Source organism: Pongo pygmaeus, chromosome 5 (assembly GCF_028885625.2).
Source record: "Pongo pygmaeus isolate AG05252 chromosome 5, NHGRI_mPonPyg2-v2.0_pri, whole genome shotgun sequence".
Classification (NCBI taxonomy): Eukaryota; Metazoa; Chordata; class Mammalia; order Primates; family Hominidae; genus Pongo; species Pongo pygmaeus.
In genome coordinates this window covers 171,015,649-171,159,827 of record NC_072378.2, presented here as the reverse complement: position 1 = coordinate 171,159,827, position 144,179 = coordinate 171,015,649, and the positions used below count along the sequence as shown (strand labels likewise).

General features: G+C 44.0%; 1 protein-coding gene across 19 annotated transcripts; it reads right to left on the bottom strand.

Moving 5' to 3' along the window:
- Positions 1 to 38,503: 38,503 nt before the first annotated feature.
- FAM120B (family with sequence similarity 120 member B) lies at positions 38,504 to 136,112 on the bottom strand. Of its 19 annotated transcripts, none has more exons than XR_010126820.1 (12): positions 135,928 to 136,045; positions 123,741 to 125,423; positions 119,598 to 119,778; positions 112,338 to 112,439; positions 95,173 to 95,345; positions 84,849 to 84,941; positions 56,052 to 56,258; positions 53,432 to 53,540; positions 49,187 to 49,279; positions 40,990 to 41,041; positions 39,960 to 40,828; positions 38,504 to 39,755 (listed from the first exon to the last, which is right to left on the bottom strand). XR_010126820.1 is itself a non-coding variant. In XM_054490282.2 (11 exons), the coding sequence occupies exons 2-10, from the start codon at positions 125,400 to 125,402 to the stop codon at positions 41,001 to 41,003; spliced, it is 2,661 nt and encodes an 886-aa protein (XP_054346257.1). In that variant the 5' UTR covers positions 125,403 to 125,423; positions 135,928 to 136,112; the 3' UTR covers positions 38,504 to 40,828; positions 40,990 to 41,000. The 19 variants fall into 19 exon arrangements, 10 of the variants coding, with proteins under 10 accessions (XP_054346257.1, XP_054346256.1, XP_063522939.1 ...); XR_008503017.2 differs by having other exon boundaries at positions 39,960 to 40,049; XR_010126821.1 differs by lacking the exon at positions 84,849 to 84,941 and having other exon boundaries at positions 135,928 to 136,112.
- Between the last annotated feature and the right edge of the window lie 8,067 nt (positions 136,113 to 144,179).

The following is a 144,179-nucleotide window of genomic DNA, read 5'->3' as shown; positions in this document are numbered from 1 at the left end:
GGGCGCCGACTGAGTGAGGGTGTGTTTCACAGCAGTGATGGGTGCTGACTGAGGATGTTTCACAGCGGTGACGGGTGCTAACTGACTGAGGGTGTGTTTCACAGTGGTGACGGGTGCTGACTGAGGGTGTTTCACAGTGCTGATGGGTGCCGACTGACTTAGGGTGTGTTTCACAGCAGTGATAGGTGCTGACTGACTGAGGCTGTGTTTCACAGTGGTGACAGGTGCTGACTGAGGGTGTTTCACAGTGGTGGTGGGTGCTGACTGACCAAGGGTGTGTTTCACAGCGGTGATGGGTGCTAACTGACCGAGGATGTGTTTCACAGTGGTGACAGGTGCTGACTGAGGGTGTTTCACAGTGGTGACGGGCGCCGACTGACTGAGGGTGTTTCACAGTGGTGATGGGTGCTGACTGACCAAGGGTGTGTTTCAGAGCAGTGATGGGCACCGACTGACTGAGGGTGTGTTTCACAGTGGTGACGGGTGCTGACTGAGGGTGTTTCACAGTGGTGATGGGTGCCGACTGACTTAGGGTGTGTTTCACAGCAGTGACAGGTGCTGACTGACCGAGGCTGTGTTTCACAGTGGTGACAGGTGCTGACTGAGGGTGTTTCACAGTGGTGACGGGCGCCGACTGACTGAGGGTGTTTCACAGTGGTGATGGGTGCTGACTGACCAAGGGTGTGTTTCAGAGCAGTGATGGGCACCGACTGACTGAGGGTGTGTTTCACAGTGGTGACAGGTGCTGACTGAGGGTGTTTCACAGTGGTGACGGGCGCCGACTGACTGAGGGTGTTTCACAGTGGTGATGGGTGCTGACTGACCAAGGGTGTGTTTCAGAGCAGTGATGGGCACCGACTGACTGAGGGTGTGTTTCACAGTGGTGACAGGTGCTGACTGAGGGTGTTTCACAGTGCTGATGGGTGCCGACTGACTTAGGGTGTGTTTCACAGCAGTGACAGGTGCTGACTGACCGAGGCTGTGTTTCACAGTGGTGACAGGTGCTGACTGAGGGTGTTTCACAGTGGTGATGGGTGCTGACTGACCAAGGGTGTGTTTCACAGCGGTGATGGGTGCTAACTGACCGAGGATGTGTTTCACAGTGGTGACAGGTGCTGACTGAGGGTGTTTCACAGTGGTGAGGGGCGCCGACTGACTTGAGGGTGTGTTTCACAGTGGTGATAGGTGCGGACTGACTGAGGAGGCCCACAGGCCTTCTGCTCTGAGCCCAGGCCCAGCTGCTGGGTGTCAAATCAGCTCATACTCGGGGCGTTTCTGAGCTGCTCCTGGGCCAAGCAGAGCTGTGGGCCCGTCAGCATTCACAGGGCACCCCAGAGGCACCAGGCACAGCCTTGTGACCCAGCTTCTCATTCAACATGGCTGTCTTCTTGCTTCTCACTCTATCAGGCTCTGGAAGGGAATTCTACATGAAGAAGAAAGCATAGGCGGTTGTGCAAGTCAGGTGATGACTTCTGTTGTCCGTTCTCCATCCCAGCCCTGCAGCTCGTCAGTGTGCTCTTCTCTCTAGGCTGACAGCCTCTCGGATCCAAGGTACATACAAATGCAAGACCTGATTCAGGCCCAAAAAGCACTCTGATGGCTTGGAAGAGTGGCTCGTTTCTGATGTGGAGGCACAGAAGTCTGGAGGGACTGTGTGTGTGGAAACCCCTGTCAGGGCAGCTGCCCGTGTTCCCCATGCACACGTTGTACACAGAGAAAGCCGTGTGGGCTCTGAGGCCCTCCAGACAACAGAACAGGTTGCCTGCCCAGTTTTGTCATTTGGTGGCTCCTGCCAGGCCACAGGGCCCGGGGGAGCCCAAGAGCCCTCCTCCCATGGCGTAGGGTCTGGTAGCAACCCCTTTCCAGGGACTGTGCTATCTTGGTGGTTTTCTCCTGGCCCTGCTGGACTGTGCTGAGGTGACAGTGAGGCGGGGAGGCACACCTGAGACGGGGGCCTTCTAGCAAAGGGACAACTGGTATCCCATACTTCTAGCAGGTCCCCACCCTGGCAGAATGTCCTGAAGACAGGAATGGAAATTCCCTCAGAACATCTCCGTTGTCTGGGCTCTCCCATCTCCACGGTAACACTTCAGGATGGTCTGTAATCAGGAGGGGGCCGGGTTGCCATGATTCAGGTCTGAAGCCACTCCTGGAGCTGGAAAAGCCTCTGAGGATTCTGGAGGTCACACCTGCCCAAGCCCGTTCCTCCACTCTGACAATGGTGTCCCTGGGAGGTGGCCCTGGGAGCCGGCCCTGGGAGCCAGATTCTTAAGGGAAGAGTCAGGGTGAGACGTTCCGAACTCTTGAGGGACAATCTGTGCCTGCTCTGTTCGGCAGGCTGAGCACACCCCCAGGGCCTAATGAGAAATGCCCTTGACAGGTGAATGACGAAGGAGGAATCACAAACCAGCTAACGGCCATGTGCTGCATGAGGCTTTTCCGAATTCCAGACCTGCTCTACCATTGACAGCCACTTCCAAGCTTATATGGCCCTGCCTCTGCGAGTAACCACACATGTGTTGTTTCACATCTGCATGATTGTATCCATAGAATAAATTCATAGGAATAGAATTGTTAATAGAATTGCTCGACCAGGTGTCACACACATTTGCCATCCGATGGATGTGGCCAGTTTTCTGTTCTTGGGAAGAGACGGGCTTTATGTAGCCTTCACAACACACGAGACACTGACTGCCCACATCCTGGCCCTGAGCAGGGCTTTGTGAGCAGGTTGAGCATTTTCTTCATGTGGTTAAGAGTGCCTTATATTTTGTTTTCTGTGAACTCGGTTGAAATCCTTTGCTTCTTTTTACTTATTGACTTACTGGTCTCTTTCTTATTGATTTAAATATTTGGAAATGACTGTTTCTGATATTAATTGCAGATTTCTTTTTCAGCTTGTTATTATCTTTCGATTGACTCATGGTAGTGTTTCATTCTAGGCAGAAGGTTTTATTTTTGTGTCATCGTATTTCTTAGCATTATTATGGCTTCTGGATTTTGTCTTGTGTTTAGATCTTCTCTGCTCCAATGTCATAAAAAATTATCCCACGGTCTCCTCCTTGCTTCTTTTCTTCTTTTTGTTTTTCTTTCTGGGAGTTACACCTTTGTTCTATTTGGAATTAATTTTGGTGAAGTATAGAACCAACTTCATTGTTTTTCCAGGAGACTACCTAGTCAACATCATCATATGAATATCCTGTTTCCCCTCATGATTTAAATGTCTTTATCTTATAATTTGCAGTATTTTGAGGTCTATTTCTATACTTTCTAATTATTTATTTGCCAGTAACATATTTTTAAATGGACATAGCTTTAAAGGGAATTTTATAATATGTTTTGAGATCTGATAGTAATAGTTTCTCTATTATTTGTTTTTTCTTTTAGGTTTGTCTTATCTATTCTTAAATATTTCCTTACACAAATTTAGATTTAGCCTGTCTGATTTTTAAAAAGTTAGCCTTTTAACTGGGATTGTTTCATATGTGCAGAGACTGACTTTGCAACAGTTGAAAGTCTGTTTACCTGCTTGGCTTCTGCCCTGTCTGTGCACATCCCTCCCAGGCAGGGCCGTTTTCCTGGTGTAGATCTTTCACATTTCTTGCTAACCTTGTTGAATTATATTTTTGCACATTTGTTTGCAATTGCTCCTTCAGGGTTATCCAGATGTACAATAAAATAATCTATAAGTAATCACTTTCTCTGCTCCTTTCTCATTTTTGCACTCCCAGTTTCTGTGCCTTAATTGCAGGAGATGTGTCTCCAAAGCAGTGAGAGAATGCAGCCTGGAAACTCTGAGTGTCTTGTCCTCCTCATGGCTGTAGGGAATGGTCAGGATGAGGCAGAAGTCGTTTATCTTGAAAAGAACTATTCATCCCTTCCCATTTTATCAGGAACATTTCAGTCTCTACTTCAAAACACAGAGGAGGATGTTGACTTCCATCAAATGTTGTTTGCCAGCATTTCTAGGGCTGGTCATACTGTTTTTCTCTTTTGCTCTATTAAATGGTGATTTATATTAATAGACCCAACACTGAGTCATTGCTACTTGCACTGGGCAGAACAACCCACCCTTAGTCGTGGTGTATAATTCTCAACATGCCGCTGCGTTTCATTTGCTCATATTTTATTTGGCCTCTTTACATTGCTATTGACACATTAGGTTGGTTGGTAGTTTTTTTTTTTTTAAGCTGGTCTCTTTGGTGGCAATGTCATGCTGGCCTCACAAAAAAATGTGGAAGCTTTCCTTCTATTTTTGTTTGGAGAAGCTTAAATACTGTTGGAATAGATGGGAAATGGCACAGCTGAAAACTGACATTTTCCATTCTTCAGCCAAGTAACCTTGAAACAGGTCTTTTAATGTATCTCTGCCAGAAATTAAAATATATATCAGACATTATGAAGAAATTTCAACTTTATTTCAGTTGAGATAATAAAGTCTAAGAGCTGGAGTTTGGTAAAAGCCCAAGGCAGACTTGTTCTTAAATCTGTTTGGTGCCCAACATACATTTGTCAGTTAATTCAAAAGTTGCTTGAAGGCCAGATTTTAATCTTATTTAGGAAACACTCTTGATGCTTACAAGCTGCAATGACGAATGATACAGAAAACTACAATTCAGTGAGGGACAAAGTCCCTCTTTTTAAGGAGCGTAACGTCCTATAGAACAAAGGGTCTCATGGGCCTGACCATGCCCTGGACAGACCTGTGGTGACCCTGCGGTGGGCCCAGGAAGGGGAAGGACAGTAAGGACGGGGCCACCAGTGCTCACTGCGATGGAGGGATTCTGCTGAGCTCGGGAAGGCTGCGCTCCTAAAATGGCCAGTGAGACCAGGCTCCTGACGGAGGACGGGTCACTTTTACGAGGGAACTTTTAAAACAGATTTGGCAAAACTCTGGGGGCCATGAGCAGAGGCAGTGATGATACCTGGGCCCGGCCTTCTCCATTCCAGGCAGAGCTGTGATGGGCTGACTCCAACCAAGTGATGGCTTCTCTTTGTCCCAGATGGAATCTTTCAGAGACACTGGCTTCCCAGGAAGTTTGTGGGGTGTGGGCATTCTGTGTCACCCCACTTCTGCTCAGCATCAGGTGACAAGAAGGCCCCACAGAGCCTGGAGCAGAGCTTGGCCTCCGTGTCTGACCCCAGCTGTGCGGCAGGGCCGGTGACTCAATCATCTCAGCCGACAGCAGACAGCCCGGGGCCTCTCTTCCTGGGACAGAGGACGCTGGTGGGCTGTGCCCCTTGTGATAAAATGTGGTGGTCCCTGTGGACACAGAGCTCCCTCACCTGTGCTGTCTGAGACCCCATGTGGCCTCCACATGCCATGAATGTGCAATCCGCATGCCCCGAGACCCAGCATTCTGGCACTCACGCCAGTCCTGTGCAGAGCAGGGCCACGCTGCTATTCTTAGTCCCAGGATTCCAAGCTCAGACAGGAGTGAGGAGGGCTCCCCACAGACATTTGCTACTAGACTGTGAGACGGTGGAATAAATAGAATCTAGACTTTGTGACGCTCAATCCCAGGTCTTGCTAAAGAAAAGAACGTAGGCTCAGTTTGGCACTAGTGTTGTGCCTCAGCCTCTCCATCTCACACTAGGGTTCATCTGCAGGCCTTTGGCCTCAGCACTTGGCTGATGTCCTTAGCAGAGAGGAGGTGGTTTGCTTCTTTTAGGGACTGCCATGAACTGGCTGCTGCAGCTTCCATTATCAGCTCCTCAACTCAAGCTAAAAACTCAAGAACTCCCTCTGGGGGCTGGGATCAGCAGCAACCACCCCTCCACAATTGCAGTGCACCCTAGGTCCCTTCCGGAACAACTGAGCAGAACGTCTTCCCGGGACTGTGGTCCATGGACGGCCCTGCCAATAGCTAATTGCAGCCCATGTGTCCTCATCACACCAGGTCTCCAAAACGGGGGCACAGATGTCCACTGCCGTGGGGTGGCTTCTGGGCAGCTGCTGCCCTGGACTGGGAGGCCGAGAATCCTCAGCCCTTAGACTCCAGACTGCAGTTTGGGAAAGGTACTGGCACCAGGTGAACAAGAACAAGCCCCCACTCAGCTCTCAGACTGGTTAGCCATATTCCCAGCTCTACCTGCTCTGAACTGTGGGGAGAAGGGCCGGACTGGAGGTGGGTGAGTGCTGAGGGAAAGGAGGTGGGAGAGAGGTGAGAAAGGAAAATGGAGAAGAGAAGCCTGGCTTCCCAGCTGCAGAACCCCCAGCCCCAGCCTGCTCGCTACATCCTGCTCCCCCAGCCCCAGACCATCCCTCAGCCTTCTGACCCCCCAGGTCCTTAGACCACCTCCCAGCCTGCTGACCCCCCAGCCCCCAGATCATTCCCAGCCTGCTCCCCCAGCCCCAGACCACCCCTAGCCTGCTGACTCCTAGACCCTCAGACCACCCCCAGCCTGCTCCTCCAGCCCCAGACCACCCCCCAGCCTGCTGACCCCCAGTCCCCAGCCCATCCCCCAACCTGCTGACCCCCCAGCTCCAAGCCTATTCCCCCAGCCTGCTGACCTCCCAGCCTCAGCCCACCACCCCCAGCCTGCTTCCCCAGCCCCCAGGCCTCAGCATCCCCCACCCAGCCCCATTCCAGAGCACAGATAAAAGTGAAACCTGAGTGGCAAATGTTTGTGGAGCCGCCGCCAATCAAGGGCTTCGTTGCCAGGGTAACCGGGACACTTCATCAGCTCTGTGAACAGATGGTCAGTGAGTAACAGGCAGCATATGTTCCCGTAAGCCCTGACACGGGCACAGATGGAGGGTGGGCGGGAGGCTCTCCTCCCTTCCCATGGGTGCGGCATTGCCGAGAGGCACAGAGGCCGGGGAGCCCGCGTGGTGCTGATGAGTGCGGATTACTAACAGGCCAGTGCCACTCCCAGCCTCGCTTAACCAGAGCGCTGCACAGTTAACAACAGCCAGGCACACAGAGCTGCGTGCTGAGGCTGAATCACAGCCAGGAATCCTCATTAGCAGCTTGCCCACCTTCCACTGTCACTATCTCAGGCCTCCGGTTTCTGTGGATGTTTACAGGAGAAATCAAACTACCCTTTGCAGGACCAAAGAAGAATTAGATGCCTTTCGGCCATGGAGGTGGGGTCCCAGAGGGTTCGGCCTCAAAGCCGATCAAAGTCAATACACACACGTTTGCGTGCACTGGCCACTGGCTAGTGTGACAAGTGATTCATCTCTCAGACCTTGTATTCCCTGCATTTGGTTTGGCCCCTCAAAATGAGGTCTCCAATCTCTCCACCATCACCAGAATGAGGATAGCTCAGGGAGAAAGGATCTTGGTAATTACATCGTTGATTGCCAGCATGATTACAGCAACTGCCTTTCACTGAACATCTACTATGCCCAGACCCTGGATACACCTCTAGGATCACATCTCTGCCGGCCAGCAAGGGTAGAGGAGGTGTCTAGCCTGGCTCTGAGTTCCAGGCCCAGCTGGGCTCCAGGAAGGCGGTCTTGTGGTCACAGGCCACAGGGCAGGCCTGGCTGTGTCTGCACTGGGGCTATGTTGTGGCCAGGAGAAGCCAGGCACCCTTTCTCTTGTGGACAGTCTTGTCAGCTTCAGAGAAGCCCTGGGCTCCTTTCTTCAGTGTCTGCTGGTCCTGGGTGCAGCTCTGTCCAGAGTGGGCACAGCTTCTCAGCTCCCATTATATCTCTGGTTTCTATTCTCAGGCCTGTCTGCTCTACACGAGTCTGCCTGGTTCACCAGGCCTCACAAATTCACTGCTCACTGGTACCCAACACCAGCACAGAGCTGACCCTCTGGGATCCTGTAACAATCTTCAGTTGGATCCTATCCCATCCCAGGAATGTCTACAGCAGATTTCTGCTTGGGTTGGATGCATTCCAGTCCTGAGCAGGACTCTGCCCTGTGGAGAGGCCTTCAATATTCCACCTCTAGGTCAAATGCAGTGGAAATCCATCTGCAAGCTCAGAAGTTATTAGGAAGAGGCCAGCAGGGGCAGCCACTCGACAGTTCTCCTTTCCATAACAAATCAGGTTAAAATCTGAAGGAGCAGGTTTGACTGACCAGAGGGATAAATCCAGTTTGTATAGAAACAAACACCCTGGCATGCTTCGCGGGGAGCCTGGGGGCAGAGAAAACGTTTGCATGAATGGGATCTGCTAAGTCCACTGGTGCCAGTGAACAAACTACTCATGAAGTGCCCAGACAGACGAGCTGCCAGGAAAGCCAGGAATTTCCTCCCACCTCCTTTCTGCTTGACTTGGTTTACCAACACTGTACATCCAAGAGAAAAAAAATTAATGTGCATTTTCTCTTCAGGGGCACTTGTGTGAAAAACATCTGTCTTCCTGTCATCATCCCTGAGTGAGTCCATGGCCACCAATCCCTGGGTCACAGCTCCCCAAAACCAAGAGAAACAGCCAGTGGGACAAGGCCAGGGCAGCCCTAAACGTGCCACATCACCCCAGTGCTACGCGAAGGAAGCTTCAGGGGCGTCTTCAAGGGAATGTGTGAATCTGAGTAAATTTTACAGATTAAAACTTTTACAAAATGTATAAAATTTTAATCATTTCAATTAAGCATTTAGAACAATACTTGGTTAGTGGGAAATTTATAGCTCTAAATGCCTATCCTCAAAAGAAGAAATGCTTAAAATCAATAACCTGAAGTTCCACCTTAAAATGCTAGAAATAGAAGAGCAAAAGTAACACAAAGTAAGTGTTAACAAAAAATAAAGAACAGAAATCAATGAAATAAAGAGCAGATGACAGAGAAATTTAGCAAAACCAAAAGTTGGTTCTTTGAAGAGACTGGCAAACTTGATAAACTCCAACCTAGACTGATCAAGAAGAGAGAGAGCACGTGTTAGCAAGACCAGGAATGGAGGAGAGTCATCATAACAGATCCTACAGGCATCAAGAAAATCAACAGCAGATGGTCGTTGTCCAGGCCAGGGCTCAGACTAAAGACACCTTTTTGGACAGAAACCTGTGTATCAATTGTGACAGTTACACGAGTATTTCCATGGTATTTCCATTTGTTAAAAATGCATAATTTTGTTGGATGTACATTATACTTCAATGAACTTGATAACAACAGTAAAAAGGTTTTCCTGCCTTCTTAAACAGAGACAATTTTTCATGTTCCTCCGCCATAAATTCAGACATTCATTACACTTCGCTCTAATTCCACACACTGTGGAGGCCCTTGGGAGGTGAGTGCTGGTTGCTTCTGTCACAGTGAATGCCCATAGCAGGGAGCAGCTGGGCCCATCCTCTCCCCGGGGTCAACCCACACTTTTCCTTGGTGCCAGCCCTCACCCTCCAAGCCTCTGGTATGTGGCTCCCACCAGCTCCAGCCTGGGAAGCCATGACATCAACAGGGTTGGCTCTGGGGCTGCACAGGCCTCTGAAGGAGATGGGTGTGCCTGTGGTGTTGGGATCGGGTGCTCTGAGCGGGCCTGGGAGTCACTTGCACTTTCCTCAGGAAGTAGCCACACTCAGGAGGAACTGGAGGTTGTCAGATGAATGAGTGAGGTGCCCTTTGGGGTCCACTAGGCTCTGGGATCTCTCATGACCAGACACATATTTTTGCCTTTGTTTAGGCAAATAGAGCCATACACATAATTATTTCAGTTGGGCCAAATCTGTAAAAGGAAAAAAGAAAGATTTAAAAACTCTCTCAGAATGATGCATTTTGGGAAGAGGAATTTTACAAAACCCAATCAAATATTTGTTGGATACCCACTGTGTGGAAGTCACTGTCCCAAGCCTTGTGGGGGACACAAAAATGAGCAAAGCAATCCCCTGCCCTCAGGGTCTCACAACAGCCCAGCCAAGGCTGTGAATCTCCTGTGCTGACAGCTGGGCCTGAGCCTCGCGTGGGGGACACCTGGTGATGTTCCTGGGGAAAGGCAGCATCACCTGTCAATCTCCCGTGCTGAGAGCCGGGCCCGAGCCTCGCGTGGGGGACACCTGGGGATGTTCCTGGGGAAAGGGGGCATCACGCTGAGGCCTTTAGTGGACAGGGAAAAAATCTAAAGATATTTACCCAGCTTTCAACTCAACGTCCAAAAGTACTAAGGCTTGTTTCAAGTTAGTTTTTTCTTCCTAATCAGGCTTGTGTTGTTCGCAGTTTCTCCACCCCTGGGAAGTTCACCTCAGTAGCTGCTCAGCTGTGCTGATGCCAGGCAGCCCTCGTCCACCCAGAGGCGGCTGGGGGCATTGACTTTTGCCCACGGTGAAACCTGCGCTCTGCACACAGGGCTGGCTGTCCTGCGCGCCTGCTGCGGTCGGTTCCAAGCTGCAGAAGTGACGACTGGAGTCTGGTTCTCGGGACCCGCCCCTGTCTTCACCGCACAGATCCGCCTCAGGTGGAGGGAATGGAGGGGCTGCTGTGAGTCCATGGGTTTCTCCAGAGGACTCTGAAGTCCTCCCGGTTCCCCAGGGTAAGCACTTCTTTCAGACGCCTGCACAGCCCAATAGGGCAGTCAAGGTCATGGTGCTGGGAGTCACTGCAGCCTGCCCCACCCCCTGCAAAGTGCTGTCTGAAGCAAACCCCAGCCTTCCCTCATTGACGTGGCCCCAGGTACTGTCCCCCAAGCTGTGCTACCTTCCTGGAGGCTCAACCTGGAGCTTCTAGAGGCTTTGGGAACCTGATTAGGTTGCTATGTGAGAATGCAGATACTAAATTTAGCCCTTCCCATCTCAATCCCGAATTTCAAAGCAATGATCGACAAGTATTGCCAGTAGATCATGACTCCAGAGCATGTGGTTCAGGCACCCATTAATCCTCAGCCATGGGATGGAGGGCAGCAGTGACCAACGGCTGCATGGACAAAGTAGGGACATGGAGGGTGTTGGGGGAGGGGAAGCTGCGGGAAGACCTGCTGCACCCACAGACCTCACTGACGGCTGGGGCGCCAGCTCTGCACGGCACTGATCGACATGGACTTCCAGCTCTGCACAGCACTGATTAACATGGACTTCCAGTCCAGCCACCCTTGTCTGTGTTTCTCCAGACCTGAGCCTGCGAGGACAGAGCACACTCATCTCCTCCCTGCTGTAACCTGAGGTTCCCACCAGCTGAGGTCCAGACCAGGACCAGCATGTCAGGCTGAGTGGCTAAGAAATGGGAGCCCAATTCCATACTCAGGGTCTGCAACCAGAACTAAGACAAGGGGAGTGTTTGCAGAGAGGTGCGTTGTTTACCTGCAGAGGGGCCACTCATCTGGTCTCTGCAGCCACCTGTGATTTTTGGACCCTATTGGACAGTATTTTTGCTATGGCTGCTGTAATACAGTACTATATACCTTGTGGCTTAAAGCAACACAAGTTTATTACCACACAGTTCAGGAGGTCAGGAGTCCAAAATGGGTCTCACTGGGCTAAAATCAAGGTGTTGGCAGGGCTGGTTCTTTCTGGAGTGTCCAGAGGAGAACTGTTCCTGTCTTTTCCAGCTTCTAGAGGCAGCCGGCCCTCCTTGGCTCATGGCTGCATCACTCCAACCTCTGTTTCTGTCTGGCCCTCCTGCCTCCCTGTTATGAGAACCCTTGAGATGCACGCAGTTTCTGCCTGGATAACTCAGGACCATCTGATCCTCAATTTAATCACACTTGCAGAGTCCCTTTGCAGACCCTAGTCTGGTGGGGACAGCACCAGGCCCCACTACTTGCCCCATGTGCCCCACCGACTGCCCCATGAGCTTGCCATGCTCCATGCTCTGAGCTGTGTGTAGCGTTGAGGCAGGCAGAGCTTGGCAACCAGTGGCAAAGACAATGGGGATGACACCATGGACAGCAAGTAGCAAGGTACTGGGACCACACCCCGGTGCCTCTTCTCTTCCCTTTGCCGGCCCCTTATCAGAGCCTTCCTGCTGCTCAGTGAGTGGGACAGGGAGGGAAGAGGCTTTCAACTGGCAACAGCAATCAGCCTCACGGGGCCTTGGAGGGCTAATTCCTCTGCAGTTTGCGAGTGTCTGAGAAGACTGAGTGCTGAGTGAGTGGAGAGAAGGCCTGGATATCCCACACGGCCAGTGCCTCCGCACACCTGGCCCGAACCACTGTGAATTATTTTATCCTGCTGTTGTCCCCTCGGCACGGTTAGTACCTTATTAACTGGCTCCCCATTGTTGCATATATATGCACATAGTCTACTATGGCACATGTATTCCCATTGCAATGCCTACTCCCAAATAAATATCACTTTCTGTTAGAGAGCCTGTCTCTGTTTGTTGTTTAGGTTTACGTAAGTGGTGTCTAGAACAGAACCTGAAGAAAGATTGTGATTGGAAGGAACTGGTGATTCTTAGAGCTGGTGTGTAGTTCTCACTTGAGCCCTCTGAGCTCTCTGCGTCTGCCACTTGCTTTTCTACCCTGGTGAGTCTTCTCTCAGGCTGAGCCTCGCTGTTTTTTGGTAGAGGCTTTTTGATTTCATAGGAGTTTGTTTTGGTGATAAGGCCACCTTTAATAACGGACCTTACATCCCTGCTGGGGTGATAAAAAACCTTTTGTCTTTTCCAGCAAGTCCTTTCTGGTATAAAGTGTCTGATTCCTGCAGAATCTCCATTCCGTCTCTGAGACATGTCTTTTCTAGTGAATTTGCTTTTGATTCTTTCTGTGCACCTAATTTAATATTTTGTTTGATGTGGCTCTTTTCTCTTGCTTGTTTCTGGAAATCTTCTAAGAGCAAAAACAAGCATTCTAAATGCTGGACACAGGATGGTGGTTCATTAAAAGCCACTAGAGTGGTTGCCACTATCTAAAACGCTGGTCCAGACTCCCGACATTCTCTCTAAAATGCTGGTCTGGACTCCCAACATTCTCTCTAAAACACTGGTCCGAACTCCTGACATTCTCTCTAAAACGCTGGTCCGGACTCCCGACATTCTCTCTAAAACGCTGGTCCAGACTCCCGACATTCTCTCTAAAATGCTGCTCCAGACTCCTGACATTCTCTTGAGAGGATTTATAGGATTTTCTTTGCTCTCAAGAGGTTAATAAGAAACGGAATGGGATTCTCAAACATGAGGACGTGCCAGGTATTCTGGGACTCCAGCTGGCTGTATTATGGCCCGTTCTCATTACATTTTTTAACTGATGGGCAAATTACACCAAGGAAAATTCAGAGCTGAGTGGTCATTATCTGAACTTTCTAAAAAAAACTACAACTATAGAGTTAGCACTGTAAGTCCTCTATTTTTTTTCTGCTTATGTCCAATCTACTGACCCTTCTGCTGGTATTGAGATAAAACTCACTGCTTATGATATTCCAGCCAAGGTTCTTTTAAAAAAGTCTTAAAGGGCTTTCAAATTACTGGCTTTACAAATTATAACAGCTCCATGGTAGCCAACAACGTAGACACTTCTTGAAAATGTAAATTTAGATTTGCCTAACAGTTGCTTAGAGTGATGGAACAGTTAATTGAAGGACTGATAGTCTAAAAGGAAAGATCTAGATAAATGCTTATAAAAGTTAGGATCTGAGATCAAACAGGTCAAAATCTTGAGCTCAGAGCAGTAATATAATTTTTTATATCTCTGGCATAAACATTGCTTTTTCTGTCATACAGGAGCCAAGGGAAAAAAGCCCCCCAGAACCTGCTAAAATGTTTCCCCACCTGCATTGACCAGTCAGCTGCAAGGGAACCAGACTGCAAACACAAGACAGATTTTTTACTAATTCAAGGCTACTTGGATATTTTTTTCTTACATAATTTAGCCAGTTGAAGCTAAAACATAAACATTAAAAATTTAACATTAAACTCATTTGAAACAAACAAACAAAAATGTCTTTTAAAACCAAACCGCTTAACCCAACGTTTTGGTCCGCAGCTTTCATCAGACTATCTATCAGGGCAAATAAAGTTTTTGCCACGTGAACAGTTCCCATTTTGTCAGAAATGTAATTTGGATCCAACTATATTTTATAAACTAGTGAGTTTGTATATTTTACTGTCTCATGACTAAAATTCTAAAATGAAAGCTATAAGAGCTTTGTGTATGTATGTACCTTTAGGTGTGTTTATGCACATGTACATGTATTATGTAGTACGTTGTATCTATGTGGTAAAGTCTGGCATAGTGGGCCAGAAATCCTATTCAGATTTGCTTAAACAAGTGCTCATACAAAGTATACAGCTATTAACCTAAATGTCTTCTATTTCATGTGACCTAAGTAGATCTTTGATAAATAAGCTGGTTTAAAAATCATTGGTAAAATAAAACTAGTAATATCTTCAAAATTGTGAGTACACATTTTTGCCTGGGTTTACTGGTCTAATAGTTTTATATTTGTCTCTGCTAGATGTTTTAAGGTGTCAGGGTTTGACACAAAAGTTATAAAACTATAAACCCAGCCTAAAACAGAGTGATCTTTGTGCAATTCTTTGATAAATAAGACTAATTTAATATTGTGGTTTAATAAGACAGCTGTATCTTCAGGGTTATTGACAAAATACCCATATATTTAACTTCAAGGTTCTTACTTAGATGAATGCCTGATATTCACAGGCTATAAAAATGGTTAACAGGAAATAACTTGAAATGATGACAAGCTTTGTCTAGTATCTCAGTTTTCATAACTAATCTAGGTAAATTGTTAAAAATAAATTAGGTAAATGTAAATGGAATAAATGCTTATAAATAAGCTTTTCATGTAATTTGAAATCTTAATATTATGTTGTTAAACAACAGATATTCATTAAATGTCTAGGTCATTTCTAAATAAGATTTAAAAACCTGAAACATCAATTGCTAAACATAAATATACATTTGTTCTTGTCTTCTTACATTTTATAGAAAGACTAAATATATTTGGGTCTATTAATATACATAAAATATTATGTTGTATGAAGAAACATATTTCTAAGAATTATAAAATGGTTCTCATCTATAAAATACCAATATGTGACAAATAGTTCAAAATTGCTTGCCAGAAATTAAGGTTACTAAGAGTTAAAATTCTAATTAATACATATATAATTCTGCATATAAAATATACAAAAAAGGAAAATGTTTTTGATTAGAAAAACGATAAGAAAGGCATAAAATGGGTTCTTTATTGAGTAAAAGAAGAATTCTGTCTAATTGCCAGGTTATTTAAAGGTTGTTTCCAAATATGGATTTAGGAAGGAAACAGAGACAAGACAGAAAGTAGGAAACAGAGGCAAGACAGTAAGTAGGAGAGAGAGATATGAGGAATGTTATGGGTATGAAGATGCATTCTTGGTAAGGAAGGCTATTAAAAAGAAAAGAGAATAATTTTATGTAAGAAAAAATCTTGAGTAGAAATTTTTGTCTTATAACAGCTGGTTATTTAAGAAACAGTAAACAGGGGACAAAGCAGAAATTCTAAGTATGTTGTCAAACGTTGTAATAAGTTGTGATGAGGTTTGTGAAGAATGAATTTATAAAAGGAATTAAGTTGGCTATAATTAGAAGGAAATTATTTATAAGTCTTTCCAAATATTGAGCTTCAATATTAAAAATACACTAATACAAAACTAAAAACTTGGTACTCTATGTTAGAACAAGGTTTTCTTGAAATTTTGATCTGGTCTTAATAGCAGCTTCTCTCTTTTCTGTTTTACAGTCTCCATTGAGTTTCCCTAGTTTCAGATTAGACCTGCTTTTTTCATTCAGAACAGTAGTTTCATTTCTCAAGGCAGCGTTTTCCTCTTGAAGCCTCTCAGGTTCATATCTCACAGGCTCTTTTGCTGGATCTTGCTGCATGTGACTTGCCGGCCAGGCATCATCAACCTCTGCTCTTCCTTTCCTCCCCGCGAGGAGGCCTGGGATGACAACTCTCTCCAACTTCATCAGCTCCTGTAAAGTTTTTCTTCAGCTCTAATTCTGTTGTGAGGGCCTGAAGCGGAAATGTTTACCTTGGAGGCCTGGAAAAGCAATGTTGTCCCCCGTATAACTTGATTCTGTACTCTTGGCTTTCCTTGATGAGTCTGAATTGTTCCATGTAACCAGGAAATCTCATATGCTGACTCTAAGAGCCATGCACTCTGACTTGCTGAAGGTACTGGTTTTCTTATTTACACTCCTTTACAATATGGGACACATTCATAAGTTTGGGCACACATTTTTCTTCTGTGTTTAATTAAATTCAAGTACCTTTCATCAGATTCAATTTCCAAGATACCTAAATGGGCTTCCCAGAAGGAAGAGCAATCACAGTGCAGGAGGGTTTCTCTACCTTCTTGGTAACTGGCCCTTTAAAAAGCCCAATGGATTTACCTTTTACCAAGACAATTTCCTGTGTTGTCTTTATTAGGTTTTTGGTTACTTAGGAAAACAGCTTGAAAAGGGTTAAGGTTTTAAAATCCATGTACTTTTCTGTATTGCTTTGAAGTCTTTTGATTTATTACTCTGGTTAAATGACTTTATTCTGGTTAAATGAAGTTATTTCACTGTGACCTGTGATTCTGTTTTGGTCAAGTGTTTTGAGCCTTTTTATATCCTTGGCAGGCTTCCCCAGGATCGAAATTCTAAATTAAGTCTTTTTGGTCTAGAATTAACTTTGAAATTTTCTAGTTGGGCCCCTGGAGAGCCTCACACAATGTTATCTCTCATCTTGTAGAGATATTAAATAACTAGGCTTATTTGATAAATTATATGGAAAGCATCGTGAAATGATAAGTGATACTAGATCATTCAGTTACATTTATGGGAATGTTATGGACGAGAATGTTTCAAAAATTATATAAATTCATAGAACTCTAATATGTCATCAGTCCTAATTCTGGATATTATGTCATGTGCTATAAAAATAACTATTTCCTTGTTACTTGCTGATTATAATAAACTTCCATCAGAGTTTTAACCATGGCTATTCTAAGTGTCATCTACAGTTATTGTTTTACATTCTCCCCTAAAAGCATCTGCAATCAGACTCATGGAAAAGATTTCAACAAGTGCTCTTACATATAGATTTCTTATAACTTTAACATCAATGGAATACATACAATTTTTAAAAAACTCTAATGAAGAAACTGGTGGGCTCATGAAACTGCTCATCAAGGTCAAGCAGAACAAAGATTAATCATATGAGACTAAATAATTGATAATGTTTTTGTTATTTTTATTTAAAACATTATTAGTTCTTTACTTAAATGTCTTGCTTTCCAGTTGTAAGGACATTTTCTCTCTTAAACTATCTGTAATTTACAGTAATTTGGTAAAGCATACTTTTGTGATAGAAGCATTTGTTTTTTTTCTCCCTTCTTGATTTCTCCAAAATTTGAAAATCATTCATGAGTATTTTTATGGCAATAAAGTGATTTGCTAAGTTCAATAAAAATTAGCTCTCTCTTTACAACAGAATATAATTTAAAACATTACTTATTACCAAGACTTTGATTGAAATGTCGTACTCATGAATGTGCACAGAATGCTTGGTTTCAAGGGTTCCCAGATTTACAGTGAGTAGCTAAAAATGGTCACTTCCCAGCAGGCCCAGGAACTTTAAGACTATAAGTAAAATCTAAAGTCTGCTTTGGTTTGGCTTCCTAACCCCCAGAAGTTTTTAAATCTGAGATTCCAGTGCGACAAATGTAGGGAGAAAATGTTTCTGAAGAAAAGCTGTAATATACCTCTTATTAGATTGTAGCTCTATGCATTGTTTTCAAGTTGTTGTTATCTACCTATAGACTAGACTTGAATTATCCTAATTCCTCCAATCCAACTTTCTTCCAGAGTTACTAAAATTGACTACTGCTCTCTTCCTGAAGCCCTGTAAGCTGAAATTATATAAATTTTAAGGAACAAGTCATATGTCTGATGTTTGAGGAACATCCAGTACCATAACCAAAGACATTCAAACTGCAAACCAGGCCGAGAAGTGGATGGTTCCATGCTGTAGACAGATTTTTCCGACATTAGAACAGAACTCTGTATCATAATAAGACTTTTAACCCTCTTAAAGCCCACCTATTTCACTTGACAGGATCATGGTCAATTGATTTATCCAGTTGGCAACCTTTAGGGTTCTTGGCTCAAAACCATTATGCAGACTAGGATAGTCACATTACTAATAATTTTACTTCGAATTTCTGCTTTTAAAACTTTGTATTTATTACTTGTTAAATTTTTGTAGAAGTACAACTCCTAACAGAATAATGCTGGCCCAGCACTCTGAGATGATAACAGAAGACTATGGAAAAAGACAAAATTGAACGTAATACTAGACTCCAGGTAGACTTAGCCTGACAGCCACTCCCTTCAAACCTCCCTTGTTGCTCAAATGTGGCTAAAGGGTTTTGACAATGACTCCTACTCACCAATCACTACCCCTAGTGTGGGACCAGACCAGCAACCCAGGGCAGGTCCATCTTGGCATCAGGGGACATCAGACCTCACTACGGCAGGATTGATTGGTGATACTTTTGGAGAAAGACCTTGATCAAAAGTGGAAAATGTGGAAGTTGTCAGAATCAAAATCAAAATGGAGTCACTTGTGTTAAAAAATGCTCTGACAAATAGAGCTGGGAAAGACCATAAAGGGAGAGTGGTCATGTGCCTCTGCACAAGAACAATCACAAAAGATTGAAAGAAATCACGACCCTGCACAAACGCCATTGCAACCTTACACAAAAAATTCTTCTACATCTGTCCAGCAAGTGCCTGTCCAGCACTGAACTGGAATCTCCCTTGTTATTCATCTTCGTAGCCAAGGATATTTATCTCAAAACAATCCTGTGTTCCTCCTCACTCTTCCCTTAAAAACCTTTGTCTTCTTTGACTTCCCTGAATGTGCACAGAATCTACAATGGCATGTGTATTCTCATTGCAATGTCCTATTTCCCAAATCAATGTCATTTTCTCTTAGAGTCTCTCTCTGTTTATTTCTGTTGACAGCCTATTACCCCCACCCCAGTTGCACTCACTCTGGACATTTGGACAACAATGTGGATGGACATCATGGCTCTCTCCCCACTCCTGAAATTGATGCTGCAGGCAGGGGGCTAGTGTGACAGGAGGCCCTGAGGGCCTGTTAAAGTTGCAGCTTCTCTTCCATGGAGGGCAAAGGAAACATGTTTTGAGGCATTTACTATGGCTTGTTTTAGATTAACTTGGAAAAGGGAGAAAACACCAAATATTTTCCATCAATGTTCTAAATGTTAATTATTCAATAGTCTCTTTGCTGCTCAGAACTGAGAACACTTTTATCTGATAGTTTTTCGTTTCTTTCCAGTATTTTCAGTAACAATGAAGTCAACACTGTTATGAATTTAGATGTGGAGTGAATGGAGTGTCTGGCCTTCGTTAGATACTCAAGAAATACTGACGGAGCAGATGTCCTTGCACATAATTCACACCTTAAGACCAAATATAATGCAATGAGTTTTTATTTTGTTTCAAAGCATCAATGTGTGCTCTTTTTCTGTGTGTTCCTTAACAAATGTTACAGCTCTAAATTTCTAGGTGACTGTTTGCTAATGAATTTTTTCTATACCACATAATCCTGAGGCCAAAAGGCGAGTTCAGGAAGATCTCTGTTCGTAGCTGTTGGGTAGCAGAGCCAGCCTGGGAGCAACTTGAAGATGAGAACTGTCTCTTGCCTTTGTTGCCCCGGCACTGGGCACAGTAATTGCTCCAAAAACCATGAATGAGTGAATAGACATCTGAACAAGCTCCTGGCCATCCAGGAGTGTAACTGCTTAGCATGTGCGATGGGTTCCTGGATTTTGTTTTTAAAAGCAAGCTTCAGGTTAAGAGAACAGAATAAAACTTGTGTAGACAAATTAATGAAGGATGACGTTGAAATGAAAATGGCGATCATCAGGTAATATGTTTTGTGACTTTATTCACTTATGGAAAGTAGACATTCTTTATGGTGGGTTTCTGTTTGTTATGGCCCTCCTCATTTGATGGGATCACGTCTGATATGCAGGTAGATGAGTTGGCGCATTTATTTTCTTTCCTGTAAAAAGTTCTTTGACTTTTGCCGATAGTTTTCATCAAGGTATTTTCCATGAAACCACATGAAAAGAAAAACAGAACCACGTCTCCCTGAGGAGATGACACACCCCTTGTGGATTCCTTGCCCCAGCTTTCCCCATGCCCCCGGCTCTCATGAGCCTCTGTCCTTCCTGCTGAAACACAGACCCGGCTCTCATGAGCCTCTATCCTTCCTGCTGAAACATAGACCCGGCTCTCATGAGCCTCTGTCCTTCCTGCTGAAACACAGACCCGGCTCTCATGAGCCTCTATCCTTCCTGCTGAAACGCAGACCCGGCTCTCATGAGCCCCTGTCCTTTCTGCTGAAACACAGAGCAGCTGGGATCACCGTGTTTCCAGATGTTTGGGAGCATCTGGGCTGGGGGTGGGGGGGGTCCCTGCGTGCCTGGGAACACTGCCCACTGAGCTGTTCTGTGCTTCCAGGCAAGGGCAATCTTAGAATGGCCATCTGTGGTGACCCACAGCTCCTGCTCCTTCCAAGGTGAATCCACATACCTCATGGGCTCCTTCATTCAATAGCTTTTCAAATGACTAAGAATGTGCCAGAAGCTCCACAAGGCAGTGGAGACTCAGCCGTGCACAGGACAGAACCCTGCCCTTGGGGAATCTGTGCCAAGCAGGGCAGGACTGACCTCGGCAGGTAGGTCTAAGTGCTCAGGGGCCAGGTGCATTGTCGCTGCCTGCCCTCTAGCCTGAGCTGGTGTCTGAAGAGGGCAACCTGCCCGGTGGAGGTGGGGTCTGTGCTCGACACCTCCATGGTTCAGAATGTGTGATTTCGGGGAGGCAGCCACACTGGAGGGGACAGCCTTCTAATCCATCACCCTTTATTTGGCTTTGGAATGTATACCCTTATACCCTTACTTAGTGGAAGACTTAGTTCCTCAACTGTGTTTTTCTAGGCTAACTCTAAGCCAGCTGGGCACAAGAGGATGCTGAACTGGAGCAGCCAGGAACCACGGGGGGCGAAACTCATCCAGGAATATGCAGGAGCTGGGGCGCTTTCCCGGGCTCCCCCTGCCCAGGCCTGTGTGCATTTCAATGCATATTTCCTCAGGCCTTAAGAATGCCACCACAGCAGCCGTGCAACCACAGAACTGGCGGCTTGGGACAGAGGCCTTTGGGAGAAGCCACAGCTGCTGGGCGGTTTCTCAGGACACAGGTCCTGCTCTTGGTGGGGCAGAGCTCTCTGGTAAGCGGGAGTGGTGAGTGGCTGCGTGAAATGTTGCTCAGGGGACATGGATTACGGCCTCCACTGTCCTGTGTCCTCACACCGCCATTGCACCCGTCCAGCCCACTGACGACCGGCTGGAGGTTGTGAGGCAGCCTGGCCGCCCTCCTCACATGCCTAGGCAGCTGGCACAGCTGCAGACATTCAGCCAGGGCAGGTCCACCCAGACCATTCCCTCACATCCACCTGTGTCCTGCGCAGGGGCAGGCTTCTTGGATTTAAATTCCTGTTCCAGCTAGTAGGCAAAAGAGGAGGAGAAGAGCAGCCATTGGGGGCCTGAGTGCAGTAGGAAAAAAACAGAGAGACTTTAGGTCAAGGCCAGGCCTGTTTGTGCTCCCGGGCTGGGGAGGGGTGTGGAGAAAAAACTCACTGAAAACAGGATGAGGGACTCGTGGCTCTCGAGCTCCCATCAGACATGTTTTTGTAACACATCTCAAAGGGATGAGGATAACATTAAACTACGTTATGCTTAGTGAATTCTTGATTTTATTTGTTTGTTATTTTTTAGAGACAGAGTCTCACTTTGTCACCCAGGCTGGTGTACAGTGGATTCATCTCGGCTCACTGCAGCCTCCGTCCGCCTCCTGAGTTCAAGTGACTCTCCTGCCTCAGCCTCCGGAGTAGCTGGGATTACAGGCGCCCGCCACCATGCTCGGCTAATTTTTGTATTTTTAGTAGAGACTGGGTTTTGACATGTTGGCCAGGCTGGTCTCGAACTCCTGGCCTCAAGTGATCCCCCTGCCTCAGTGTCCCAAATTGCTGGGATTATAGGTGTGAGATACTGAGCCAGGTCAAATTCTTGATTTTAAAAACATCTCATTCTTCTTTATTGGCTTGTTTTAAGCGGTTATTAAACTTTGTATTAAAAAAAGAAACTGTCAGTTCACCAGTATTAATTCCTAAAAATGATTTAAATAAGAGCTGCGTTCAGGGGCACACAGGGCCAGACGCAGCAGCGAGGGAGGGCCAGGGTTTCGCCGGGGGCGGGGCTTATCTTCCTTTCCCTGTTATAAAAAACAATCTAACCTTCTGAAAGGGGATCTGAAAACCAGGGCGTTTCCGGCGCTCCCTTCTGTGCCGCTCGCTTGGGCAGGTTTCCTTGGTAGTTGCGGCCTGAGCTTGCATTTGGCCTCAGGTCCCAAGCTGATTTTTACCGACAGCAGCGCAGTGGCTGACCAGCTATTCCGAGGCTGCAGCCGCCTCTGAAACCTCCGCTTCTGACACAGGCAGCGCCCTCCAGGCTGGGGAAGGGTCTGCGCCCGCACCAGAAACACAGGAAGGGAAGGCGTCTCCACGCATCAGGGGCTGACTGTCTGGTTTGTGGATTTTCCAGGCTCTTCATAATTTCTTTTTCTAACCATCTTTCAGCCGGGTGATTGCGTGTGAGTGTTCCAAAAAAAAGGGGATAGACCAACGGTGCTAAACAGCTTAGTGAGAAGGAAGGCAGAAAACAGCAATGGGATTAAAGGGTCAGATGGTGAATGCACCGACCCTCTTTTTTTTTTTTTTCTTTTTTTTGAGACGGGAGTCTCGCTCTGTCGCCCAGGCTGGAGTGCAGTGGCGCTATCTCCGCTCACTGCAAGCTCCGCCTCCCGGGTTCACGCCATTCTCCTGCCTCAGCCTCCCGAGTAGCTGGGACTACAGGCACCCGCCACCACGCCCAGCTTTTTTTATTTTTATTTTTATTTTTATTTTATTTTTTAGTAGAGACGGGGTTTCACCGTGTTAGCCAGTATGGTTTCGATCTCCTGACCTCGTGATCCGCCCGCCTCAACCTCCCAAAGTGCTGGGATTACAGGCGTGAGCCACCGCGCCCGACCCTGACCCTCTTTTGTAACAACGAATTTCTCTGCATAAATGTTTTAAAGTAGGTTGTAGTTTTGAATTAATTACTTCTGAATCCTTTATATTCTCTGTATTTCATTTGGCCATTTTTAAAGTCTATCAAAGGCCTACTATGATTTGTAGCCAGGGCATGTTCCAACCCAGCATAACCATGAAAGCAAAGAAAACGAAGAAAAGGAAATGTTGCAGGAGGGTTACCTTGTGAGAAAAAGGTTAAAATTCATTTGTTTCTGTGACTTTTAAAACGAGATTCCTGCCCTCTTTGTCTCATTACAGTTTACGTGGAGCTGCCTTCTCCCCTGCTCCTGCCTACCTGATGTGCTTTTCTCTCCCTGCCTGTCACCCCCAGGGAACCGAGGGCCACGGCTGGTTGGGCCTGGCACGCACTCTGAGTGGCAGAGGCACGTCTGGACTGAGGAAGGTGACCGGGAAGGGCCACACCCTTTGAGCACCCTGCAGTCTCACACACAGAGTGTGGCCAATGCCACGGCTCTAAGAACATGTTTTTAACAAAATTTGACTTATCAGGACAACCCCACAGCCCTCCTAAATCAGATCAGACCTGGTGGTGAAACACTCGTGGGCCAGGTTCTGTTTGGTGGGTGGAGAAGGCTTGCTGCTGCCCAGGGCAGGGGCCCTCCTGTGTGGGTTCGCCTCCCCGTCCCGCACACCAGACACAGGTCCTCAGGGGAAGGCGCCCTCCTGTGTGGGTTCATCTCTGCCTCCCGCACACTGGACGCAGGTCTTCAGGGCGGGCGCCCTCCTGTGTGGGTTCACCTCCGCTTCCCGCACACTGGACACAGGTCCTCAAGGGCAGGCGCTCTCCTCTCTGGGTTCATCTCCGCCTCCCGCGCATTGGACGCAGGTCCTCAAGGGCAGGCGCCCTCCTGTGTGGGTTCACCTCCACCTCTCATGCACTGGACGCAGGTCCTCAAGGGCACACGCACGTGCGGATCCTGCCCACCCGGCTCACAGCGCACGCGCGGATCCTGCCCACCCGGCTCACAGCGCACGCGCGGATCCTGCCCACCCGGCTCACAGCGCACGCGCGGATCCTGCCCACCCGGCTCACAGCGCACGCGCGGATCCTGCCCACCCGGCTCACAGCGCACGCGCGGATCCTGCCCACCCGGCTCACAGCGCACGCCACCGTCTTCTTTTTTCCGGTTACCCGAGTCCGTGCTGTCACCTCACCCACATGGGCCGCCCCGTCTTACTGTCGGCCCTGCTCAAGAATGAGCTTCTGGTGGGCAGGCCCAGGTAGACTCATCTTTGGGCCCCGGCATCCAGCACGGGCAGCACGCTTGTGGACACAACCAGTCTGCAACGTACAAGGCCCTGTACGTTGTACACGTGATTTTAAAAATACCATCTGTTGAACTGTGTCAGCATTTGGAAAATCTCCGTAACTCAGTGAACCAGTATTTTCCACATGACCCAAACATGATGTTCACAGGAAAAAGATTCATTCAAAGTGCGGGACAGACCAATGTGTTGTGATGTAGCAGCAGGCACGCGGTCACCGATCGGCTTCAGATTCTATACTGTGGTCTTTAGAGGATGACCGCTTGTTGAGTTTTGATGTAGTATCAGGGAAGAGTCCGCAGTTGCCTGAAAAGGCGACTAACAAGCACCTCCCTGACTTTTCTTTTTGACTTCAACAGCAGAACAACACATTGCCACGGCCTGACTGCAGGAGTTTGCATGTGGCCCGGCTGTCTTTCATGAGATTCAGATATCATGCAGATTTGCAAAAGTGTAAAACAATGCTGCTCTTCTAATTTTTTTTTTTTTTTTGGAAAACATAGAGGCTTTTTGCAAAAACAACATTAACATGTAGTTGGTGTACTGATATTTTGAAATGAATTAATAAATACATATTTTAAAATTTCTCTGGTAAACCTGCAATCCGCAGTAACTTTTAAGTGTAAAGGGGTCTGACGACCAAGGAGAATGAGACCTGCTGCCGGAGGGTAACTGAGTTAGACAGAAGCTGTGTTGTCTGTGACCGTCTGATTTCTGTCTTTGGACACTTACCCACAGCACCCTGGCAAACCTCATGGCTCAATGAGTGCCTGCTGCTTTTTCGTAAAAGAAAAAAAGTCTTCCAGTATCCAAACATAACAGGAAAGCAATATATAAACTCAGAAATATTTAGTTCAGGAGTCAGCTGATTCTGTGCTGGGAGAACTTTTATGAAAAGCTGACAGCTCGGTCTCACTTCATGCCAGCCGATGGTGAATCCTCCTTTAAACCAGCTTTGCGATGGAAGGGTCAAATTGTTGCCAGGAAATGTACAAAACCCCAGAATATTGTAAAGGAGCAAAGGTAGAGGAGGATTTCTGAGGAAAAAAAGAGCATCTGACTCTCTGTTAAACCCTTTCAGATAGAAATAAAATTCTAGAACTATAAATTTCTGCTGCCACCTTAGAACCCAGACAGCCTCCCGAGGGGTGGCACCTCCAGCACCGACACCACCATCTCAGAACCAGCTTCCGGACAGCCAACTCCAACCCAGCGCCGACACCAACATCTCAGAACCAGCTTCCTGACAGCCAACTCCAACCCCAAGTTAGAAAACGTACTCCCTTTCACATGGAATTCACGTTTCTCCTTCACAAACACACGCTGCTTCCTGCCCATCTCTCATCCCCAGAGGAGCTTCTGGAAGAGACACGTTCAGCTGCCTCCTCACACTCCACAGACTTTTTTTTTTGGTCTTGATTTGAATAACAAGGGCTGTGGCTGGAAGCAATTGATTTAATAGATGAATTGGTATATTAATTTAACAGAATTATCTGCATTGTGCATATTTTTATAGCTACAGGGACTGGGTCAAGGGAGAGCCTGTCTCACACCATTTCATAAAAACGTATAAACCCGATGCTCACAAAGGGGCAGAGGGCTGAGTGGACACCGAGAAACACACCTAGGGCCCTTTTCACTCTTGGTATTAAATGTGTCTCATATAAGATGGGATCAGAAGACAGTAAAATCCTAGAGACAGCCAGTGGGGAAACATATGACCCGCATGACCTTCCTGGACTACTTTATCTGGTTTTATTGAAAACGTGATTAAAGTTCAGTGGCCCCCATGGGGAAACGCAAAGCTGTAATCAGTGAAGAGCCAGTGCTCTCCTGACGTCCACGGTCACATGTGGACGCACTGCCCTGGGTTGTCAGGTTGTCTCCTGGTTAGGGTGAGGCTTGAGGGACCCCGGCCCAGGGTGTGGGTGCTGCCAACAGAAATCACCTCAGTCTCTCATAATGTGTCTTATGGGGTTTATTCTTACTCCAGCTTCCACAGATAAAAGAGACTTTTTGGGAAGTCATAAAGAAATAAAGAGAAATCTATTTTTGAAGGGCTGCTTCTTCTCTTTCTTTTTAGTTCAGATAACGTGCCAGGTAGAAAAGGTTGAAGTTAACTGTTTTTTATCTAACATCTAATAATGCTGGCAATAATGAGATGAATCAGATTGTTAGAAAGGCTGATTTCACCCTTCAATTTCCTCCTTCAGAAAAATGAACAGCTTGCAAGCCAAGAGCTGTTTCTTTTCTTGTTTTTTTTTTTTTTTTTTTTTTTTTCAGATGGAGTCTCGCTCTGTCGCCCAGGCTGGAGTGCAATGGTGCATCTTGGCTCATTGCAATCTCTGCCTCCTGGGTTCACGCCATTCTCCCGCCTCAGCCTCCCTAGTAGCTGGGACTACAGGTGCCCGCCACCACGCCCGGCTAATTTTTTTCTATTTTTAGTAGAGACGGGGTTTCACTGCGTTAGCCAGGATGGTCTCGATCTCCTGACCTTGTGATCCACCAGCCTCGGCCTCCCAAAGTGCTGGGATTACAGGTGTGAGCCACCACGCCTGGTCGCCAAGGGCTGTTTCTACACGCCTGAGGGGCTAACCCACTGGGCTTCCATACTGTGACATTGCCCACAGCACCTGCAGCAATGGCAGGAGCAAAATCAGCCATGCAGGCAGCAAGGGCCGTCAGGGAAATGGGGGCTGGAGCAGGAGCACAGGCCACGGGGCCCGAGGACAGCACAGGAGGCTGCAGAGGCACGTGGCCAGCAGCCTTCCAGGCACCCAGGACCAGCTCATGCACTTGGCTCAATGTGAGGGAAAAGGAAGAAATCAGGGCATTTCCAATGACTGGCTGGTTTCAAGACCGTTTGACTAAATTTCACCACCGTTTGACTAAATATCATCACTGACTAAATCTCATTACCATTTGACTAAATTTCATCACCATTTGACTAAATGTCATCACTGACTAAATCTCATCAACATTTGACTAAATTTTATCACCGTTTGACTAAATTTCATGGTCAATTTTGTGAGTTTGCTTCCAGTCTCTGGGCTCTTCTAATGCTTTACTAAGTCCCTCTGGGACCATTTGGAAAATGGGAACCAAGATGGAAAAGGCACCCACCAGCTCTTGTGTGACAGGAGGCAGATGGTGAGAATGAGGCTGTACCCTGGGTGTTCAATGTAGCATCAAACAGGAGGAAGTTCAATGCTCCAGAACCCCAAGAGCTGCTGACTTCTGGGAAGATGACCCGCACGTGCTGCTGCCTCTCCCTATAGCAGGGGCATCCGGAGGACACAGAAGTGGCTGGTGCCTCCTCTGCTGAGTGAGCACGTGACCCAGCCATGCGCCTTCTCTTCCTGCAGCCAAAAATGAAGATGCGTGTAAGGAGCCTTGGCACGATGGAAAGCTGGCACCACAGTGCAGCTCTTTCTGAGAAGATGGAAGTAAGTGAAAGCTACACCACATGCCACATGTGTGTGCAGTCAGCTCACGGTCACAGGTCTTACTTCCATACCATGGGAGCAAAGATGGACCCACCACACACAGAAGGTGGGCATTTGTGTGGCAGTCAGGAAATGCCAGGGCCTACTTAGTTTTCTTCCTGAGAGCTTGAAAGTTTAAACAAAAAGTTCAACGGATGAAAAAAGTTAACATACACATCCCTAGGGTGCTGAAACTTGAAGAAAAGAAGTCCGATTTATTAAATCCAAGCAATGAGTACTTTAAAAATTGACACTTTATCTGAGGCTTACAAACGGTTGCTGGCCATCCTCTTTTTCTGTATCTTCAATCACATGATGCATGAAGTCATTCTTGTCGCAGACATTCAAACAATGCAGATGAAACAGGGTCCCCCTCGCAATCCTGTCCCCAGTACCACTGACCTTAGCCAACACTCGGTGTGCAGCTGGGTGGCACGTCAGGGGGTGCTCTGGCTTAGGTGAGGCTCACGTCACAGGTATGTGGGGAAGGAGGGGTAGGAAGGACCAGGGCCCAGACGGTGGTGTGGTGGATGCCTTGGGCACAGTCTTAAGCTTCTGCAGCTCCTGACACCTGGCCCCTCCCTGGGCCTCTCTGCTCTGCTGTCCCCTGCCTTGCAGCCCCCAGAAGGAGGTTCCAGTCAACCATCATGGGGTGTGAAGCCCTCTTCCTGGGTGAAGCTCATGGGTTGGCCTCAGAAGCCACTGGCTGGCCCGGAGAGCTACTGGGGGTTGTGGCAACAACAGTGTGTGTTTATAATTTTGTTTTCATTTCACTTCTGTGATGCCTTAGATTGAAAGTTGTATTAAGAAAGAACCCTAAGCATAAGGAATCTAATTTATGTTTGCACATATTTAAATAACATTGGGTTAGCAATCACAAATCAACACAGGACTCCACACTTTTTCTTCTTTCCAAGGGAATGTACACGAGTTGAACCAGAGAAATCCTGAACTGCAGCAAACCCATTTCCTTGGGGATGATGACACTGGCTTAGGGAGTCCAAAACCAAGGGTGGCCGAGTGCAGAGCTGAGCCAGGTGATGACACTGTCACAATACCCCATGCAAACCTCACTGGACTCTGCTTGTCACCTGGGAGGGCTGTCTTAGATGCCCTACAGCCTTACCAACTCTCGAACTTTAGTAACAGGTCTTGATAGAAACAAAAGCAAACAGTTATGTTTTCTTGCGAGTAATAGCAGACCATTTGTAGAAGAAGTCACAAGACTGCATTATTGGACATTGTCACCACACGCAGGAGAGCCGCCAAGCCCTCAGTCTGTGAAGCTGTGGTGCTTCCTCTGTGTGGTGGCCTCGTCTGAGGCGCTGGCAGATGAAATGCTGGAATGGAGGAGGGGCCTCGGGCACACTCCTGCCCACCCTGTGTGTGCCACCAGGTCATCTTCTATGAACCCTGAGTCAGGCTAGTCATTTCCTCTCTCCAATAGAGAGCTCGTGAGCTAATGACAAGGGCATTTCTAACAAGACAAACTTAAACAAGAAGTCACAGCATACGCACTGATGTGCACATCTCCATAAACTTGCACCAGACACATATGTATCAAGCCAGCCAGTGTGACAGTGACTTGCATGAAATCGCATCCTAACCCAAGGGTGACGGGTTTGAGGGCAGCTGTCAGAGGACACCGCATGCCGAGCTGGTGCTGCAGATGTGGCCAGGCCATGTGTGGAATGGAGGAGAGGTGTTCCTGCTGTTTTCCACCTTTCCAAAGGAGAGAGCTCACAGAGGCTGCTCTCAGCTACTTAGCAGAGCACAAGCCTCTGCTGGCCACAGGAAGATAGTTCTTCCTCTCTTTATTCTTTTCTGAAAACACATTCACCATGTATATGTAAAAATTTACAAATATTTAAGTTAAACACAATCATTGTATTTAAGGGTGACGATCAGTGAGACTGTTATGTGGCCGGCAGGTTGTTTCTGATGAAGTGTCTGCCAGAAGGTCCTTTGAAGCCCCATGAGCTGTGTCTCCACTCTGCTTCAACTCCTTGTTGTTCTAAGAGTCAGCCCCACTCTAACTGCTGCATGTAGGATGCACAGCACAGCAGAGCAGCTTAAGCCACGTCCACGTGACGCCACACAACACATCTGTACTGGGTATCTGTGTAAAATGCACGGTGAATTTCATCATATGCCTTGATTGTAGAATAAGCAAGATGTATTGACTTTATGTTCAATGTCCAAGTTTTTAAACAATGCTTTCTTCAACCCTGAAAGTGTTCTGTCCTATTCCGGCAAGTAGGTATCAGCTGGGCCACCTAAAACACCAGCAATCATGTGATAGTCCAAGCTGACTCCTGGGATGGGTGACAGAATCAACCTCTCCCTCATCCTGTAGAGAATGAGGCTGCAACAGGAGGGTCTGGGGCGCGGGACGCAGCCCCAGGAAAGGCAAGTGGCTGAGGCTGAGGAGCATCTGTCGACTGTGGATTTGTGGATCTGTCACTTGTAGTTCCCTTTCTGAGTGCAGTGGCTGAACTCCAGGTATGTGTGAATGTGGCAGTGACCAATCTGTGGATTTGTAAGAAATGTTAAGATTGGTTGGGAAAACTGTTCTATTTTTTATGTACATATCTGACCTAATTCTAGAATGCCCTTCAGACCTGCTCCCTCCCTTCCTGAAAGGAAGATCAAAGCCATCACTATGGATCTCCTAATTGCTGAAACCAAAGATCACATTTTCAGCCATTTTAACCTATGACTAATTATGGACCACTGGCATCTCAGGGACACCGCATGTCTTTCCTTGGGATATGCCCTTTCTAATGGCCTGTGGCGCTGTGTGATCAGTTTTCTCCCTGCCCCTCTTTGTGGACTCGCCCTTTCCAATAGACCCGTGAGTGCTGGTGTTCCCAGGTTCTATTCTTGGGTCTCTACAAGATTCCTGAGTGGTGCCGGTCCCTGCCATGTCCAGCCTGACGGGCCTGCGTGCCTCTAGTGTTGGAAGGAAGCTGTGCCACTGCGAATACGGTGGTATGTGCTCACTGTGCTGTGTAAGGCTAGATGCTTTTTGGATACACATTCTCTTGTTTAATCCTGGGGGAGGTGTTATCCTCTCAGACATGCGTGCAGATTCAAGGTGGCTGTCCTGCCCACGCCCTGTGCTAATGGGCGGCAGACACTGAGCCAAGACCTCTGGCCCTACACCAGCTGCCCAGCCACATGGGTCCTCAAAGCTGTGTCTTTCTCCTCTGCTTGTGTCCTCCCCTGCATTTCCTAAGGTCATGCGGCAGGGGGGAATCTGAGCCCAACTCAAGTCAGAAGCCTAGAGGTTGTCCCAAGGCCCTCCTCTGTCACCTCCTACCCTCCCCTAGTTTCAAAGGCTCAGAGCTTCTCTGGAATTTCTAAACTGTATCATTCTCTTTGTGTCTCCAAGAAGAGATCGGAGGACTCTTATCTAAGGAAACTGACAGCCCACCATGAAAGAGCTAAGAATTCTAGGATCAGGACTTCCCCAAGGACCCCATGACTGACAAGACAGCTGAAGGCCCAACCAGGCAGGCAGGCTTTCGGCCACCTTTTTAAAGCCCAGCTCCTACACAAGACAAGGCATTCAAGAATCACCAGGCATTGGAGAAAAAAAACTGAAAATGAAAACAGACCGAAACAACCTAATAAACAGAAAAAGAAACTTGGAAAAAATAGTGTCTACAAAGGACACTATGAAATAACAAAATAAAACTACTGACACAATTTCCTCAGAGATAGAAGACAAAGTGTTGTGGCCATGAAACAAAGACTTTCCAACAAAAAAGGAAGAGTCTGTGCTTTCAGAATTTAAAAACAGCAAAATTAAAGAATTAATAGAAGGGATGAAAGATAAAGTTGAGAAACCTTCCCAGAAAGTAGGGCAAAATGACAGATATTAGGAGAGAAAATGTAAGATCATTACAGGACTATGATATAGTGTCTGACCTCTAAGACGGGGAACAGAACAGATAAAATGGAGGGCAGAAAATCATCAAAGAAATCATTCAAGAAAACTTTTCCAGATCTGAAAGAAAAGAATTAGCTTTATGTCACTGCTACCTTTGCAGACAGGAGCACTGGCAATGGGAGATGGGACTTGAGGGCTCTAGGGGCTGGGCCTCCCCCATGGGATCCTCTACTGGAAGCACCAAGAGGCTGGACTGCCAGGTGCCCCAGGACCACAGGGCAGCCACGCTTGGGTCCTTTAGAAAGGAAGCTCACCCACCCCAACCTCCTTAAGAGTGGGGGAGAACACTTTCCTCACCACAGGTCAGTCACAAACTCAAGCCTGTAGAGGGGAAATGACAGAGATGAGTTGGCAAATAAAAGACATGGAAAGTTGAAGTAAATGCAGTGAAATCTCAGTAATGCAAAATCTTGAACATTGGTTCTGAAGCTGAAGCTTCCAATACTGGGAAAAGATGGAAAGAGCTGTGTCTTTTAAGTGGAGAATTGGATGACAGGGGTAGGAAGCTCACTGACATAGAGGCAGCACACCAAAACCAGCTTCTACTGTGATGGGAGGCTTAGCAGAAAGAGGCAAGACAGAAAGATTCTGGAAGAAGTTTCCAGAAAATTATAACAAGGCCACTTAGGAAGAAGTCAGACGCCCTCCCACCCATTTTCCTCCTCCCAAGGATGCTAAGGATGGGACAGAAACTGTGGCAAAGACACCACTTGCACTTTCTGCTCAGGTAGGACAGTTTGATTGGACACTCTCTACAATAATGAAGCTAACAGTCAAAGATGAACTGAGGCAATCACACTGCCATCTGGTCAGGCCAATTTAAGTTGCTAGGACATGTGTTCTGTGATGGAAGGACTGAGGGGCCAAACTGAAAATTCTACAGAGTGCCCAGCATGGTAGGTAAAAACAAACCCACACTAAGGCCTCTCATCACAAAATTTCACACAAATAGGGACAAACAGAGGACCTTATAAACATCCAGGGAGAAAATATGGGTACAGACAAGCATCGACAACCTGAAAAGCATCAGATGCCTGCCTGTAACACTGGAAGCAGGGAGAGAATGAGGCAATATCCTCAAAATTCTAAGAAATTATTTCCAACCTAGAATTCTACAACCAGGTAAACTTTCAATTAAATATGAAGGTATAATAAAGACATTTTCAGACCTGGAAGGCCTCAAAAACATATTCCCTATTCTCCTCTTTTCTCAGGATAAGGAAATAAATCAAGAAAGAGGATTGTATGGGACTCAGGGCCCCAACTCCAGAGAGAGGGATGACAGCCACAGCTCACAAGGCAGGGCTGGGCCGGTGAGCAGAAGATGTGTCGAGAAGATGAAATTGACAGGATACCTAATGTATAGGCATACTGAAATGAGATTTCTATAACTGAGAACTGAAATTATGATAAATGTATAGAAAACTAAATAAACCCACAGGAAAAAAACAAGAATCTAGGGAAAAACAAATGATAAGTGAAAAAGTAAAAGTAATTATAATTATTTGGTTTAGCTGTGAACAGTGATTTCATGGAAATAGTAATATAAACTAAGTAAAATTAAAACCATTCGGGAGAACTGGGAAACGCAGTGAGATGAGAGGCAAGAGAGGAAATCCTCTGATGTCTATAGTGAGCACTAGAGGTAATTCCTAAAACAGAAAATAAAGAACTAGCAATAGGAATATTATTTAGAAATACACAGATTATTAGGAGACAATCATCTGAAAAGCTGAAAGTATAAGTAGGTGTTTCTGGGAAACACAGAAGGGGACTGATGTGCTTTTAAAAACAGCCTATAGAACTATTTGACTCTCTAAACTATGTGAATGTTTTACTTTGAAAAAATTAAACCTCAAATTAAAAAAGAGTAAGTAGGCTGGGATATCAAGCTAATGAATTCTTGTAGGAGACAATGTTGAAACAGATGACATCTTTATACACTGTGAACCCAATAATGTAGATTAGTCAGTTGTTTCTTGTGCATTTGTCTTTCAAATCATGTAGAAAATAAAAAGTGCAGTTACAAACCAAAATTATAATAATGCTAGCTTTTATAATTGCCCATATATTTATTTCTACTGGAGATTTTTTACTGCTTCATGTGGCTTCAAGTTACTGTCTAGGGCCCTTTCATTTCAACCTGAGTGATTTCCCTTTGGCATCTCTTGCACAGCAAGTCTAGTGGTAACGAACTCCCTCAGCTTATGTTTATTTGGGAATGTCTCCTTCATTTTTGAAGGACAGTTTTGTCAGATAGACGATTCTCAGTTGACAGTATTTTTTTCTTTCGGCATTTTAAATGTATCTACCTATTGCTCTCTGTCCTCCAAGATTGCTGATAAACTGGCAATAATTCTATTGAAGGTCCCTTGTAATCTATCTGATGAGTAACTTCTCACTCTCAGGATTGCCTTTGGCCCTCAATGGTTTGGCTATAATGTGTCTTGGTATGAGTCTCTTTCCAAGTTTATCCTAGTTGGAGTTTGTTGAGTTTCTTGGATTTGCAGATTTATGTCTTTTATCAAATATGAGAAATTTTCAGAATTATTTACTCTATTTCTCTCTCTCTTCCCCTTCTGAGACCCCTGAAATGTGTGTTGGTCCACTTGCTGTTCCCCAGGTTCCTTAAGCTCTGTTCACATTTCTTCATCTTCATTCCATTTCTCAGGCTCAATAATTTTCCTAGTTTCAAGTTTGTTCATTCTTTATTGCCTGCTCAATACTTTATTGTTCTGCTTTTGAACTCCTCTGGTGAATTTTCATTTCAGTTACTGTTCTTTTCAGATCCAGAATTTCTTTTTGGATCCTATTTGTAATTTGTCTTTATTGAGTTATTCTCATTTTGTTCAGACATTTTCAATGGACTTTGTCCATGTTTTCTTTGAGCATCTTTAAGACAGCTGTTTTAAGGTCTTGTCCAGTAAGTCTGATGTCTAGGCTTCTTCAGAAATACTTTCTGCCATTTATTTTCCTTTGTTTGAATGGGCCATACTTTCCTGTTTCTTGTATGCCATGTAATTTTCTTTATTGTTGAAAAACAGACATTTGAATCTTATAACGTTGTACCTCTGGAAATCAGATAATCCTCCTCCCCTTGGGTTTCCTTTTTGATTGTTAAAGGGTGCCTCTGTGGTGAAGACCAGCCTGAGGGAAAAACTTCTCAGTTCTCTTAGGTCTTTTCTGAGCCTGTCACTCCCCTGGCCATGTGCTGTGGCTTTCTAAATTTTCCCTTATATATGGCTGCTCTTGAATATCCTAATCCTTAAATGCCTGACTTCCAAAAAAGCAAAAACAAATCCATAGAAACCCACAGGTGTTACTCCTTTAGATCCCACGGAAGGTGCTTTAGCCAGTGTGGGCAGAACCAATGGTGCCCAGTCTCTGTCTGAACTCAGCGATCCAAAGCAGCAATCACAACACGGAGCCCTGGTATTTGGAGAACAAGGTCCTTACTGCTCATCCTGGCTCCAGCAAACTGCACCAGGAATGTGTGCATGGCTGTCTACCATGCACGTGGGAACCAGGCATCCAAAACTGATGGAAACTAAGCACAACTTACCAGGCAAGCTTCCCCTTAGAAGCTGCAAGTTGTCAAGTAGACGCCTGAGTTCCAAAATAGTTACTTTGGATAGTTTCTGCCAGTGCCATTTTTGTCAGGTGGGGATATGGATCCCTGGTGCTTCCTGCTCTGCCATCTTCTCTGATATCATTCCCCTCCCATGAATTTCTTAAGGTAACACTTCTATTTCTAAAAGTAATTTTGGTTTAGATTTCCTCAATAAATATTTTTAAATGGTGAGTCAATTTCTAAGTGGAAAAATGTTTGCTTTTTATCCTTTTGTTGTTATCATTGTATTTTCTTTCTTTTTTTTTTTGAAACAGTCTTGCTCTGTCACCCAGGCTGGAGTGCAGTAGCACAATCTTGGCTGACTACAACCTCTGCCTCCCGTGTTCAAGTGATTCTCCTGCCTCAGCCTTCCAAGTAGCTGGGACAACAAGCGCCTGCCACCACGTCCAGCTAATTTTTGTATTTTTAGTAGAGACAGGCTTTCTCCATGTTGGCCAGGCTGGTCTCAAACTCCTGACCTCAGGTGATCCACCCACCTCGGCCTCCCAAAGTGCTGGGATTACAGACATGAGCCACTGCTCCTGGCCTCTATTTTCTTAAGGGCAGAAAATAGGCTTGTGTGATTTCAGTAAATTGGCTTTTCAGTATTTTGATTGAAGTTTACTTTGGGGTCTACTACATGGTTAAATTTTGTGAACTGTCCATTTGTGTTTGAGAATATTAATAAAAAGGCATCTATTTGTTCTGTATATTTCTATTAGAATAAGCTTGTTTACTGACTTACTCAAATTTATGTCATTTCTTTTGGTTTACAAAATCTTTTGATTTCTGAGAGTGAAATGCATGTTAAGTGTCCTATTATTGGGTCTATTTTTCCTTGTATTTTGCTTGTAATTTTCATTTATTATGCCAGATGCATGAAGGTTATGATAGTTTTAAGACTTTTATTATTTACTTTTCTTCTTTTAATGTGCATGCTTAACATTTTAACATACATACATAAACTTACATTTTTCCAAAAACATCCAGATTTAATAAAAATTTGTATCCTTTCTAAGCAAGGTAAGAAATTTAGTATGCTTTTATTTTTCTTTTTATCTCATTGCCCTCATTCATCTCTTTCCTTGAAATAATATGGAAATTTAGTCTCCAATTGTTTCGCTTCTTCGCTTTGGGTGAATAGTTGCTCAGCAATGACTGAAATTTTACTAATTTCTTTACTCAACATTGTTTCTCATTGTCCATGTATTCCTGTTAGATGTGCTCATTTTGCTATCCACTTTCTCTTGGAAAGGCTCTATGGGTCAAAGAATTTCTGATTCCTGAAAATGTGTTAATTTTTCCTCTTAGTGTAGAATGCTAATTGGGCTGACCTTAGGATTCTGGGCTCAGCATTGTTTTTCTATAAAGGTAAAGAAACATGATGTGGCCGCTGGAGTGAGAAGCAGGTTGCAGAGGTTTTCTGTAAGATGGGGGGGACAGCATGGAGAGGACACTGCTGATGACTCAGGGGCAAGGGGGCTGTCTGGGGCTGTCTGAGCAGCTGAGGGACCCTGGGCCCACAGCTGGAGAGACAGCCTTAGGTAGGGGCAGAGTCAGCTCATCCATGTGGCAGGTTAAAAAGTGGATACTCCCTCTGTTGTGGATTTGTCTATTTCTACTGGTATTCTATTTATGAATTCTGACTTGATGATGCAGATGCTTCAAGGCAAACATGGCTGTGAGGACTTCCAGAAAGCAAAGTTGCCACCTGTGACTGAGGACAGGAGTAGTGCTGGAAGGCTGAGCAGAGGACACGAACCAAGCATCTGAAGAGCACAGGGGCAAGTGGGGAATGGCCACCGGGCAGTACCCAGGGCTCACTGGATTTAAGGTGGGACCAGTAAGGATGACTATGGGATTTTCTCTAGCCACATTCTAAAAGCAGAGTTGGATTTAACCTAGGAGTGTATACAAGAAAGTCACTTCCATTACTGACTACAGAAATCAGCAGATAGGGTAGGACAGGTGAGGAAGGGACCAGGGCTGATGACGGGCACTCGGCTGCAGTGTGCTGGGTCAATGCACCAGCTCCTGTCTGACTGAGAAATCACCATGTGCCAGAGGTAATAAGCTGTGTGGCTGGAGAGTGAGTGTTGGGGACTGAGATTATGAAGGAGTTGAGTTACTGGTAATTACAAGGCCGAAGGTGGAGAACAAGATCACTGGGAGGGGACATCAAGGAACTGAGATCAGGGCACCAGAAGGATTAGCTCCAGGATACTAAGGCTGCCAGAAATTACTACAAGAGTCATACTGGGAAGAGTGACAGCCAGGAACCCGAAGGCCAACAGGGAGGACTGGTGGGTGGCAAGGTTGGATGATGAGATTCCAAGTTTGTGGTTTTTATGGAGAAGGGGAAATGGTCTGTGCAGGAGACCGTATTTTCCAAAAATGGCCATAGTAATACTTCTGGTCTCATATGATTTCCTGGGACTCTGTCCTGCTTGGCCAAGAGGAAGCAGCTACTTCATCTCCATCTGAATTTGGACTGTTTTTTTTTTTTTGTCTGCCTTGATGAACAGTATATGGCAGAAGACATGCTGGATGCTGTGACTTTGGAGGCTGGGCTATAAAGAGTAACATGGCTTCTACCTGGCTCTTTAGCCTTTGGGATGCTTGTGTTCAGAGTCCAGTTACCATCCAGTTATCAGTTAACTGGTCTTCAGGACCAATGAGAGGCTCACATGGAGAGACACAAGCCCCATCTAAGAGCCAGCATCAGCCAGATACAGGCGAGAATGAAGACTCGTCTGACTCCAGGTCTTCTAGCCAACAGACAGGTAGTGCCTGCCATGCCTTGCCTGGACTCAACGCCCAGAATCTATGAGCACAATTGAATGAGTGTTGTGCACCACCACGTGCTGAAGCGACTACAATAGCCTGGAAACAGGCCAAGAATGTGAGGGGAGTCGGCTCTATGCACCAAGGTATGGGGGAAACACCAGCTTTCTGTGAGCAAGAAGGTGAAGGGAACGGTCAAAGAAGGGGTGGGTGACGGTAGATTTACATGGAGTTTCAGGGGTCAGTGAAGGGAGACTGCAGAGCCGTGGCCATGGTGGCAGCAGGCTCACCCTTCCCCACGTCCACATGCTGAAATGTCTTACAAATAATCAAAGAAATGTGAAAGTATATTAGTTATGAGTAATAAATATATTTTGCTTTATTTTCAATTTGATATATGGAAATTTCATCAGAAGACTTGACTGCAGTGTTACTTACATCTTGGAATGACAAAAAATTCAGTTCTCCGGTTTTTCAAATATAATAAAGATTATACTAACTCAATGGCTTAAATAAGGGCTTGTCAACCAAACACAAATATTTTATTGACAAACTAGAATTTAGGTATTATGAAGGAGAAAACAATTTTCACAGACACCCACTGTCTTAGTCTAAGGGATGAGGAATTTATTTCAAAGTTATACAAGTGCAAAGAAATAGATCTAGAAGCAGCAGGGGTTTCAAATGAGCAAAAATGGAAGAAATAGAAAGTTAATGTTTATTGACATAGGGAAATCCTCATAAGAGGAATGAAAAAAATCGATTTCCAAAGCTAGGAAAAAATGTGGGTCCTACGAGACTTGCATGAAAAATAATTAGATGTAAATGTCCTTAAGAAGAAACTGAAGGGAGCAGTTAGGATATTTCAAATGTAAGAAATACAAATGTAATAAAATACCTAGAGACCGTGTCCCTTTTTAGTAAACACTCAGGATTTTAAGGAAAGATGATGCCTTGGAGCTCTGTGCCTTTGGCCTGTTGGTCAAGGTAATTCGTCAAGTGCAGGCACACAAACTGGCCTGCAAGCATGTTCAGGGGCTTATTTTGCTTTTAAAGAGCAACAACCAGAAGGAAATGTCTTTAGGTGACAGGAGTGAGCACCTCCTAAGAACACTGGGCATCTTCAGAGCCATGGTGTGGCCCAGCAGGACCAGGGGTCACCACCAGCTTTTCTTCTCCTTTCTCAGGTGGAGACAGACATAAGTTCGAGGTTTCTGGAAGACGGCTGCCCACAGAGGGCTTGCCTTCTAACTCCTCATATTCTGAATCTTTTCCATCATCAATACCCTGGCCATTCCTTTTCCCACAGGTACAGCTCAGTACAATCTGGGGCTTAAAATTTCAATTCTTGGATGACCTGAAGATTCTTCCATGAAAAGGATTACTCTGAACTTAATTTTTTTTTTTTTAAACAAAAGTCCTTCAATGCTCAGAGATAAAGAGGAACAAACGTGCCGTTTACTTGCAGCATCATAAACCAGGCCTGCTGGCAGCCCAGCTGCTGGCTGCTCTCAGCATGTTCTCTGTGGATTTCCTGTGTGACTGGATGGAGGGCCAGGCTTGTCTTCACAGGCACTGCCATAAAAAATCCTGAGCCAGGCCCTGGCAAAACGAAACAAAAGGGTGACCCCACAGAAACAGACACAGGAGTCACACACATGCTGTCATGTCTCCCAGGCAGAACCCTCCAGGCAGAATTAACTCTTCCACCAGAAAGATGGGAAGTTAGTTGTTACTTTTCTGTTCAAACACTTCTGAGGACTAAACACTTCTGAGGACCAAGAGAACACATAGTTGGAAACTTACGTTTGATTAGAATTTCTGATTAGAAAAGAATTTCTGAAATATCCCCAGCTTCACTTTCTGTGGTTTTGGTTACTCATGGTCAACTGAAGTCTGAAAATTAAATTAAATGGGAAATCCGTTTTAACTTGCTCGCCATTGTGAGTAGTGTGATGAACCCTTGTGCCTCCCGCTCTGTCATGCCCGGGACATGAATCAGCCCCTCATCCAGCTTCTCTGACCATTAGTCACTTAGTGGTCTTCTTGGTTTTCAGACAGCAAGAAGGGTGATTACAGTACGATATTTTGAGAGAGACCACATTCACATAGCTTTTATTTGTTATTGGTTGCTGTTAATCTCTTACTGTTCTTTGTTAAGCTTTACCATGGTATGTACGTAGAAGGAAAAGCCACTGGTATATATATGTAGGATTCCATACTATCCAGTCTCAGGCATCCACTGAGGGTCTTGGGATGTCTCCCCCACAGATAAGGGAGGACTACTGTATAGTGTTTTCTGACTTTTTAATAATAGGAGACAACCCCTCATAATCTAGTGTTGCTAATAAAAAATCAGAATACAACAGATGCCCATTTATTTTAAAATGAAATTAGCTAGGCATCATATATATGAATGAAAGATCAGAACGAAACACATGAAGATGTTAACAATGATTGTTTTGGGCCACAGAATCAGGCACAAGCTCGGGAGAGAAGCCAACAAAAGCTCTTCTGCACGATGGGAGGGAGACACCACTGAAAAAGGCATCATTCCTTCTTCATGCAAGCGAGGCCTGGCTCCCACGCATGGTCTCCTTGCAGCTGCGACAGCAGAGGAGGGCGCTGGCAGGGCTCTGCGTCCAGGTGTGCCTCTTTTTCTCTCCACACTCTTTCTGGAGGAAGCAAGTGTGTTTTGAAACCAAGTTAACTCGGCACCAGGTCAGCAGGATTCAATATCTGAGTTCTGTTTACTTTGGTACTTGATATGGAAGATTTATGTTATAAAGACAGACATGTGACTCATTTCTTCTGGAGATGCAGGTGATGAACTTACCTGGAGGATGACTAGTACCTTCTCCACTGGTCATGCTCATACTGTCTGCTTCCTGCAGTAAACAGACATGAAAACCAAAATAAGAATTAAATCTCTCTCAATATACAAACAAGAACGCTGCACATTTCTAAGTATGAACAAAGATGCTGAGCTGTATTTGGAGGACAAAGCTTTATCCTCTTTACAGTTGTGGCCACATGCCATTAAAACTGTGTTCCATAATTATTCCATTAAAGTGGAAGCAATTAATTAAGAGGTTCGTGGAAGGAAACAATGTCGAAGTTGTTCCTCTTCACACCAGCTCCATCCATCTGCGTGATTTCTAGGCATTTACTATTGCTGACGACTTTTGGAAATGGAAATTCACATGCAGATGGCTCACCATGGACGTTCTGCCAACACAGAAAAGCCCACGTGCAGCTCTTTCTGCGGCTGGCCCAGCCTGGGTGGCTACTGTCTGCCTTTCTGATAGACAGGGAACGCTGGGAAGAGACTCGGGGCAGAACCTCCCTACTAGTAGCAAAAACGGTGACAGTTTTTCACATTTTAAAAATAACACTTCTCTTCCAGAGTTCCCTGCTCTGAGTTATCTTCTGGTGTATGACGGCGAGAGCCTTCACTTGCCGTGACTGGGGATGGTGTCCATGCCTCTCCTCTGACCCACGCCTGCCGTGGGCAGCCTGGGTCTCTCCCCTCCCCAAAAAGTGTGGGCTCCGGCAGAAGGTGTGAAAGGAGAGGATTACAGCCAAAGTGAGGTTTCCAGATCCTTGTTACCTCTGCCCCCACCCTTGTTATCACAGATGATCACAGGCAGTTTTATAGCAGGCCTCCTACAGAATCACCACAGAGAAGTGACAATCTGGAAAATCACAGGCAAATTGTACCTATGGACTGTGGAATTTAACACATCATCTCTTTCCAGCTGGGCTGAGCAACAGCAAGGAAGAGGTTAAAGCCTTCTCACTTGAGCAGCCTTTGTTCTCCAGGCAGCTGCCTGCACTGAGCTCTGAGGCCTTTGAAGTGGACCAGAGAGTTCAGGCCAGGCTCCCCAGGACCCCCCTACCTGTCCACACACTCAGGCTCCAGAAACTTGACAACTTTTGGCAGTGACTTGAATACTTTCATGAAGAGGCATTTTTAGTTTTTTTACTAACACAAGAAATTTTACCTATCAATTGCCCTGGAAATAGTGACAACTTTCTACTTGAACTACTTTAATATCTTCAAGAAATACCAAAAGAGGAGTTGAAGGTAGGCAAAACCCAGGAAGAAATGTGCTGCCCCAAACTCCCTCACAGTAATTACAACTGAAAAGGTGGATTACTTGGTCTGAAAAGCAGATTCCAGTCCTGATGAGAGCAGTGTGTGTGCATGTGGCATCTCTGAAATTAGAATACACACAGGCACCACTAATATCATTTTTGTAACTACTTCTGCATGGAAGGCAGAATGCAAATGAAACATAGCATCCTTGCTTCTGTCTTGCAAGAACGGCTTAATTTCTCCCACTCTTGATTCCTAAACTCTTAAATCTGACACAAACTCAGCATTTAACATCTCAATTTTGCCTTTAACCTGAGAGTCTCCTAGAGCTACTTTCTGGCCCCAAACCCACATGCATCACCACTCTTTGATTCCTGTGTTACTGTTATGATCTACTCCAATAAAGCAGGGATCTTCTTCAAAGACCTATTTATGAAACTAGGGCACAGCCTTGAAGTGGTGTTAGGCTCCAGCTGCTGAGGTCATTACGGTTTTATTGTTTCTAAGTGACCAGAACAGAAGTGGTAAAACATGCTCCCTTAGGCCTTGCACCCAGACTGACAAACATTCCTTCGAGTTCCAAATCATTCCTGAAATTCAAAGTGGTCCTGTGGGTGGTGAGAAGGGAACCCTACACCTGGAGTTCACGCCATGTAGCCCAACTGTCTCCTCCTTTTTCTGGAGGGCTGTGGGCTCTGCAGAGCCCGGGAGAGCCCACTTCACTTAACAGTGACTTAGGAACGAGGCGACAGAGACAGGTGTGGAGCTGCTCTCCTGGTCACGTGTCCTTCACTCAGCAGGGCCAGCATGCCCGCACTTCTCCTGTGCCCACTGCTCACATCTCCTCTGTGCTCCTTTCTGGGTCAGGAAGAGCTACAAATTCACTTTGGTTACTTGGCTTTTTATTTATATTTGTCAATGACATCCTAAAGAAATGTATGTTAGAAATGAAACTTGTGCTAAAGTGGTACTTACAGATGTGCGTACTCGATTTAAAAGCAAATTACTGGGCATGCTATGGAAAGCTTGGCAAAATGCAGAGTCTAGGGAGAACCTCTGCCACCCCCACAGCCTTGCGGACCAGCTCAGGGATTCAGGAATCTACAGGAAGCAAATATTAAAGCAAGACTAAATTTAATATTTAATATTTAAGAGGGCGCACACACCAGGGGCCTTCATCTGCTGAGCCTGCCTCCTTAGGTCCATCCTGGGACGTGCACAGCACCCTCAGCAGTGGGAACATGGCAAAGATGATGAGGGACTGAAGCGTGGGACAGGCAGGGTGCGGGGCCCACAGAGCCCAGGGCGCAGGGAGTCCTGAGGGAGGATGGCATGTTTGGGGAAGAGAGAGGAGTGCTTCCTAGGGAGGCCTGTGGCCACTCATGTGTCCAAACCCACACAGATGCAGGCTACAGAGGCAGCCCTGGGTTGTTTACTACAGGCTGAGTAACCCCTTTCTGAAATGCCTGGAACCAGAAGTAGTTCAGGTTTCACATTTTTTTCAGATTTTGGAATATCTGCATTATACTTACTGGGGTTCAGCAACCCTAATCTGAATATCCGAAATTCCAAAATGCTTCAAGGAGCATTTCCTTTGAGCGTCCTGTTGGTGGGCAAAAATTCTGGACTGTGGAGCATTCTGGATCTCAGACTTGGGATACTCAGACTGTATATATTTTCTGCTTCCTATCAGTAGCTTATACTATTACAGGCAGAAATGTGTAAGAAATAAGCACTCCTGGAGATACTGGCAGTGCCTGTCCTGGCTCCTGCAGGGGACAGCGGGCCTTTGCTCCCTCCCTCCCTGCTCCCTGGCCCTTTCTGTCAGCTTCTGTCCTCAGAGCCTCTCTTCTCTGCCAGCTTCTGGACGGCCTCCCTCTCCAGCTCAGTCCTGATGGGACACTGCCTTTGTCTGTCTCCTGCCAGCCCTCCATGTCCTGTCACCCCCAAACCTGTGTCCATCTGAGGGCTCTCTCCTCACCCACACACCAGCTGCTGAATGCCACTTGGAGATCCCTCAGGCTTAGCTCAGCCTGCCCCAAGGAGCTGCCATCAGGCAGGACGAGGAAACCACGGTGGCCTCTGGACTTCTGGCAAGAGCAGGGGTGACTCGGGGGTTCCTGTTACTGGACAGCCGAGGGATCTGCTGCAGAGGCACACAGGGTTCCAAGACTGAGACTTTCCCCTGGCAGGGACCCAGGGCTGAGGATGACTAGCTACGGTTCTGCTTATGGAAAGTCACTCTGCTGTTTTAATTTGCATGAGGAGGAGAAATTTCTGGACACTGTTCTCTGCTAACAGAATCAGAAGAAATCTGTTTCCTGTCAATCCAAGGAAGAGGGTTCTTCTGGTCTAGTTTAAAGATGCTCTTGTAGTCTCTGTCGTCACACGAAAGAAAGAAGCCAATGTGCATGGCATCCTTCCTGGCACTTGACCTGGGGGCCATGCTCTGGGAGAGCCCTGGGAGAAGCAGATGGCTCTGCTCCCGCCAGGCCACACCTGCAGGCTTTGGTGATGTTCCTGCTTCACTTCATTCTGCAAGAACAGCGATACTGAGGTAGGACTGACATTGCTTTATTTTTAACAGAAAAAACTCTTTAACAAAATAGTTTGACATAAATATTAAGAGAAATGTTAGAATTAATGCCAGGAAGGAAAAACTTGGTTTTGGAAGAAGTGGCCATGATCACCTCCGCCTGGATGCTGGTGCTGTGGAGGTGCCGTCCCTGCAGCTGGTCAGGCCATACTGATCAGAAGCCAGGGAGCAGCCCAGCGGTCCAGGGATCCCCTAAGGGCAGGCCACTGGGAAGGGGCAGAACCAGGGCTTGAGACAAAGTCAGCCTGTCTGAAGCTACCACAGCAGGCTGCCTCTGGAAGAAAATGAAAGAAATAAAGAAAAGCCTGTGACTCTTACCATTCCCAGAGGAGTCAGTACCAAACAGGTCCCACTCCACCTGCCTTCTAAGATCAGGGCAGAACGGGGCATGTTCTTGATGGTACATCTGTAAATGACATTTTCTACCTTTCTCACTCCTAAGAGTTATGACATAGTTCTACCTTCCCCACTCACTCCTAAGAGTAACGACATAGTTCTACCTTCCCCACTCACTCCTAAGAGTTACGACATAGTTCTACCTTCCCCACTCACTCCTAAGAGTTATGACATAGTTCTACCTTCCTCACTCACTCCTAAGAGTTATGACATAGTTCTACCTTCCCCACTCACTCCTAAGAGTTACGACATAGTTCTACCTTCCCCACTCACTCCTAAGAGTTATGACATAGTTCTACCTTCCCCACTCACTCCTAAGAGTTACGACATAGTTCTACCTTCCCCACTCACTCCTAAGGGTTACGACATAGTTCTACCTTCCCCACTCACTCCTAAGGGTTATGACATAGTTCTACCTTCCTCACTCACTCCTAAGGGTTATGACATAGTTCTACCTTTCCCACTCACTCCTAAGAGTTATGACATAGTTCTACCTTCCTCACTCACTCCTAAGAGTTACGACATAGTTCTACCGTTCCCACTCACTCCTAAGGGTTACGACATAGTTCTACCTTCCCCACTCACTCCTAAGGGTTATGACATAGTTCTACCTTCCTCACTCACTCCTAAGGGTTATGACATAGTTCTACCTTTCCCACTCACTCCTAAGAGTTATGACATAGTTCTACCTTCCTCACTCACTCCTAAGAGTTACGACATAGTTCTACCGTTCCCACTCACTCCTAAGGGTTATGACATAGTTCTACCTTCCCCACTCACTCCTAAGGGTTATGACATAGTTCTACCTTTCCCACTCACTCCTAAGAGTTATGACATAGTTCTACCTTCCTCACTCACTCCTAAGAGTTATGACATAGTTCTACCTTCCCCACTCACTCCTAAGAGTTACCACATAGTTCTACCTTTCCCACTCACTCCTAAGGGTTATGACATAGTTCTACCTTCCTCACTCACTCCTAAGAGTTACGACATAGTTCTACCTTTCCCACTCACTCCTAAGAGTTACGACATAGTTCTACCTTCCCCACTCACTCCTAAGAGTTACGACATAGTTCTACCTTCCCCACTCACTCCTAAGAGTTACGACATAGTTCTACCTTCCCCACTCACTCCTAAGAGTTATGACATAGTTCTACCTTCCCCACTCACTCCTAAGGTTTATGACATAGTTCTACCTTCCTTATTGACTCCTAAGAGTTACACTTTACTAATGTCTCACCCATCATTCAATAAATAGAATAGAAAGTCACAGAATTCCAGAGCTAGAAAGGACACTCAAGGTTATCCAGGCCAGATGCCCGATGGAAAGGGTTCAGTGTGTTGCCTGTGGCGATGCGTCCCATCAGTGGGAGGCCTGATGGCACACTCTTTACAGTTTCCTCTGTGACAGGCAGGCACACGTGTCTGCAGAACCCGTAGGCTCTTTCCCATCCTCCCATCTGGACTGTGGACTCTCTTGACTATCCCCTCTCTACCTTCCTGAGGCCCAGGGGGAAGAAGGGGCAATCCCAAGCCAAAGAGGGTAAGCAGAATGTCTCCTTTCTTACCACAAGGCTAGAAGTAGGGGACACGACAGCACGCCCTGCCCAGTCAGTCTGCCCAAAAGAGAGGCTGTGGCTCTTCCCTCCCCTGCCAGCCTGCCTTACTGGGTCAGGTGGGTTCTGCGGAATCCTCACCTAGAGGGGCCAACGTCTTTCATGTCATCAAGGTTGGCCTGGCATTTACAGCCAGGCTGGTCACGGATCTCCAGGGCGGGAAGGTGTGGATGGATGAGGCTGGGATGCCCGCTTCACCCAGTAGCTTTACTCCACACCAGTCAACACCAATATTTCCGACATTACTAAACCCTAGATCTAGACCAAGCTGTGTGCCATCATCAGCTGGATGTGGTCGGTCTGCAGACCTTGAGCATTTCTGTGGGATGTGGTCACTGAGGCCTCACCACCTGCTTCAATCACCTGGGTCAAGCTTCTCGGTCAGGGTGGACTCCAGATTCACACAGAGCTGCAGGGGCCTCCAAGTCTAGCCCACCTGACCTCGTGACAGCTCTGACTGGCTCCTCTGCCCCCACATCTGGCCCACAGGCATCTGGCATCAGCTCCCACCCTCTCATCAGTCCTTTGCTTAAATATCACCTTGTCAAGGAGATCTCAGATTTGCTATTTCAAGCAGCAGAGAGAGCGAAGGAGGGATGGAGGGGGAGCATAAGCTCTACCCACCCATTTGGACCTAAGTGCTCTGCACACACTCACCTTCCTCTTGGGAGCACCATCACCATGGCTCATGTGAAGAAGGCCTCTCATCCCACAGACTCAGAAGCCCAGACCCTGCACTCTTCTCAAGCAGCCCTAATGTGCACGGCCAGCTAGAGACAGATCCGCCAGGTCAAGGCTGTAGGCCCCCAGCCCACGGGGAGCCCCCAGGACAGGCGTTGAGCTCTCTACACACACACACACACACGACCTCAGGGCTGCAATCTCTGACCGGAAAGCAGACTCTTAACCAGGGTGGAGAAGCGAACTGGAAAGCCACAGCACGTGGATCGCACAGGATCCACCCCAAGGCCAGAGTCACCTAGGGCAGCGGCAATGGCCCATGGCATCAGGCTTCAGTCTGAGTCTAGGTAAGTTTACAAAACCCCTCCCATTGTTTTTGGGTTCCCTGTTTGTGGTTTACTCCAATCAACTGCAGCACCTTCTAAGTTAAAAGCAATCTCAAATATCCTCGCATAAATGGAAGGTCTTCTGCCCAGATCTCAGTTGCACTGCACTGGTAAACATACTCGGATGATTTAGTTAGTGGCGAAGTGGAAACGACCTTCGTGTTTACACTGTAGCAGAGACCACGAAAGGATGGACTGCACATGTTCAGTGGGGCCATCTGGAAGCTCCAGATGACAGTGAGTGCACGACTTGGTGGGGTCGAGTTTCTGCAGGTTAAGCTCATTCAAGGAAACATCTCAAGCAAATGTAAATCTAAATTCCTGGAGCTCTCTCAAGGACGGGCATTAAATTCATGGAGCTCTCTCAAGGATGGGCATTTCAAAAACATTCACCATCAATTCTCATCTACCCTCAGCAATACAGTGGACTCGCAATGTTTGCTGACTGTACAGACCCAAGAGGAAAGGACACGGTACTCAACAGACGTGCGGCCCCGCAGCCTCCATGCAGACTCCACCCGAGACAGACCCCAAAGGTCAACTGGATTCACACTGAAGACGTGCTGTGTTTTAGGGAATAATTTGAGCAGCTTGCGAAGTCTCTACACATTTTAGACATTGCGAAAGTCACAGATATCATAAATCAAAGGCTGATTTGGATTTTAAGGGATTAAATGATAAATATTAGGTAATTTCAAAGTTTATAAAGTTTGGCTCTCAAAACTATATGGAATTTGAGCTCAAATACTGATGTGAAGTTCTCGATGTATTTAAATTCAGCACAATACATGCATTAAAACAGTATCTGTACAACATATGTAAAAAACAAAGGGTTGGGGCTATTTCCTATCTCACACTGTAATCCAAGTCACGGAAAATATCAGAATCCTATTACCTGAATGCAGCTATTGGTGAAACACTATAACCTGTCCTTTTTTCATGAGAACAATGGATCTTCCACATGTAAACTTTACAAGTGCCTTCTAGCGAGTAAATTACAAAAACTGGATCTTGAGCAGAATGAGCTGATAGAAAATGAATAAAGTGGCCAGATGCAGACAGGGCTAGCATCAAGCATGGAAATTATTTGTCTTTATTTCACTAAACGATAAAAATTAGATGCATTGGTATATTTATCTGTTTATTTACTGCAACTATACAACCTTTCTGAAACAGAGGAAGGCAGTTATCAGCAAAAGCACAAGGTGAGAGGCAGTGCCATGCAGGTGGCCCAGCAGAGTGACCACTGGCCTTCTTACCTGGTCCCTGGTCTCTCCACGGCTGTCCCTGACTGGAACGGCTATACCCAGAGCCCGTCCTGTGGTAGCTGGAGCCCTGTCTTCCCCACCTCCCTGTGGGAACACATGGTCAGAAGATTAGCAAGCTGTCAAATGTCTTAACCCAAATGACACAGCATGTAAGGGTGGCAAGGCGGCACCAGGTCAGCAGTTTCCCCGTAGTTAAATCAGAGGGAGGGTCATGAAAAAACGCAAATTTAAGGGTTGCATCCCCAGAGAACCCGGCTCAGGAGTGGAGTCACAGATCTACATGTTAAACCCTACTCCAGAAGAATCTGCTATTGGTGGTGAGAGGTCAGACTCTGCAAACAAAGACTTGAGCAGCCCAACCACTCCTCTCCCCTGGGCCCCCCTGGACCCATGCAGGCCATGGTGCCCATGACCAAGCCCATCCCTCTAGGGCCCTGGGTGAGGCATGGAGCAGCACTTCTGGGACTTGTGAGCTTCTCCCCATTCTCCACAAACTTCATTCACCACATTTTTCGTACTTTAAAATATCTGTAACTTCCCAGTCCATGACACCTTGTCTCGTTTGTCTCTACTAGAAGGCCTGATTACATACAAACTCATGTGATTTTTTACAGGTATCGTGATAGTCCATGGTGCTCCACAAAGAAGGCCCAGACCGTCTAGCCCTGCCATGGGTACTGTCCCTGCTCCACAGGTGCACTGGAAGCATCTGTGAGGTGGGCCACACTGTGACCAGGACTCCCAGTGCGTGACCACACATGCAGTGTGCAGGCCACCTGGGGCTTTAACTATGAGTGAAGAGTGGCCTTGCAGGATGTGCCTCCGCCAGGCTGGTCCTCCCTGGACATGCTGCGGTGTCCACGGGGGCATGGCCTTGTGCTGGCACATGCTCCTGGGCTGCCCTCAGGACCAACCCCCTTATCTGGGGCCCAGATACGGGTCCTGAACTAACAGATTTCTGATCACATCACCTCAAAAAACTTCAAAAGCTCCCTGGTATGAGATGGGTAGAAAAGCCACGACTCGCCTGGCATTCAACAGCCTCTGTGGTCTCTAAGGCTGACTCACCTTCCCCAGTGTCCTCCCATTGTGGTGTTTTACCCCAGTCTAGCTACTGAAAGTCCCCCAAGACCCACCTTCCTGCCGTGATGTCATCCCTTCGTGACTGCTGCCCTTGTCTCTGAGCTACTGGTCTGCAGGACTGGTGACATGCTCCTCACATCTGGCCAGGGTCAGCCCGTGCGTGCTCATCTTACACACGTGGTCTCCAGCTCACCTCCAGCATGGGCACTTGTGACCACACACTGAGAATAACAGGTGACTCCAAGCTCGGAGCAGTTGTGAGCTCACAGCTGTCACTTGGGTCCAGCGGCCAACACACCGAGAATAGCTTGGTGTTGCAGTGGCCTGGCTGTGCGGCCCGTGGAAGCAGACAACGGCAGTCAGGACTGCAGAGCCCCACCACGTCCCTACAGCCCTTCCCCAACACAGGAGGTGCAAGCTCAGCATTACCCAAGAACATGGGGCTGGGGCCAAGTGGTGGAGGCCTCAGCCTAAGTTTTGCAACTAAGAATCAACTTGGTTTTGGGTGAGCCACGTGGGGCATAAGATTCTTCAGCAAAATGAGGGACTGAACTATATAACCTTAAGTTGGATTTGTGAAGAAAATTACTTTGAGAACAAAAAAGGGAACAGTTTCCAAATCATGGAATGATCTTACTCATCTATCATAGCTTTTAAAATGTAGTTCGCCTCATTAATGGAATAATACGAAAGGAAAATGTAGTTTGCTTCATTAACTTGGAATAATAGGACACTGATTTCTGCCCATTTGTATGCAGACTTCATTAGAAAATAGTCAAAATTTAGTTTCTATAAAAATTACAAGTACCACTGTACCACTGCATTAAACTAACAGGTCATCTTTAGTGCTCAAAATAAACTTGTCACGCAGGACCTCATGGCCTCTTGAAATGAAAAGAGGAGTTTGGCCTGACAACCGCCACGCCTACTGCCACTTAAGCAGCCTGCGTCTCTGAAATGAAAGAGGAGTTTGGTCGGACAACAACCATGCCTACTGCCACCTAAGCAGCAGCGTCCAGCATCTGCAGGTCTCTCAGCCCCTTGTCATGGCTTCGCTGACAACCTCAGTCTGGAGAAGAGAGGGAACCCTGCAGGACTGTGTATGCAGTGCAGACTTTTTTTTTTCTTTTTTCTGTAAAGACAGGGTCTCGCTATGTTTCTCAGGCCAGTGTCAAACTCCTGGCCTTAAGTGATTCTCCCACCTCGGCCTCCCAAAGTGCTCAGATTACAGGTGTGTGCCCAGCCACGGCGCAGACTTCTGAGGATCTACTGCCAACCAGGTAAGGAAACAGGCAATGTGAGAGAGTATCACACATTTATTTTGCAACAAATCAACTTTGTTTTGGGGTCTCAATCTCTGTCTATCTATAGTTGGTGGCAGAAAGTCAAAAGATGGAGAAAAGGATTGGGAACAGGAGAAAAAGCAGCCTTCCCTCTCACGGTTGGACATGGCTCCACACACCCTGGCTGCTCTCCCTTCATGGGGTGCTACGCACGACACCTGGTGGGATCTGGGTGCATCTGAGGCGGCTGCTCCCCTCATGACAGAAAACCTCTGAGAACGGTATTTGCAAGGCTGACACCAAGTAGTTCTCCTAGAGATAGTCTGGGTGGCTAAGAATCTGGGCTGAGTTCTCCTATTCCATCAAGAAAAATAACGGGACTGCAGGAGTTATAGGTGTAAACATGGACTGAAGGAGGGCATCCAAGAATAATTAAAAAGTCTCATTAACAAAATAAACTAATAAGATGTCTAACTTTACTGACAGACAAAGCAGCATTCAATCAATGGGACAGATTTTTGGTTTTTGAAAATTAGCGGATCACGAGGTCAAGAGATCAAGACCATCCTGGGCAACATGGTGAAACCCCTTCTCTACTAAAAATACAAAAATTATCCGGGCGTTGTGGCACAAGCCTGTAGTCCCAGCTGCTCGGGAGGCTGAGGCAAGAGAATCGCTTGAACCCGGGAGGCGGAGGCTGCAGTGAGCCGAGATCGAGCCACTGCACTCCAGCCTGGGCAACAAGAGTGAAACTCCATCTCAAAAAAAACAAAAAGCAAAAAAACCCCAGACTTTTAGAAGTATCAAGGGTACCCTGAAACAGAAACTCTTGCTCACTGCTAGAGAAGGTATTCAGTGATCATTTACCTAAAATTGATTACATTTCAATCTATGATTCCACAGACAATGATATTCTGTTTTAAGAAAATAATAATAATACACATACAAGCATTAGAAGTAATGAGAAAAAAATGGAAATACCCTCAGAGCTCCAAACAGGGAACAAGCTATCTAGTAGTGGAAGATTCTGTGGCCGTTGTTTAGAAGAATGGTGTTAATGCCCTAAGTTAAGTGCTAAGTAGGAAAGCAGGATGCAAACTGCATGGAGTGTACTCACAATGAGATCCAAACACAGAAAACCTCGGCAGAAGCCCATGCTTGTTATCTTTATGTGACAGAATTAAAGGCCATGTATATTTCCTTTTTAATTACTTTCTTTATACTCATTTTTTATAATATACTTCTATTATAAGAAAAAATAAACCTAAACTCTTGTGAAATAAACAAACATTACCTAAGCAGCCATTCCACTTTGGGGAACCCTAGAAAGGAGGTTACAAATGTGGAGAAAGAGCTCTTCATTATTTAATTAATGAGTGAATCCTTTCTGAGAAATTTTCCTACTGGGACCAGAATATAAACCACTGGATAGAGATTTTAATACTTTTTTTTTTTTTGAGATGGAGTCTCGGTCTGTCACCCAGACTGGAGTGCAGTGGCGTGATCTTGGCTCACTGCAACCTCCACCTCCCAGGTTCAAGTGATCCTCCTTCCTCAGCCTCCCAAGTAGTTGGGATTACAGGCGCCTGCCAACACGCCTGGCTCATTTTTGTATTTTTAGTAGAGATGGGGTTTCACCATGTGGGCCAGGCTGGTCTTGAACTCCTGACCTCAAGTGATCTGCCTGCCTCAGCCTCCCAAAGTGCTGAGATTACAGGCGTGAGCCACCGCACCCGGCCCTATCATTTAAATTCTATTCTGTTCATCCAATTGTATCAGCCTCTTCTTAGAATTCATTTATCAACAAAACTCAGGAAGCAGTTAGGGTCTATGCTTGTGGGGCTTCTCGAGGCACCTGGCCCTTTCCCACCTGCGTGGTGTGAGCCCCAGTGGGCTCGGCCGGTGATGCGTCTGTTCTCCTTCATGCAGGCCTTGCAGACGATTGCCTTCAGGTTGTGGAATTTGGTGAGCCGCGATCTCTGCAAACAGACCAGATGCAAATGAGATATGAGGGGCCAGATGTGGCAAAGCAGGGCCAGGTGTGGCTGGAAGGAAGCTTAGGGGACACCCTCCCACGCTGTTCCCAAGGCGAGGCAGCAATGGTAGCTGCACCCTCCTCCCAGGCACGAACCGCAGCACAGTTCTCCTTCAGCATGACCACATCCCAAGAGGTTCTTCGAGAACATATTCTCCTAACTCCCCCAGAAAAATAACACCAAGCAGCTTCTGTAGGTTAAACAATCATTTCTAAAAAAGAATCTTCAAGTCCTATTATGACAATTTAGGTGATTACCACACAATCTTACCTTAAAAAGTGTTTGGATTTAATACATCTTAATCTTTCAATTCTTAATTATAAGAACATTCAGCAGAAATGCCAACGTCAGAAAAAAAAAAAAACAAAAAACATCAGCAGATCAAGAAATGGAACATGGAACATTCAACCTTTCTTTCAAGCTTCCTGTTTTATTATTATTTATCCTATACTTTTTTTTTCCCCAAACTAGAACCTACAATCACTTGGAACTTGGTCAAGAGATTGGATAAAGAAAGGAAAAGATCCTTGATGTATGACTTACAGGCTATGGTCCAATAAGGCTACTTTACCTTTCATTTCTACAGTCTACTTTCCAATACTTATTGGCTTATTAGAAGCATATTTCTCCTCTTGTTCTGCTTTTGCTCTCTATAAAATTCAGGCAGCTTCTAAGTTCTAAATACTTGCCGTCCTATGCCACTCTGGAATCTGTGTGTGTGTATGTGAGGAACAGTGATGGCAACACATTACCAAATGTGTTCTCTCTGCTATGAAAGCTTGGAGTGCTTTATCGTGACAGACCGGTATGCTCTCTCACGGATCACACCGCTTTTCTCATCCCTGCGGGTATTAAAACACATTCCAAATGCGCTTGGCTTGAGGCCTTATTTGGAAATCTTCCAGGAGTCATGTAGCGATTGTATTTATTAAGCTGGACAGCAGCCAACGTCCCCAACTAAATTGGCAGCCTTTGGGGAGTATTTTCAAGTAATAAATCATAACGACACCTATCAGATTAGTCTGATATCTGTGGGGGCACTTTTGCAGGGAGTATTAGTTCCTCATTAAAAAATAGGGAGAGGGGCTTGTCGCGGTGGCTCACACCTGTAATCCCAGCACTTTGGGAGGCTGAGGCAGGCGGATCACTTTGAGCCCAGGAGTTCAAGACCAGCCTGGGCAACATGGAAAAACCTCACCTCTACAGAAAATACAAAAATTAGCTGGGCATGGTGATGCGCGCCTGCGGTCCTGGCTACTCAGAAGGCTGAGGAGGGAGGATCACTGGAGCCCAGGAGGTGGAAGTTTGCAGTCAGTGGAGATTGCACCACTGCATTCCAGGCTGGGCAATAGAGCAAGACCCTGTCTCAAAAAAAAAAAAGTATGTGTATTACATATATGTGTGCGTGTGTGTGTGTGTGAGAAATGCGGAGAGGAGTAAAAAGCACTTCAAAAATTAAAAATGGTCAAACTGGGTGTGATGCTGCTTGCCCTACCTAATGATAAGTTTGGGAGTCCTGAACCCTATTTAAGAATTCTGGAAGAAGCTACAGGTTGAGCACTCCTAATCTGAAAATCCAAAATCTAAAACTGCTATAAGTGGAAAATTCCACACCTGGTCTCATGTGATGGATGCAGTGAAAACACTGTTCCATGCACGTCATTAACAATATTGTATAAAATTACCTTCGGGCTATTGTATAAGGAGTATATGAGACATACATGAATTTTGTGTTTAGATTTGGGTCTCAGCCCCAAGGTATCTCATTATGTATGTACAGCTGACCCTTGAACAACATGGGTTTGAACTGCATAGATCACTTACACTCAAATTTTCTTCTGCCTCTGCCACAAGTGAGGCAGCAAGACCCACCCCTCTTCCTCCTCCTCAGCCCACTCAATGTGATGATGATCACCTCCATTTAATGGACAGTAAATATAGTTCTCTCTTATGATTTTCTTAATCACATTTTCTTTTCTCTAGCTCACTTACTTTATTGTAAGAATACAGTATATAATACATATATAATACAAATGATGTGTTAATTGACTGCTTATGTTATTGGTTAAGGCTTCTGGTCAACAGTAGGCTCTTTGTAGTAACATTTTGGGGGAGTCAAAAATTATATACAGGTTTTCCACTACAGAAGGATTTGGAGCCCTTAACCCTTGCCTTGTTCAAGGATCAACTGTATATGCAAACATTCCAAAATTCTAAAAACATTCAAAATCCAAAACACTTCTGGTCCTAAGTATTTCAGATAAGGGATATTCAGCCTGTATTAGCTATGTTGATGCAGAAGCCTAATGCTTCAAATCATGTGTTCCTGATTTAACGGAATCCTTTATTTGGAAAGCATTAATTTGAAAAATGCAACAGCTGACTTCATGTTTTTTTGTGTAGCCTGGAGCTACAGGGATGTTTCTGGTGAAAGGTAGGTGTCTGTGAACTCACATTTTGTTCTAAAAGAACCTCCACAGCATAACCCTTTTCAGATTGCAAGTACTTCTGATGAAAAAGCTTCCCATCAAATACATTCCAGGGCATGAAATCACTTGTCTTCCAGGGGAAGCCACACGCGCTGTTGACTAAAACCAGAGTGGTGAGGCCGCGGACGAGAAGGGAGCCCAGCTGCACGGCTCTGGGGTTGATGTAATCAGGCTGTGGAGACCAGAACACACACCAAAAATGTAAGACAGGAGTCACACACGCAGGAAACAGATCTCAGCACTGCAAAGTTACTCTGCTCAGAACAGATGCTCGCTCAGTAACTGGACAGCATCACCATAGCTGCATCCTCAAAGCTGAGCTTCACCAGCTCTACTGATTACAGAGGCCTTGGAAACAACCTCAGCTGACAGAAATGAGGGTGCCTCTTCAGTAAGAGTGTGTCTTCATCCATCTACCCATCCATTCAAACCTCAGACACTTACTCAGGCCTGCTCCACATACCCAGGCAGTGAGCACAGCGTCTCTTGCCTCCCAGGAACCTCTAGGCTGAGAACAGAAATGGTGAAAACTGTGGTCCACTAGGAAAAAGCTCACATGATCATTCACTTCTGGGTGCATTCTTTCCTGAACAACTTTCTTCAAAGGCAAGGGACAGACAGGGAAGCCAAGAGAGTATCATTTTAGACACTATTAAGTTTATTGTATTGAAAAATCATAATTGTTGTAATTATGAGTATTTGTTACGAAAGATCTAACTTTAAATGAACACTTATCATTTAAGAATAAAATGGCTTATGTATCTCACTAGGTTGATAGGCTGATAATCTTTGCAAATTAAGACGATACCAATATGAAATATTTCTTTTCACTGTCAAATTTACCTTGATGTCCAATATTCTGTTCTCAAACGGGGACGCTAACCTAACATGTTGTAGAGGGTTCCTGCATTTAGCGAGGATGCTGCATGAGATACTCTCTACCTCCTGGCTGACACTGGCCCTATGGAAAGTGATACCGATATCTAGTGAGTGTCCACATGAGTCCATAAATGAGGTAAGTGAAACTGAATCCGTCATTGTCTGGCTTATCTATGTAGCTCAAATTAACCAAGAGTTATTTTAAATAAAACTAAAATAAATTAGGAAAAAAGTAACAGATATTTCAGCCCCTTTAGAAGTTAAGGCTTCACTTACTAAAATAGAAGAACCTTGCTAACCACTGTAAGAAATTTATCATGAACTGAGATTATCCAAGAGTTAATCTAAGGTTTAATCAAAATGATTTTTGTTGCACAGCACTACTTTATCCTAAAATAGTGCTGTATGACACTTTTTATTGTACAAAATTATCCAAAACAACACTCGTTTTTAAAAAGAGCAACCATTATACACGTACACAGGGCTGAGCAGATGCTAACAGGACGTGTTAGTGAGAAGTGTATTTCCTACAGAAGCCTGAAGGTGACTGCCATGAACAGGTACTGAATTTAATCAAGTATTTTTTTAGCATCCATTATATCCTTTTTCTTATTCATTGTTATTTACAATGGTTTTCAAATGTTAAATCAACCTTGCATTCCAAAAATAAACCCAACTTGGTCATCATGTATTATTGGTTTTACATATTGCTGGATTTGATTTGTTAATATTTTGTTTGGAGGCTTTATTTTCATGAAACAGAATGGCCTAAATTTCTATTTCTTGTGATGTCTTTGTTAGATTTTTGCATCAGGATTTTGCTGGACTTATAGAAACAGTTGGAAAGACTTCCTTCTTCTTCTGCTCTCTGGAAGAATGGGCGTAGCACAGCTGCTGGTTCCTCCTTCGGTGTCTGGAAAAACTCACAAGGAAGCCCTCTGATCCTGAGGTTTCCTTGTGGGCAGAGTTTTCATTTCAGATTCAATGTCTTCAGTAGACATGGAACCATTCAAGGTTTCTAGTTTTCTATTTCTTCATACTTCAGTCTTATTAGGTTGTATTTTTCAAGGAACATGTTCATTTTACCTGAAATTTTTTAACACAATTACTCTTCATGGCACACATTTTACCTGAAGTTTCAAATGTATTGGTATAAATATTCCCTCATCTCTTTAGTCTCCATTATCTATGTATACAGATGTCCCTTTTTCATGCCGTATACTGGCAATTTGTGCTTTCTGCTTTTCTTGATCAACTTAGTAACAGGTTTATCAGTTTTATTCATCTTTTCAAATTAACTTAAAAAAAGGACTTTATGTTTTTAGAACAGTTTTAGGTTCACAGCAAAATTGAGAGGAAGATGCAGAGATTTCCCACATACCCTCTGCTTCTCTACAGATCAGTGAGTGCCTCCACCCGCCAATCCCTGGAGGACACATTTGTTACAATTGACAAACCCACACTGACATGTCCCTCAAGTCCACAGTTGACACGAGGGTTCACTCTTGGTGGTGTACATTCTGCGAGTTTGGACAAATGTGTAATGACCTGGACCCACCATGAGAGCATCATCTGGAGCAGGTACACTGCCCTAAAGTCCTCCTGCCTGCCTGCTCGGCCTCCCTCTCCCGAGCCCCCGGCAAGCACTCATCTTTCTACTGTTTCCATAGTTCTCCCTTTTCCAGACTTCTATAGCTGGAATCAGACAGTAGGCAGCTTTTTCAGATTGGCTTCTGTCACTTAGTAACATGCATTTAAGTTTCCTCCATGTCTTTTCATAGCTTGATAGACTTATTTTTAGTACTGAATAACATTCCACTGTCTGGATGGACCACAGTTCATTCATCTAATCACCCACTGAAGGACATCTTGGCTGCTTCCAAGTTTTGGTAGTTACGAATAGGGCTGCTGAAACTTCTATGTACAGGTTGTGGTGTGGCCGTAGCAAGGGGCGCAGCTACTGGACTGCGTGTTAAGACCTGTTTAGCTTTGTAAGAAACCGCCTCACGGCCATCCAGAGTGCCTGCACCACTTTGAATTCCCACCAGCAAGGAGGCAGAACTCCTGCAAATGACATAAAAAAAACCTTTCTCTATTCTCCATTTGTTTCCTATTTCACTAGTTCCTGCTTTTACTATTTCCTTCCTACCTACCACACTGTTTGATTTTTTATTAATTTATAGAGATGTATACTTAGATCATTGATTTTCAGCCTTTTTTTTAAAGTATATTCATTTAATTCTACAAATTTCCTTCTCAGAACAGCTTTCAGCTTCATCCCACACATTTTTTATGGACAATATTTTCACTGTTATTCAAGGTATTTTATAATACCCACAGTGGTTTCTGCTTTTTCCCTGTGAATTATTTAGACGTGTGCTCTTTTAATTCCAAATAACTGAGAGTTTTTACTTATTGTTATTACTGATTTCTAGCTTACTGTGGACAGAAAAAAGATGGATGACTTCAATTGTTTGAAATTTGCTGAAGCTTGCTTTATGAGCTGTCATCTAGTCAATTCTGGTAGATTTTCCATATGCACTGGAAGTGTGTTTACTCTATAGCTTTTGGGTGCAGGATTCTATATGTCCGTTAGGATGAGTGTGTTCACTGTGTTCAAAATGTGTTCAAAAATTCGAATCCATACTAACCTTCTGTCTGTTTGTCCTATCAGCTCTTGAGAGAGGCTTTGTTAAAGCTCCACAGACTTCCTCTGCAGGGGCCAGACAGTGAAGAGTTTAGGCTTCACTGGCCCCCTACAGTTTCTGTTAGATATTCTTTTTTAAACCAACCCTTAAAAAACCCCCAAAAGCATTCTTAGCTCACAGACCCACACAAAAGCAGGCCAAAGGCCAGACTTGGCCTACTGGCTACAGTTTGTGGACCCCTGTGCTCACACGTCCCACTGTGATTACAGATGTGTCTGCTTCGTTTTTCAGTTGTGTCAGTTTTCATCTGATGCATCTGGAAGCTGTGCATACTAACTTACAGATCTAGAGAATCTGGAAATAATCCTGGGGCGCTGATCTTTCTTCTCAAGTGTCCCTTCTTCCTCTCATGGCTGTTTCTACCTGAAGTCCACTTCTGATGCAGGCACACTGGTTTCTTTGGGTTAGCAGCTGCATGGAACAGCTTTTACTGTCCTAAAACTTTTAATTTCCCAGTGTCCCTGAGACCTTAGGTATCTGTTTGGTTGGTGATTTATTTTTTAATTTTTATTTTGAAATGACTATAGATTCACAGGAATTGACAAAGATAGGATAGAGGGCCCCATGTGTCCTTCACCAATGGTAACATCTGACATACTACAGGGTAATATCCAAACCAGGAAGCTGGCATCAGTGCCATCCACAATCCTTATTCAGGTTCTAGGCAATTTCAAAACCTGGTGGGTTTGTGTAGCCCCTGCCACTACCATCAAGAAACAAAACTGTCTCTCCACATAAGACCTCCCTTGTGCTGTCCCAAATCCCTGGCAACTGGTAATCTGTTATCCATCTCTTTATCCTGTCATTTTCAGAATGTAACATAAATAGAATCATGTAATATGTGACCTTTTGGGATTGGCTTTTTTACTCAGTATAATGCCCTTGAGATCCATTCAGGTGGTTCCAAGCGCCAGCCACTCACCAAGCACCAGCCACTCATTCCTCTTTATTGCCGAGTTGTGCTTCATGGCATGGATGCACCAGCCTGTTAAACATTCGTCCATTTCAAGACATCTGGGTTGTTTCCAACCTGTGCTACTACAAATACAGCTGCTATGAATATTCATGCACAGGTTTTTGAATGAACCTAAGTTTTCATTTCTCTGGGATAAATGCCCAGGCGTGTGATTGCTAGTTCAGATGGCAAGTGCATTATTAGTTTTTTAAGAAACTGCCAAACTGTTTTCCAGAGTGACCGACACCAGCCATGTAAGAGGCTAGTGTATAAGGATCGCATCCTCGCCAGAATTTGGTGGTGTCACTATTTTATTTTTAATTTTAGCTGCTCTAATCTGTGTGTAGTGATATCTCACTGTGGTTTTAATTTGCATTTCCCTAATGGTTAATTATGTTGAACAACTTTTCATGTACTTATTTACCATCTGAATGTCTTTGGTAAAATGTCTGTCTTTTGCCTACTTTCTAATTGGATTGTTTTTAATGTTGAGTTCTGAGATTCTTTATATTTTCTAGGTATAAGATCTCTGTCAGACAGGAGGTTTGCAAATACTTTCTCCCTGGCAGTAGCTTGTCTTTTCCTTATCCTAATAGAGAGACATTTTTAATTTTGAATTTAAAATGTTGAATTAAAAATGTTTCCAATTTATCAACTTTTCCTTTTATAGATTATGGTTTTGGTATGAAGTCTATACTCTTTGCCTGACCCTAGATACCAAAGATCTTCTATTTTTTTCCCAAAAGTGTAATAGTTTTTATGTGTTACATTTAATTTCATTTTCCATTTGAGTTAATTTTTAAAAGTGTGAGGCCAAAGACAAGGTTCTTTTGTTTTTTCTTTTTCTTTTTTTTGGCTTCTGGGTATCCAATGCTCCAGTCACATTGGCTAAATAGGCTGCCTTCCTCCAGTGAGTTGCTTTTGCACCTTGTCCAAATCCGCTGGTGGTACTTGCGTGGGTCTACGTCTGGGTTCTCTATTATGTTTCACTGACCTTGTGTCTGTCCCTTCACCAACACTACACTGTCTTGATTACTGCAGTTATAGCAAGGTATGTTATCAAGTACAGTGATTCTGCGTATTTTATTATTCTTTTTCAAGATTATTTTCGTGACTTTTAGTTTCACTGCCCTTCCATGTAAATTTTAGAATAATCTTGCGTATCTACAAAAATATACTTTGCTGGGATTTTTGCTAGCAAGTACATCAAACCTGTACATCAGTCTGGAGGGAACCCACCTCTCTGCTGAGCCTTCCAGTACATGAACACGGTATGTGTCTCCACTTATTTGGGTTTGCTTTGATTTCTTTTATCAGTATTTTGCAATTTTTAGCATATAGATCCTGTATATGTTTATTTGATTTATGCCCAGGTAATTCATTTTTGTGAAACAATTGTTAAGTGGTACTATCTTTTAAATTTAGGTTTCCATATGTTCATTAATAGTATATAGAAATGCAAGTGATTTTTGGTGTATAGGTCTTGCAGCTTGAGGCCTTGCTGAACTCTCACTAGATCTAGTTTTTTTTTTTTTAAAGACAGGGTCTCACTCTGTTGCCCAGGCTGGAGTATGGTGGTGTGATCATGAATCACTAGAGCCTTGACCTCTCTGGCTCAAACAATCCCTCCCACCTCAGCTCCCTGAGTAGCTAACACATCCAGCTAATTTTTCAATTTTTTGTAGAGATGGGGGTCTTACTATGTTGCCCAGGCTGGTCTTGAACTTCTTGGTTTAGGTAATCCTCTTACCTCAGCCTCCCAAAGTGCTGGGATTACAGGCATGAGCCACCACACCCGACCTAGCTCTAGTTTTTTTGTAGATTCCTTGGGATTTTTTATTTAGAGAATCATGTCATTTGCAAATAGAGACAGTTTTGTTTCCTTCTTTTTTGTCTACATGCTTTTTATTTCCTTTTCTTTCCTCACTGCACTAGACAGAACTTCCAGCACTATGTTGAATAAGAGTGGTGAGGGCAGACATCTCTGTCCCTAATATCCCTGATATTGAGGAAAAGCAATTAGTCTTTTACTATTATGTGTTACATTGGCTGTAGGGACTTTTGTAGATGTTCTTTATCAAGTTGAGAAAGATCTCCTCCATTATCATTTTTCTGAAAGTTTTTTTTTTTTTTTTTTTTTTACCATGAATGTGCACTGAATTTTGTCAAATCCTTTTTCTGAATGATTCATATGATCATGTGACTTTTCTTCCTTAATCTATTAATATGGAGGGTTTCACTGACTGATTTTTAAGTACTAAACCAGCCACTTGGTCATGGTGTATAATTAATTGCTGGATTTGATTCACTCATATTTTGTTAATTCACTGACTGATTTTTAAGTACTAAACCAGCCACTTGGTCATGGTGTATAATTAATTGCTGGATTTGATTCACTCATATTTTGTTAAAGATTTTTGTGTCTATGTTCAAAAGGGATAACGGCCTGTAGTTTTCTGTTTTGCACTTTTTTTTTTTTTTTTTTTTGGTCTGGTTTGGGTGTCAGGGTAATACTGGCCTCACTGGGGAATGGTCTATCTTCTTGTATTTTCTGGAAGACACTGTAGAACTAGCATTAATTCTTCTTTAAACATATAGTAAATTACCGAGTGACACCTCTGGGCTAGAGACGTCTTTTGAGGGGAGTTTGCAAACTATGGATTCAATTTCTTTAACAGTTATGAAGTTCTTCAAAGAACCTGTTTGGTATTGGGGGGTTGTGGTCACCTGTGCTTTTCTGAGATTTGGCCCCTACATCTAAGTTGTTGAACGCATGTGTGTAGAGTTGTTTGCAGTGCTTCCCTTTCTTCTTAGAAGGGTCTATAGTAATATCCCCTGCCTTATCCCTAGTAGTACTAATTTGTGTTTTCTTACTTCTTGACAGGCAAACACATCAGAGCATAAGTGGTTCCTAATGCCAAGCTGACCTCCCTTGATCTCTGTCTTCTAGAGGATCTTGACATGGCACTTCTTTATTACCTTTTCAGTTCATTGATACCTTCAAATAGCTTTATTTAAAAAATGTTTTGCTAGCTTTTCTACTTGTCTTCAACCAGAAAGTGAGTCCAAATTATCTCAGTCTTCTATTCCTGGAGGCAGCTCCAAAACTGTTTCTCTCTATAGCTCATTTTTGGAGTATGACCCCCCCAAGGCTCAGGCAAGAAAAGCAAAAATAAACAAGTGGGACTACCTCACAAAGCAAAGCTTCTGAACAGCAAAGTGACCAATGAAATAAATGAAAAGGCAGTCTATGGACTGGGAGAAAATATTTGCAAACCATGCATCTAAATAAGGGGCTAACATCCAAAATATGTAAGGAACTCACACAACTCGACAGCAAAAAACAACCCAATTAAAACATGTGCAAAGGACACAAATAGACATTTCTCTAAAGATGATAGTACACAAATGGTCAGCAGGCATACGCAAGGTGTCCAACACTAATCAGCAAGGAGAAGCAAATCAAACCCACGGTGTGAAATCACCTCACCATGTACTAGGATGGCTATCATCAAAAAAGACAAGAGATAAGTGCTGGTGAGGATGTGGAGAAAGGGGAACCCTTGTACACTGTTGGTGGGCATGTAAATTGGCACAGCCATTATAGAAAACGGTATGGAGGTTCCTCAAAAGCCTAAAAATGGAACTACCATATGACCCAGCAATCTCACTTGTAGGTATAGACCCAAAGCAACTGAAATCAGTATGTTGATGAGATATCTGCACCCATGTTTCCTGAAGCACTCTATACAACAGCCAAAGCACAGAACCAACCTAAGCATCTATCAACCGATGAATGGATAAAGAAAACAGTACATATACGGAATGGAATACTGTTCAGCTATTAAAAAAAAAAGAAAAAAATCCTGTCATGTTGTAACAACACAGATGGAAGTGCAGAACATTATGTTAAGTGAAATAAGTCAGGCAAAGTCAGACAAATACCGCACAATCTCACCTGCATGTGGAATCTTGAAAATGCCAAATACATATAAACAGAGAGCAGAATGGGAGTTACTGGGTGAGGGAGGAAATGGGAAGAAGTGAGTCCAAGGACAGAGTTGCAGTTATGTGGGATGAATTGGTCTGGAGAGATCTAATGCATGGCACGAGGACTAGAGTTAATAACACTCTACTGTATACCGAAAATCTGCCTAGAGGGTAGATTTTAGGTGCTTTTACCACACACACATACACAAAAGGTAACTATGGAAGGTGATGGATAGGTTAATTTGGAAAAACAAACAAACAAAATCTCTTTTGTATTATGAATCTTTCTGGCAGCCTGAGGAAGCCTATGAACACTTTCTTAGAACAACAGTTAATGTGTGTAATAAAATACACAGATTTATAAAGAAATGAATTATGAGACAGTTTTCAAAATAATATAAAAATCAAATGTAAGATACAGTAATTTAGCCCCCTTTTTATATAGGTTGAGCACCCCTATTCTAAAAATACAGAATCTGAAATACTCCCAAATCCAAAACTTTTTGAACACTGACATGACGCTGAAACAAAATACTCACTGGAGCTTTTAGGATTTCAGGTTTTTGGATTAGAGATGGTCAATTGGTAAGTATAATGAAATATTCAGAAATCTGAAACACTTCTGGTCCCAAGCACTTTGGCTAAGACATACTCAACCTGTAAAAACTGTACCTAAGACCTAGCAATGGGTCTAACAATCACAGTTTTGAGAAAATGATAAGAGTAAACAATATATGAGGACTTCTCCAACTGTAATGAAAATATCTGATTTCTATTGGTAACAAAATCACAGGTGCTGTGTTATTACTGTTTTATTGACTATATCATAAAGGAAATGATAAATTTCAGTTGGAAGTTAGTGAAAACACAGGTATATTTTTTCCTGTCTCAGACCATAGATCCCCACTAAAGGACCCCTACACTATAGCCTAGTTTTAACAGAGCCAGCAGGCTGATCCTTCCAAAAGGTGAGTTGGGTCATGTCATTCCTTCGTTCCAAGTCTTGAGCAAGGTTCCCATTTCCCTCAGAATAAACGCCAGAGAAACCCCTCACCAGGCTGCCTGGGCCCATGGCTCTGGCCCCGTCCCTTGCTCTTCCTGATTTGCCTGACACAGGTACACCCCCACTGGCCATCTACCTGGCACTGGCCATCTACTTAGCACGCTCTTCTCCCAGAAAGCTGAATAGTTAATTCTCTTATTTTTTCAAGTCTTAGCTCAAATAGCCCCTTTTTAATGTGGCCAAATAAAGGTGCAGCCCACCCTGCCCACAACCGGAAGCTGAGGGCTCAGGTGCAGCCCACCCCGTCCACAACCAGGAGCTCAAGGCTCAGCCCTGCTTCTCTGCTTTCCAGGGCACTGGCTGCCCCTTTGCAGGCCCGTCTACGCCACCGCTTCCTGGTTCTGCTTCCTGCTTCCTGTCCATTTCCCCTGCTAGGATGTGGTTCTGCTTCCTGCTTCCTGTCTCTTTCCCCCACTGGGCTGCAGATCCGACAAGGGCTGGCGTCTCTCACTGATACCCATTCTCTTCACAGAGTCTGGCACAGAATAGGCGCTCAACGTATTTTTTTATTGTTTTCAACAAACGGAATGAACTGACAAGAAACTTTACTGTGGGACATGAACGGGAACAAGTCCTCAGGGAGGGGTGACGGTGAAGAGGACTCTGAGTTACACATCCTTCTAGAGGGTGGCAGGGTGTGTGCCAGGTGTCCACAGGTCAAGCCCAAACCAAAAGCCCTGGGCTCTCAAGTCTCAAGTTCCTCTTAGAAACTGCTCGGGGTTAAAGAATCCTTATAGAAAGAAAACTTAGATCAGATGTGCTACAGCTATTCTGGGTATGGTAAAGATTAATAAATAAATAAACGGCAGGAGCGTTCTTTCAACACCTGGGCTGTGATCTCTGATGGAAGTCAGCAGAGTGTGTGAACCAAGGAAAATTCCACAGACAGAAATGAGCATTTTATGGCAACTCGATCAGGGTATTAATACAAACTCTAAACCAAGAAATAAACATTAAGCTGGTAAAAAAAAGTCATAGCTTGAAAAGGGCTGACTGACTCAAAACATAAACATTTCCCTTTTGGTTTCAACTTCTCAGTTAACTGCTCTATTCTAAGGGTTTCTCTGCCATCCAGAATGAATGGTGCTCTCCCAAGCATCTGGGATCAGGGACGCGTGCGCATAGCACCGAGCAGCGTGAGCCGGTGCTCTCCCAGGCATCTGGGTTTAGGGACTCATGCGCACAGCACAGAGCAGCCGTGAGCCGGTGCTCTCCCAGGCATCTGGGATCAGGGACTCATGCGCACAGCACAGAGCAGCCGTGAGCCGGTGCTCTCCCAGGCATCTGGGATTAGGGACTCATGCGCACAGCACAGAGCAGCCGTGAGCCGGTGCTCTCCCAGGCATCTGGGATTAGGGACTCATGCGCACAGCACAGAGCAGCCGTGAGCCGGTGCTCTCCCAGGCATCTGGGATTAGGGACTCGTGCGCACAGCACAGAGCAGCCGTGAGCTCGTGCTCTCCCAGGCGTCTGGGTTTAGGGACGTGTGCAAAGCACAAAGTGGCATTCTGCACTTGCTCTACACAGAAACAGGCACTTCTTCCTCTTCTCTAGGGGGTTACCCAAACCCCTGTGCCAAGCACTCAGACGTCTATTTCTTACCAAGCAGGCGCTCCTTCTTCCTCTCCATGTTATCTGGGTAGTCCAGATTTTCGGTTCACATTCGAACGCCTCAAAAGATGATCTCACTGTCTCTCCTGCCTCACCACTCATCCGTACACCAAACCACTCCAATCAGCCTCCGCTCCTCCAATCTCCTGGAATTGTTCTCAACAAGGTGAGCAGTGACCAAGGTTCAGGCCCAGTGGGTACTGACCGGTCTTTTCTTGCATACCGCTCTGCTGCACGTGGTCGTCCCCGCATGCCAGCGCTCTCTGCTCTACCATTCCTCTAACGCCCCGCTGCTCCCCTTCCCCCCACCCCCGTGTTCCTCGACACTATGATCTCTGTGTTCACTGTCTTTCTGCTGGTTCTTCAATGAAGGTGTTATTTCCCTTGGCTTACTGTCCTTATCACTCTATACGTACATCTCTCAACTGAACCTCATTCTTATCTATTTACAAAGACATATGTCTTATGCTTCCCAAATCTTCAATGCCAAACTCTTCCAAGCTTCACACTTGCATATCCAACTGTCTGGAAACAGATCTCATACACAGTCCTCACAAAGCTGACTTCATCACCTCCTCCCCTTGTCTGTTAACCTACCTTAGAGACCCGAACTAGAGAAATAGTAACCACACTAGGGCCTCCTCTTTGTATCTCATGCTGTAATCATGATGAGGGCCTAGCAATTTCACTTCCTGAACATGACCTGCCATCTCTCTCTTCATCTTCACCTCCAGTTCTGCTGTCCCAGGTAATTCATTACAGCTCCCCGTGTATCTGGGCAAGGCTCCTCACTGAATTCTCTGGCTTTTTTAGGGCCACCCATCTGTGGTTCCCAAACACCCCAGGGAATTTCTATGCTCTCTCTTCAGAAACAGTCCCGCTCCTTCCCTTGTTCTTACCTCTGACTCATTAAATCCTACCCACCCTTTATCGATCTAGTCCAGAAGTCACTTCCTCCTTGGAGTCTCTGAGACACCTTCTATGCCCAGACGGGGGCCATCCCTCGTCCCTGCATCTCACCGTGCCCTGTGCGTTTCCTATGCAGTTCTCGCCCACTGTACTTACTTTCTTAGGACTCTGAGCTCTCTGAAGGGCCTCCTTGCCATATCTTCTCTGTACCCCTCCTCACAAGTCTGGCACATCACAGGAATTCAAATTTCTACTGAATAAATGAGTTTGCTGATTAAATATCAGAACACGATATACTGATTCTCTATCAACAGGGGCTGCTCAATTAATGAATGAGTGGAAGTGTCTTTATAAGGAAATATGCTGATTCCATTTTAGAACACAATGCTTATTTGCGAGGACACAATTATTGACTTACTGTGTAATAGGCCAAGATTCTTACTCAACATACGTCCTTTGTAGGCAAAAGCAAACCACAATAAGCCTACCCTGACCTGAGATGCTTGTTGTTAAGAACAACAGATAACCTAAGAACTGTGTTTTGCCAACAGTCAGTTTCCACCCTGAAGGAATGGACTTACTTCACAAGGCCTTTGCTTTGTGAGCCCCTGTTGCCTATGTGCTGTGTGATTACAAACATTCCACAGTCGGTTATTTAGAAAGATACTGAAATTGCGGAACTCTGTGCTGACACACTGATTACAGCAACAACCACAGATTGGACCTACTTCATATGAACACTTTAACCACCAGCTTAGGGACCATCCCTGAGTTATAGCAGAGGGAGCCCTGAACTGGAAGCCCCAGCTCTCTCACCACCTGGCCAAGGGGCTGAAAGCAGGTGATGCCACTTCTGTGGGTTGTGGCGATCTCATCTGTGCAATGAAGAATTGGATTTGGTTCAGCTCAGTCACCAACAGCTGACAACTACTGAACCAGGTGCAAATGTGGAAGTCCTATCCTCAAGAAATTAAAGTATAATGGAAATAATGACAGATGGCACCAAACTATCATCTACTGATGTGCTCTGAAGGCCCTTCGTAGGTAAAGCTGCTATGACATGCTGCAACAAGGACAGGTGAATATTCCTTAGGAATGTAAAGTGACATCACCAGTTCATCTAACAGATGCCATCCTGGGTCAGACACTCGACCAACAATGCCCTATTCATGGCACTAACACTGAGTGAAGGGAAGAAGAAAGGTGATTATTTCCCATACTGAAAACTGAAAAGTTTGCTCTTGAAAATAACCTGGCCTAAATGACAGACGTGTTCATTCTTAGAAGTCAGGGTGTGCTCTGAACAAGTGTTATGTATGGGTAAGTTTTTCAGTGAAATAAAGCCTCAACAAGTCAACAATAAACATTAAACAATTCTGTTCCAAGCAGGAACTTGCCAACTCCTGGTGCAAGAGCATCAAGAAGCAATGAGATCTCATCTCAGGCAGAGTAAACGGCTGAAACAGAACTTGCTGGGCCCATACCAGTTCACCCTGTTCTTCCTAAATACACCGACTTCTGTCAGGTTCATTCAAGCTAAAAGTCAACCAAACTTGCCATGCTCCCATTTCACAATTTACATGTAATTTACCTCTTTTATTTCTCTACCTCAAAGAGTTACACATATGATCAAATCCAAAATGGGCAAAACAACCAATGGAGGATTTGAGGGGCGAGGAGCCAGTAGGACACAACCTGAGACGTGCTCTTGCCAAGTCAGAGAACCTACTGCGGGGAGTGGTGTCAGGACCAGAGGGTAAGTTTAACCCAAGACGCTTTTTATAGACATTCAGTTTCCTCAACAAGGCTTTCTTTTGCTGCTACTCTAAGCAGAAGTGAGGGTAAAAAATCCAGGTAGAACTGAGGAATGATCTGGCATGGTAGCAGCACCATGTAAACAATCCAGGTAGAACTGAGGAATGATCTGGCATGGCAGCAGCACCGTGTAAATAATCCAGGTAGAACTGAGGAATGATCTGGCATGGCAGCAGCACCGTGTTGGTGCTGGGGGCTCTGGGATGCTGGGTTTGCGTATTCCGTGATTTGGTACCTGGGCATTTATGTCCGGCATCAACAAAAACACCTATGCTCTTTTCCTGTGCTTCTGGAGGTCTGGGAGACAGAAGATACTATTTTAAAAGTGTGTTCATTGCAAAATTCTTATTTCCCAGAGAATATACTTTAAAAGTGCTTCTCAGGCCTGTTTGCCTTGTGCTTCTACTTTTCTAATTATAACGTAAGCTTTATAAAGTAAATTACACCTCTTCTCAGCAAATTTCTGTGAGGAGGTCCATACCAAAAACACTGTGCAGTAACCTTGGGACTTGTGAAAAGCTTGGTAACAAAGGCCAATTTTCAAATTACTAATCAAACAGAAAAAAACAACTAATTTAAGCTAACTGGGGTTACATGGGGAGACAGAACATTTTCACAGGCTGCAGGAGTAAAATCTGAGGATCTGAGGTTATCTTTTCAGCAACAGAGAAAGTCACCTGGTGACTCTCCTTCCCTAAGGAACTCTGGAATTTAGGGAACATTCTGGGAGCCCAAGTCAGCGTGACAGAGGGTTGGCCCCAGGTCTAAGGCTCATATCACCGCTTCAATATGACTGAAAGGTATGGCCTTTGGCTTGTCCAACCCAATGAATAAAATTCGTAAATAAAAGTAGCCTGTATTTTGGAAATAGGGTTTAAGGTGCTCTGCAATAAAAGACAAGGAAAGCTGAGCTCTTCCTGCTCAGTCCAGGGTCCCAGGGCATCTGATGGGAACCAGGAAACTGGAAAAACCAGTTCTTAAAGTTCCTAAAGCCTGACAGTAAATATTTAACAGTAAACAGCTCAACTGTTTTTGTGTTTATATGCTAAGGAAGGTTCATTTACTAGGGTTTATTGGCAGTTATGTAAAATGATACTTATATGAACAAAACTGCTATTTTAAGTTTCAGATATTGCTTCATCAGGGTGCTTGTCCTACAAGTTGGTGGAAATCTAAACAGAGGGAAAACATTATGAATACATTGTTATTTATTAGTAAACAAAACAGCAAAAATAAACTGATTTTCTTTGGTCCAAAAGGCCTACTTTGATTTTATAACTAAAATTCTTTCTCTTCACTAGAAGTCTTCCGATTGTAGTTGGGCACAGTCTTACAGAATGTAAGCGAGCGCCGGTCCAGCTTCTACTCATGTCCAGCTACTCCTCAGCCTCCTTGAGCAGGGGCAGGAGGAGCCAAAACCTCCCATGTTGGTAAAGATGCTCCATGAGGGCAGAACCCACCAACCCAGCAGCACTGCAGTTAACACCTGTATTCATCTGAGATTCCCATGTTGTATCTGACAGCTGTCTAAAGCCCACACAGTATTTACCTAAGGAAACAGCACGGCTCTGAGTTACAACTGTCAGTTCATAAAATTAGACTATCTTCTAAGAATGCGCTCACATTCAAAGAATCACAGAGCCGGATGAGACAGGAGCACAGCCAGGCAAGGCTGAATTTAAATCCCACCCCCCACCCCTGTAGATACTACCATCATCTTGGAATAATTTACATTAGTCAAACCGCTTTCATTAGATACCTCTGAAATACTAATCTCAGTGACTCCTAATAGATTTGATCACTCTTTTAACATTAATATAATTAAAATTGTGTGTAAGCAGTACCTGAATTGAGGCTTTCTTAGCTTTTAAGACTAAATCAAGTATAAAAAATCATTCTTAAAAAAAAGTTTAATTAAAGCTGAGAGTAAACAAATCACTCAGACCACATGCACCATGCTCTTATCAAATGGCGAAACAAGACACTGTATGTCTAGATAGAAAATAAGCTCTCATTATTCCTCATAAAAATTTTATTTTACCCATATCAGTAAGATAAACTCCTTAAAAATAACTGAATAAATCTGAGAGTCAACTACCTACTTTCACGCTTATTTTTTCTGTTTTTCAATTTCCTGACTCACTTAACACAAGGAAAACAACAGCAAGAAAAGATGAATTTCTTGAAAACTGCGTGAAGGTCCTGAGCCAGGCCCTTGGTTATTTGGTTTCCATCTCTTCTCTGCTCCAAGCCTGAGGGTGGCAGCTGGTGCCAGACGCTGCTCTTGCGACCTGCAGCTGCAGCCTCCTGGCCAATCATCTCTTACTTCCTGTCTCGGAACGAATGGCAGACGCTCTTCAAGGCCTGACTCCTGAAGACTCACGTGCTAGGAGCACAGAGGGGGCTCTGACCACCAGGCCTCATTTGACAAGTGCTGACTGTGAGATGCTTTTTGCTTTTTCTTCTTCAATTAATCTTTCTGGAGAATTTCCTTTTTTCCCTTTTGCATCTTAAGGTGGAGGTTTTTATTCCAAATGTTTTTTACACACAATTCTTGAAATTCCTGAATTCAATGACAGCTTCTTATCATGGCAAAAGGTACATATCAAAAAAACAGCAAAGCTTTAGTTACTAACATCCGAGGGGGATGTCATTCCACATATTTAAGGAAATTGCTAAGCAGGTCCACACAAACACTTGTAAAGAAAGGTTCATAGCAGTGTTATTCACGGGGTCAAAAAGTGAAACTACCAAGTGTCTCTCAGCTGATGACAGACAAACAAAACATCGTCCATCCACACAACCCTCAGCCATTGAGAACCTGGGAAACACAGTGCTCAGTGAATGACGTCAGACACGAAAGGCCACAAACTGTGCGATGTCATGTTTATGAAATGTTCAGAACAAAGAAATCTACAGAGGCAGAAAATGGATGAGTGGTAGACAGGGGCTGAGGAGTGTGGGGCTGGGGCTGGGGGGAGGGAAACTGCATAAGAGGTAGAGGTTTCTTTTTGAGGTGACAAAAAGGTTCTAAAATTGATTGTGGCTGAACAACAACTCTGTGTTCAGAGCCATTAAATTGTACACCTTAAATGGGTGAACTGTATAGTTTATGTGACTTTGTCTAAATAATGTCTGTCTATCCATCCGTCCGTATTGAGATATATATACACCATTTCTTGCTTGGTGTGGCGGTGGCTCAGTGTTGACTCCTGCCTGCACACAGGGCTAAGTGCTGCAAATTCTACTGCAGCATCTCCCATCTGTTAGAGACGCACAACCATCCTGAGACCTCAGCATAATGATGAATAGGAATAATTGTATTTATACATGTAAAGCTACAGGAAGAAACCAAGTTTAAAAGAATGTTAAGGAAAACAAGTCCTTAAAGGTGTTAGAAGGCGAATCTTTATAAGAAATGCAGTGGGGTAATATCTGAACTGCTGACTGCAGTTCTGCTGTTCTTCCCCTTTACTGCCTTGCCCCACCCTCTTTAGTCATTTAGGACATCCCACAATGACAGGTACAGGATCAGACAACTAACTGGAGAGGGTAATATTACCGAGTTCTGGCTTCTGAGTTTAGGTCTAACCCCCAGAAGAACTTCAAAGAACTCAGATCTGCCAGAGCACGACTGGACAGCAGCTCCTGGGACCAGGAAAGAGGGAGAGGAAACCAGGGGCACAGAGAAACTGGGAGCCCTACAGAAACGGGGTCTTCTGCCTCACCCCCCAGAGGGAGGGTGATGGACCCTCAGGTGGCTGGGGCATCTTAGAGCAGACCATCACTTTCCCTGCCTTCCACAAAGAGCTTGGGGACGTAGCTGCATCTCAGAAAAGAAAGGTCTGCATGGAGTGTCTGGGCAGCAAGGGCCCCCTAAGGTGCCACTTAGCGCATGTGGGAGCAGGAGGACACAGGGCCTGAGGGCCGCCCTGCTGGGGAAGTCTGTGAGGTGCAGAGAGCAGGGCCAGGACAGCCCAAGGGCAACTGAGAGTCTCCGTCTCACCTCTGCAATGCCTCTGTGATAAATTTCTGCCGACTCACAGAACGGGTTTAAAAGAGAAATTAGATTGCTATATTCAAAAAAGGTACATTTTTTGTAAAATTGAAATTACATCCTGAAATTTGCTTCTGCTGTAGAAAAATAAGTTACATGTGAAAGATTCTTATTCATGAAGATAAAATACATCTACCAGCATTATAGCATAAACTCTAAGTATAAGATTTATGGATATATTCAGCAAACTGACAATTAATTATTGAGTACCTACAAGGTGCAAAGGTTCCATGGAAATTATAAAAGACTCAGTTTCCACCCCCAAGTAACTGAGCTCTCCTGATTCCAAGAACATAGACATACTTCTCTCAAGATTCTCCAGGACAAGAGAAACCTCCTATCTAGGAGTCAGGTATGGGAGCAGGAAAAAAAAAAAAAAAAAACTACCCTAAGTTTGCTGAGGCAAAGGTCACCCGAGGAGTGCCACAGGTTACATCCAGTGGCGGGTTCAGCCCCGGGGCCTGCCCCAGCACTGCTGGCAACACGTGGATCCTTTATCATGAGAGACCTTTCCAGCTGACTTCCTCACTCTCTCCAAACTGGACTCAGAATTCTCTGCTTTCTGCTATGGTCCTTCTTACCTTTTCTTGCTTCCTCATAGAGATCACATTTTCTCAAACATGTATCAGGATCTGTAGCAGGCGACACCTACTACAATTATGAGGACTATGGGCAAAGTCAGTGAAAGTGGGGCCCTGCTGCCAAGTCCAGGAGGCAGACACACTGCACAGCTGGTTCCAGGCATCCTGAGTTCTCAAAGTCCTTTCCTAGGTTCAAACGCAGCCACAAACCTCTCTTCTCTCTTGCCTGTGAAAATTCTGGATAAATATTGGAAAGTCTCTGTGCACAAGAGAGAATAAAAGTGAGAAAAAAATATGAATACTACTTTCTTTTGCTTTGTTCATTTGCTTTCTTTTGCTTTGTTCATTTCCATCTTATCTCATTTAAGCTGTTGAGGGACTCATCAGTCATCTTCTGTATTTACAGAAGTCCAGTAAAACTTTCAAGATTCCTATTTCTACTGCTACGGGCAAATATGTCCTTCCAAAATTTCTTATGCTGAAGGCTAAATCCCCAATGGGATGGTATCTGGAGGTGGGGCCTATGAGAGCTGATTGGGTCATGGCGGGGGGTGGGGGGGGCACCCTACTGAAGCAGGTGAGTGCCCTCAGGAGACTGCTCTCTGCTCTCCACCCTATGAGGACACAGTGAGAAACTGGCTGCCTGCAAGCCAGGAGGGAGCCCCCCCGACCCCTGGCAGACAGCAGAGCTGCTGGCACATCGATCTTGGACATCAAGTTTCCAAAACACTGAGAAGTGAATGTCTGTGGTTTCAGGCCACCCAGTCTGTGATGTTTTGTTATGGCAGCCCAAACTGACTAGTACATCTACTATTCATTCATTCACCAAATTTTTATTGAGTGCCCAATAATGAAAGCATTTTTCCTTCTTTAAAAATTGTATTTCTTCTGTGAACTTGTATAGGGAAGTAAAAACATTTTTATAAATATCTCCTTGAAAACATATTACACAATCCTGTATTTTCATGGTTGTCTTAGGGATTTAATCAGTAAAGCGCCATCTTAACGGCTTGATCTCATTATGTCTTCAAAGCATTTTGATTCTGCCTACAGAAAAATACTCGATTTGTAAAGTGAGAATTCAACAAGAGCAGCACTGAGTAAAGATCTTTTATGAGAAGGTTTCTAAATCTGCTTTTGACACATGGCATACCTGCTTATCACTTTAGAGGTGTCTCACTGTCTAGTGAGAAGACAGGAAGTAAAGGGACTGCATGGTGGAACTCGGAACCTTGGCCTTTTGATCAGCTCGGACATGCACTATACCTTGACCTGGTGCAAACCGTTCCACTAATCTGAGCCTAAAACCCTGCTCTATAAGACAAAAGTGCTTGACCGAATTGTCTCTAAGGTACCACCGTGCTCTGAACCAACAGGCAACATTACACTTCAATATTAAATCACACAACATACATGCATATTGAAACATTTCACTGTACCCCATAAATATGCACAATTATTATGTGTCAACTGAAAACATGACTTAATCTTAAAAAAGCACTTGATGCTTGTAAGGCATCCTAACAGGTGTGAGGAGTCCATGTGAGTCAGCCACACCCCGACCCCTACAGACTCCCAAATCCAGGTTTTATCATGGCGAGGGTCTTTGTGTAGGAGAATTAGGTGGAAGTGGAACCAAGAGTCAGGGAATTTATATCCTCACTTCAGCTCCTTTATAAGGACCAATGCCAAGACACGTAATTATATCTTCATTTTTCTAAGAATAAGATAGGACTTAATTACCTCAAAGGAATGACATGAAAACTAACTACCAAAGCCCTCTAATGTCTTTAAAGCTTGCCACATTCATGCATGGGGTTATCACTGTCACTGTGTGTGTGCAGACCTGGCTGCAGGAGGGGTACAGAGACAGAAGCATGGGGCTCCCCGTCCTGCCGTCTCCCCACGGACAAGGGTCAGCACGCTCTTCTGGAAAGAGCCGGATGGAAACACTTTTGGCTTTGTGGGCCATATGATGTCTCTCACAGCCGTTCAACTCTGCTGTTGCAGGGCAAAGGCAGCTGCAAATGACTGAGCATGGCTATGTGCCAAGAAAACCATTTTGGACATAGAAATTTGCGTTTCATGTAATTTTCACATCATGGAATATTATTCTTTTGATTTTTTCCCTAACCATTTAGAAACAAACACCATTCTGAGCTCACAGGCCTCACTACACGCTGGTGGCGGAATGTGGCCTATGGGCGATAGTCTGGTAACCCCTGGTTGAAGCTTTTGACAAAGTGAGAGTATCATTATCATTTAAAGTTTCATTAATTTGTAGCAAAATAAAAATATCATTTGGAGATTCAATGGCATAGAATTATTTTATTTTCAACTTCTACTGGTGAGTTTTATAGCTAACCTAAAAAGAAAAATTTGTTTAAATCATAATTGTCACAACTTAAAACAAGCTTAAAAGTGACTTATTCTAGGTTAATGAACTGTTTCTGGTGAGAAGAAAAGGATCAAAGCAGTGTGGGCTCAGATGCAATGAGCATGTTCTACCTCATTCTTCTCTCATCAAAGTCCTGAATATGAATATGGCAACAAGAAGGAGAAAAAAAAAATCTAAAAAATAACATGAGGTCATCCGAGGCTGGGCAGGGTGGTGAGTGTGTGTGTCCTGACCTGAGGCCATAATCAACAGGACTAGGGGAAGATCAAGGCCCACAACACTGTTCACTTTGTGTACTCATGCTGACACAGTACTCATTTGTTGGAAAATGTTACAATGTTCTTCTCAACAGCCTGCAGTCCCTGGCTACGCCTCACCTAGTCTTTCACCCTCTAAGCCTTCGCTGGCTCCTCTCAACCCCCATTCACCCCACACCAGAGACCATGCTGGCCCTGAGCTCTCTCCACTCCACCCCTCACCTCCCAAGTGAAGCTTCCCCTCCTGTGGGTGACACGGGCCCCTGAGGGGTGTAGGCCACTAGGGGAACCCCCCTCAGGTGCGCTCACACGCCACTCTCCCTCATGCCCCTGGCACCTGCTCCTCAGAGCACAGGTCCAGCCACATAGACTCAGCTGCCTGCCCCTCCCCACTTGCCATTCCCCTCCCGGCCACCCGCACTTCCCAGATGCAATGGAGAGACTCCTACTCTTTCCTAGGAGCCAGCAAGGCTCTGCCAAGGCAACTGGCCAGAACCTAACCGCTTCCACCACCCATGATTCCCAGCTCTCAGCTCCCCACACACCCAGCTCTCGTCTCACCAGGATAACTGGGGAGGCCTTTGCTTCCCTTTCAGCTTTCAGGCAGCAGAATCTAACTTCCAAGAACAACGATTTAGTGCCACCTCCCAACAGCTGCAGAGAAACTTGTATTATATCTTGAGAGTCTGGATGTGCAACATGCCACTGAATGATAGAATGCCACTGAGTCTACATTTTGCTTATTTATCTATTTTTCCGTACAAGACTTAGGCTCCAAGCATTTTCCCACACGGAACAAGAAACAGCTCATTGCTGTTATGATTGTGAGGAGCTCCTGCTCTGTCTCCTTTGCATTTCTGGTCAAGGGTCCTTTTACCAACACCTGCTGAGCCTGTCACAGACCACCCCACCCGATGGTGATGGCAGGCGGATAAACACTTGCACCAACTGGCCAGGCTTTGCAATTCTGATAGGCTGAAAAAGGGTGTGTGTTCCTTCCATGATTCCAACAAAGCCCTGCTCCAGGCAGCCTGGGGGGGGTGTGGGGTAGGGGAGGGGGTCAGGGGCCCGTGCTCATGCCTCCCTACCACTGCCACCACCCAGTTTTGCCAACTCTTTGATTTGAATTCCCTCAGGAGGACACATCTAGTTCACGAACGGAAAACATCTGGGCCTTTTTCCTGGGCAATTCTTTCCTCCATGGGTTCATACTTCAGCATCTGCTATCATCAAAAGCACTACCTGCAACCTCTTTCTTCAGGTGGACATTATTTGAGAACAAGGGGCAAAACCAAAGGGTGACGTCCAAGACACAACTTTAGTTTCAAACAGCCAAGAATGCATGACATAGACCACAGCTGTCATCCCTAGTAAGGCGAGAAGGAACCCTGCAGACCAAGCAGCAGATGAACCTAGACTCTTTTTCTGCCACTATCTTGAGAAATCCCCACAGCCAGCATGAATCCTCGTCCTCCGTGTTCAGATATAAGCCTCTCATTAGCCTTGGTTTGTGACATTTTGGTCTCAGAAAATCCAAGTGGGCTCAAAGTCTAACCAGCTTCACACACACACAAATATGTATTCAATTCCACGTGGGTAAAGTGCCAGGAGGGAGCTGCAAGAGACAGCAGACGGCCTAGGGCTCAGCCTGACTGGGGGTTTCAGCAGGAGTACGTGCCCCAGGCACACCACGCCCTTTTCTGCATTCTGCCCCATCCTCTCCTCCTCTCATTCTGATGTTGTAAACTCCAGAGCCCTAGCTTTGCTTTTCAACCCAGGAGTCAATCCAGTGAATCAGAAAATCATTCCATGGCCATCTATATGAACATGTACGAAAGGGCTTTTAGCTTCACCCACTGTAGGTCTCACTCACCATTGCAATCTACAAGCTCACAGCATTTCCAGGTAACAGAGAGGTGAGAAATGAAAATGCCACCACAGTTATCTGAAGAGGATGATCTTGGGGAGGAAGGAAAGGCATGCCAGCATCTGTGTTTCAGCAGCACCAGCCTCTGACGGGCCCCCAGACATCCCTGTCCCAAGTGCCCCCATCAGCTCTTGAGACTAGAATTGTAGGGAACCCCAGAGAGAGGTGTCAGAGGGAGCTCTGCAAAGATGGGGCTTTGTCTAGACACCTGCTTTGCATTTGCACAAACACTCTGCTGAACCAGACAGACTCTGCCTGTCTCAGCAAATGCTCAGGTATACTTTTAAATTGCAGATATCCATTTAATGAAGTTAATCAAAGTTGGCAGGATGCTGGGTGCTGGAAAATAAAGAGGAGAAAGAACACTGTCTCTTTCCTCAAAGGGACATTAGTCTAGGAGCGGAGGGAAATGGGAAACTGAAAACCCTAAGTGGGACACTCTGGCTTCTCACCCACAAGTCCCCCTCAGAACACACGCCAGACCAACCTGGCCAGGACTCTGGGATAGTGACTTGGCATGTGGATTCAGAACAAGACCCACAGTGTGAAAGGTGCTGCTGAACAAAGATAAATAAAAGGGACATCGCAGGCTCAAAGGAGGAGAGGTCGGAGAAGGTGGAGGAGACTCAGGGCCCCTGGTTATGGAAGTTGGGCATTTTTCAGCCTTTGCTTCAGTAACTTCATGCAATGGAAGGGGCAGGCATCTCTCTCAGTGACTGAACAAGAAGAAATGCAGCACAAATCCCCAGCACACAGCCGCATCCCGAAAAAAAACAAAACACATTTTTAAAAAATTATGTCTTGGCTGGGCGTGGCTGCTCATGACTGTAATCCCAGCACTGTGGGAAGCTGATGCAGGCCCATCATTGAAGGTCAGGAGTTCCAGACCAGTCTGGCCAACATGGTAAAACCCCATCTCTATTGAAAATTCAAAAATTAGCCGGGTGTGGTGGTGCATGCCTGTAATCCCAGCTACTCGGGAGGCTGAGGTTGCAGTGAGCTGAGTTCGCGCCACTGCACTCTAGCCTGGGTGACAGGGTGAGACTCTGTCTAAAAAAAACAAAACAAAACATGATGTTTAATAAGTGCTTTCTTGATATAATCTCACTGTGGGAATGCCACGTTTTGCTGGTGCACACACTATCACAGCACAGTGATTACCAAGGAAACGGAGACCCAGAATTACTTTGTTGTTATGATCCTGTAATCAAAATAAAGTAAAAACTGGGGCTTCAGGCGTTGCCTGGGATGTGTATTTTCACTAAAAGCTGCTACTGGCACAGACAATGATCAGTCATCACACTCTATGTTAACAAACACAGCACACACAGCTTGCTGTTTTCTGAGCGCCCCAGCAGGCCCCGGGCCAAGCTGTGCTGTACAAGGCAGGGCACGATGCTGCTGACACAGGTGTGACTTGCCACACTCGCCATCACACCAGGGACAGCGGTGGCACAAGGCAGCCACATGCAGGGGAATCTTAAGAAGTCCTTGCGGAATTAAATATGATGCGATCACAGATCACTTTCTAATGTGGCATGGCTTGAATTTTATAGTAAAATTTTGTCTTTCCTCAATTCACATCTTTTCCTTTTAATTTCCCAACCAAAATATGACCAAGAACTTCCCAATGATCAGCTATGAGGCACTAGAAAAAGTGGCTGAGGTACCAGCTCATGGAGTTCTCAGTGTGTAAGAGATGAAGCCAGAATTTCCTAACCTGGAGAGGGGGCTGGAGACAAAGCCAGCAGGAGGAGGGGTGATGGTTTTGTGGGTTTCAGAGCCCCGACACGGCAAAGATAAACTGATGGGGCAAAGAAAGGCAGAGGAATTTCTCGGCTTTTTCTCCAAAAAGAGAGCACGAGCTCATTTATAAAATCATCACTGCCAGGGTGGTGGCTCCTGCCTGTAATCCCAGCACTTTCGGAGGCTGAGGCGAGTAGATCACTTGAGGTCAGGAGTTCAAGACCAGCCTGGCCAACATGGTGAAACCCTGTCTCTACTAAAAATACAAAAATTAGCCGGGCATGGTGGTGCGTGCCTGGAATCCCAACTACTCAGGAGGCTGAGGCATGAGAATCAGTTGAACCCAGGAGGTGGAGGTTGCAGTGAGCTGAGATCACGCCACTGCACTCCAGCCTGGACAACAGAGCGAGGCTCTGTCTCAAAAAATTAAAAAAGAAAGATTCTAACTTAAATCCCACATACATCTATATGTATGTGTATGTATGATCACAAGGGTTGTACAAACTATGTATGAAGGATCACATGTCCTATTCAAAGTTCAATTGAGCAGGTATGTTCTCTAGAACCATATACCAGAAGCTCACACTGAAAGTTACAGACATGAATAGGAAAACTGGCAAACACATAACTGGCACTCAGAGACATAACTACAAAGGGAAAACAACTGCCATCATTTCTGCTCACAGGCCTGTCCTTGGTATCTAGAAAACAGCAGCCTCCTGTCATGTGCACAACTATCCTTTGTCCTTTACTTTTAAAAGTCATGTTTTGGTTTTCTTAAACTGTAAGTAATACTGCTTTCCTTCTTTCTTCTTTCCTTTACTTATAACATTATTGCAGGTTAAGGGTTCTTGTATTCCTATGTATTTCTATGTATGTAAATGAATGTGTATATACATAAATATGTACTATGCACCTTTACACATATAATCCAGTCACCTAAATTTTTAATATGTATGTAACTATATATATATAGTTTTAAGGCTATATTTGAGCTATTTGAGTAGGAAAGTAATGTTGGGCAAAGAACTAATAGGGTGTTTTAAAATTCACTATGAGCAACAGTGACCCACCCACTGCCAGAAGAGCCACCTACCCAACAGTGGCTGGTGACACCAGGGCACACACCTCTGTGGCTCAATTAGCTCATTACTGAGAAAGCCACAGCGAAGTCCCAATGCAATACGACTGCAACGTGAAGCAGTCAGAACAGAGTCAGGCTGTGGGGAGGCTGCACCTGGACCCAACTCCCTCCCCAAACCACATCTCCACCTTTCACAGGAGGGAGCCAAGCAGGGCTGCTCAGTGGTGACTCTGCCCTACCTAGGATATCAAGCCAGTCCTTGGCTGGTGGGGAGATGAGCGAAACTCACATTCTGTTCTTAGTGCCATGGTTTGTTAGAAAAACCGCCCTCCTTGTGGAAACATTTTCCTAAGTGACCTCAGGGATCACAAGCTGCCCAGTCACAATTCTCAGAAGGAACCAATGATTAATAATAATTGGCACAGGTCCCACTTTTAACAGAACAGAACTAGAACCATGGGACAAGTCTCTGCTACGTTTGTATACACCAGTGCTGCTGAGTGGATGGCTAAGGGGAAGTGGTCTCTGTGTGATGGCTACGTACTTATGGGAGTGCTTTTAAAACCAACCTTTTTCTACAGCATCTTTATTTAATCATGTCTTTCTCCTGGAAAATGGCAGCATGGTCAGAACCCCGGACAGGGTGTCAAAAGCCTGGTTCTACTTTAGCTTTGCCAATTACAACATGGCAAGGGTGGGCAAATCCACGGGGTGTGGAAACAAAGATCGAATGCACTAAATGCCTACAAAGAACATTACACCTTCTGCTGCATTTAAATCTTGGTTTCTTCATTTTACAAATGAGAGGACACTGAGGCACACAGAAGTTTGGTTACTTGCTGTATGTCCTTAAGAACCTGCTCAAGACCCCATAGCTGGTGAAGGGCAGACCCAGCTCCCTTATCTGTGTGACTCTCAGACTCCAGTGCTATGTTGCCCACATGGCCTAGGACCAGAGAACAGGACCCAGGGTTCCTTTCTGTAATACTTCTGTCTTGTTGTTCAATTCTTCTGACAGGGAAGAGGGGAGCAGGTGAGGCCCCCAGACTATAATGGAAATGGCTCAGTGGCTGCTACAAACACCCGCAGCCAATGGCAGCCACAACCAGGGCCCAGGAGGGAGGCCAGGGCTGCCGCTCAGCATGAAGAATGCACATTAACCTACTGATAACTTTAAATTAACATTTTAAAATTCTGTTTTTGCTTAATGGAGGAAAAAAAGGCCACTTTTTGGATACTGATGCTATGAAATTTCTAATACCAAAAAAAAATCTGGCATTGTTCATTAGTTGGACTGCTATGCTATGAGAATTAGTTTATGAATTAAACCTAGTATTGAAAGTTGTGGCCGGGCGTGGTGGCTCACACCTATAATCTCAGCACTTTGCGAGGCCCAGGCAGGAGGATGGCTTGAGCCCAGGAGTCTGAGACCAGCCTGGGCAACATAACGAGATGTCGTCTCCACACACACACACGTACATGCACATGCACACACACACATATAAATTAGCCAGGGCGGTGCATGCCTGTGGTCCCAGCTACCCAGGAGGCTGAGGTGGGAGGCTCACTTGGGCCTATGGGGCAGAGGTTGCAGTGAGCAGGGACTGAGCCATTGCATTCCAGCCTCGGCAACAGAGTGAGTCTTATCACCAAAAAAAAAAAAAAAAAAAAAGTTGTGAGGTGATTTTTTTTTTTTTTTTTTTTTTTGAGACAGAGTTTCGCTCTTGTTGCCCAGGTTGGAATGCAATGGCACGATCTCAGCTCACATCAACCTCTGCCTCCCGGTTTCAAGTGATTCTATTGCCTCAGCCTTGTAAGTAGCTAGGATTACAGGCACACGCCTGGCTAATTTTTGTATTTTTAGTAGAGATGAGGGTTCACTATGTTGGCCAGGCTGGTCTGGAACTCCTGACCTCAGGTGATCCACCCGCCTCGGCCTCCCAAAGTGGTGGGATGACAGGCGTGAGCCACTGCACCCAGCCTAAGTTGTGAGGTTTGAGTAAAAGCCATTTATAAATGAAACTTAGTTTTTTCCATTAGAAAAACAAGTAAAATGAATGCAACTAAACTACAGCTACGGATAAACCAATAACCACAATCAGATGGCACTGATAAAGCAGAATTTTAAGATTCCATCCATAGGTGACTTGACCTTGGGATATTCTAACAGGAAACAACACCCAGTACCCAGGTCCACAAGGGTGCAGCCACAGAGGAGAGCTGTGGAACTTAGCTGTGATTGGGCCATTTTGTGAAATTAAAGAAATAAGCACTCCCGGAGGGCATGTCTGAATACAAACAATAGAGGCTGCGGATCTCCTAGCTGAGGTGCACCCTCTCCCTCATATGAAGTTCTTTACTGAACGCTCACCACAGGCAAGGCGCCAGGAGGGATCTAGGAAGGTGCCAGGCGGCCCCGCCCTTGAGCCAGCAGCCATCTGGGAGGCAGGCCAGGGGAGGGCCAAAACTGCTAACACCAGAAATTAATAAGGTTTACAGAGAACCACATAACCTATTCTCTTCAAATCACTAGCCTATAAAGGCAGTATTGAGAACTACAAGTTTCACAAAACTGGAACTGAGGCAGCACCTATTAGTACCTCAACTGGCTGCTCATCCCAGAGCCCTTAAAGAGACAAAGACAAACTACTGCATCACGAAAAGATCCTGACTAAAATACCTTCCTGATCTTTTCTGTGAAACTTCAACTATAATGGGAAAGAGAAGGCTGGACTGCACAGCTGTCTTCCGGGCAGTGACAACTAACTGGTCATGTCTGTACCTGTAGATTTACAAGCTGCGAGGTGGATTTTCCTTGGAGGCACAAGGCCTGCGCAATAAACGCATGCAAATCCTCCAGGCAAAGAGTGTCCACCTGAAAAGGACAGAGAAAGGCCAGTGTTAGGCTACAGGAAAAATTCAACATTTCTTACAAATTGATCTCAGTTATTAACTATGAGTGTGTGTATAGGTGCAAACACGCACACACAGGCACGTACAGGCACACGCACAGGCACCCACATGTGCACACAAGCACACTGAGGTGCACACACATAGGTGCACGCACAGGCATGCACACACACATGGGCACACATGTACACACACAGGTGTACACACAGGCACACGCACAGGTGAACAAACAGGCACATGCACAGGCACACACATGGTGCATCAGACCTCAGGCAGCAGACAGTGTGCAGGTGGAAAGAGCACAGCCTCTTCACACCATCCTTGGCTCCTGGTTGTGAGGCTCTCTCTATGGTGTCCCCAGTTGTGCACACAACTCACAGCCCAGCTGGAAGGGAAGCCTGAATTTCTAGTCGGGTTAGACTCTAACAAGGCAGAACTCTCCAGAACGTCTGGGAATAATCATGAGGTGCCAACCAAGACCAGGTCTTAGAGCCAGATAGGTGATCACGTTTGGCACAAATTGCACAGAGCAAACAGTTCAGGGGTTTTCTGAGAGCGAGTATCCACAGCTGGGCTGAGCTGGGGTCATCATCCACTTTCGGCAACCTACAGGAAACCTGTGTCCTCGAATCCTAGTTGAGAGTAAATCAGAACCCACAATATGAGACCCTACTAATCCTCTGTGGAATCAAAAGATGCAACAGAGGAACAAGAGACAGCAAAGGACAGACTGAGCATCACTCGGTGTGGAGATGATGGAGTTAAGGAGAGGGTGTGAAGAGCGAGGAAGACATGGACAGTCCAGACCCTATCAAGAGCAGACAGTGCCATCCCTTTCCCTGCCCCACATGATGAGGAGGTTGAGACATTCCTCTCCCAGGCCCCATCAACAGCAGACAGTGCTTGCCATCCCTTCCCCTGCCCCACATGGTGAGGAGGTCAAGACATTTCTCTCCCAGCCACCGAGTTCAGCTACCCAGATAAAGGCAGAACATGCCCACTGACTGAACGATTCCACACCATCCTAAGACCACAAGAGCTGCTTCTCTCAGAAGAGCACCTTCTGTGGCAAGTAAAGGCTTGCGGGAAAAGAAACAGAAAGCCAACAGCAAACCCATGAATAACAACTTCACTGATTCTTCTTGGATATTAAAAATGGCTAACATGCCTATTCGCAATAAAAATGACCCCACCATAAATCAGAAAGACTCCTGTGCTCCCCTGGAGGACGCCGGCATTTGCTTCCACCGGGGTCGGGGTGCTGACTGCCGCTTGGACCTGCCAATGCTCTTACTCACCACGTCACTATCCTAGTCCACTTTTATTCCAAGTAGGTATTACCTTGGAATAAAAGGAATATAAAATATATGCATTTCTATGATGTAAACTTACCTTTCCAGAGGATATTCTCAGATGAGTCTTTAATAAAATCATTTGTGGCTGTTGTTAACTGGGAGGTCAGACCAAATGAGAGTACAGTTGACCCCTGACAATACAGGTTTGAATTGCATGGGTTCACTTATATGTGGATTTTTTTTCAACCAAATGCAGATGGAAAAATACAGTGTTCATGGGATGTAAAACCCGAATATAAAGGGCCAGCTTTTCAAATCTGTGGGCTCCACAGGCTGGCCGCAGGACTTGAGGATGCATGGATTTTGGCATCCTTGGGGGTCCTGGGACCAATCCCTCACATATACCAAGACACAACTGTGTTTAGTTTCTCTGTGATTTTCATGCACTGAACAGTTGCTGTTTTTATCCCATATTACACATCAAAACATCGAATTTAGGCTTAATATATAAAACTGTAATATTTTTATAAATGTATCTTTTAGCCTTATTAATTCTGAGAGTTATTAACCCTGTGAATAATACAGCACCTTCTTCATCCAGTGAATACCAAATTGATTTGTCAATCTGTTGTTTTCTAGTTTTTAAAAGTTCCAATTTAAACCTCTCCTTTAAAGACAAGTTACCAAGTCTGCTCATGCCAACTTGCACTAAAGAGATTTTACTTAAAAGGTCTTTATTAATAGAAAAAAGGTAAAGTGGAAATTTTCTTCCTGACGCTTGTCTTGCTTCAGGTTTATATAAACAGGGATGTGATGTTACTGTTCTGGGGTCCTGGGCTTTTTCTGCTTGAAGTGAATTTAAAGAACTGACAGTCACCTCACAGTGATGGGAATGTTGAGCTGCGCTGCGTGACCACACACAGGATCAGCAAGCATCGTTCATACGGAACAGCAGGCAGCGTGTCCCTCCTGGGGGGCCGACAATGGCCTCCCCATTGTTGTGCACACACATGGTATCAAGAACAAAACACATGTATTTTTATGGGTGGGAAAAGTCAGCTTACTGGCTATCTACCACTTCTCAAGCCCCACTATGACTCAACATTAACTACAGACACCTGTAGATTATTAGAAAATGGAAAATATTCACCAATAGTGCATACATGCATATTTAATATATAATATCAAAAGAAATATCTTTTTACATTTTTCTCCTCCAACGTTTAAGTTTGGGGGTACATGTGCAGGATGTGCAAGCTTGTTACATAGGTAAACATGTGCCATGATGGGTTACTGCACAGATCATCTCATCACCTAGGTATCAAGCCCAGCATCCATTAGCGATTCTTCCTGATGCTCTCCTTCCTCCTCCCCAACCCCCCCCCAGTCCCCAGTGTGTGTTGTTCCCTGCCATGTGACCCTGTGTTCTCCTCATTCAGCTCCCCCTTATAAGTGAGAACACGCAGTATTTGGTTTTCTGTTCCTGTGTTTGTTTGCTGAGGATAATGGCCTCCAACTCCATCCATGTCTCTGCAAAGGACATGATCTAGGTCCTTTTTATGGCTGTATAGTATTTCGTGGTGTATATGTACCACATTTTCTTTACTCAGTCTATCACTGATATGCATTTAGGTTGATTCAATGTCTTTGCTATTGTGAATAGTGCTGCAGTGAACATACTCATGCATGTATCTTTATAATAGAATGATTTCTATTCCTTTGGGTAGATTCAATAATGGGATTGCTGGGTCAAACAGTATTTCTCCTCTAGGTCTCTGAGGAATCACCACACTGTCTTCCACAATCGTTGAACTAATTTACACTCCCACCAACAGTGTAAAAGTGTTCCTGTTTCTCTGCAACCTCGCCAGCATTTGTTTTTTGACTTTTTAATAATGGCCATTCTGATTGGCATGAGATGGTATCTCATTGTGGCTTTGATTTGCATTTCTCTAATGATCAGTGATGTTGAACTTTTCTTCATATGTTTGTTGGCTGCATATATGTCCTTTTTGTTTTTTTGAGATAGAGTCTCACTCTATTGCCCAGGCTGGAGTGCAGTGGCATGATCTCAGCTCACTGCAAGCTCTACCTCCCAGGTTCACACCATTCTCCTGCCTCAGCCTCCCAAGTAGCTGGGATTACAGGTGCCTGCCATCACCCCTGGCTAATTTTTTTTTTTTTTTTTTGGTAGAGATGGGGTTTCACTGTGTTAGCCAGGATGGTCTCGATCTCCTGACCTCATGATCTGCCTGCCTCAGCCTCCCAAAGTGCTGGGATTACAGGCGTCAGCCACTGTGCCTGGCCATATGTCCTCTTTTGAGAAGTATCTGTTCATGTCTTTTGCCCACTTTTTTTTTTTTTTTTTTTGAGACAGTGTCTCACTCTGTCACCCAGGCTGGAGTGCAATGGTGTGATCTCGGCTCACTGCAACCTCTGCCTCCCAGTTTCAAGCGATTCTCCTGCCTCAGCCTCCCAAGTAGCTGGGACTACAGGTGCCTGCCACCATGCCCAGCTAATTTTTTTTATATTTTTAATAGAGATGGTGTTTCACCATGTTGGCCAGGATAATCTTGATCTCTTGACCTCATGATCTGCCCGCCTTGGCCCCCCAAAGTGCTGGGATTACAGGCGTGAGCCACCGCACCCAGCCTTTGCCCACTTTTTAATGGGATTGTTTGCTTTTTTTCTTGTAAATCTGTTTAAGTTCTTTGTAGACTCTGGATATTAGACCTCTGTCAGATGAATAGATAGTAAAAGTTTTCTCCCATTCTGTAGGTTGTTTACTCTGATGATAGTTTATTTTGCTGTGCAAAAGCTCTTTAATTAGATCCCATTTGTCAATTTTTGCTTTTGTTGCAATTGCTTTTGGTATTTTCATCATGAAGTCTTTACCCATGCCTATGTTCTGAATGGTATTGCCTAGATTTTCTTCTAGGGTTTTTATACTTTTGGGTTTACATTTAAGTCTTTAACCCATCTTGCATTATTTTTTGTATATAGTGTAATGAAGGGATCCAGTTTCAATTTTCTGTATATGGCTCAGCCAGTTATCCCAGCACCATTAATTAAAGAGGGAGTCCTTTCTCTATTGCTTATTTTTGTCAAGTTTGTCAAAGATCAGATGGTTGTAGATGTGTAGTCTTATTTCTGAGTTCTCTATTCTGTTCTATTGGTCTATGTTTCTGTTCTTGTATGAGTACCATGCTGTTTTGGTTACGGTAGCCTTGTAGAATAGTTTAAAGTTGGGTAGCATGATGCCTCCAGCTTTGCCCTTTTTGCTTAGGATTGTCTTGGCTATTCAGGCTCTTTTTTGGTTCTGTATGCATTTTAAAATAGTTTTTTCTAATTCTGTGAGGAATGTCAATGGTAGTTTAACGGGAATAGCATTGAATCTATAAATTACTTTGGGCCATATAGCCATTTTCACAATATTGATTCTTCCTATCCATGAGCATGGAATGGTTTTCCATTTGTTTGTGTCCTCTCTGATTTCTTTGAGCAGTAGTTTTTAGTTCTCCTTGAAGAGGTCCTTCACTTCCCTTGTTAGCTGTATTACTAGGTATTTTATTCTTTTTGTAGCAATTGTGAATGGGAGTTTATTTGTGATTCGCTTTCCTGTTGTTGGTGTATAGGAATACTGGCGATTTTATATCCCAAGACTTTGCTGAAGTTAGTTTCCAGGGATAAAGTCAACTAAACCACGGTGGATAAGCTTTTTGATCTGCTGCTGGATTTGGTTTGCCAGTATTTTAGTGAGGATTTTTCCATCAATGTTCATCAAGGATATTGGCCTGAAGTTTTTCTTTCTTTGTTCTATGTCTACCAGGTTTTGGTATCAGGATGATGCTGGCCTCATAAAACAAGTTAGAAAGGAGTCCTTCCTTTTCAATATTTTGGAACAGTTTCAGTAGAAATGGTGCCAGCTCTTCTTCGTACCTCTGGTAGAATTCAGCTGTGACTCCATCTGGTTCTGGATTTTGTTTGTTTGGTAAGCTATTTATTATTGCCTTAATTTCAGAACTCATTATTGGTCTATTCAGGGATTCAATTTCTTCCTGGTTCAGTCTCGGGAAGGCATATGTGTACAGGAATTTATCAATGTCATCTAGATTTTCTAGTTTATGTGCACAGAGGTGTTTATAGTATTCTCTGATGGTTGCTTATATTTCTGTGAGGTGAGTGGTGATAACCCCCTTATCATTTCTGATTGTATTTATTTGATTCTTCTTTTTTATTAGTGTAGCTAGTGGTCTATTAATTTTTTTTAAAAAAAAACAGCTCCTGGATTCATTGATTTTTTTAAAGGTTTTTTTGTGTCTCTATCTCCTTCAGTTCAGCTCTGATCTTGGTTATTTCTTGTGTTCTGCTAGCTTTGGGGTTTTCTTTTGCTCTTGGTTCTCTAGTTCTTTTAGTAGGGATGTCAGGTTGTTAACTTGAGATCTTTCTAGCATATAGGGCTACAAATTTCCCTCTTAACATTGCTTTAGCTGCAGCCGAGAGATTCTGGTAAGTAGTCTCTTTATTCTCATTAATTTCATTATTTAACCAAGAGTCATTCAGGGGCAGGTTGTTCAATTTCCATGTAGTTGTGTGGTTTTGAGTGAATTTCTTAATCTTGAGTTCGAATATGACTGCTCTGTGGTCTAAGAGACTGTTTGTTATGATTTCAGCTCTTCTGCATTTGCTGAGATGTGTTTTACTTCCGATTATGTGATCCATTTTAGAGTAAGTGCCGAGCAGCCATGAGAAGAACGTATATTATGTTGAATTTGGGTGGAGAATTCTGTAGCTATCTATCAGGTCCAAGTGATCCAGAGCTGAGTTCAGGTCATGAATGTCTTCATTAATTTTCCATCTTGATGATCTAATATTTGTCAGTGGGGTGTTAAAGTCTCCCACTATTATTGTGTGGGAGTCTCTTTGTGGGTCTCTAAGAACTTGCTTTGCGAATCTGGGTGCTCCTGTACTGGGTGCATATATACATAGGATAGTTAGCTCTTCTTGTTAAATTGAATCCTCTACCATTATGTAATACTCTTGTCTTTTTTTAATCTTTGTTGGTTTAAAGTCTGTTTTGTCAGAAACTAGGATTGCAACCTCTGCTTTTTTCTGTTTCCCATTTGCTTGGTAAATTTTCTTCCAACCCTTTATTTTAAGCCCATGTGTGTCTCTGAACATGAGATGGGTCTCTTGAAGACAGCATATGGATGGGTCATGACTCTTTATCCAGCTTGCCATTCTGTGCCTTTTAACTGGGGTATTTAGCCCATTTACGTTTAGCGTTACTGTTGTTATGTGTGAATTTGATCCTGTCATCATGATGCTAGTTGGTTATTTTGCAGACTTGTTTACATGGTTGCTTCACAGTATCACTGGTCTGTGTACTTCAGCGTGTTTTTGTAGTGGCTGGTAATGGTTTTGGCTTTCCGTATTTACTGCTTCCTTCAAGAGCTCTTGCAAGGCAAGCCTGTTGGTGACAAATTCCCTAAGCATTTGCTTGTCTGAAAAGGATCTTATTTCTCCTTTGCTTATGAAGTTAGTTTGGTTGGATATAAAATTCTAGGTTGGAAATTCTTAAGAATGTTGAGTATTGACCCTCAATCTCTTTTGGCTTGTAGGGTTTCTGCTGAGAGGTCTGCTGTTAGTCTGATGGGTTTCCCTTTGTAGGTGACCTGGCCTTTCTCTCTGGCTGCCCTTAACATTTTTTCTTTCATTTCAACCTGGAGAATCTGATGATTATGTGTCTTGGGGTTGATCTTCTCATACAGTATCTTACTGGGGTTCTTTGTATTTCCTGAATTGGAATGTTGGCCTATCTTGCTAGGTTGAGGAAGTTGTCCTGAATGATATCCTAAAGTACATTTTCCAACTTGGTTCTGTTCTCCCCATCTCTTTCAGGTACCCCAATCAGTCATAAGTTTGGTCTCTTCACATAATCTCATACTTCTTGGAGGTTTTATTCATTCCTTTTAATTCTTTTGTCTCTAATCTTGTCTGCCTATCTTAATTCAGAAAGTCTTCGAGCTCTGAGATTCCTCCGCTTGGTCTATTCTGCTATTGATACTTGTAATTGCACTGTGAAGTTCTGTGAATTTCTTATGTTGTGTTTTTCAGTTCCATCAAGTTGGTTATGTTCCTCTCTAAACCGGCTATTATGGCTATCAGCTCCTGTAGTTTTATCATATTTCTTAGCTTCTTTGCATTGGATTACAACATGCTCCTTTAGCTCGGCGAAGTTCATTATTACCCACCTTCTGAAGCCTACTTCTGTCAATTTAGGCATTTTAGCCTCAGCCCAGTTCTGTGTCCTTGCTGGAGAGGTGTTGCAGTCATGTGGAGGAGAAAAGGCACTCTGGCTCTTTCAGTTTTCAGCATGTTTGCATTGATTCTTTCTCATCTTTGTAGGCTTATCTATCTTTGATCTTTGAGATCTCTAACCCTATCCATAGCCTTTGAATGTGGTTTTTGTGGGGTCTTTTTTGTTGATGGTGTTGTTTTCTGTTTTTCTTTTAACAGGCCATTCTATAGTAGGGCTGTTGCAGTTTGCTGGGGGTCCACTCCAGATGCCAGTTGCCTCAGTTTCTCCCATACCTGGAGGTATTACCAGTGAATACTGTGAAACAGCAAAGATGGCAGCCAGCTCCTTCCTCTGGAAGCTCTGTCCTAGTGGTTACTAACCTGTTGCTGGCCTGCGCCCACCTGTAAGAGGTGGCTGAAGACCCCTATTGGGAGGACTCACCCAGTCAGGAGGAACAGGATCAGAGATCTGGCTGCTTTTTGGTAGAGCTGATGTGCTGCACTGGAGGTAGGGGACCCTTCCTCATCTGGACTGCCTGTCTTCTCCAAAGCTCGCAGGCTGAAGCAGGTAAGTTGACTGAACTGTGGCCGTCCCTCTTCCTGGGAACTTGGACCCTTCTAAGGCATACTCTAATTCACTGCCATTGGCTGGCTAGGATTCCAAGCCAGAGGGTCTTAAATTGTGAGGTGCCGTGGAAGTGCAGCCTGCAGTATGATGCCTTTTGGCTCCCCGGATTCAGCCCCTTTCCTAGAGATATGTATGGACAGATTTCTTGTCTTGCCAGGGATCCCAGAGCTGGAGTATGTAAAACTCTTGGGTCTCTGTGTATGCCTGGGCAGCTGCTCTGCTGAGACTCCAAACAGCTCTGTGTATCGGACTCAAGGCCGTGGTGGCATGGGCTCATGAAGGGATCTGATACATGGGTTGCAAAGGTCCATGGGAAAAGCATGGTTTCCCAGGCAGGGTTGTACAATCACTCACGGCTTCCCCTGGCTGGGGGTGGGGGTTCCTTTGGCTCCATTCTGTTCCCAGGTGGGGCACTGCCCTCCACCTCTAGTCTACTTCATTCTCTGTGGGTTGTGTTGTTTGCCTAGTCAGTCCCAATGTGAAAATCTGAGTGTTTCAGTTGAAGGTGCTGAACTCACTGGCCCCTTTTCATTCCTCTCTGTGAGTGCCACGGACCGCAGCTGTTTCTAATTAGCCATCTTGGATTCATCTCCTCTCCTTTTACATCTACATTTCAAATAGTTCCTGCCATCCTACATTAATTTATAATCTGCTACGTCTTGAGCAAATAAAGAAGTAATCTACTCAAAACGGTAATGCAAAAACTAAGGTTTATGCTGGTGCATGTGAAACCAATAATGAAGCAATAAAACCTCTAAGCACTACTTAACCACATCACATCTTACAAAATGCAAAATGTAGAGCAAGCTATAGAATGGGCAGAGCCAAGAGGACATTTAGAAAGAAAAAGTCAGTCCAAGATTGCCTTGAGATGTATTTCTACAATAAGAGTACATTTCTTAAAGACAATCAATAATTTGTAAAGTAAATTCAGGTTTGAAAAAATAATTATATAATTTTCTATTCCAGGTAAGTGAACACTGAAAGGCTATGCCAACGGAGACCCACCATATAGGGAGGTCAGAGAAGCTGAGACGATGGCTTGAAGGAGTGAAGAAAGCTTATGAGACATCTCAACAGCCTGAAAAAGTAGACACTTTGTCAACAGTGGGACAAAAATCATCTTAAATCACAGAGCCAGGGAGGGAGGTGGGGAGGAGCAGAGAAAGAGGGGCTGGGAGATGGGAGCATTCTCAGCCTTTCTTTTACTAAAGGTGTCCAAGCACTACTGTGCATGTAGAAAACTATTAAAAAGGTGAATCTTTTAACTGATTTTTATGATTTTCACATATAAACTACGTATAAAGCTAATGCAAAACAAACAGTCCACCTTGCCGAGTGAGCCTAAATGAAGGACCTACCAATACAATCTCTAGCTCAGCAGGATGGGAGGACATAAATAATGAAGGTTATGACACCTGACATCGCCCCAACAGCCCTAGGAGGCAGCTACTAAGATTATCTCATTTTCAGATTAGAAAATGAAGGCATATAATCAATAAACATTTGCTGGATGATGGAATGAAACTGACATAGGAAAAAGCTGAAGTAATGTGTCCAGAGGCAAAGAGCTACGAGCAGCTAGGTCTCTAGCCAGGTCCTTTCTCACCTTTACACTAAAACCCAAAAATAAGAATCACCCCCCAAACAATGCCACAAGGACAGAGGAGGTACACTATGGGCCACAAAGTTTGAGAAAGTTTAGTCAAGGCCAGAGCAGCTTCCACCACCTGCAAAATTTCCTAAGTCTCTAATACAATCTCTAAAGCTGAGATAGTGACAGAGTTTCTCGTACGCATTTTGCCATACAATCTTCTTTTTATTTTTAGAGCACTTCAAAGGACTAATAATGTTCCATGGAACAGACATTGGAAAAAGACGATCTGGGACACCAGCCATGGCAATATCCCACACGCTCCCTCTCATAAAGTAAGCACAGGCTGCAGTGACTAGAACGGGCAGCTGGACATTACCTGGACAAAGAGGTAGATCAAGAGGCAGCACAAAGCTTGAAACGGGCTTTCGACAGCCTGCAGCTCTTCTCTTGAGGAGGAAAGATTGAAACAAGCTAGGAGTGTGTCCAAGCGCCGAACCTGTATTTCTGGCTCTTCGTTCAGCCATAATATTTTCAAACTAGGCATTCCCCCTAGTTAAGAAAAAAAGTCCATTAACTATTGTTCTTTGCAGTACAGAGTTATAATATGCTCCTTGTAGAAATACAGTAAAAGGAAAGAAATCTCTTCCCTTCCTGATGTAAAAGGAACTAGAAAGTAAACATGATCAGATTAGTGTTTTTTTTTAAGAAGCCCAAACCTAAAGGGCTGGCATACGTACGTTTCAGTGAAAACATTCCTTCTTTTTTTAATGGCTAAATTTTGAGGGATACTGCACTTTCGACCATTAAGAATGCTTTCAGAACATCTTTCAAATGCGCTATCTCAAGGATATAACAAGGCACTGCCGCCCTGCAGTATCACAGCTCTGATGGAGCACTTGGATCAAACACCATCCATCTACTCCTTAGTTTGCTCTCTTACTCTCCTAAATTAATGGTTTTCAACCTTTCATGTGCAAAAGAATCAACTGTAGAGATTGTAAAAAAAAAATGCATTTTCCTGGGATCTGTATGCAGAAACTCTGATTTGATTAGACAGGTATGGGTGCCTGGAAGTCTGCATTTTAACAACTCAGAAGACTTGGATGCAGGCAATCTGTGGACCCCAGGCTTTGGAAAGCACTTTCCTAAAACTATTAAATAAACAGAAATTCCTAAAATGTAATTTTTACTGTTTCACTTCTATATTTTATATAGATGTTTAAATTATTAAAATCAAAAGAAAAACACCCTTACTCATTGACTGAAACCACAACAAATGATGACGACTCACACTGAGTTGCAGATGCAGGTGCAGCTCTGCTTCCACACTCTGACAAACAGAAAGGTGCTGTTTCTAAGGTCAGACTTGTTAATCTGTGACTGCCGAGATGTCCTCCCTTGCTATCCACAGCTGTGATTTTCTGTGAGGACCACTTGGCTATAAAATATATGCCAAAAGCTCAAGGCTGGCTGGGATCTAAATGTCCCTTTTATTTACTAAGGAAACAGAACCTACTAACCAAATGGCCTCAGAGTCAAATGACCCAAAAAAGGAAATTCTTCTCTTTCTTTTCTTATGTTTCCCACGATAGCACTGACTACTCTCAGTGGTATATTTCCCGCCGTCAGAAGTGAAACAACTCAACAAAACTCACATTTCCAAAATGGCTGAAGTATCCCCTCCACCTGAAAAGCTTTTTCATTATTTATTTCAGAGAGAGAAAAAACATCATTATTCTCTTAAGAAAATGCTAAGGATAATTAGCAAAAACAAAACAACCCTATGGCAGTAGTACTTAAGACAGAGATGAGTCCAAGACAACCACAAGTGTCAGTAATTACTTCTTAGAAACATACTTTCAGGAGAATAATCAACTCGGGCAACGTGTGCAGTCTCGGGACAAACCCGGCTCCTGCCTATTTTTATGCAGCCCATGAACTAAGAAGGGCTTTCATATTTTTAAGTGGTTGAAAAAAAAACGAAAGTAAAAATGATATTTCATGATGCAGGAAAACCACACGAAATTCCAATTACAGCATCTGAGGCTGAGGCTTTACTGGACCATGTGTGCACACGTGGGTATCGTCCACGGATCCTTCCAGGCTTCAAGGACCAACCTAAGTAACAGAGACCATGTGGCCTGCAAAGCCTGAAATGTTTTCTACATGACCCTTCACAGAAGAAGGTTACTAGTCTCGGATCTAAGGTAAATAATGAATCTTCCATTATCACAGTTATTTCAAACATACTAAAGATTTTGAAAATCATTTTTTGACTACAATTCAGACAGGAAAGTATAAAGAAGACAATAAAAACAATGTACAATTCTACCACCCAGATATAACCACATTTTGAAATACAAGTTTCTAGTCCTTTTTTAATGTGAATAAGACATTTATGAACATGGCTGAAAGGTCATGTCCCCATCAGCGTGCAGGGAGATGGACAGTGGAAAGATTTTACCTGTGTTTCATTGCTTACACATGAAAATTTAATACAAAAAAAAAGATTCATTACATATATTTAGTAGAACCCAGTACAGCCATGCGCCACATAACAACATTTTGGTCATTGATAGATCTCATATATAATGGTGGTCCTGTAAGATCACAATACCATATTTTTACTCTACCTTTTCTATGTTTAGGAATGTTTACATACACAAATGCTTGCCACTGTGTTACAGCTGCCTACCGTATTCGGCAGCCACATACTTCACCGGTTTGTAGCCTAGGAGACATAGGCCATGCCGTTTAGGTTTGTGCAAGTACATTCTACGATGTTCTCACGAGAGAACTACCTAGCGATGCATTTCTCAGAACTGATCACTGTGGTTAAGCAATGCAGGCCTGTCTAGTGGAAATGATAAATGAGAGACTTCCCGAATACACAATTAGGAACAGAATTTACTTGTGATCTCTTATTCACCCCCTACAGGTTCAGACTCCATGAGATGGGCTTAGACATCCAAGTAAGAGACTTCCAGGTATCTGTCTAATAAACAAGACAGGAAGGAATAAACACAAAATCCATCAATTGTTTACCAACATTTTTCCTACCATATTGTCACAAAAGTTTCTATGAAGGCTGAGAACTGAAGCTCCATTCATATGCACTGATACATACAATTCTAGGTGCTCTGCACCTGAGTGGCCCCACATGAAAGATGAACAGCTGCTACCTTGGAAGAGCTTGCAGGAGAAGGTTGTGCAAATATTACAAGAGTGTGAAGGTTTTATGACAGGAGTTCTTCCCCTTTTTTTGGAGACAGTGTCTTGCTATGTTGCCCAGGCTGATCTTGAACACCTGGCCTCAAGTGGTTCTCTCACCTAGGCCTCCCAAAGAGCTGGGATTATAGGCATGAGTCACCGTGCCCAGCCTGTTAGAGTTCTGAAGGTCAAAGAGAGTAACAAACAAATTGGGGCGGGGCATTAATAAATTTTCATGGAAGAGACTGGTGGGAACATTGGGCTGGACTTTGCTGGATAAAGGACACTTAAAAACAAAACTTATTCTGGGATTGAAAGGAGGCAACAATGGACAGTAATGAAAGCCTTCCAGCCTTCCTGCCCTCTACCCAAGCATCCAACCAATCACATGCCAGGCACCACAGGAGGTGCTGACACAGGGAAATGACTCACTGTCTGCCCCCAGGAACATTTACAATCAGTGGAGCACACTGAAACTAACCAAATACACTCATGTCCAACTACAAAGTGTAGGGCAGAGGACTCCTGCTGCGGGGCAGAGACATTGTGAGGAAGAGACTTGAGCTGAGATTTGAAGAGGGGGCAGAAATGAACAAAGATGAGAGAAGAAAAGGGGAAGTTCAGGGAAGGGAAATGTCCCAAGTGCAATAGGAACACACTGGAGGGAAGCCCTAAGGAAGACCACCATCAAGTCTGCTATGCAGGAGGACTCTGGCAGCAGGGGAAGCTGACTGGGGGAATATAAAGGGAAAAACAAGAGGCAGGCAAAGAGGTGAGGGACTGGATCCACGAAATGATTAGGGGAAGTATGCTGAGGTGACTGGGACTCCAGATCTATGGACTTGACCAGGTGGCGGTGGGGACATCCACTGCAATAGAGGACAGTAGGATTCCAAGGTGGGGCTGCTCAGGGACCAGAGAGAGGCTAGCGCCGCAGGCAACGGTGCAGATGAATGGACTGAACAATTTCATCGGTTCTTCCAAGGTGGGTCTACTCAGGAACCAGTGAGAGGCTAGCACCGCAGGCAACAGTGCCAGTGAATGGACTGAACGATTTCATCGGTTCTCGGTCTTCAGAGGCCGTGACGCATAAGTGACGTACTAGTGAACAAAGCTGGTAAACAACTTATGGAATCAACAGGTTTTATTTTTCTCTCTCCCACATCTTGTATTAGACCAACAGCCTTAGTATCATCTGGGAACTCAGAAATGCAAATTCTTCAGTCCCACCCTAGACTTACTCAATTAGAAATTCTAGGGGTAGGGCCCAGCAATCTGTGTTTTAACACACCAGTCAGGTGATTCGGCTGCTGAGTTTCAACAAAAAGGCTACAAAATCATTTACACACAGAAAACAAGTAACTTACCAACAATAAAGAAACTGGCTCTTGAGGAGTTCTAATGATATAATAGATTATAGAAAATCACCAGAGTAGGAAAAATGTCCTCATAAATCTCTTTAATATAAAAAATTTTCATCCTAAATTCAATCAATATTTTGCCAAGAAATATTTATTGAATGCCTATGTGAATACTAATTTAGGAGATAAGATGTCTCCATAGCTCTCTCCAGAACTTGCAGGTATTTAATGGGAGATAATATACTCCAAGGTTAATGTCTTTTAATGCTACTACCAGAACGGAACATCCTCAGAATATGTGGAAGTCATCTGACCACTCTACAAAAAGGCTTTAATTACAAAGTTACTTCTTTTCATAAATGCGGTAAAATGTCAGCTCCTCCTAGCCATACAGAGGTTTATTTCTCAGCTGACAGGTTTCCAGGCATCATCTTACCCAGGGGAGGGTGTGGATGTTTTTGGAGGATCATTTAGATCACTTCTCTTCTAGTGGTAAACTCTCTAGAAAGAATGGCTAACTCAGGTGTGATAACTCAGGAGGGTTGCGATGCAAGGGAATTGTTAGTAAGTAATTTCAGTTTAAAGGAAATGTACTTGCATCAGAATTGGAAGGCAGACCAACTCAGGGGAGGGCAACTCAAACTTTATCTGGTGTGTAAGAGGACTCCATCCACACCCATCCAGTCATCTAGGTCTTGAATAAAGATAAGACTTTGCCAATAAAGATCGAAGGTGGCCCTCATGTTTCACCCAGAGCCTCATGGGCAGCTGAGATGTTTCCAACAAGAACTTAGAGACCAAAACAAGCAATCTGGTCCCCAGGTCACCTACCAGCATCACTTCTAAAACACATCAGCTTCAAAAACCCCAGTACACAATTTGGTAAAAGGTTTTGTGTGAACAGATGGACAGGACAGCCTCAGGGTCTTTTCAGGAGGGACCGAGCCCCAGGGGGCCATGCAGAAGCGCGGGCAAAAGAGGCAGTTCTATGGTGGGAAGCTCTGAAGGCTGTCCTGAGAGGTGTCTGGAGGGCTTGGCCCCTGGGGGAGAGTTGTGAACGCACCTCCAGAGTGCTCCATTGCTGTTTCCACAGCTACAAACACAGAAGAGTGAAAGGCGTGCTGGATGCTAAGCCATGGCACTTACATGTGCTTTTTACATGGAAATAAGTTTTTTAATAGGTAGCTTTTTGAGTTATTTTAAGGTTATTTTCCTTGCATATTCCTAGGGTTAATAAAAACATAAAACTGCCTGGCTTGTGTCTATTCTCAGGATGTAAAAAGTGAAACTCCTAGAATTAACTTGCGTATATCTTTTAGCTCAGATCATTTTTGAAAGCTTAAATTCACAAGTTCAATTTAAGTGAGTATTTATTTGGCATTATCTGTTGGTAGATCATTCCTAACCAAAAGGAAAAAAAACAAAAAACAAAAAACAACCAAACCAAAAAAACTCAGAAAACTGGAGACACGGGCCTGGCCTCCCAGCCTACATCTTTCTCCCATGCTGGATGCTTCCTGCCCTCGAACACTGGATTCCAAGGTCTTCAGTTTTGGGACTTGGACTGGCTCTCCTTGCTCCTCAGCCTGCAGATGGCCTATTGTGGGACCTTGTGATCATGTCATGGCTATGATCATGATCAATCCATGAACTGAAAATACTGGAGATCTGGCAAGATGGCCAAATAAGAACAGCTCTGGTCTGCAGCTCCCAGCGATTCCAACGCAGAAGGCTGGTGATTTCTGCATTTCCAACTGAGGTACCCAGTTCATCTCAATGGGACTGGTCAGGCAGTGGGTACAGCCCATGGAGGGTGAGCAGAAGCAGGGTGGGGTGTCGCCTCACCCAGGAAGTGCAAGGAGCTGGGGACCGCTCTCCTCCAGCCAAGGGAAGCTGTGAGGGATGGTGCTATCCAGCCCAGATACTGTGCTTTTCCCACGGTTTTTGCAATCCGCAGATCAGGAGATTCCCTCATGTACACCACCAGGGCCCTGGGTTTCAAGCACAAAACTGGGCAGCTGTTTGGGCAGACACCGACCTAGCTGCAGGAGTTTTTTTTTGTACCCCAGTGGTGCCTGGAATCCCTGAGAGACAGAACTGTCACTCCCCTGGAAAGGGGGCTGAAGCCAGGGAGCCAAGCGGTCTCACTTAGCGGGTCCCATTCCCATGGAGCCCAGCAAGCTAAGGACCACTGGCTTGAAATTCTCACTGCCAGCACAGCAGTCTGAAGTCGACCTGGGACGATCGAGATTGGTGGGGGGAAGGGTGTCCACCATTATTGAGGCTTGGTAGGCGGTTTTCCCAACAGTGCTGGGAGGCCAGGAAGTTTGGACTGGGCGGAACTCACCACAGTGCGGCAAAGTGGTTGTGGCCAGACTACCTCTCTAGATTCCTCCTCACTGGGTAGGGCATCTCTGAAAGAAAGGCAGCAGCCCCAGTCAGAGGCTTATAGATAAAACTCCCATCTCCCTGGGACAGAGTACCTGGGGGAAGGGTCTGCTGTGGGTGCAGCTTCAGTGGACTTAAACGTTCCTGCCTGCCGGCTCTGCAGAGAGCAGCAGCAGATCCTGGCAAGGAGGTTTCTCCCAGCACAGCACTTGAGCTCTGCTGAGGGACAGACTGCTTCCTCAATGGGTCCCTCATCCCCATGCCTCCTGACTGGGAGAGACCTCCCAGCAGGGGTTGACAGACACCTCATACAGGAGAGCTCCGGCTGGCATCTGGTCGGTGCCCCTCTAGGAGGAAGCTTCCACAGGAAGGAGCAGGCAGCAATATTTGCTATTCTGCAGCCTCCACTGGTGATACCAGGCAAACAGGGTATAGAGTGGACCTCCAGCAAACTGCAGCAGACCTGCAGAAGAGGGGCCACTTGGAACAAAAACTAACAAACAAAGTAACAGCATCAACATTAACAAAAAGGACACCTACACAAAAACCCCATCCAAAGGTCATCAGCCTTAACAGATCAAAGATAGATGAATCCACGAAGATGAGGAAAAACCAGCACAAAAATGCTGAAAATTACAAAAACCAGAATGCCTCTTGTCTAAATGATCACAACTCCTCTCCAGCAAGGGCACAAAACTGGACAGAGAGAATGAGTTTCATGAACTGACAGAACTAGGCTTCAGAAGATGGGTAATAACAAACTCCTCTGAGCTAAAGGAGCATGTTCTAACCCAATGCAAGGAAGCTAAGAACCTTGATAAACACAGGAACTGCCAACTGGAATAACCAGTTCAGAGAAGAATATAAATGACCTGATGGAGCTGAAAAACACAGCACGAGAACTTCGTGAAGCACACACAAGTATCAACAGCCAAATCAATCAAGTGGAAGAAAGGATATCATAGATTGAAGATCAACATACTGAAATAAGGCATGAAGACAAGATTAGAGAAAAAAGAATGAAAAGGAATGAACAAAGCCTCCAAGAAATATGGGACTATGTGAAAAGACCAAACCTACGATTGACTGGTGTACCGGAAAAGAGATAGGGAGAACGGAACCAAGTTGGAAAACACACTTTAGGTTATTATCCAGGAGAACTTCCCCAACCTAACAAGATAGACCAACATTCAAATTGAGGAAATACAGAGAACACCAATAAGATACTCCTTCAGAAGAGCAACCCTAAGACACCTAATTGTCAGATTCTCCAAGGTTGAAATGAAGGAAAAAATGTTAAGGGCAGCCAGAGAGAAAGGTCAGGTTACCTACAAAGGGAAGCCCATCAGACTAACAGCAGATCTCTCTGCAGAAACCCTACAAGCCACAAAAGAGTGGGGGGCCAATGTCCAACATTCTTTTTTTTTTTTTTTTTTGAGATGGAGTCTCGCTCGCTCTGTTGTCCAGGCTGGAGTGCAGTGGCACGATCTCAGCTCACTGCAACCTCTGCCTCCCGGGCTCAAGTGATTCTCCTGCCTCAGCCTCCCAAGTAGGTGGGACTACAGGTGTGTGCCACAATGCCTGGCTACTTTTTTGTATTTTTAGTAGAGACAAGGTTTCACCATGTTAGCCAGGATGGTCTCAGTCTCCCGACCTCGTGATCCAGCCTCCCAAAGTGCTGGGATTACAGGCGTGAGCCACCGTGCCTGGCCCCGACATTCTTAAAGAAAAGAATTTTCAACTCAGAATTTCTTTCCTTCTTTTTTTTTAAATTGAATCAAAATTTTATTAAGGATTTCAAGTTACATACTTCAAATTTCTAGAATGGAATGGAATCATTTTGGAACTGGAAAAATGGCAAAAACACTGACATCCCTTAAAACTTCAGTTTTATAAAGAAAATTCTTCTGCAAATCAACTCAGAATTTCATATCCAGCCAAACTAAGTTTCACAAGTAAAGGAGAAATAAAATCCTTTACAGACAAGCAAATGCTGAGGGATTTTGTTACCACCAGGCCTGCCTTCCAAGAGCTCCTGAAGGAAGCACTAAATAAGGAAAGAAAAAACTGGTACCAGCCACTGCAAAACACACCAAAAAATAAAGACCATCGACACTATGAAGAAACTGCATCAACTAATATGCAAAATAACCAGCTAGCATCATGATGACACATAACAATATTAACCTTAAATGTAAATGGGCAAAATGCCCCAATTAAAAGACACAGACTGGCAATTTGGATAAAGAGTCAAGACCTATTGGTGTGCTGTATTCAGGAGACCCATTTCATGTGCAAAGACATGCATAGGCTTAAAATAAAGGGATGGTGGAATATTTACCAAATGGAAAGCAGAAAAAAAAAAAGGGCAGGTTGCAATCCTAGTCTTTAATACAACAGACTTTAATCCAACAAAGATCAAAAAAGACAAAGAAGGGTATTACATAATGGTAAAGGGATCAATGCAACAGGAAGAGGTAGCTATCCTAAATATATATGCACCCAATACAGGATCACCCAGATTCATAAAACAAGCTCTTACAAACCTACAAAGAGACATAGACTCCCACACAGTAATAGTGGGAGACTTTAACACCCCATTGTCAATATTAGATCAACGAGACAAAAAATTAACAAGGATATTCAGGACTTGAACTCAACTCTGGACCAAGTAGACCTAATAGACATCTACAGAACTCTCCAACCCAAATCAACAGAATATACATTCTTCTCAGCACCAGACAGCACTTATTCTAAAATCAACCACATAAATGGAAGTAAAACACACCTCAGCAAATGCGAAAGAACAGAAATCATAACAGTCTCTCAGACCACAGTGCAATCAAATTAGAGCTCAGGATTAAGAAACTCACTCAAAACTGCACAACTACATGGAAACTGAGCAGCCTGCTCCTGAATGACTACTGGGTAAATAACAAAATTAAGGCAGAAATGAAGAAGTTATTTGAAACCAATGAGAACAAAGAGACAACGTATCAGAATCTCTGGGACACAGCTAAAGCAGTGTTAAGACGGAAATTTCTAGCACTAAATGCCCACATCAGAAAGCAGGAAAGATATGAAATCGACACCCTAATATCACAATTAAAAGAACTAGAGAAGCAAGAGCAAACAAATTCAAAAGCTGGCAGAAGACAAGAAATAACTAAGATCAGAGCAGAACTGAAGGAGACAGAGACATGAAAAACCCTTCAAAAAAATCAATGAATCCAGGAGCTGGTTTTTTTTTTTTTTTTTTTTGAAAAGATTAACAAAATAGACAGACTGCTAGCCAGACTAATAAGAAAACAGAATAATCAAACAGACACAATAAAAATGATAAAGTGGATATCACCACTGATCGCACAGAAATACAAACTACCATCAGAGAATACTATAAACACCTCTACACAAATAAACTAGAAAATCTAGAAGAAATGGATAAATTCCTGGACACATACACCTTCCAAGACTAAACCAGGAAGAAGTTGAATCCCTGAATGGACCAATAATAGGTTCTGAAATTGATGCAGTAATTAATAGCCTAGCAACCAAAAAAAAGCCCAGGACCAGACGGATTCACAGCCGAATTCTACCAGAGGTACAAAGAGGAGCTGGTACCATTCCTTCTGAAACTATTCCGAACAACAGAAAATGAGGGACTCTTCCCTAACTCATTTTATGAGGTTAGCATCATCCTGATACCAAAACCTGGCAGAGACACAACAAAAAAAGAAAATCTCAGGCCAATATCTCTGATGAACATCGATGCGAAAATCCTCAATAAAATAATGGCAAACCGAATCCAGCAGCACATCAAAAAGTTTATCCACCACTATCAGGTCGGCTTCATCCCTGGGATGCAAGCCTGGTTCAATATATGCAAATTAATAAACATAATCAATCACATAAACGAACCAATAACAAAAATCACATGTTTATCTCAATAGATGCAGAAAAGGCCTTCGATAAAATTCAACAGCCCTTCATGCTAAAAACTCCCAGTAACTAGGTATTGATGGAACATATCTCAAAATAACAAGAGCTATTTATGACAAACCCAAAGCCAATATCATATAGAATGGGCAAAAGCTGGAAACATTCCCTTTGAAAACTGGCACAGGACAAGGATGCCCTCTCTCACCACTCCTATTCAACACAGTATTGGAAGTTCTGTCCAGGGCAATCAGGCAAGAAAAAGAAATAAAAGGTATTCAAATAGGAAGAGAGAAAATCAAATTGTCTCTGTATGCAGACGACATGATTGTATATTTAGAAAATGCCATTGTCTCAGCCCAAAAACTCCTTAAGGTGATAAGCAACTTCAGCAAAGTCTCAGCATACAAAAATCAATGTGCAAAAATCACAAGCATTCCTATACACCAATAATAGACAAGCAGACAGCCAAATCATGAGTGAACTCCCATTCACAATTGCTACACAGAGAATAAAATACCTAGGAATACAACTTACAAAGGACATGAAGGACCTCTTCAAGGAGAACTACAAACCACTGCTCAAGGAAATAAGAGAGGACACAAACAAATGGAAAAACGTTCCATGCTCATGGATAGGAAGAATTAATATCATGAAAATGGCCATACTACCCAAAGTAATTTACAGATTCAATGCTATTCCCATCAAGCTAACATTGACTCTCTTCACAGAATTAGAAAAAACTACTTTAAATTTCAGATGGAACCAAAAAGCCCGTATAGCCAAGACAATTGTAAGCAAAAAGAACAAAGCTGGAGCCATCATGCTACCTGACTTCAAACTATACTACAAGGCTACAGTAACCAAAACAGTGTGGTACTGGTACCAAAACAGATATATAGACCAAAAGCCTCAGAAATAACACCACACATCTACAACCATCTGATCTTTAACAAACCTGACAAAAACAAGCAACAGGGAAAAGATTCCCTGTTTAATAAATGGTGCTGGGAAAACTGGCTAGCCATAAGCAGAAAACAGAAGCTGGACTCCTTCCTTACACCTTATACAAAAATTTACTCAAGATGGATTAAAGACTTAAACGTAAAACCTAAAACCATAAAAACCCTAGAAGAAAACTTAGACCATACCATTCAGGACATAGGCATGGGCAAAGACTTCATGACTAAAACACCAAAAGCAATTGTGAGAAAAGCCAAAATTGACAAGTGGGATCTAATTAAAGAGCTTCTGCACTGCAAAAGAAACTATCATCAGAGTGAACAGGCAACCTACAGAATGGGGAAAAATTTTTGCAATCTATCCATCTGACAAGGGGCTAATAACCAGAATCTACAAGGAACTTAAATTTACAAGAAAAAAACAACCCCATCAAAAAGTGGACAAAGGATATGAACAGACACTTCTCAAAAGAAGACATTTATGCGGCCAACAAACATATGAGGAAAAAAGCTCATCATCACTGGTCATTAGAGAAATGCAAATTAAAACCACAATGAGATACCATTTCATGCCAGTCAGAATGGTGATCATTAAAAAGTCAGGAAACAACTATGCTGGCGAGGATGTGGCAAAATAGGAATGCTTTTACACTGTTGATGGGAGTGTAAATTAGTTCAACCATTGTGGAAGACAGTGTAGCAATTCCTCAAGGGTCTAGAACCAGAAATACCATCTGACCCAGCAATCCCATTACTAGGTATATACCCAAAGGTATAAATCTTTCTACTATAAAGACACATGCACACGTATGTTTACTGCAGTACCATTTACAATAGCAAGGCTTGGAACCAACCCAAATGCCCATCAATGATAGACTGGATAAAGAAAATGTGGCATATATACACCATGGAATACTATGCAGCCATAAAAAAGAATGAGTTCATGTCCTTTGCAGGGACATGGATGAAGCTGGAAACCATAATTCTCGGCAAACTAACACAAGAATAGAAAACCAAACACCGCATGTTTTCACTCATAAGTGGGAGTTGAATAATGAGAGCACACGGACACAGGGAGGGGAACATCACACACTGGCTCCTGTCGGGGGGTTGGGGGCAAGGGGAGGGGCAGCATTAGGACAAATACCTAATGCATGTGGGGCTTAAAACCTAGATGATGGGTTGATAGGTGCAGCAAACCACTATGGCACATGTATACCTCTGTAACAATCCTGCAAGTTCTGCACATGTATCCCAGAACTTACATTAAAAAAAAAACTCAAAAAACCCTGACTACACACATGCAAAGTGAATCTTTAGATGAACAAAATTCAAAAGCCTATTTATAATAAGCAAGAAAATTCATTCGTATATAAACTAAACAGAATACATTTACATCTCAATACATCAAGCTCTATACTTACATGGATAAGTTTTCTAATTTCATGCTTACAAAAATGACATCATTACACCACTCCCATCTAATGCATTCAACAGTGAAAGTGGCTATAGAAAGTAGTAACGCAAAATTTAACCCTTGTGACTCTAATGTGAATTTGTTAACACATTTGACTAAGCTTCACACTATTTTTTACAAGTTGGTGAAAAACTGCTTTTGAGATTTTAACCAATTTATGTTGATCTGCGATGGTTGGGGCAGTTTCAGACACTGGCAGCCACATGAGCAGAGCCTCACCAAGGGCAGGCACACACACACCCACACACCAGCTTCCTTTCACCACTCACAGAAACCTCCAAGACTTGTTGAGACTTTCTTGACTGACCTTGCAACAAGGGTCAGATGAAAACCTTCAGCAATGTATGTAAGAGGAGGTGAACAAGAAAGCCACTACAACTGTTTGATAGCAAATGACAGATTGAATCAAATACATGGTCCTTTTTTCATGAAATGTATGACTTACCCTCATTTCATTCTGTAAAATAGTCTTCTGAAATATTCTGCAATTTTGGTAAATCAAATGTGTATAGTCAAGAAATACTAAGCTTTCTGATTGTTGAACACCACTTTAAAAAGGTTCTTCAAGATAGACAAATTACCAATTAGATGTGTGCATTAGTTTTCCTAGGTTTCTAAAATAAGGATATGCTTAAAGTAACTTAAAAAACAACACTTAGAAGAGAAAAAAAGCCACCAGCACTTTGAAAATGAAGAATTGACAAATCTCCAATTCTGGAGACGGAAAAGGCAATTTCAAATGCTTGCCTCTGGTGTGGGCCAAGACTCCCAGCCAAAGAATGGAGAACGTCAGGAAAGTGGGTAAGAGGAGTGAGAGCAGGCAGTGTGCTGGGAAAGGGCAGACACACATGCACACATCAAGGACTTTTACGAGCTGGGTTTGGGAAATGGAAGCTAAACTGTGTTATCACAAACATCATCTTCCATGATATATTATAAAAGAAATGAAATGTGGTATATATATCCTATATACATGCTCCTGCATGCACACACGTAAAGATGGGGCCCATACGCTGGGCAGTGGCTCACACCTGTAATCCCAGCACTTTGGGAGGCAGAAGCGGAAGGATCATTTGTGGCCAGGAGTTTGAGACCAGCCTGGCCAACAAGGCGAAACCCAGACTCTACTAAAAATACAAAAATTAGCTGGGTGTGGTGGCACGTGCCTGTAGTCCCAGCTACTCAGGAGGCGGAGGTTGCAGTGAGCTGAGATTGTGCCACTGCACTCCAGCCTGGGCAACAGAGTGAGACTCTGTCTCAAAAAAAAAAAAAAAGATGAGGCCCACAGAAATACACGCATGTAAATAAGCTCCCTGAATAAAACAAACCAGTGTCTTGGTCCATCTGAGATGCTATGGCAAAACACCATAAATTAGGTAGCTTTTAACAGCAGAAAATTTCTGGAGGATGGAAGCCCAAGATCAAGGTGCCAGCATGGTTGGTTTCTGGTGAGCCCCGCTTCCTGGTTCACAGATGGCACACTGGCACCTTCACATGGAAGAAGGGGCCTCTTTTATAAGGGCAGGAATCCCATCTAATCACCTCTTTCCCTCCCAAAGGCCCCACCTCCCAATACCATCACATTAGTGATTAGGTTTTCAATACCAGAATTGGGGGGCGGGAAGACCAACATTCAAACCATAGCACCCAGGAATGAGATTTCTTTTTCTGCTCCCTGGCTCATTAATTTTGATTATTTCCCCTTCCTAATTTTTAACTAATTTCTATAGTTTTTTTCTGCACCCTTCAGCCTCACTTCCACTTTGTTGAAAAATACTTGTGATTTCCTTTTATTTCTACAATTCAGGAAAGCAAGCATTAAATCACATGTGCTATCAGAAGAAAAAGACTTAAAAAAAAAAAAGAACATGGGCCACTATATTGAAAAAATTCACTGAAAATGTAGCACTTATGAGATTACCCTAATTAAAACTGTCTTAGAAGAACAAGGAAAATCAGGTATGGGTGTCATTTGGGAAAAACTGGCTCTAGTGGTGCGACAAGAACCTTTTGCAGGTTTTCCTGACAGGTGGAAGGGGAGGGCCCATCGGCAGAATCTCACTTTTTTTTTTTGAGATGGAGTCTTGCTGTTGTTGCCTGGGCTGGAGTGCAATGGCGTGATCTCGGCTCACTGCAACCTCCGCCTCCAGGGTTCCAGCAATTCTCCTGCCTCAGCCTCCTGAGTAGCTGAGATTACAGGTGTCCGCCACCACACCCAGCTAATTTTTGTATTTTTAGTAGAGACAGGGTTTCACCATGTTGGCCAGGCGGGTCTCAAACTCCTGATCTCAGGTGACCGACCTGCCACGGCCTCCCAAAGTGCTGGGATTACAGGCGTGAGCCCCTCTAACCCCACCCGGCTGATCTGTTTTTAATCGTATGTTGTATTCATGTGAATACTTGACAGGAAATTGGATGTTCTGTTTTCCATTTTTGTCTAAAATCATTTGGCAATATTCCTCATAGATATTGAAAACCATTTAAAATTTAAAATCTTGTCTTTTTAATTATCATCACTAATGCAAGTGTAAATAAGGAGTCACCCATTGAAATAATCTGGAATAAAAAATTCAAATCCAATTTCTAGAGTAACAGCTGTGGAAATGAGTGTGTTTGAGATGTGGCCCTCTGTGTAAAAGTTCAAATCCTATGTCTAGAGTAATAGCTGTGGAAATGAGTGTGCTTGAGACGTGGCCCTCCATATAAAAATTCAAATCCAATTTCTAGAGCAATAGCTGTGGAAATGAATGTGTCTGAGACGTGGCCCTCCATATAAAAGTTCGAATCCAATATCTAGAGTTAACAGCTGTGAAAATGAGTGTGTTTGAGACGTGGCCCTCCATGTAGGGCACAGGCTTCCGGAGCTCCTTCCAGAAGAGAACCCAATGTGTGGTCCAAGGTGCTACACACCCACTTTCCCACTCTAGGAGTGCAACGGAGGATGTTTTCACAAGCTCTGAAGTAGTCTCTCTAACACTTACACAATTTCTGGAATTTACTAAAACATTATATAGAGTGGCCTTTAAAATTAACTCTTGACACAATGACGAACAGTCAAATGTTCTCTTTAATTCAAACAATGAAGAGAGATGTAATAGTCATTTTCCATATTATATTTGGAAAGATACTATAAGATGAAAATTACATATATAATAAAACATTTTTGGAAAATTATTTTGGGTATCCTTTAAAAAAATGCTCCTTACTGTAAAAACAAATGTCAATGCATTTTAATTATGTTTCTCTGATAAGTAGTTTTAAGGTTTTAGTCTATGATTAACAGAATAAGGAAACACTCCCTACAATAGCTTTTCTCAACTTCTCTCTCAATACAATTCCATTTATTTAAAAACCAATTATAATGCTCAGATCCATACTTGGTAAATTACCGGTTCATGTGATGGAAAATAGTAGCGACACCAGAGAATTTAATGCATATGAAAATGGAATAGCAAAACTGTAGGAAAATATTTGTTCTGTGAAACAATGACATGAGCCACTAAAAATAAACTCTGAAGCTTAGCCTCCTCTTTCTTAACTGTGTATGTAGAACCCTACCCTGACACTTGTACATTCCTGACCTGTTTCAGATACTATGAACTCACAGAAAGAAAGGCTGCTCTTTGGATATACTTCAGCTAATCTTCAGGTGAACTTTGTTTTCCCTTACCTCTCATTAAGTTTTAAGATACTACTCATGAAAATATAACCTTTTTTCCAGTTAAAATAACCCTCCTTTATCTTCTCTTTCTGGTGCCAGAACTCATCAAAATATGCTTTCAGTGTTGGGGAGAAGGTAAGATTGTTGATTCAAGCAGAATATCAAGAATCTATCCTGTTAAACTCCATGGACGTCTACCAAGCAACAACTAGACATCAGGCACTGGGGCTGCGGCAGCAACATGCGCTGACCACAGCCATCCTTCTGTCTCTTTTATCTCTCCACTGCTGTGGATCTGGACCAGGGTGGATGGAGAAAGAGGCAGAGCACCGCCGCAGATGGTACGGGGTAAACCTGCCACAGCATCATCCTTCCATTATTTTGGGATTTTATTAGATGGATACATTAATCATGAGCCAAGGGTTTAAATAAAAACTAGTATTTGTGCAATTCTGGTAAAAGATGCTTTCCGTAACTGATGCATTCTTAGACTTTTATCATAGAATGGAAAGATCTGTGGTTCATTCAAAGAAAGGCTGCCTGTACCTGGAATGGTCATCTGCAGTGGCCTGACGAGGTCCGGGTGCCTCAGTGGGTTCCCAGGATACACAAACCACTCCTTGACAGCCGGGCAGGTGCTGGTAACATCTGAAGAAAAAGAGTGGGGTCAGTAGGTGCATGACAGCGTGCATCGCTCACAGTGTCACAGACCCAGCTCTGCCCAGGTGGCCAATTCAAAGGTGAGCTCTCAAATCCAAGGTGACTGAGCAACCTTAGTTATCCAACAATTAATTTTTTATCCTCCAATCTGAGGGTAATCTGTTCATTCCATCAAGAACCATATCCTGTGGAACCAACAAAATCCTCAGGATAATCTGGGTAAGTAAACAATAATATGGGAGAGAGAGTTTACCATGTTAATGACTCCTACGATGTCTTTCCTCCCTACCCCCCTCACACTGTTCCAGAAAACACTTAAAGAAAACTGCTGGAATTTGACAGTCAACATGGATACAGTTTTTTAAAGCAAGACCAGGTAAAGAAGACAGTGGGTGTAACTGAGGAACTCTGAAGGGAGGACGTGAGCAGACAGCAGGTGCTTAAGGGGGACGGGAAGAAGAGGTGGTGTCCCTAGATGCCAGACATCCCAGCACAAAGGTGATCATCAGTCAGACAGCTGGTCAAGTTGGGCAGAAAGAGGCAGTCGGCTTGATCCAGGGCTGAGGGAAGCAGGCCTTGATGAAGAGAAGAAGAGGCGACACTTTTCTATAAAGAGCTGAGAAATGAAGTGGAGAGATGTCCCCTTAATGTAGAACAAAAACACAAAAACAGGAATCAAAAGATGAAGAAAGAGAGTTATCAATCCAGGAAGCCCCACCTGCATTTCACAGCAGTTCCAGGAGAAAACTGAGACAACACAGATTTGCTAAACACAGGATAAAGAGAACATCTCAAAACCTTCTAAGAAAAAAAAAAAGTCAGTAAAAAAGGAACATGAATCATTCCAGCACTCAACTTTGCAGTCGGCATTATCAGCACCTGTGACGCCACACGACCGTAGGGGTGGCTGTGATCGAGCACAGCCACTGAGCAGGGGACAGTGGGGATGGTCGTTTGTGAATGGGCAGAGCCACTGACCAGCCTTCCTACCTACCGTCAACACTAGAACTGAAGAAACGGTTCTAGCAACTGCATTCATGTGACGGACAATGGGCAGTGCCAGATTGTTTTCCCAGACAGAAGGGAAACAACTCTCTATCACGCCAATTTTGTGCCCATAGGCACTGTCCAGACTGTATCCTAGTGAGGGAGATAGTTCCTCAGATGAGGAGACAGAGACTGGAGATCAAGACTATTGAGGCCACGATCTGCAGAACAGAGCACCAGAGAGCAGGGCAGTGTGCAGATGGCAAGTGCCCTTTAGACTCTGGCTGAAGAGAGAGCTATCGGGGTATAGGGTAAGACTCAGAGAAGCCAGGCAAGGTCCTGGGGCTGGCCAACCAATGGAGCTTGCGCTGGGCTTGAAGACAGTGGAGTTTCCACTACCAGCAAACATGAAGAGACATCATCCTACACCTTGGGCACTCTAGTGATAGCCTGGAAGGCCCTATCTTAGGAGTAGGGCTGTGCTAGCTGTAAAGTAAAAGCCACAATGCACACAGCTTAATAAAGTTTAAAGGTAAGTCTCGGAAGGAGCAGGTAGAGTAACTGTCCGACAGAACTAAACTCCACACTCTTTTTAGTATCCAAAATGTTCTAGCATACAATCAAAAAACGCTAGATAAGAAAATAAGCAAAACTATGTGGACCCTGTAGGAGGAAGTCAACAAATGGCCCAGAGGAAGAGGCTAAAGAGATTGAGAAAGACAAAATCTTATTTAAAAAAACGCTCATTTCTTCCAAATTTGATAGGAAATATAAACCCACAGATTTAGGAAGCTCAAGAATCCCATGAAGGGGGCAGAGTAAACCTTACTCAAAATCCAGCAAACAGGAGAGGAACTGCAAAGACAGTCAGAGGAGAAAAGCCACGTTACACATGGGGAACAACGATAAAGATGAGCCTTGCTGTCTCATGAGAAACTACACATGCCAGGAGAAAATACAGAACGACCTAAAATTCTATATGCAGCAAAAATATACCCCCCAAAGAAAGATGAAATACAGTCCCGTACTTCACAAACGATGATTCGGTTAGTGACGGACTGCATACACATTTCTGGTGAAGCCTTGATGATCCTGACCCCGTGGAGTCCTAGACTAATGTGCATGCTTGTGTCTGAGCTTTTAACAAAGAAGTTTAAAAAAATTAAAAATTTCTAAAGTATGAATTCAGGAGGTAGAGTTAAAAATTTTTCTAATAGAAAAAGGCTTATAGAATGATATAAAGAAAGAATTTTTTGTCCAGTTGTATGATGTGTTTGTATTTTAAGTTACGTGTTAATTACAAGAGTCAAAAAGTTAAATAAATTTCAAAGTTTATAAAGTAAAAAAGTTACGGTAAGTTAAGGTTAATTTATTGTTGAGGAAAGAAATATTTTTTGAATGTATTATAGCCCTAAGTGTGCAGTATGTATAAAACCTACAGCAGTCTACGGTCATGTCCTGGCCTTCCCATTCACTTCCCACTTGCTCACCAGAGTCATTGGAGCAGCCTGCATGTGCAGTGTGTATAAAGCCTACAGCAGCACGGTCATGTCCTGGCCTTCCCATTCACTCCCCACTCACTCATGGACTCACTAGAGCAGCCTGCGTGTGCAGTGTGTATAAAGCTTACAGCAACACGGTCATGTCCTGGCCTTCCCACTCACTCCCCACTCGCTTACCAGACTTACTGGAGCAGCCTGCGTGTGCAGTGTATATAAAGCCTACAGCAGTATACGGTCATGTCCTGGCTTTCCCATTCACTCATGGACTCACTGGAGCAGCCTGCGTGTGCAGTGTGTATAAAGCCTACAGCAGCACGGTCATGTCCTGGTCTTCCCACTCACTCCCCACTCACTCATGGACCCACCGGAGCAGCCTGCGTGTGCAGTGTGTATAAAGCCTATAATTTAAAGTGGAAATTGGCAAACTACCAGCTCATGGGTCAAATCTGCCTGCTTTTTTACAGTCTGAAAACTAATAATGTTTTCATATTTTTTTAATGGTTGGAAAAAAATGTTTTTAAGAATATTTTGTGACTCCTGAAAATTATACTCTAAAAAATTCAAGTTGGCCGGGCGTGGTGGCTCACACCTGTAATCCCAGCACTTCGGGAGGCCGAGGCGGGCAGATCACAAGGTCAGGAGATCGAGATCATCCTGGCTAACACAGTGAAACCCCGTCTCTACTAAAAATACAAAAAATTAGCCGGGCATGGTGGCGGGTGCCTGTAGTCCCAGCTACTCGGGAGGCTGAGGCAGGAGAACGGTGTGAAACCGGGAGGCGGAGCTTGCAGTGAGCCAGGATTGTGCCACTGCACTCCAGCCTGGGCGACAGAGCAAGACTCCATCTCAAAAAAAAAAATTCAAGTTTTGGCCTGGTGCAGTAACTCACATCTGTAATCCCAACACTTTGGGAGGCTGACGTGGGGGATATCTTGAGGTCAGGAGTTTGAGACCAGCCTAGGTAACATAGCGAGATCCTATCTCTTCAAAAAAAGAATATTTAAAAATTAGCCGGGTGTGGTGGTGCATGCCTGTCATCTCAGTTACTCAAGAGGCTGAGGCAGGAGGATCCCTTAAGCCTTGGAGTTGAAGGCTGCAGTGAGCTGTGATGGTGCCACTGCACTCCAGCCTGGGCAACAGAGTGTGACTCTGTCTCTAAAAAATAAATAAATCAATAAAATAAAATTCAAGTTCTGTCACATGGAAAATTGAATAAAGGCTTCCTGGCACACAGACACATTCATTCATGTACATGTTGTCTACGGCTGCTCTTGCACTACAATAGCAGGATTGGGTAGTTGTGACAGGGACTGTGGAGGGAGCCCTCAAAACCTACAATATTTATTATTATCTGACCCTTCACAGAAAAAGTGTGCCAACCCCTCATGTATTATAGGGTTTAAAACATATGCATAATCTCCAAAGGTTACATATTATATGCTGCCATTTATATAACATTCTGAAATGAACAAGAACATAGAGATGAAAAACAGATTCGCAGTTGCCAGTGGACAGGAATGGAGGGAAGAAAGATTGCCAGGACATAGGGGCACACGGAGGGAGTGCTAACAAACCAGCTCTGTATCTTGGCTGTGGTGGTAGCTGCAGGATCTTTGCATAGACCTACACACCCACACACATAAATGCATGCATGTAAAAAATGGCACAACTGAATAAGGTCTGCAGTTTAGTTAGCATTGTACCTGATGTTAACTTTCTGGCTTTGATATTACACCACAGTTATATAAGATGTCATCTTTGGAGGAATCTGAGTGAAGGGTGCATGGGAAACTATGTACTATTCTTGCAACTTCCTGTGAATCTGTAATTATTTCAAATTTAAAATATATATATATGTACAAGACATTAAACGACAATAGCAAAAATGTTGGGGAGAATGAAAATACAGTTATAAGGTTTTTACATTGCTAGTAACATAGTATATTGTTTGATAGTAAATGGTGACGTTAAAGATATTAAAAGTAATTGCAAAAACCGCAATTAATTTGCACCAATCTAACAGACCCCAGATCAACCACTTTTTTTTTTTTTTTTTTTTTTTCCCTGAGATGAAGTCTTGCTCTTGTCCCCATCTTGTCCCCAGGCTGCAGTGCAATGGTGTGACCTTGGCTCACTGCAACCTCTGTCTCCTGGGCTCAAGCAATTCTCCTGCCTCAGCCTCCCGAGTAGCTGGGATTACAGGCGCCTGCCATCACGCCCAGCTAATATCTGTATTTTTAGCAGAGACAGGGTTTCACCATGTTGGCCAGGCTGGTCTCAAACTCCTGACCTCAGGTGATCTGCCTGCCTTGGCCTCCCAAAGTGCTGGGATTACAGGCGTGAGCTACCGTGCCCGGCCAACTACTTTTTTTTTTTTTTTTTTAAAAAAAAGGTAAATCTAATAATCCAAATGAGTGCATAAAACACAATACTAAAAATTATTAAACTAATCCAAAAGAAGTATGAAAATGAGAAAATAAGGTGGGGAAAAAAGAACAAAGAGCAAAACAGAAGAGTGAGCCCTAATTACGCCAAAAGTTACGTTCAGTGTGAACATTCCAATTAAAAGAGAGACTGTGACACTGGACATGTTGTTTTTAAAAGAGATGCACTTTAGATGTTAAGAAATAGTTTAAAACGATAGAAAAAATACCATATCATGCAAACATTAACAGTAAGAATACTGGAATGACTATATTACAATAAAACAAAGACAACTTTAGGACAAGGAGTATTACCATGTTTTTAAAAGTGAACTCTCCTGTTAAAAGGGTCGATTCATTAAGAAACATAACAGTCCTCAACGTATATGCACCTAACAACAGAGTTTCAAAATACCTAAAGCAAAAACTGACAGAACTGAAGGAATAAATAGACAGATCCACAGTAAGAGCTGGAGTTTTTAACCGTTTTCTCCTGGGAACTAAGAACAAGCAGACAGAAAATCAGTACAAGACTTGGAATAACCTTATTAACACTGCTGACATTTACAGAACACTATACTCAACAACTGTAAAATACACAACATTTTCAACTACAAATGGGATCATAAACTAAGTCAAACAAATAACATAGGATACACTTCATTATTATCATATATAAATCAGCAAAAACAGCATTTTATTTTCATATCTTAATAATGTAAACTTCATGTAGAAAGCCAAAAAGTTGAGGGAGAAAGAAAGAAACTAAAGATCAACCATGAAGACAAGTTCAATGTGAATGGTTTTTCCTGTTTATGTGGTTATCTAATAAAGTTATCCACTTGGTCATAAATATATTACATTAACAAAGTATGAATTTTAGGTTAGTGAAGTTTATATAGTTTAATGAAATAGTCTGAAAATAATTCCAATATTATTATTTAATGTAAAAATGTTTTCATGAGGAAGATCTCTTTTTTCCATCGAGTCAATGTGCAAACATCCATGTTAAGAAGGAATGTGGGTAGAGAGCGCATAAGAAAAAGAAATTTTAAAAAATGACTTAAATAACATTTGGCTCCAGAGTTTATTATACAGGTTATTTCTGTTTTTAAATCAGCTTAAACATCTTTCTCATGTCTGCTTCCTTAGGTCACAGGGGTGAACTCTTGCGGTATGTATGGGAGAAAGCAGTGCATGCTGGGTGGCGCTACAGGAATCTAACAAAAACTGGATTTAAATAACCCCACTACCCCTGAGCCCCATCATCCAAAAATAATAATGATGACTTTTCCATCTGATGATTCTATCATCACTTTTAGATTATGTAAATGCTCACTCTCTGGAACAACAGAGTAAGGTTAATATTGACACGTCTGGAAATAATGATGTTTAGGCAAATGGACCACTTTCATCGGTATCCTACTCCTTCTCTCTCTTATCCTGGTAATAGTGTGTAGACCATGTTTCTTATCAACGCACTCTCAAATCAGACCATAAAGTACCTAAGGTCTCTGTCTAAAACGAACAAGGCCTTACTGAAATAGAAGGTCACTAAATGCATTCAACATCTCTGGTTTCTAATATGAAGTGTTCTTCCACACTCCTGATTCCCCCCAAAACTATTCCAAATGGTGAGTTATGAGACCTTCACTAACTTTCTCCTTGGGGTTAGAATTCCTCATTTTCACTATTTGGGTCCTTGATGGTCCACTCTCTACTCTTGTTGCTAAGCACATAATGGAAATATAGATGAGAAAAAACACAAATTACAAAAACACCAAAGGAAAATTGTTTGTATTTAAAAACATGATCACTAGATTTTGTAAAATTATTTTATAAAAATCACATTTTGAGGGAAGACTAAGTAGACATTGTTTTCTTCTAATAATAGGCATACTCTACTCTCCCCTACAGGAGGAAAGAATTTTCACACTTTTAAAAAAGCAAAAATCCTTTTAAGGCATAAAAATATGACATTTTATAGAAATCATGCATTCTTCTTTTAATGCATACTGATCGACTTACTGCTAATTAGATATAGATGTCCAATGGCACTTACGCTTAATTTTTTACAGATGTCAGTGGTATTCTCAATTATAGATTTGACAGGGAAATAAAACCCATTTAATTGTCTTCATGTCTTGAAATAATGCACTCTATTTCATCTGGCCAGTTTCTCAGAACTCAACTCCAAATAGAACCTTTACTAAGAGAGACCAACCAATTCTCACCTTGACAGTCCTCCAGTAAGAGTGAGTAGACTCGCTGTCGAATGGGACGGTAAATGAAGGCCTGGCTGGGTAAGGCCTGGTCAAGCTCATCTTCTAGGGTGTTGCTGCATTCAATCTCTCCACTGCTCATGATGTTGTACACCAGGTAGCTTTCTGCTTGGACGTGATGTGTCCTAGCAACCTGTTTGAAATTTAAATACAACTGAATTTCTCCTTAAAAACAAGATAGTAACCTTAAATAGGAAAAGTCAATGCCTTTCATCATATGCCAGTTTTTTAAGGCCCTCAGAAATGTAACTGACCCTGAAATTCATGACATCAAGTTGCCATGTTCTCTTTCCTTTGGACTACCAATTTCAAACTTTCTATTCCCCCTCCTCCTCCCTCCAAACATCTACCAGTCTTATCTTCTGCAGTATCTCACTGTTCTGTCTCCTTGATAACCTCCCAGTAACCAGGTGCTCACTACTTCTCACCAGTATTGCTATGAAAGGGTCTTAATCCCCTAGCCCAGTTTCTCCCCTTTCCAACTCATCCTTCACACCATTGCCATACTGCCTTTGAAAACTTTGCTACCCTATTCAAAACATTTGAATGGCTACCACAAATCCTTCGCCATAACATTTGAGGCCCCACTATAAAGCCTCAATCTCCTTTTTCCAGCCTTGCACACCATTTCACCCTCATAGAAATGGCCATAATCCAGTCTCAACAGAACATCTTCATTGCTCCTCAAGAGTACTCAATCCTCTTCTACCTTTACTTGTGCCCCATAAGAACTTACCCTACCCAGAATCTTTCTCTTCCAGTCTTTCCCAGCTTCCCACTTTACAATCCTCTTTTCCCTTTAAGGTTCGCTGATGTCACCCTCTCCTCCTCCCTTAGACAGGACCAACCTCCAGCTTGCCTTATGGAGTTCATATCCTATTTTCCCTGTAACACAGCTGTCTGGTCTGCCTCCCTTATTAAACTGTAAGCTGCTTAGCATTAGAAGCCGTACTATATTCATTCACTCATTTGTTCAGAAATTGTTTACTGAGTGAAAAAACCATGTGCCAGGCACAGGTGCTTCTCCTCTGTAATGTCAAGACAGTGCTGGCTCATGGTAGGTGATGAGATACATGATTTAAATTAATTCCACTTTCTCATTAAATAAGTAGTTAAAATCAGAAGGGCTATCATAGCCTAAATATATAGGTTTTACCTTCCAGTGAAGAACATTCTTATTACTGTGAGAATAAGTTCATCTAGATTACTATTCAAAATTTAAATCCAGTCTACTACTAAAGGCATTAAAATGTGATGCTAGAATAACCTGGATACCAGAAACTCTGAATCCTAAGAGTGTCTCATCTATATGTACTTAAATAGTCCTAGTTATGTTGATTCATTATTCGTAGGCTTCAGTCTTAATCTCTCTGTTCCTTACCTTCTTCCTATAGAAAATGGGTTTAATAAAAAAGTGCCCAGCTCCCAGGACTACTGTGAGGATTAAATGCATCAATATAAGAAAAGCACTTGTCCTGAGGTGTGACTTGCAGCTCACTGCCAATGCATGTTCTATAAGATTATGATACTATCCGGCCAGGCACGGTGGCTCATGCCTGTAATCCCAGCACTTTGGGAGGTCGAGGTGGGTGGATCACTTGAGGTCAGGAGTTCAAGGCCAGCCTGGGCAACATGGCGAAACCCCATCTCTATTAAAAAATACAAAAATTAGCTGGGCGTGGTGGAGTGCGCCTGTAGTCCCAGCTACTCAGGAGGCTGAGGCGGGAGAATTGCTTGAACCTGGGAGGCGGAGGATATAGTGCCACTGCACTGCAACCTGGGTGACAGTGAGACCCTGTCTCAAAGAAACAAACAAACAGAAACTCAACTGATCTTCCAAAATGCTGACATAGAGAAGACACAGATATAAGGCTGTGGTTATGAGTGTATCCAATGTAACTGTTGTGCCCACAGCCTTTCTACCTGAGCATTTTTCCAGGGTGACTACGTATGGTTAAAATACACGTTTGAATTTTAGTTGCCTGTTAGGGTCGGAAGATGACATTGCAAAAAATTTTTATAGAGAAAATGTAAGGGCAATGTAAGAAACTTCAAAATTGTTTTCAAAGATACAATTAAGTGCAATCCATGTGAACAACTCTCGACCCACCACTTTGCCCAGGCACTCCCTTCCTGTGAGGACTCTCCTTGACTTTGCCTTCCCCAGCAAAGGCTCTTCCACTGCCAAACTCCCTGTCGGCTTTGCCTCCACTCTCAACCCTGAGCTGCAGTAACTCTCTGAGGCCATCAGGACCTCCTAATTACTGACCCAAGTGCCTATGTCTAGTCCTATTCTACCTCTTTACCTCTGTAGCATGTGATACTCCTGACCGTTTCTTTTCTCATTTTTGAAACTTGCCCCCTTGGACTTTTGTTGGGATTATCCCCTCCTTATTCTCCTTCCTCCTCTGCTCACTCCTGATCTCTCAGTGGACTGTTCCTTAAGTCTCCATCCCACATCATCTTGCTTTACACATAAAATAGGATAACTCCCAGATGTCTGTCTCTTGCCAGTAATAGAACTTTAGGCCCATATTTCACTACGAGAACATGTTACAGGTGCCATCTACTCAACTAAAGTATAACCCACTTAATATTCTTCTCCCTGTAAAACCTTTCCTCCTTCTTCCTTAGATTAACAGCATCTACCATCCCCGGTACTCAAGGAGGAACTTCACCTCCACAGCGAGACTTATTAGTTTCACTTTTGAAACATTTCTTGAATTTGTTTTTTCCTATTTCCATTGCCATTTTCCTAATTCTAGCTCTTTTGTATTTTACCTGAGTTACTACAATGGCCACTTTAAATCCACTCACTGCACTGTAATGTTTCAAAAACCAAAAATCTGATCACATCAATATACCTGCTTAAAAAAAATCGAATGCTGGTTGGCTGGCAGGTTCACATGGCTGCCCTCCAAGTCTCACCACACAGCTGCTCAGCTGCTGTCCAGGCCTGAGTTTTGCATCAGACTAGGAGCAGGAGCTTCCTTACAGATCTATGTAGTTGTAACTAGATGAAAGATGGTGGTGTTCACAGTGCTGGGAACAAGGAAAGGTGTGTGGTTAAGATAGTTAAGTTTGGTCTAGAACTTGCTGAGGTACCTTTGAGACATTCATGTGGACACAGACCTCTTCTGTAAAACAAGGATAAGTCTATCTCACAGGGCTGTTGAGAAGATCTAATGAGAAAAGTTACCTAATGCACCTAGCACAGAACCTCACACGTAGTGGCCTCCATCAAATATCTTCAAAGGCGCTATACTACTTTCAGAATTAAGTCCAAATTCCTCACGTGGCATTTAATAACCTTCCCAATTTGGCTATGATTGTCTACCTTTTCCCATTTTTTTCTCCAAACCCCATACTCTAGCCTGGCCTTTCTCCCTGCGCCCCTGCGTGATGCAGATTCAAAACGCTACACCTTTAGTACTTCCACAAGTCCCAAGTCTTTGCTTATTCAATGCATATTTTGGCTGCCCCATTAAGGTCTGGCTCCAGTTCTACCTCTTTGGCGAACTTCTCCCTGTACTTTATTTATTTTTATTTTTTGAGACAGTTTTGCTCTTATTGCCCAGGCTGGAGTGCAAATGGCATGATCTCAGCTCACTGCAACCTCCGCCTCCCAGGTTCAAGCAAGTCTCCTGTCTCAGCCTCCCAAGTAGCTGGGATCACATGTGTGCGCCACCATGCCCAGCTGATTTTTGTATTTTTAGTAGAGACGGGGTTTCACCATGTGGGTCAGGCTGGCCTTGAACTCCTGACCTCAGGTGACCCACCTGCTTTGGGCCTCCCAAAGTGCTGGGATTACAGGCGTGAGCCACCGCGCCCGGCCTTCTCCCTGTACTTTAACCCACAATGTTCTCTTTCTCTCTCATATACTTATAGCACTTTTCTGTAACATTCATGTGACAGTATCCAACATTGGTTATGAGTTTTCACACATATAACGTCACACTTCCTAACGAGACTTAGAGACTCCTGTTGTGCATCCTCTCAGTGGCCAAACACTGAGGCAGTAATGCATCTTCACTAACAAATCCATCAGTGGATATATTTTCAATCATGGCATATTGGCTGGGCAGATACACATACCTTTAAGATTTCAGTGTCTGAAACCATGGTTACTTGTTGCTTTACTTCAGGCCCCACATTTGTGGGGTCTTCTTGTTTAATTTCAGGGTTTGTACGCATGAGAGCTTCTAGCTTAAATTCAAAATCTGTTGCTACAGGTAATTTTTTATTGATTTCAGGGTGTGTACACATGGAGTCTTCTTGCTTGGATATAGGATCTGTACATATGGAAACTTCCTGTTTGGATTCATGGCCTGTACACATAATTTCTTGCCTAGATTCAGGGTCTGTCCATATTAAAACTTCTTGCCTGGATTCAGGGCCTGTATACATGGGAACTTCTTGCCTGGGTTCAGAGTCTGTATACATGGGAACTTCTTGCCTGGATTCAGGGCCTGTACACATGGGAACTTCTTGCCTGGGTTCAGGGTCTGAACACATGGGAACTTCCTGCCTGGATTCAGGGCCTGTACACACGGGAACTTCTTGCCTGGATTCAGGGTCTGAACACATGGGAACTTCTCGCCTGGGTTCAGAGTCTGTATACATGGGAACTTCTCGCCTGGATTCAGGGCCTGTACACATGGGAACTTCTTGCCTGGATTCAGCGCCTGTACACATGGGAACTTCTTGCCTGGATTCAGGGTCTGAACACATGGGAACTTCTTCCCTGGATTCAGCGTCTGAACTCATGGATATTACTTGCTTGTCCAAAGTTATTACACCTTTGGGTTTTTGGAAAAACCATGGAGATTTTTGTCCTGGTAAAAGATATGATGCCATTCCTTTATAAAAAAGAGCTTTGTTTGGTCCCAGAGGTAATATCTCTTCTAATTTTTTCTCACCTTGATACAAGTGAAGAACTTTCGATATATGGTCTGACACAGCTAATATGATGTTACCTTTTTTGTCAAAGTTCTCTTTTACAGAGGTGTAGGATGATAAGCATTTGTACCTAAAGCTTTCAAACATGCCCTCTGGGATTATGTCATTACCAAGGAGGCAGGCCAGAAGAGGAAGGTCGGCCACACGGAGGCCCAGACTCTCACAGAGCTTCTCTCTGCAGAGCATGACGGTGTCCAGACTCTCTAGGCAGAGCTCGCTAATTGAAAAGTAGGGACAAGTGTCATAGATTAGGTAGTCAGTGTCTTCCCCCAGAATCCCAAGACAGTTATGCTGGAGGCCATAGGAAGCTACCTCATAATCTGCTTCCTGTAAGGAACACAAAGTTTCCTGGCCCAGTGTCTTTAGAGCAAATCGTGTAAACACAGCTAGCCCTGAGGGGATGAAGAACATATTTCTGCCTGGCTGCTCCTTGTGTGACTTGATGTAATGAAAAATCCTGGATATCTCCCTGTTGTTCTTGAGCCTTCGTTTCACCCATTCATCTCTCTTATCCTGCTCCACCATGCCATCAAAGAAGAATATCAACTTGATCCCAGCTGCTGTAAAAGTTTTAACAAAATCTCGCAAAGCAGAAAAGTATTCTCGCCACTGGCCACCGCAGATCCAAGATTCTGGAGTATACCAATATCTGAGACAACACATGGCATCAACCACAATGGTAGGGGTACATCCAGGATACTTGCTTCGGTGGTGCTCTGCCAGTTCTTTGAAATTTACTACTGTACATATATGTGGGCAGGTACTTCCCACAAATCCTTGCAAACCTCTCACACCCATAACTGAACTCCGGGAAAGGATCTGGAAAGAAAAATACATTAATCAGTAATTATGGCATTATCATTAGATATATGGCACCTTTCAAAGCAAACACAGTAGTTAATATTCACACTCTGTTTCCAAAAACACTCTTGTCTCCAAGGTAACATGATATGCTGGTTAAGAGCCTGAAGAGTTCTCAATTCAAACATATGAAGAACTTTAAGTATAAGTTAATTACTTGAGTTGGACTTTCACAAGGACAAGAGAGTGTAGCAGTCTTTTAATGTTTTCACTAAGATTATCATTCAAGGTATTTCTTGATAAAATTCAAAAAGAGGTTAAGTTTTCAAAGTAGTAGTATTTCTCATCTAGGAACTCAAACAGAAGTTATTGTTAAAAATCTAAAACATAAATTGAAACACCACATGGATGATTCTCAATACAATTTTTCTGAGTAAAAGAAGTCAGACAAAAAAAGTACCCACTATGATTCAACTTATATAAAATTCTAGTTCATGAAGAGTTAGGCTAATCCATAGTGACAGAAAGCAGATCAGTGGTTGTCTGGGATGGGGACAGACAGTGGCGGGAAGGATTACCAAGGGGAAACTTTTGGGGGTGACAGATACATTAACCACTTAGTGTTCATGGTTTTACAAGTGTATGTGTATGTTAAAACTTACCAAACTGTATACTGTAAACATGTGTCACATACACCTGAATAAAGGTGTCAAGAAGGCCACATAAAATTCACTATGCTGAATGTTGTAGTATCTGAGATAGTGACTGACTGACTTTGCAGAGAAACTGCCCATTTGAAAATTTAAAGACAGATACAAAGTAGTTTACAGTTAGAATCTGGAATCTGGAAAAGGTATGAGCACAATATTGTATATGACGTTATAAAAGGCGTTCTTCAAGTAGGCAATGATGTGTGCGAATGGTCAGAAAAACTCTGTGCTGACATTCTTTATGATCTATGCTTTTTCCACTATAGTTTTCTTTAAGAGTCATGCAGGCTTTATGTCCTTTGATAAAACACAACAAAAAATTCTTAATATGCAAACAGCAGCACAAAACAAATGATGCCTCTCCTAGACAGGCTGAAGGCAGCAGTCATGAGGTGACTAAGCACATGGGTATCTCTCATGTTTAGGGTATTTCCCAGCTGCCAGACAGTGGTAGGCACTTAACATATACATTCTAATCTTTAGGACGACCCTGACACGTAAATATTATCAGCTTTATTTTACAAATGAAGAAACTATAAATTGTTAGGTTGAGAAAAGGCATCCTCACAGGACTATCTTTTAAGAATTTACCGATTTTTTTGTTTTTTTTTTTTGAGACCAGGTCTCACTCTGTTGCCTCGTCTGGAGTGCAGAGGTGTGATCACAGTTCACTGCAGCCTCAACCTACCAGGTTCAAGCGATCCTCCTGTCTTAGCTGCCACCACACCTGGCCATTTTTTTTTTTTTTTTTTTCAGTGGAGACCAGATCTCACTATGTTGTGTTGTCCAGGCTGGTCTCAAACTCTTGAACTCAAGCGATCCTCTCGCCTCAGCCTCCCAAAGTGCTGGGATTAGACATGAGCCACTGTGCCCACACAGAATTTACTGATTTTTAATGGGATCTAGCCCCTAACAGTAGAATTTGAAGGTATCCTTTTAATAGCCACATTAATGGGATTTTCATTAATTGCATAATGAAAATATGCAAAAATTGGGTGAACATAAATAGCACACATTTTATGATGACATTTAGAGAAGGCTTGCTCATAAAGTTATTAAATACAATGGGATACATTCATACATCTGCACCAAATCACTACAGTATTGTGACTTGTAAAGAGTTTATCTTGGAAACACAGCCAAGATATTTGAGTTTTTGAAGTGGAAACTGGGCTTCATAGTGTGATTACGTCAACTGTAAGGTGGTTCTATGGCATGGAACCTATGTCCAGGAAGGTTACACTCATTTCTGAAAAAGGGTATTCTTTTTCATTTGTTATTCCAACAGAGTAGGCAGGGGACAGGTGTTGGAAAGGAAATACAAGAATACAAAAAAGGTGGTCAAAATGGCTTTTAAAAGAAGGCTTAGATTTCACCAGCTCTAGACGACTGCTCTATACCTGGCTTTAATTTAAACAGGCCTTGCATGGTTTGCTGATGATGAGCTGGCCAAAGATAAGCCTCACAAATCTCGAGTGTGACTTGATTTCTACGTTGTGAGGGAAGGCCCCACTTCTCTCACCAAGCTCTGTGCTGACTGCTGCGGGCCCAGGAGAGCCCCTGCACAGCAGAAAGGAAAAAACAAGGAACAGCATTCGAATACAGTCGAAGCAGAGGACTGAACCTGACTGCAAGCCAGGCCCTAGGGTTCACTGCACGCCCACTGTGGTCAGAAGCCAGCAGCCAGTGGGGCTCTCAGGCCAGGCAGCTCCCAGAGTTGCTGGTTGGACTGCTCAAGACACACAGGACCAATTTCTCACAGTTTGAATCATGAGTTAGAATGTGACATTACAATGTGCTCTTCTATACTATTTACCAAGAAAAATTGGGATAGCAAAGGTTTTGAGAACTTGTGATATTAGAGGATGCCTTCCAGTATTTCAGTATCTTCAAAGTGCTAAACACTCACAACATCTATTCATCAATGCAATTAGTGAGGTAGGGAATAAAATGTATAAAAAGACATAGAAAATTCCATGGATATCGCTTTAAATTTTTTCTTTTTAAGCCTTTCATTGCTAAGAGCATATATGCAGGCTTTTCATTCTCTAAAGGTGGTTATTATGGGATGACTGGGGAAAATAATATGTGTATATAAAAGTCATTCTACCTGCAAATTATATAAGAAATTTTCATTATCTAGGTAATAGTTGTTTAGAAAGAAAACAGAAGTTGTTTCTCATTAGGGAGGAGTCTAATTGCCCCAAATACGGCCTTTTGGGATCACTCCCTTTGAGGTGGGCCTCACCATCCTGTCTTATTCCAGCACCTAGCACAACATCTGCATGGGACAGGCCCAATATTTGAATAAATAAATGAATTAATCCAAGGACAGTATATAAAGAGAAATCAGGAATCAGTAAGTTATAGACTTCAATTATGGCCAAAGAAGCAGTGCAAAGTAGAATCACTGCCCTCAAGCAGCTTACAAAGGGTTTGGGAAACAAAGCACCAGCAGGAAATCCCAGTAAGGAGCTGCAGCAGGCATAAGGTACAGCTGGAGGCTGCCTTGTTCCTAGGGCTGGCTCATTCTCCTGACAGTCAGACCAGTCCCAGGGTATTGAGTTACCAGTAAATGGGGAAATGGAAAGAGGAAAGAGAAGTTCAGAAGCTCCTTTACTATAATCTTTCAACTTACAAAACCTTGAGGTTAAGAGCAATGCGCTCAGCATAAACGAAGCTGCCTGATGTTGATGGACGCACACACAGTGAGGAAGACTTGTCTGGCGTCACTCTGGACACAGGGATGAGGGACTTACGGACAGCCCAAGGGCAACTCCCCACACGGACAGCAGCCTCTGCAGGACAACCAATACTTGGCTGCTGTAACCACCTTAACACACCCCCAGCATCTAAGCCATGTCAAAGCATAACTGTCTAAAGCTAAAAGACATAACTCAGGCAAGTAGTAATGAGCAAAGGCACGTAAGAGACAAGGAAGCTGGATCAGAGCACTAGAGGAGCTCAAGCTCACACAGTCCATTAGCAAAGGCACATTGGAATAAGCAAGGTAAGCTGGAGACAATAAAACAATAATCTTTGCACAGAAAAATTCGCATCTCGAATCTACAAACTAGCATATAACATCACAATGTTTGTACTCTAATGGAGAGTAAGCAGCAAAGCCAAACAGAGGTAAATCTATTAGAAAATTAAATAATCTTGGGTGAGTCTGAAACAACAGCCCAGTATGACAATACAAAACATAAAGTCTTCTTTTTTCTTGTTTTATTTTCAAGTACAAAGTAATTTTTCTTTCAGTGGTAACTTCTGGCTGGGCCTGGGCCCAGGCTCTCCCAGTGATGTTCCCCCATGGCTTGTTGTGGAGTATCTGAGGTCTATTGTTTCTTCTCTCCTCTCCTCCCCCGCCTAAAAAGTGAAACTCATAGGGACCTCTTAAACACCAGTTGGGTGAGAACAGGGACCGAAAATCCCAAAAGATTAATATTTATCCCTTGCCAGCACACAGGATAGTATCTGCTGAAGGTTTATTATTTATGAATGCACAAACAACCAGGTGAATAAATAAGGGTGGGTGCCAGTTAAGTTGGTCTTGATGCTTCAGATGATCTCCATACAGGGGTCATTAAACTGCTGAGCTTTGCAAGAATTCCCCAATCACCGATAAAGACTCTCATCTTAACCACACTTTTGCTAGGGCCTTGAGCCCTCCTCTCTACCAGGCCTCAATCTGGGGCTTGTAGCAAGAATCCTGCTAAGTCAGTTTAAAGAGAACCCAACTTTGATATGTGGCTACCTTGGCCTGCTTTCAGCAAGAATTTCCCTATCCCTGATGTCTTCCCTTAGAAATTTCCCATCCCCTCACCCCCTCACTCTGCTCCTTGGTTGTAAATCCCCAGCTGTCTTCACTGTATTCAGAGCTGAGCCAGATCTCTCTCCTTCACTGCAAATAGTCTTGAGTAAAATCTTCCTACTGTTTGAACAAATGTTAGAATTTTAACATCAGCACCTCAAAGAAAGCCTACAGCTATTATGCACTTTAGAATTTCTAGGAATAGATGTCTAGACTCAGGGTGCCCTGGAGGACACCTCAGAACAGTCGGGCCACAACCACTGGTGCCAGCTGATGTCACAGCGGAAGTGGGAGAACAACGGGCAGAATTCTGTTGATAAAACGAAAAGTTCCAGAATAAAATGCAACAGTCCAGATTCTAACTGCCACTTAGTAACAGTGAAATTGTGGTACAATTTTATTTATAATTATATTGTGAATTTGTTCATCAAACATGTTTATCAATTGCCTAAAGTTTAGTAAAATCAGCCCAATGTCAAAATTCTTAAATTATCACAAATTTTAAAACAAAGACATAAATTTTAGTGAGGTTTTATTGTATTTATAATTTTTATAAGCTAGATTACTTTTTAATATTGGGAAATATATTAATTTGTAAAAAAATCTGATCAAAAAATGAACCATTTGCAGAAAATTCAGAGAAAACACAAGAAAAAATTTTTAAACATTTTACATATTTCAGCCTTTTTCTACTATTCACTGTTTCTAAAAATTGAGATTATACTTTTATAATCTGTTTCTGTGTCTAATTTGTTATAAATACATTCCCAACTCATGTCACTATTCTCCCACAGTGTCATGTATAACAGATGTACATCGTGGACGTAAGTTCTCTAACTCTGCTGGAGAACACCTGGATTATTTCTGATATTGCACGCCATAACTAAGAATATGAAACGCATCCTTGTATATAAATCTTAGACCCCTGATCATTTCCTTAGTATGTTAGGAAGCTGCTGAGTCATGGCATAGGCACACATTGGTAGTTTTTCTCCAAAAGCATTGCATCAAGAATAGACCCACTTGTAACTCATGAATATTCAGCTCTCTTCAACAATACCAGGTAATTTTATTTGAAAATAAATTTGGCTTACTCATTCAGCAAGCACCTTTATGTTAGACATTGGGGTAGTCACTGAGCTATGAACAAGACAGATGAGGTCCCTGCCCTCCAGCAGGCAACAGTCTCTTGGACACAAGTGTAGGACAGAGAAGGTAAGAGTGCTGGGGAATTTTCAGCAGGGAAAGCCAACCTAGTTTAGGGCTCTAAGACAATCCCCTGAGGAGAGGGTACTCAAGGCAAGGCCTGAAGACAGGCAGATGTGGCCAGAGGAAGGCATTGGGCAACATGGAGGAAATCTTTTAAAGGTCTGCAAGGTATCTTTTTTCAAATTATTAGGTGCTTAAAATATCTGCTCTATTAAGTAGTTTAATCTAACTTGCAATTGTATTTATAAATTTGTTCATCAAGTGTAGAAATGGGAAAAAAAAACTCACCTTCAGTATGTCTAGAACCTATTTTAAGGGAAGATGAAGAGATGAGATTACTGCTGGAGGAGTTGGGGCCAGATGAATGAAAGACCTGGAAAACCATGCTAAAATGTCTACGCTTCACCCGAAGGGAAACGAGATGTCACTAAGGACTCAAGCAAGTGCATTTCAGAAACACTGCTCTGCCTATGTTCTGGGGATGGGTGGAGGCAGGCAAGACTGGAGTCAGATGATCCATCGTGAACCAGGTGCTATGGCTGTTCAGCATCCACTCTCCCTCCCTATTCTGGGAGAATCCCAAGGCTAGAGGGATGCAGGGCCACATGCTATCACAGAAGAAAAAGAAAGGCAGAGAGACCCTCTTCTATCCCCACAGAAATACACTAAGAACATGAGATCTAAACTCAACCAAATTCCCACATTCACTCATAAATACTCATTCAGGATTTACTGTGCTCCAAGACCTATGTTAGGAGCTGTGGATACAGCAATGAATAAGACAAGACCCCAACTAAGACCATGAACCCTGAGGAATGAGAACCCTGAGAAGCAAAGAGCTTTGGGTGGGGGCTGTAACACATATATCAAAATGTACCCAACTGTCTAAGTGTGTGCAGTCTACTCCAAAAGTCCCATGGCAGCCCCTCTAGTCCCACTGGCCCAGATTAGAGCACATTATCAGTTTTGTGCAGCCTCTTAAGTCAAAGACACATTCTAGCAGCAAAGGCGGCGGCAGGAGTCACTTTGGGGAGGCAGCAAACTTTGTGTCAGGTGAAATCACCTGCCTGAAGCCACAAGCAGTAATTAACAATGAGGCCAGGATTTGAATCCATCTGACTCCAGAGCCCAGCTGCCTCTCACTAGGCCACAACCCTCACTTAGCACTGCTGTAGGTTAGTGATCTGGTCATTGCTGTGTGCTGCCAGTGGGGCAAAGGTCTCACCACAGAGCCACCCTGCGGGATGTGTCCTTACCCAAGATCTCTCCTTCCTACACTATTCCCAGTCACCAGCCTATCGGTGGGCTCTGAGAGGAGGATCGGGAATAAAAGAGACTCTCTGGCTTTTCCCAGCAACCCAGAACTCTGGTGCCCTTGGCCTTTCCTACCCACACTGTGCTCTACAAAACCCCTTAGAGGCTGATGTAGCATAAACAACTTACTCACAAGACACTTATTTAGGCTCTTATTATCACTACGGAGTACTTTTCTAATCAGTTCTAACAATTAGCTCCTAAACCCATAGTAGAGAAAAATATAGAATCTTTGGGCAGGAAAACTGACAGCAGTTAGAAGTGCTAACAGCTGACCCAAGGAAACAATAGGACAGAAAACTTTAAAAACTGGAAAGATGCAAAAACCCCCAAAGGAAATAGCTGTATATGCCTCAATAAGCCTAACATTACTGTTCACATCACAACATAACAAATTACATTTAAATGGTCACTTGAGATTATTGAGGAAAGTTTACATCACATTCAGCACATTCTATTTAAGAACACAAGAAATAATATACTTTAGGAAGATTCCCAGCCTAAACGGGATGTTTTGGTGCTTAATGGGCAAAAACCTAATCTAGCCAGAAAACTCCTCTGCTATTCAGAAAGTTAATATGCTCTTATCATAGTTAGCCATGGTTTTACTGTAAATGACTTTATAATAATTTGCACAAATCCAAATTAAATTAATTCTTTGGACTAAAGTCCTAATAGGAACAGTATTAACACTGCCCACTTTTATAGAACCTAGTGTGTAGATATATATGGATGTGCACAGATAGGTATTAATATATGGAAACACCAAAAGATATAATTTGGTCCATCTTATATTAAATGTTCTATAATAAGAACTGATAAAATAGATTCCTCTTTATTAATATTTGTTTATAAGCAAAACAGTACTCAGGAGCTGGCTTTTTTGGCTAAGGGAGGCCCTGATTTACTGTACAGCTGAAGACAAATCATTTAACCTCTTTGTACATCACTGATGTCCTTATTTGTAAAAATAAGATAATTATTTACTTCTCATATTAGGGAGATTTAAAACTACCACTAAAAAAATCCTTAGAAATACCTTATCTTTGCATAAATAATTTAAACTTTAAACATGTTTTAAATCTGAAGATTTTCCAACAGAAGACAAATTAAAATTATTTATACTCATTATAAAGCTCTATAAAAATAACTGGTGGCATTTTCAAAGTAATAAATCAAAAGTCACAATAAATTCCTGTGTGAATTTACACAGTGTATAACGCTAGTTTCCATGGAGTTAAGAATTGCTTTTATGATTTCCATTAAGCAGACTATCCTTCTTAGCATCAACCTTTTCTTAAAGGGAGTGGCAACTCAGCAGTGAAATAAATCTAACAATACAGGCATTTACGCTTGCAACAAAGAAGTTACAAAGATCCTGTCCAACATGCTGAGTTACTAAGTAAGCTCTGACATCTCCCTCCTGACACTAGAGCTAAATAAAGTCAGGTTATGGCAGGAACTTGATCAGTTACATTCATTCACATTTTGTTTCTCCATGCCTAAATAAAAAGCACACACCAGAAGAGGAAGAAATAGGAGGTAGGGAAGGGAAGGTGTCTGAAGGACAAAAATGCAAATCTCAAGGCTGGATATGACAAATAGCCAGTTTTGCAGGGATCTAAGCTGTGAAAGACTTGAAACATACCATTTGGGAACCCTCTTTTCAAAAAAGAATACTAATTATAAACACAAGATCTCTGAGGTCCCAGTGCCTAGGTAAGGGCCCATGCAAGTGACAGACCCAGAAACCTGAACTTCATTAGCTTTATAGTAAATCTGCCCCATAAATGGTATCCAGATTCAGGTTCCTGCATGGGGTAAAATCTCAGAATGCTAAAAACTACGTTACCCCAGATGTCACCTACTGTAGTTTTCTCAGTGGGCCACAGGTGATCAGAGATTTCAGTATGTCCGGAAGATTAGGTGGTTAGAAACCAAACAAAAAAACTGGAAGATCAAGGTAGTCACAAAATGGGGTGTGTGTGGGGGGGTGTGCGTGTGTGTGAAGATGAGCAGTGAAGACCTCGACCCAGCTATGGTGCTGGTGCTTTTCAAGAATACAACTGGTAAGAAGGCCCAATTAGAGTTCCAAAACAAAAGGAATGGCAAAGTCAGGGGAAACACTCACTAATGATGGAGCTGGGAGATGGCAGAAATGGGATGAAGAAGGTATCAGAACACAGAGTGTGAAGGCTGTAGTGGTGGCAGAGGGTGGCTCCTAACAGCAAAGTCCAAAGATGGGCAGGTCAAAGAGTCTATGTGAAGGGGAGGCCAGAGAAAGGTCAAAAACAAAAGCATGACACTAGACATGGAGCAACTTGAGAGTACAGCTGCAGATAAGATGGTCTCACATATTCAGAAGATAGTTCCAGACATGGTCCTCATTCTGGGCTTTTCCCTCTCTGCACTTCTCTATTCAAGGGCTCAAGCCATCAGAAAGCCTACCCTCTCACTTCTTTACCTCCAGGTTCTCTCCACTACCATTTCGGGGTTTCCAGTCCCTGAACGACGACAAAAGTCTTTTGTGTGTCTGCAGTCACCCTCATCCCCACCCCTGTATCTGCCAGACTGAACCTCTTTAACGCTAAGATCTGATCACATCACTTCCTTACCCCACATTCTCTTTAGCTTCCTTCCTGCCATTCCCCATCCCTAACCAACATTTCTTGTCTCACAAATGCTCAACTCCTAGTTCCCCAAATATGTCAAGACTGTCTGAAACCTTCATGTCTTAAACATTTACGTTCTTACTGCCAGGAATAGGCTCTCAATCCTCGTTCATCTCCCAACTCCTACTTACGCAAAACTCTGCTCAAATCCAACCTTTATGGAAATTTCCTGGACCCTCCTGGGCAAATCACCCTCTAAGGTACCCTTTTCTTTCTGCATTGTGGGATCTGCTTGACGCTCAGTGTTATCCCACGGGTCTGCAAACTCCTTGCGGGCAGGGAACCCTGTCTTTCTGTCTGTCTTTCCCCAAGGAGCCGGGGCTCTGATTCAGGGATAGCCCACAGATGATGGGAGAAAAGTGGAGAGATCAGAGGATGCCTCTCTCTTCTAGAGACGACCAGAAAAGTCGTGCAGCTATGAAGGATAACAGATCCGACCCAAAAACGACACATAGGAGCCAAACACACATCTTAAGGGAGGCAGTAGGGGTCAGAGGTGACCTCAAGATGGGGCAGGCAAGGCGAGGGTCGCGAGGTCTGGGAGCACGCGACGACGCGGACCAGGGCCCGGCAGGAGGGTTCTGCGCAGGGACAGGGATGACGACGGGCTCGGCAGCGGGGACGCGAGGATCCCATGATGTCGCAGCCGCGGTGACAAGGACAGAGGCACGGCCAGGAAGGCATCCAGGACCGGGCAGAGGCCGAGGGGCTGACGCGCACGAGGGTCGGACGCGGGTAACGGACGGTCACGCAGGCCGGGAGCGGCCCGGACGGCGCACGGGTGCCCTCGGGCCCGGCCCTACCTAGAGATGCGCCAACACCAGCCGCAGACGCGCCCGCCGCGCCCTAGGCCCAGCCGCCTCAGCCACCGCCACAGCCGCCTCGTTCACTTCCGCTTCCGCTCAAGGCGCTTCCGCTCGGGACTTGGCCGGGTTTGCAGAGGCGGGGTCTGCGTGACCGTTGCGAGAGTGACGAGCGCCCGCGTCGTGGGTGGGGCGGGGAGAGAGGTGCGCAGGCGCAGGGAGCGGGGACGCGGCGCGCAGGCGCCGGGGGAGTGGGACGTCGCGGCCTGTTGCCACAGCAACTGCTCTGGTGCTGGCTGACGTCGGGTCGCTCAGTCAGGTAGCTGCCCGCTGGCGACGGGCGGGTGCCGCCCTTGAACCTCTTTGTTCATACACTGTCCTGCGGCCGGGACGGTGTCTTGACGCTGCATGCCGGTCTTTGTCCTGCGGCAGGCACTGAGGACCGGCGGCTCCCGGGGCCTCAGGCCGCAGTTGTGCGAGCGCCGCACAGGCGGGCGGCCCTGAGGCCGGGAGCCTCGCCTGGGCCGGAAACGGGAACGGCGGGGGGCTCCTGCCCAGGGGACCCACCGCGCGCTTCTCCGCCACGTTTGGGGAGGAAGCGGGGACGTCCTGGCATTCGACCCTCGCCTCCGTATCGGGACGGCGCGGCCCCAGTCAGCGCTGAGCACTTCTCGGCCGGGTGTTCTGACCGTCACCATTGTCACTCTGGACTACTCTTCAGCTGAAAGTTGTTTCAGGCAGGTTTGCTAGTCCGGAATTGGGTGGGAGAGAATTCCAGGGAGAGAGAGGAAAGGCAGAGGCAATGGCAGTGAGGGAGCAGGATGCATCAGAGGAATTCCAGTGGCTGCTGTGGATACATGGTGGCGGGGACAGGGTAACAGGTGCCACCTGATCGTGCAGGTCCCTGTCGTCATATTCAGGAGTTTGGACTCTGCAGTCCACAATCTCAGTCTTATTTCTGCAGCTGCTCTAAGATAGCGAAACTCACCTTCAGGACATGCTCCCTTGGGCTAGGAGATCAGGTGGGCTCCGGGTGATGCGCAAGTCCACCCTTCTAGCTGCAGTTCCACCTTTTTCTCTACAACCAAGCAAACATTTTGGCAGGCACGTGTGAGTGACGACCTTGAAACCAATCTGATTTATTTTTCTGAAAAGTAAGTTACTGACAAATGTCAATTTTTAGTATCAACTTATTTAGGATGTATCTCCAAACCTATCCTTACACACAGTATGTCTCAGTAAGGCAGCTGTAAGCCCTGGTGAGCTAATGAGTTTCCCATCAGGGAAATAAAATGGTCAAATATTGTTCTAGGAAAAACGTTCTGTTGATTTTCTTCAGAATCTCTAGCAAAGCACTCGATCAGGTACTCAGAAAACATTACCAAATTGAAGTGGCACCACGTATGCATTAAAGGATTTGGGAAGGAATCTCGATTCAGCATACAAGGCTTACGTTTCCTGATGGGCTTTTCTTTAAGTAAAATCAACAAATGGTGTTCAGCACCTATTGCTGATTAGTGCTGTGGGGTGACACCAAGAAGTATGTGAAATGACCGCTAGTCTTAAGGAGTGCTCATCGTGGTTGAGGACATAAACTAACATACTTTAAATACCAGGCAACAAGTGAAACATATTGTAAGGAGTAAGGGTTGTAATGTTGCTGCCCACCCCCGCCAAAATTCATAGGTTGAAATTAATCCCATTGTGATGGTCTTTGGAGGTGGGGCCTTTGGGAAGTGAATAAATCGTGAGGGTGGAGCCTCATGAATGGGAATAGTGCCATAATGAGGCCAGAGAGCTCTCTTGCCCACTTTCCACCATGTGAGGATACAGTGAGAAGATGGCCTGCACCCCAGAAGAGGCCTCACCAGAACCTAACTATGCTGGTGCCTGATCTGAGACCTCCGCGCCTCCACAGCTATGAGAAATGAATTTCTGAACCCAGTCTATAGTACTTTGCTGTAGCAGTCTGAACAGTCTAAGACAGGGATGAAAAAGCTTCAAGGAGCAAATCTGTGAACTGAGCCTGGAAGGGGGAGGAGGATCTGACAAAGGGTTAGAAGAGGAAGGACTCCAAGCAGAAGGAGCAAACCTAGGAAAGAGACTAAGGGAAAAATTCAGGAGACCAAACTCTCATGTGCAGGAGATTCATGCCGAGGGGAGCAGGAAGCAGAGCTGGACTAGGGAGGCCTTGAAGGCAGGCAGAGCAAGGAGCCTCACCAGGTAACTGCTCATCGGCCTCCCAGATGGATTCGATGGTATCGCTCAGATGATGGAACAAAAAAGAAAAAAAAAGACAAAACACAAATGTGACATCTGAAAAACTGGAATGAAAGAGAAAGATAAAAGAGAAGGAAAATCTTCCCAGGTCTAGAAGATATATTCTCGTATCGAAAGGGCCCAGCAGGTGCCCAGCACAACAAACCTAGGAAGACCAACACCAAGGCACAACACCAAGGCACATCACCACAGCATTCAGAACACCAGGGATAAAGTAAAGATCTTCAGAGTTTCCTGAGGGAAAAATGAAAAGGTCACATTTAAAGGACTGGAAATCAGAATGGCATGGAAATTCTGCACAGAATCCTAGGAAGCTGGAATACAATGGGGCATTAACTTCAAAATTCTGAAGAAAATAATTCTAACATAGAATTCAACTCTCGCTATATTAGCTGTTTGTGGGTAGGATGTAGATATTTTCAGATATCCTTATCTCAGAAAGCTACTGGAGGATATTCTTCTCCAAAATTAAGAAATAAGAAAGAGGATAATATTTGGGACCTAGAAAACAGGAAGTCCCAGCTTAGGAGAGAGGAGAAGGGAAGTACTAGGACAGAAGCTAGGACTTATACAGTAGGGGATAGAAGCCTCTAGGAGAGATGTTTCCAGAAGGAAGTGAATCACATGGAATGCCTGTTATGGATGAATATCTTAAAAGGGGATCTTCAGAATTTGATGATGATAAGTAATAGCTAGTTAGGAAAGTGAATAAGGAAATAAATGAGGCCATTATTGAACCTAGTGAAAACAATATGCAAAAAAGGATATAGCATATGTCTTGGCTGTGAATAAATATGTAATTATAACAAGATAATTGCTGAATGGGAGTTTAACCCAAAGGGGTGTTATAATTATTTTTGAAAAAAGGGAGGTGACCTTACGTGTGTTTATATAAATGTGCATGTGTCTAGGAAGTGAGGGTGGGAGAGTTAAATCCTTGTCTTCTAGAGTTAGGAAGTCCATAGACTATATGCACAATTGAAAAGTAAGGACAGAACATTAAATATGCGTTCTTAGAAAATATGAGCATAAGGCCAGGCACATTGGCTCATGCCCATAATGCCAGCACTTTGGGAGGCCAAGGTAAGAGGACTCTGTGAGCCCAGGAGTTGGAGACCAGCCTGGGCAACATAGTGAGACCTCGTCTCTACAGAACATTTTTAAAAATTGGCCAAGCATGGTGGCATGCACCTGTAGTCGCAGCTACTTAGGAGGCTGAGGTGGGAGGATCATATGAGCCCCAGAGTTTGAGGCTGCAGTGAGCTGGGATTGTGCCACTGCACTCCAGCCTGGGCGACAGAGTAGGACCCTGTCTCACACACAAAAAAAGGAAAAGAAAATAGAAAATATACAAAATATACAAAAATATAGAAAATATACAAAAGAAGTATATAAGAGATAAATGTAAGAGAAGGAATTGGGAGTAGGAGTGTGTGGTGTGGGCAACTACTATTTTTGTTACAAATCTAGAAATACCGTTTGAATTTTAAAATTATAAATCTTTGATATAAGGAAAAAGTTTTAAGTTTTAAAAAGTTATTCACTAATACAAGTGGTAGTAAGTGGCACGACTGTCACTCAAATTCCAATCTGTCTAAATCCTGAAGCTTTAAAAAATTGTTATGACTACAGTACACTACAGCAAAGGGAAGGAAAAGTCAAAGATTACTTCAAGGTCTCTTTCCTGGGAGACTAGAAGAAAAGTTGCATGCAGAAATCAGTGTAACAAGAGCAAGAAGAGTTACATAGGATTATCCACATCCTGCTTCACCTCCTGCTTCATAGCTCAGGCAAGCACTTCCCTGTGCTCTGCTGTGCACAGCCAGTTTATCAGTGTGGGAAAAAATCTATAAATGGGATGGAGGTTTACATAAAAGAGAAACATAGGAAAAGAAAGGGGAATAAAAAAGAAACTGTAGAGCGAATTTGGGGGTTAATGCAGAGGAAAAAGCTAAAGTGAGAGACATCAGCTGTGAGAGAGAAACCCAGAAAATGAATGGCAGGGGCATCTGGGACAGGTTTCTCTTGGTAACAAGTTGACCCTTTAAATAGACTGCAAGATGTATTTGCAGTTTTTATTTGGATGTTGAACTAAATTTCTTTGAGTATAACAACCACATGAGCTCAAGATTTTATTTGGGTAATGATATGGTTTGGCTGTGTCCCCACCCAAATCTCATCTTGAACTGTAGTTCCTATAATCTCCACATGTCATGGGAAGGACCTGGTGGGAGGTAATTGAATCATGGGGGTGGTTACCTCCATACTGTTCTCTTGATAGTGATTGAGTTCTCATGAGACCTGATGGTTTTATAAGGGGCTTTCCCCCTGCGTCACTCCGAATTTCTCCTTGCTGCTGCCATGTGAAGAAGGACTTGTTTGCTTCCCCTTCTGACATGATTGTAAGTTTCCTGAGGCCTCCCTAACCATGCTGAACTGTGAGTCAATTAAACCTCTTTCCTTTATAAATCACCCAGTCTCAGGTATGTCTTTATTAGCAGTGTGAGAATGGACTAATACAGCAAATTGGTACCAGGTAGTGAGGTGCTGCTGTGAAGATATCCGAAAATGTGGAAGTGACTTTGGAATGGCGTAACAGGCAGAGGTTGGAATGGCTGGGAGGGCTCAGTAGAAGATAGGAAATTGTGGGAAAGTTTGAAACCTCCTAGAGACTTGGAGGGCTCTGAAGATAGGAAGAGGTGGGAAAGTTTAGAACTTCTTAGAGACTTGTTGAATGGCTTTGACCAAAATGCTGTTAGTGATATGGACAATGAAGTCCAGGCTGAGATGGTCTTAGATGGAGATGAGGAACTTGTTGGGAACTGGAGTAAAGGTCACTCTTGCTATGCTTTAGCAAAAAGAATGGCAGCATTTTGCCCTTGCCTTAGAGATCTGTGGAACTTTGCACTTGAGAGAGATGATTTAGGGTATCTGGTGGAAGAAATTTCTAGGCAGCAAAGCATTCAAGAGGAAGCAGAGCATAAAAGTTTGAAAAATTTGCAGGCTGGCAATGCAATAGATTAAAAAAAAACCATTTTCTGGGGGAGAAATTCAAGTTGGCAATAGAAATTTGCATAAGCAATGAGGAGAAGAATGTTAATCACTAAAACAGTGGGGAAAATGTCTCCAGGGTATGTCAGAGAGCTTCATGGCAGCCCCTCCCATTACAGGCCTAGAGGCCTAGGAGGGAAAAATGGTTTCTTGGGCAAGGCCCAGGGCCTCCCTTTCTATGTGCAGCCTAGGGACTTGGTGCCCTGCGTCCCAGCTGCTCTAGACATGGCTAAAATGGGCCAATGTACAGATGAGGCTGTGGCTTCAGAGGGTGCAAGTGCCAAGCCTTGGCAGATTCCATGTGGTATTGGTCCTGCTGGTGCACCGAAGACAAGAACAGAGGTTTGGGAACCTCCACCTAGATTTCAGAGGATGTATGGATATGCCTGGATGTCCAGGCAGAGGTCTGCTGCAGGGGCAAAGCCCTCATGGAGAAGCTCTGCTAGGGCAGTGCAGAAAGGAAATGTGGGGTCATATCCCCCACACAGAATCCCCACTGGCATACCACCTAATGGAGCTGTGAGAAAAGGGCTACCATCATCCAGACCCTAGAATGGTAGATCCACCAACAGCTTGCAAAGTGCACCTGGAAGAGCCGCAGACACTCTACGCCAGCCCAGGAAGGCAGCCAGGAGGGGGGTTTTACCCTGCAATGCCACAGAGGTAGAGCTGCCCAAGGCTGTGGGAGCCCACCTCTCGCATCAGTGTGACATGGATGTGAAACATGGAGTCAAAGGAGATCACTTTAGAACTTTAAGGTTTAGTGACTGCCCTATTGGATTTTGGACTTGCATGAGGCCTGTGGTCCCTTTGTTTTGGCCAGTGTCTCCTATTTGGAACGGGTGTATTTACCCAATGCCTGTGCCCCAGTTGTATCTAGGAAGTAACTAACTTGCTTATGATTTTGCAGGCTTATAGGTGGAAGAGACTTATCTCGTTTCAGACACTTTGGACTTGGACTTTTGAGCTAATGCTGGAATGAGTTAAGACTTTGGGGGACCATTGGGCAGGCATGATTGTGTTTTGAAATGTGAGGACATGAGATTTGGGAGGGACCAGGAGTGGAATTATATGGTTTTGCTGTATCCCCATCCAAATCTCATCTTGAACTGTAGTTCCCATAATCCCCACATGTCATAGGAGGAAGTTTCTGGGAGGTTAATTGAATCATGGGGGCAGATACCCTCATGCTGTTTTGGTGATAGTGAGTGAGTTCTCATGAGACCTGATGGTTTTATAAGGGGCTTTTCCCCTCCTTCGCTCTGCACTTCTCTTTGCTGCTGCCATGTGAAGAAGGATGTGTTTGCTTCCCCTTCTGCCATGATTGTAAGGTTTCCTGAGGCCTCCCCAGCCATGCTGACCTGTGAGTCAATTAAACCTCTTTCCTTTATAAATTACCCAGCCTCAAGTATGTCTTTATTAGCAGCATGAGAACAGACTAATACAGGTAACAATTGACCATCCAAAAATTAGGAAAGACAAAAAGCCAAAACCATGAAAACATACTGATTTCTATATAGGGAGTGCACATTAAATGCTGCTGAAGTGTTTTATTGCTGATAAAAGGTATCATGTAGAAAGACAATGTTCCTCTTCTTATGATCATTGTAATGGTGAAGATGTCTGGTACTGCTGCAGACATCACGCAGTCAGGAAATGGAGTGACCGACAGGCCATGGATGGCAGAGCAGAAAGAAGGAGAGCACTTGGGCCTTGACGTGGCAGAGCCACTACATCAACCAGCACTCAAAGCACCTTCTTTCCTGATGATAAGAGAGAGAATCTTCTTTATACATAGTCAGATAGTGAATCAGGATGTTCTGTTACAACCAAAAGTGTCCTGTTCTAGCTTCCATCCAAGAAGGAATAATTCCTACAGAACTGGTCCTCCCACTTTAAACAACTAAAAAACTGGACAAAAATACAAAATTACTATTTTCAGACAACAGACAACAGGAAGTAAAGGATGGAGAATCTTGAAAGGAGGAAAACAAATGAGGTGAGCCTAGTGGCTGCCCCATCTCTGCCTAGAGCAGGGAAAAATCAATGAAACAAAAGACTGGTTCTTTGATAAGATCGATACAACTGATAAGCCTATAATACTCTGATCATAGTCTCTCAAGAAGAGAGAAGACACAGATTGCGCATCCCAGCAATGGAAGACAGTATCACTACAGAAACCACCTGCAGTTAAGGAATAAAAGAACATTTGAACAACTTTAGATAAGAAATTCCTTGAACCATGCAAATCACCAAAACTGAACAAAGAAGTAGAAATGATGAGTAAGCCTATATTAATTAAAGAAGTTGAATTAAGTAAACAAAACAAAACAACAACAAAGAAAAGGCCAGGTGCTGATAGCCTCACTAGTGAATGCTATCAAACTTTTAAGGAAGAAATAGCAATCCTACACAAACTTTCAGAAAATGGAAAAGCAAGAAAGTCTTCCTCAACTCATTTTATAATTCACTTGGTGGCAGAGACAGGTCCAGTTCCACTTTGGGTCCTCAGCCCCTGTGATGAGTCAGGAGTGAACAAGCCAGTGAGGAAATTAAATGGCCTTCTACTTCCTGCATGTCTTGCCCTAGCCCACCAGCTCTAAGTCAGTGTGGGTTCCCCTCTGCCTGGAGAGTGGTTGGCTCCTTGGTGCCCAGATGCCTGAGCTCTAGCCACTGAGAAATGAGTGACAGCTGGCAGGTGGTGGTACTTTCTAACACAATCAGTGCCTGGGACCTTCGCAACCTGCAAGCAGCCTCACATCTTGCCTCAATCAGCTTATTAACAGGAATAAGAACAGTCTAAGTAGCAGAAAAGCAAATCATAGTTTGTGATGGTTCCTAAAAAAATTCAGACTCACCAACTAGGCTCCTACTGGTCCCCTAATGAATAGATTTTGAAGGCATTGTATGATCATGAGTTA

What these genes read in the sequence shown, in the direction of transcription:
- FAM120B (XM_054490282.2), bottom strand. Translation starts at nt 125,402, where the DNA reads ATGGGTGTGAGAGGTTTGCAAGGATTTGTGGGAAGTACCTGCCCACAT. An exon ending in CTTACTGGAGGACTGTCAAG is followed by an intron (nt 112,440 to 119,597) that starts GTGAGAATTGGT and finishes CTTTTTCTTCAG; the next exon opens with ATGTTACCAGCACCTGCCCG. An exon ending in GTGGAGAGACCAGGGACCAG is followed by an intron (nt 41,042 to 49,186) that starts GTAAGAAGGCCA and finishes TGTTTACTGCAG; the next exon opens with GAAGCAGACAGTATGAGCAT.